Raw genomic sequence first — 144,179 nt, 5'->3', positions numbered from 1 at the left:
ACATACTTTAAAGGTTTATACATACTCACTTTTACATGAACTCGCTCAACTTTTGTTGATTTTTCAAACTACATGTATTTCAGGAAATTAGTGGATCTGGCAAGGTATGCAATCACGTCAAGTTGCATAAGGAATAATGATGTCATCCGAGTTTAGGAAGTGTGACCCTTGCCTGGACGGGTTACAAGTCTTAATCCGTATTTTTAGTCAAGTCTTTTGTTATGTCGTATGAACATGTTTTCATTATGTCATGGTTGTATTTCTTTTTATGTGTCGACTTTTTAAAACAATTTTGTCGTGGTAACTTTTAAAACTTGATGAATGGATGAACATCATGTGTTTTATTTTCATATAGCATGGTTATGATAATTGCTATGGTATTAAGAAGTCACACCAAATAAACCCACGCTTCCGCAAAAGCCAGGGTGTGACAGCTTGGTATCAGAGCATCGATCATAGCGAACTAGGATTCTTTATCGAGTCTAGACTATGATCATTAGGGCTCTCACGAAAACATTTTTACATTGCATACACTAAAACGTCCAGATCCAGAATACAAAACATTTTTACAAATAAAAAGCATAAATACACTTTTTCAAAATTATATTTCAGTCTTAGAGGCTGGGGAGGTTCAGCCTTAGAGGCTGGGGAGGTTCAGTCTTAGAGGCTGGGGAGGTTCCGTCTTAGAGGCTGAGGGAGGTTCGGTCTTAGAGACTGATGGGTTCAATCTTAGAGATTGGGGAGGTTTAGTCTTAGAAACTGGGAGGTTGGTCTTAGAGACCAGGGAGTTAGTCTGAGAGGCTAGGAAGTTCAGTCTGAGAGGCTGGGAGGGTAGTCTAGGAGACTAGGAGAATTACTTGTTTGCTTTATTGTGACTTACATGTTTATTTGATATCATGATGATATATGTGATTGTGTTACAGACACCATGGTTTCTTCTTCAGACACAGGAGTATCAGACACAGTAGACCCCATGGCAGTTGTGTCAGATGACGAGATACCATCAGAGGGAGACGTATACACCTCAGACACCACGAGTACAGATGACAACGATTTTCAGCCCTTCGCGCTACCAGACATCAGAGTTGAGCCTGTTGATGGCATTCGTGCTGGGGATTTACCTCTTGCGGTGATCCCTGCTCCCATTCCGCTTGCTGCTTTCCCCGTGGTGGATGTGCCACTCGATGTCGTATCTGATAACGACATTGATCTGTTCGAGGAGGGTCCACCTGAGGACGACTATGAGGGCGGGGCCCCGATTGATGCCGACATTATCCTTCCTATTGCTGAGGCACCTGTAGAGGAGCTTCCTGTTGGTTCACATGTCCCAGATTCGTTGGAGTCTGTGGCATCTGCGTCTTTGCATGACCAGGGAGTGCAGCATCACTCTTCTGACGCTGACCCCGACATGGCGATGTCAGCTGCACCCGGTCCATCACACGAGTTCTAGTTTGACCATGAGGTCGATAATGATTTTGATCCAGTCTTTCCCCTGATTTCGATCCTGATCAGGAGATTGAGTTCATTCATATGGACCAACCCTTAGAGGTGCCCGTAGCTCCTATTGATCCTTTGTTTGACATCCCTGCTGATTTTGATATGGATCTTGTTGACCCCGAGCCCGTCATGGCCCCAGAGCCTGTTGTTGACCATGACCTCGTTCTTGATGATGCACCAGCCATTGCACCTCTTGTTGATGATATACCCATTGTTGATCTTCCCGTCGTTGCTCCACCATTGGTGGATGATCCTGTTGTCACCTTTACCCGATCCCGTGCCGGCATTGGTTGACTGTGCACCTTTTGCTGCTCGCATAGATCCACGTTACGCTGACACCCCCAACGGGTGGATCGATGACGATGACGATTACCCACCGTTTGTGCTACCTGTCACTCCTCCAGTAGCACCTATTTCTGCACCCACTAATATTCCATTGTTTCCCCCACACACCACAGACGCCCATCGCACTGATCTTCCCATTACGTTCCTCCAGGACATACCGCCACCTCGTCCTGGAGAGGGGTCATCGAGGCAGCCGCCTGTTTCTGTTCCACCCGTACTGTCATCATCTTTACCGTTCACATCTCAGTTTCCTCATGTTGCACCACCTACTGCACCATCTTTCATACCATCGAGCGAGCCATTTTTATGGACTACGCCCCCTATCATGCCATTGTCTGATCCGTACCACCCGTGCCATGTTGGGTACACTACGGAGGACATACTTACATCCTTGATGATGCAGCAAGATGCATTGACACGTCGTATTCAGGATTTGGAGAGAGCTCCACGCCCACCTTGCCATTGTCAGACCCCCTTTGCAGCACCACACACTCCTCGTCCGCTTTCCCCTGATTCAGACGTTCGTTTCTTGACATCTGAGCAGCAGATTGCATATTTGTTGCGCGTTTGTCGTGCCTTAGAGGAGGACTGGTTACACATGCGTCGCTTGCTTTTCTCTCGTTTTCCTCCTCTTCCTCTGCCATCAGCATAGGCATTTTGGTTTGATGCAGGTAGACTTTTGGTGAAAAGACAGCGATTGTGCCGACTATCCAGCATCTTGAAGACCGCATTTTGATGTCATGACTTTTGATATTTAGTTTATGATTGTTGTAGATGACTATATAGTTCAGACAAGGGCGATGTGGCCCTTAGTCACTTTTGATGTACGATACAGTTATAAAACTTGTAAACATTGTATTGTGGTCTTGATTTTGTGATAGCTCAATCGCAGTATTCTCATTATATGCATTGTTGGATTATTTGTTTTAACTTTATAAACATGAGATGTTATGTGCTTGATGAATGTTATTACATACGCATACTATTTACTTACTATGACCTGACCAATATGATCACCCTTTTAGAAGATGCCTCCAAGACGTGACCCGCGCATGCCCACTACTGAGGCGGAACTCCAAGGGATCATTGCCGTAGCTATCGCACAATATGCTGCCTCTCATGCAGAGACGAGTGGAAATGTCTCAAACAACAACGACAATAACAATCCACCCAATTGTAATGTTAAGTCGTTTGAGATATACTATGATACATTTGGATATTTATAGCACGTTCTCTAATACCATTTGTAAATTCTAACATATGTGCAGGGTGCACTTACAAGCAATTTCTCGATTGCAAGCCCGTGAATTTCGACGGCACAGGAGGTGCTGTTGCGTTTGTTAGGTGGGCTGAAAAGACAGAATACGTCCTTAGAATGAGCAAGTGTGCTCCTGAGCAACAAGTGACCTACATCTCAGGGCTGTTTCTAGATGGAGCCCTATCGTGGTGGAATCTGCAAGTACAAACTTTAGGTGAAGCCGCTGCTTATGCGTTATCATGGAATGAGCTGAAGGAGCTCATGAGGAGGAAGTACTGCTCACGTGCTGAAATTCAGAAGCTAGAGACTGAGTTCTGGCACCTAAAAATGGAAGGTCCCAAGATTGCAGAGTATGTTCAGAGGTTTCATGATTTGTCCCATGTAGTGCCGTACATGGTCACCCCGGAATTTAAACGTGTTGAGCGCTTTATCTGGGGATTGGCACCTCAGATCATGAGCATGGTGACTACGTCCAAGCCTGCGACGATTACTGAAGCCATTGATCTCAGTGTGACTCTTACTGAGGAAGCCATTCGGCTGAACAAGTTTTCAGTCACTGAACCGAAGAAGAAAGAGACTCATGTGGAGTCGTCTGGTGAAAACAAACGAAAATTTTACAACTTCAAGCAAGGTACAAGCAATGTGAACAAGAAGGGTGAATCAAGCACACCGGCCAGAGCTGCAACCGGTGTTGAAAACAAAGGAAAGGGTTACATGGGTACTCTGCCCAAGTGTGATACATGCCAACGCCACCATTCTGGTCAGTGCAGATTGAGGAAGTGCGAGTCATGTGGGAGGAACGGCCACACGAAGGATACGTGTTGGGCCGGAACTGGTTCTGGGCGCGTTGGTAATCGAGGTTATGGGAATGGTAATGGAAACCGCCAACAAGGAGGAAATGGCGGAAATGGAAACCGTGGAAACGTTGCGAATCAAGCTGGGAATGGAAATCGCAACCAAAACAACACTCAAGCTGGAAATGGAAATGGAAATGGAAATGGTCGAGGACCGGGATGTTTTAATTGTGGAGAAGTTGGGCACTTCAAGAGGGAATGCCCGAAACTGAATCAAGCCCGTGGAAGAGTGTTCAACATTGGCACAAGGGAAGCGCGCCAGGATCCAAACGTTGTCACTAGTACGTTCCCTATAAACCAACGCTTTGCATCTGTTCTGTTTGATACTGGTGCCGATTATAGCTTTGTATCATTAGAATTTAACAATATGCTTGGGTTAACTGCTAGTAAGTTAGACGTTCCGTACTCAATTGAACTGGCTAATGGAAAGCTAGTTGAAACCAATGAAGTCATCAGAGGATGCATAATCGAGCTGGGAGAACGCGAGTTCACTTTGGATCTACTACCAGTCGAGTTGGGAAGTTTCGACGTGGTGGTAGGGATGGATTGGTTGTCAAGCAACAAATCCGAGATTGTTTGTCACGAAAAGACCATCCTCATCCCAATAGAAGATGGAGAGACGATCGTAGTTCATGGAGAGAAGCGCGATACGCCTTTAAGAATCATTAGCTGTCTGAAAGCTAGAAAGTGTTTACAGAAGGGATGTGTTGTCTTCTTGGCACACATCGTGGATAAAGAAGCTGCTGAGCCAAAGTTAGAAGATATTCCAGTCGTGAAGGAGTATCCTGAAGTCTTTCCAGAAGACTTGCCAGGATTACCGCCGCAAAGACAAGTCGAGTTCCACATTGACTTAGTTCCAGGCGATGCGCCTGTGGCTAAGGCACCCTACCGACTTGCGCCTTCGGAGATGCAGGAGTTGTCGACGCAACTTCAAGAGTTGTTAGACAAAGGATTTATCAGACCAAGCTTCTCACCTTGGGGAGCTCCAGTTTTGTTTGTTAAGAAGAAGGATGGTAGTTTTCGCATGTGCATCGACTACCGAGAACTAAACAAGTTGACTATCAAAAATAGATATCCTCTGCCAAGAATTGATGACCTATTTGATCAGCTGCAAGGTTCAAGTTTCTACTCAAAGATCGATTTGCGACCAGGTTATCATCAGCTGAGAATACAGGAGGAAAGTATTCCCAAGACTACTTTTAGAACTCGTTATGGACATTACGAGTTTCTAGTAATGTCGTTTGGGTTAACAAACACGCCAGCCGTTTTTATGGATTTGATGAACAGAGTTTGTAATATGTACCTCGACAAGTTCGTGATTGTGTTCATAGACGATATTTTGATCTACTCGAAGACGAAGGATGAACACGAACAGCATTTAAAAGCTATCATGGAGCTACTTAAAAAGGAGAAGTTGTATGCCAAGTTCTCGAAGTGCGAGTTCTGGTTACGCGAAGTTCAATTTCTTGGACATGTGGTTAATGGAGATGGAATCCATGTGGATCCCACAAAGATCGAAGCAATAAAGAACTGGGAAACTCCAAAGACGCCAACCGAGATCCGACAGTTCTTAGGTTTGGCTGGTTATTATCAAAGGTTCATTGAGGATTTCTCAAAAATCGCTCAACCTTTGACTTCCCTTACCCAGAAAGACAAGAAGTTTGATTAGGGAGTCAAACAAGAAGAAGCGTTTCAGTTGTTGAAGGACAAGCTTTGTAATGCACCGATCTTATCGCTACCTGAAGGAACGGAAGACTTCGTGGTATATTGTGACGCCTCGCATCAACGTTTGGGTTGCGTGTTGATGCAGCGACAAAAAGTTATAGCATACGTGTCACGCCAGTTGAAGGTTCACGAGAAGAATTATACCACGCACGACTTGGAATTAGGTGCGGTGGTATTTGCATTGAAGATCTAGCGACACTATTTGTATGGTACGCGATGTACAATCTTCACTAATCATAAGAGTCTGCAGCACATATTCGACCAGATGGAGCTAAACATGAGACAAAGACGTTGGGTTGAATTGTTGAACGACTACGATTGTGAGATCAAGTATCATCCAGGGAGGGCGAATGTGGTCGCCGATGCCCTAAGTCGAAAGGAAAGGATCAAGCCCATAAGGGTTAGGGCTCTTGAGATGATTGTCCAGACGGATCTCTCACTGCGCATTCGTGCCGCGCAGAGAGAAGCTCTCAAAGAAAAGAACATTGAGGATGTGTATCTCCGTGGGATGGAGAAGCAGTTGGCGCCAAATGAGGAAGGAACTTTGTGCTTCATGAAACGAATTTGGGTTCCTCTGTTTGGTGGTTTGAGGAAGGTTATTTTCGACGAAGCTCACAAGTCACGGTACTCAATTCATCCAGGAGCGGATAAGATGTACCAAGATCTTAAGGATCTCTACTGGTGGCCAAGGATGAAAGGTGATGTGCACAAAATGCAACATATAAATTACATCAATTGTGGCATAAAACTAACCCTTTTTTAGTACTAATGTTGGAAAAAGTGTGCTTTTGTCTTCCTTTTGTATTTTCAGGATTAAATGAGCTCAAAGTAACAAAAGAAGCAAAAAGAAAGCTAAATCTAACTTAAATACAAGAAAAGGAACAAAAGTAGCATGCCCGACCTCCCGACAGCATCTCCCCAAGCAAAACAAAGAAGACAGAAGACTGAACACGCCCCGTGCTCAGTGAGCACGGGGCCGTGTCCAAAGGACAGCAGAAAAGACAAAGCCATAGAAGCTTCTGTTGCCCACCACGGGGCCGTGCCCAGCGGACACGGGGGCGTGGTCAACTCCCTGCTGACGCATTTATTGCAATTGCGAATTGCAATTAATGAAGAGAGAGACGCGGATGGACATGGGGCCGTGCCCAGCGGACACGGGGTCGTGCCCGAGCTTATGTTCAACCTATAAATAGGAGTGTTTGGAGCTCTTGCAACTCATCCCTTGGCACACCACCTCTCTCACACTTCACCCACCACCCACCACCATCATAACACCATCATCAACCACCATCATCCATTGTCCATCGTAGAGTGTGTGACTCGCCTCGGGATCCAAGATTGATCGTATGAGTTCTTGACAATCAAAGGCCATGTTTGCCTAAGTCTCTTACATCACTTGATGAAGACAAGTGTTTAGTATAATACTTTTTATTTTTAATCTTTTGCACTTTTTAATTGGTTTTGTATTAATGACTTTAACTACTTTTCTTATGTTGAAGGTGATTCTTCCTTATCGTTTGTCCATGGTGTCTTGGCATTATTTTACTGTCTATATAAAATAAAAGATTTTCACCATTCATATCTCCACGGTCTATATGGAGGTATGTTGGCTACCTGGTCGGGGGTTAAGGGAATGGTTTGGTAAGAGTCTTGCCATTGTTCATAGATCCTGCAAAGGACCTGGATCAAATTTAGAAGGACCTCCTTCAATACCCAAAGGTATTGGATGGCGGAGGTCCAAACTTTTTGATCCCATCATAAGTTAAACTACCATTAAAACTTTAACCCAGCTACTTAGGACTGTATCCCTGTTGACTCAGACTACTTAGCTGAGGGTAACGTCGCCTTCAAAAGAGGGGCCGACCACATTATGCATTAATAACTTAATTAATTATCATTCAATAATCCGACCCTTTAGGATTGTATCCTTGTTGACTCAAACTACTAGGTTGAGGGTAACGTCACCTTCAAAAGAGGGGCCTACTACAATAACTAAGATAATCTCTTAAACAAGTGTAAAAGTGCGAAAATAATCAAAGGTTACACTACACACGAGTCAGATCCAAGTGATTCATCTTGTCTATCTGTTTTTCTTTTTATTTTATTTTTCAGCATTTTAGTTAGTTTTATTTTCATAGTTTAAAAACCTTTTTCTAACTTTTTGATTTGATTAGACGTTGAGGATAAACCGGTACTAAAAGCTCTTGTGTCCTTGGACGACCTCGGTATCTTACCAACACTATACTACGTCCACGATGGGTGCAGTTGCCCATATGTGTGTTTAGTATTAGTAAATATCGTGTTTTATAAATTTAAAACTTGGCTAAAAGTGTAAAAAGGGCTTAAAATATACATCTAAAAATATAACACACTTTACGCACATCAAGTTTTTGGCGCCGTTGCCGGGGACACAAGGATTTTAAGAAAGTTAGGAATCAACGGCCTAATCATTTTTTTTTATTTTCTTTTAATTTTTTGGATTTTCTTAATCTTTCAACTTCTGCAGAGCTCAGCACGGGTCGTGCCTGGTCGGACACGGGCCGTGCCCAGCAGTGTCACTGGCAGTTTTTATTTTACGAGTTACAGAGGGCTGAGCACGGGGCCGTGTCGGTGCAACACGGGGCCGTGTCCAACTTTCCAGTTGTCACACCCTGGCTTTGCGGAAGCGTGGTTAATTTGGTGTGACTTCTTAATACCATAGCTTAACCATAACAAAGCTATATGAAATAAAACCATGCAAGATCATCCATTTAATTAAGTTTTAAAAACCAAATACAACAACATTGTCTTAACGAAAACACATCCTAACGACATAAACATTGTTCAACAAACATCAACATAACATAAACACAGTTTAAGGACTGTGACTTGTCCAGGAAAGAGTCACATTCCCTAAACCCGGATGACCTCGTAACTAGTGCAGCGGGAAAACGTGTCATACCGCGCCAGATCCTTTAATTCCCTGAAATACATGTAAGTTGAAAAATCAACAATAATGTTGAGCGAGTTCATGTGTAAGTGAGTAAATAAACCTTTGTAAGTATAAAAATCCTGGTATGTAGCGAATAAGGAAAACGAGATCACCAATGGTTTGCAAGGCCATTGATATGTGTGAAGTGCAAGTAGGGAGACTCAAACCTAGCGGATTTATGCGCCGGGCACAAAGTCACCCCGAGGTCCGTTTCTAGTTTGGCTTGGGGCTGGGCTCGCTACACCCAGATAGATCTACCGCTCCTGTCCCTCGGTCCTACCATGAGGACTAATGGCCTCATGTTGCTCCTACCCACTCACATGATCTAAGTAGTAAACCTCCTTACGCTAACCATACCATGTATAAAGTACTTGTAATCATAGTAACATGTATTTCACCCCCGTAGTTTAGAAAACTGAAAACAGTTAAGAGAAAAGGGGGACATGAACTCACAGTGGTGCGTCTCTACCAAGTATATCTCCTGCTCAAGCAGCTGTGCGACGACCTACACGTACTAATTCTATTAGACGGACGGCCGTGCCTTAGCTTTATGGTTTAAGTTTTTGGGAAATAGTTAGACAACTATTTCGTGTTTACATTATGTATATACTTGGTAATCATTTTCCTTCCCAAGGATGGGGGATTTAATACATGTGTGTTCGAAATATATTATTAAGTCTCACTTAAAATATATTTTATTTCTAACTCCAAAATATAAATATTCTTCTCAAAAATATTATATTTTCTATTACATAAAATTTTCCCAAAATAATACCTTGACAAAATACGCGTTCAGTCATATTTTCTTAAAATGTGTAAGTTACGTTTTAATGATCGAGTGGTAATAATAAATACCGGTGTAACTTATCTATTTATCGTAGAGGCGTTCGTATTATTTTGGATTCGTTAACATTTGGTAATATTATTTTTATCCTAAAAATAATATTTGTATCTTCACAAAATAATCATAAACACATATCAAGTGACTTTATGAAAAATATATACTAAATATATATTTACCAAGTTTTATTTTGTGAAATCCCACCTCCGATGTTTTGTAAATAAAGTCGTGGCGAAATCTATAATTTGAAAACAAGTCGAAAAGTATTTCTAACACTTGTAGTGAAAATAATTCTAAGTGTTAGATTTTTGGAAAAATTTCGCCAGAGTTTCCTTTGTAACTGGAGGTGGCCATGCTTTCAAGCGTATCATTTTCTTTTATAAATCAAATCAACCATTTTCTTATTTAACCAAAACAATATCCGAAACAACAAACTAGTCAATAAATACGTAAATCGCAAGAATCTCATGAACTTGTAGTTTAACCAAAAATATGAAGTAAATCCCATTACTTTTAGTGGATCTTTATATAAATCAATCCGGTTTCGTAAAAACCTCGCTTTTAAAGATATTCCATCTTTACAACTTCTTGTCAATTTTTACAAAAATAGTTATTTTGTCGAAACTTCATGTGTTTACACACTCGTGTGTTCTAAAAATCATTCTTGTTAGTGTAAGATCCGTCTTTAAAAAACATGGTTTCTTTGACACTCGGTCTTTTGAAAATACCGCTTGTAGATCCTTAGATCTACTAGTTTTAAACACTATTTCACAAGTAAAATCGCTTTTACACAAGTTCATGATTCGTGTGTGGTAGAGTTTCATCATTTAACCCTTGTTACATCCAAAACAACTCTATGTCATGATCCATGATCATGACCAACCCGGGTTAAGCGATGATCCGAGCTACCACAACATAGATCGGGTCCAAATAACACAAATCAAATACTACAAGATTTACACAACAAACAAGCTTTTAACCATCACTTTTAGTTTTTTTAGTAGACTTTTATGCATCATCTTGCATGTTTACGAGTTTTAACCGTTACATATCATTCTAACCATCTTAAAATAGTTCGAGAAGGTGATTCAAGCAACTTACTACTAGCTCGAGGCTAGGGAAGAGTCTAGACGCAAAATGAGTGGATAAAAACAATAGGGTGAGGTCCTTCGCCTTCCGAATGCACCGAGCTTCCTTGTAGGTGATCCTTAACACTTGAATGATCTTGGAATTGCTTGAACAAAACTCGAAAATTTGATCGGTGGTGAAGGGGGTTCGGCCGAGAGCTCTAGAGAGGAGAGGGAGAGTGTGTTGTTGAGTTTAGGTGTTGGATGATTATGGTGTGTAAACCCTTGTTCTTATAGGCAAAGTTAAGATCATGGTCCATTGGATTTTATGCTCTCTTGATACTAAACCAGAAGATTAAAATAATCACTTGAAGGACAAGGTGTGTCCCCCTCTTGGGGACGGTTTGGTTAGGGGGGGGGGTCTTGGTTGGTTTTCAACTAATCATTAGATTTTAGTTAGGTTAGTTTAGTTAGTTAAGTGATTAACCCGGTTACTAATGTGTAGTGCGTTACAGTGGGTGTTAGGGTATTCAGGGGCCCTAACTGGCTCAGAAAAAGATAAATAATGTTAATGGCAATATTTTTGTGTCCCGGGTAAAGTCCGGTTGTTCGGTTGGATAGTAATCCGTTAAAGCGCTTAACAAAGCTTTAAAGTGTCGTTAATATTAATTTTAGTGACACAACTTATTCCCGACACTTTGGAAAGTGTCTAGTAATATTTTTCTCATGTTTTGGCACTTTATTAGTTAACCAAATGCTGAATTTTTAGTTAATGTGCTGAATTTTGTACTTGGAGTACGTTTTAGGCACATCCGATCACTGTAACTTATTCCTAGAGACGCAGTTCTACAACCCTTGTATCTTCACACTCACTATTAGTGTAGTTAACTATCTCGGGCTCATACAGGCCTTAGAGGCAGTGACTGCCTGTTGCTGGCTATATCAGCATGTTCAATAGGTTATCCGTTCATTGTGCTACTGTGCTTTTGTGCATCATGTTTGTCACCAAGGTTCAGTATGTAAATAATGTAGTGACAGTAAATAAAGTATGATGCAAGTAAATACATGTATCAGCATTCAAGTAGCAGTTTGTCCATAAGTTCAAGTAAGCACAGTAATTAAGCAGTAATTAATTATTAATTAAGTCATACGGATACCTGGTTTAGTGAGGGTTGTCACACCAGTAACAGGGATCCGGAAGACAATCGTTGTATCTCCGACCACGGACCGTGTTCACTGAGCACGGGGCCGTGGTGAACTTTCTGACCAACATTCTTTTCTGTTTTTATTGCAGGACTTGGAACCAGACGCCACATCTGAACCTTCTACATAGTGTATGAGCTCCAGTTCTAATAAAGACATAAAAGAACCTATAGAAGAACCCGAACGCTTTCTCAGAAAAAGACTTAAAGCTAAAAACCAAGGGAAAGTTTCGGGGGACCCACTTCCAATGGCGGACCAACGTACCCTCATGGATTACCTACGACCCACCATGGGTAATCTCGGCGCCGCTATCAATGCACCGAATGTTGAAGCCAACAACTTCGAACTTCGGCCACATTTGATACAAATGCTTCAAAACTCCGCAACCTTCCATGGGCTTGCGGACGAGGATCCCCATCTACATATTACTAATTTTTTAGAAATATGTGATACCTTTCGGATCAATGGAGCTTAAAATGACGCCATCCGCCTCCGAATGTTTCCATTTTCACTAAAAGACCGAGCAAAAGCTTGGCTCACCGCCCTCCCAGTTGGTTCGGTAAACACCTGGGATGAACTAGCCCAAAAATTTCTATATAAGTATTTCCCTCCCGCTAAAACGGCTAAATTAATGACTGAAATTAATACATATTCACAAGAGGATGGGGAATCCTTATATGAAACTTGGGAAATGTTCAAGGAGCTATTGCGAAAGTGTCCCCATCACGGTCTTGCGGTATGGCAACAAGTATCCACTTTCTATAATGGGTTGTTGCCACACACGAGACAAACACTTGACTCTAGCTCCGGGGGACTTTTAGGTAATCGTTGCCCACATGAAATATACAATCAAATCGAGGAAATTGCTCAAACCAATTTTCAGTGACACACTCCCCGAGGCAATAAATCTATTGCCCCGGGCGCCCATAAGGTTGATGAAAGCACTTCTTTACAAGCCCAAATCGAGGCCCTCTCTTCAAAAATGTCACACCCCGACCACGTAGGACAACAAACCGTGGCGGAAACGTCGGGGAGTGTTGCAACAGAATAATTGTTTCACATCCATGGATTCAAAAATAGTTTCGTTTTATTGATAATATCAAACATTACATTGTCTTAACATAAAACAAACAAGTTTCTTATCAACTATCATAGTTTTAAAGTCACTAAGGCCTCGTCCAGGTCCTACGTGACGCATGCATCCTAGAAAATCACATCATTCAACCACACCTGAAACATATGTAAAAAACTTAGTCAGCAAAGAAATTGCTGGCGAGTACATAGGTTTTATAAGGGTATTGGAATCATGGCTTGTTTGTATGGTGCAATACTTTATTAGACTACAAGAGTCGAAATACAAACCTCGTTTTGAAAAGTGTATTGCAACATAGTTAACCAACTCAAATCAAGTTGATTAAGTTTATAAAATCTCGTAGCCATAATTCTTAACCCCAAAACATTTTGTTTCTAGAAAAACATCTTGTAAAACATCATTGTGTGACATCGTTTTAAATATCGTTTACCCAAGTGAACTATATAACGCCACGGTATGTAATATGATGAAAACACTTATATATAAGAAGTACCAGCGGCGTATCTACCATGTTTTCACCACATTACCCCCGTCTCGTTATCTAAACACTTAACCAAAAACCAGTCGTTTATCGAAATCGTTTAACATCGTTTCCAAATCGTTTACTCGTTTCCAAATCGTATTTGTTTTTAATAGTGAAACTACTTTTGGTCGTCTCGTTAACAACATTCAAACCTTCGTGACTCGTCTAACTCGTTTCTCGTTTCGTATTAACAAACCACCAAAGGGTAAGTTAACAATCATCAGATTCAGTCGTTACCCACAACCCCCACACATAACTATGGGTGCAGTGCAATAACGGGATTTGTCAGATCCTATGGTACCATAACCTAATACTGGTCGGCTTGATCAATGCTAATGAATGTCATTCGTTATGTAATTACAACCAACAAGTCGTGTACACCTTATCGAAATCGTTGTTAGTTTAGTAAAATCGTTATAATCGTTTTTGAAACCATCGTTTAAACTTTGAAAACATTTGATACATATGAATCACCCCAAAACATTTAAAACAGTAAAATAGGGGAACTATGTACTCACATGTAGTGCAAAGTATCCTTGATCAAATAGAACTTCAACGAACTCGAGCAAACCAGAGAAATCAAGTAGTTCCTAATAATCGAACCACTAGTCAAACAATAGGCGCCTAAATCGGGAGATCGGATGGAATGAGGTCTTGTAAACCAAATGAGTGTTGGAACTCTTGTGATATGGTTTAACAAAGCCTACATCCTAAATCGGAACCTAACCTAAGTGCTTTCGACCCATCGCGACCCATTAAGGTGGCTTACGCTACTTTAATGCGTCGTGCGCGCAAAAGCGCGTTCGAGGCGTCTAACTAGTCCTATGACGAGTATTATATGCCCATATATGTTTAATTATGTTACATAATCAGTTACGTGTCAAAAATTTAAGTTACATATGCTTAATTACCAATTATGTATAAAGAGGGTATTTTGGTAATTTACCAAGGGCACATAAACTACTTATCATGCGACTAATCAAATCTAAGTGACCATAAGGTATATCCCCGGAAGGTTATTGTAAGTCCCGTTTAACCGGATCTTTCAATGATATCAAACCTAATCTTGTGAGAGTGCGGAATCCAATCACAAGATGATTCAAGATTAAACACGAGAAACCGAAAAATATGAAAAACGAAGAACAAACTGAATCACCTTTAAACTTGCACACGATTCTATTACTTTGACAAGCAAAATCGTCTGGTACAAGTTCACCACCAATTGCCTCTCTCTCTCTCTAGAGAAATTGTAACTATGAAGATCCAACCCTAAAACAAGTAGAAAACTTGTTTATATACCTATGCAAGCCTAATTCCCTACATGGGCTCCCCTTGGGCCTGCTTGGCCCACATGGCCTAAAGCTTGGCCCAAGTGACCTATAAAGATCCAAAACCTAATACTAACTAACCCGGTAAAGCCCAGTTTGTAACCGTAGTCCGTTGTGTTGATTTGATGCGTCAGTCTCACACTTTAGGGCCTAACAATCTCCCCCTAGACTGATGCCATCAAATTGTCTTCAACTTGAATTCAGCAACGTCTTCAACGAAATCTATGGTTGTCTCTAAGCTGCAGATGTTGTGGAAGTTCTTGACTTCTGAACTCTCAGCACTGGGTCTCTTTCTTCAGCTCTTGTGGTCAGCTTCATATCAGGATCACGATCAGCATTTGCTTGAAAATCTTGTCAAAAAGAATGTGAGAGGAGGATTCTCAGCAGCTCTTTTCTTCTTCAGTCTTTGTCTTTCAAGCAGGTTCACGGTACTTCTTCAAATGCACTTTCATTGTCAGACGACGTCTTGTATCCGGTTCTTCTGACTCAGGTACATCTTGTTGTTGTGATGCTTTGGGCTTCTTCAGCAGCTAACAGCATCTCAGTCTTCATCAACCCCTGTTCTTGATTGAAATCAAGTTCTGCACATGCTCACAAACTCATAAGCAAACATTTCTTATGCAACAGGGAGAGTACCATATGAACACTAGGTACATGAAATTTCACAATTTAAATTCTTTTAACTTTTGATGATCAGTCAAATCTTCAAGAACGGTTACATTTTTAATTTTTAAGAGAAACAAATAAACACACTATTTTTGGATTTTTTTGAATTTTTTATTTTTTTTTTAATTTTTAATTTTTAAGAACTAAAACAAATAAAAACTCAAAATATAAACAACTACCATAATATACAATTACAATTGCAAATGGGATCAAAATTCGTTCTCAGTCAGACTAAGGAACACTTTTCAGTACGAGCCTAATCAAACTGGTCTATGCGATTGCCAATATGTTTGTCCACTTAAACTTTAACGCTCAACTTTCAATTTTCAACTTCGTGATATACTTAAGATAATATTATACTATTATACCCGTGTGTCCCATTCCAAGACATACCCCCACGATCAAGGTAAGCACAACGATTCATCGTAGCAGGTGAGTATACTGATGTCATCCTTTAAGATATCCTGACTGTGCAGTCTGCATATAATCTGTTTTATCATGTTTTAATTTCTTAACAATGAACACCCAAATAAATACTAGTCAAATCCCGGAAATGTAAACAGCACACTCTATCATGCAAGTATCTTCCCTACCACATATTTCACAAGTCCAATCCAATTTTCTGAAATCTTAACTGGGAATAGGTTGAGAAGAGAACAGAATAGATCTTTTGCAGAGATGATATAATATACAGATCAAATGAGTTTTTCTCAATTTGATATAGGTTTATTTGGGTTTCTTTTGGGCACTAGAGGGCCTCTTTCGGGTGTTTAGATCTACAGCGCGACAACAGACAGCTAGGTCAGCATGTATCTGGATGCAGCAGAAGCTGTCGTTGCCTAGCACCTCCAGGTCAGCATATATCTGGATGCAGCAGAGGAGGTACACGACTTTTTTCAGAGAAGATTTCAGAATCAGATCAAAATTGTGTGTATCGGGAAACATACAGACATTCAAATAGATATGAGCTAATTCCAAGTGACTTTCTTTCCTGGGGTCATGTACACTTTTAGTTCTAAGCAGAAGAACAACCAAAATATCCTCGGATGATTCAACAATATAAAGACCCGAAACCTCAGATGTTGGTTATCTATCAACGCAAGATTTAAGACCATAAAATCATACGCCGTTGGTATGTTACCCACATGGTACATAATTCGTTATGTTTATATCACTTAGTATCTTTTATCATGTTGAGCGTCAAGCCTATCAACATATCGCAGTAGATCCTAGTCTTTTCAGTTATAGCACCTTACATGTGTTAGTCAAATCCTTTAACACAAACATTTATTTCACTTCCCATGAACATCACCACACTTTACTTCAGAGCTATCATCTGCACATGACAATGAAACGTCAGGATCAATTGTGCCTTTAGGAACAAAATTCAATGGTGAAGACTTTTGTGGCTCAACATGTCTGTTATGAACAGACGATTTGTTGTTATGTGAACCATAAGTCATTTTACTTTCGTTCAGTATCTCCTCCTCAGTCATTGGTAAATAAGTGTAATTATCATTGTACGGAGGAGGAGTCTGATTATAACCCAATCCTGACCCTTTCTTTTTAGAATATGCTAATTGTTGATCACACAGATTTTTGACTAATTTACTGGAGGAATCGAATTTCTTAATGTTTAATTGATTTATTTGGTATTTATCCCTAACATTCTCCAGTTCTTTAGTCACCTCACACAGTTTTTCTTTGACTATGATGAGTTGGGCCGTAGCTACACTGACATCGTCCTTGAGTTGAACGATGTCCTTACGCTGAGCTTCAATTTTATCTTTATAAAGCTTTTCATTCTTTGATAAAGTAAAATTTTTATTTTTTATGTCGTTGTAGTCTTGAACCAACTCAGCGTTGTGTAATCGATATGCCTCATTTCTTTTTCTACACTCAGGAGTGCAAAATACAGAAAGTATCTCTTCACGATCACGAGTAACTTCTTGAGCCATGGGTTTGTTAAACATAGTTGCTGAATTTTGTGGTGAGTCAGCATTGCCATAGGATTTGATGAGAGAGATCAGCTCATCTGACTTCATTTTGTAACAGTTGCCTTCGGTTGTCACTATTATCTGATTAACATTCATTAACCAACTACAGTTCCCTTTTATAGCCTCCAGAAGCTTTCTGTTGCTCACGCGAGTAGGCACCACCATTTCTGCCTTTTCCATTTCAGAGAGCAGTTCAGTAAACCGACCTGCAAGAGCTTCTATCGATTCACCGTATAAGTAACTGAATCCTTCGAATTTCTGCTCAAGCATCTCTCTTTTAGAAGACATTGTAAGACTTGATCTCCCAAAATGTGCGCTTTTTACTATTTCCTCAACACAAGCTCAAAGCGAGAACCCGTGTACTCGCTAACTCAAACCCGTTGAACGCGAAGGAACGAACCCGCTTTCTAAATCACACCTCAAAAACCTGTCAAAAACCGTTATCACAACCGAACAAACAAACCTTTTTTTTTTATTTATTTATTTATTTATTTTTTATTATTATTATTATTATTATTATTATTATTATTATTATTATTATTTTTTAAGTTACTTTAATAAATAAAGGTTAATTATTATTATTATTATTATTAATTATTATAACTAATATTATTATTATTATTATTAATAATGATTAAGTAATGATTACCTTATGATTATTATATTATTTAAAAATCTAATTATAAAGCAATGATTGATTAATGATTAATATAATAATTATAATAAGTAACCGTCTTCTTTGTTCAAAAAGAAACAACACCCCGTAACCCTAATTTTCGGCCGTTTCTTCGTTACACAACCAGTAAGGAACGTTGATGATGGACGGTAGGAGGGTGATCGGAGATTACGGATGAGCGACGGTGGAGCGATGGTGATAATGGAGAACGACAACAGGTAGTGATGGTCGGAGGAACGACGGTTAACGGAGGACAACCGGAGTTGCAGGTTACGGTGGAGCGATGCGGGGTAACCGGAGTTGCAGGCTACGGTGATGAAGATGATCGGAGGAGCGATGGATGAACAAAGGAGGTGACCGGAGATAGTTGCAGGTTGGAACCGTTGTCGAAGAAACGAGATGAGTCGAAACCACGGTTGCGACTGTGATGAAGATGAACGCCGTGAAGAGTCGAGATCTCGGTTGCGACTCGGAACTGCGGTTGCGAGTCAGACAATTTGAACAATGAGGTTGCGACAAGCCGTGAAGAGTCGAGATCTCGGTTGCGACTCGGAACTGCGGTTGCGAGTCAGACAATTTGAACAATGAGGTTGCGACAAGCCGTGAAGTCGAGACCTTGAAACTGTGGTTATCGTTGAATGATAGCCGATGATGATGAAGACAATGTTGTCAACCGGAGATGATGAAGATGAAACTGTGGTGTCTCAAGGTTGATGGTGATGATGAAGATTATGGTTGTGTAAGCACGAAGTTGGTGGTTGCGAGTCGGTCAAGGTGGAGGTGATTGCGAGTGGTGATGATTGAAGCTTCGGTTACGACAAGTGATGATATGGAGATAGCTACTCGAAACCGTGTTGCGACTTCGGAATTCTCGTGTGGATAAGAATTGTAAACAAAAATCACGTGAACTTTCCAAAAAGTCAAATATCAATTTCGAAATTTTTGGATTTTGATAAGCTTGGAAATATAATACAGAATATTTAAGAAATTTAAAACAATCATTATCTAGTAACAACTTTCAAAACAAATCAAAATCCAAAATATAGGAATTTTCACCAAAATTCGGATGAACACAATGAAGAACACCGAAGAACGTGAAGAACACCAAACCAAAAACAACGAATATCTTGAATATTTTGATATCAAACCGAGCCTAGAAATAGGTTCTAATGGCTCTGATACCACTTGTAAGTCCCGTTTAACCGGATCTTTCAATGATATCAAACCTAATCTTGTGAGAGTGCGGAATCCAATCACAAGATGATTCAAGATTAAACACGAGAAACCGAAAAATATGAAAAACGAAGAACAAACCGAATCACCTTTAAACTTGCACACGATTCTATTACTTTGACAAGCAAAATCGTCTGGTACAAGTTCACCACCAATTGCCTCTCTCTCTCTCTAGAGAAATTGTAACTATGAAGATCCAACCCTAAAACAAGTAGAAAACTTGTTTATATACCTATGCAAGCCCAATTCCCTACATGGGCTCCCCTTGGGCCTGCTTGGCCCACATGGCCTAAAGCTTGGCCCAAGTGACCTATAAAGATCCAAAACCTAATACTAACTAACCCGGTAAAGCCAAGTTTGTAACCGTAGTCCGTTGTGTTGATTTGATGCGTCAGTCTCACACTTTAGGGCCTAACAGTTATTCCCTACGCTACTATGGTCACAACACATGTTTGGTCGAATCCTAATGATCGACCAAACGGGTCGTGTTCGAAAGTCTAAGCGGGTGTTTAGTCCGCCTGACTTACGACTCTATATAAGCACAAAACTAACAAGTGACGAGCTAAACATGTCGAAACATGTTTAGTTAAGTTAGAAAACAGGTTTGGCATCAAAACAAACGGTTTTGATACCTACAAGTAGCTTGGTTACAAAATACGCGAGAAAACGCATTCTGGCCGAAGCTATGACTCATCACTGAGCCTAGATAACGTGGTAATCAGTAGGTATAGTCACTAGGGACTATAACCATCGTGATTACGCTCACGTTATGAAGTTCAAACGAACTTCGCGTTGACCATAAACTGGTCAAAGTAGAAAGTCAAACACAGTTTGACTTTAACGCTAAAACAAATGAAAAACGCGAAAGAATACTTACAGAAGGTCCCCGCAAGATTGAACTTCCGAGTATTCTCAGGTATGAAGTGCTAAAACACCCCAACTTAGAGAACAAACTCAGAATTCAAGTGGGGAGAAATGAAATTGGGTTGGGTATTTATAGGAAATCCACAACCGTTAGGATCGTTTCTTGTTCCCCAAGCGTTTAATCTCGGCCCTACACTTGTACCCACTGATTTGGAATACTATGGGCATCCAAAACCAGCCCATAGATTGCTCAAACCATGTGCAAAACAATGGGGAACAGCTGGGTTTTAAAAATAAAGTTTGCTGATCTGGGGAGGCTTTACGGACCGTAAGCACATACCCATACGGTCCGTAAGGGACCTGCAGACCAGCACTTTCATAAAATGACAGTTTAGCCCCTGAACTTGCAAAACTTGCATTTCGGCTCATTTTTGACACGTTTAAGCCCCATTAACCTCATTTCAAGGCTCTAAAATGAAGTTAAAGTATAGGGAACTCAAAACATGCTCAAAAATATCTCGGATGTCGGTTCGTTTGGTCGTACGGTTGCGTTGTTCGGTTAATTACGACGGGAGTCGTAACGAACGCAAAAACGGTCCAAATTGCGCGACGAATGGATTTTTATTATGCCAAACATTAAAACATAATATTTTAATGCTTACATAAATTTTTGGATGTCCGGATGTATTCAGAACGTAAGATATGCGCGAAAATGCAAACTTGTGCACTTTTTGACGCTTTTAGTCCCCATTGATCAATAAAGTTTATTTTAGCATACCGAACCCCTCAAAGCCTATTTCTAAGCTATGTAAAGGTTATTTAGGGTATGTTTAACTTATGATCAAGTTCCGGAGTGTTCGTTACTATACGAATCGGTATAGTTTCGAAGTTTGACACAAATAGTCCCTGTGATCGAACAAACTTGTTTTCGACACACCAAACCATCCAAAACTTATTTCTAAGATATGTGGAGGTTATTTAAGGTATGTTAAGCCTATTTCACTATTCCGGAGCGTTTGTTGCATTAAACTGGTTATATTTACGCATTAGTGCGCGTATAACCTTCCAGAAAGCGATTTAGAGCTTGAAATTGGAATCGAATCGAATTGTAAAATTACCAAACACAAATACACACAAAACACATATAATAACACCAAAGCATATTGCTTTATTAATAATCAACATTGTTTTTCATCGTACGGAGATTACAGAGCACAGTTGTCACAGTCTCCCCTACTTCAGGAAATTTCGTCCCGAAATTTTAACTAGAGGAAGCTTGTGGAAACAAATGTGGATATTTGGTCATCATTTGATCCTTACGTTCCCAAGTAAATTCTGGGCCACGTTTGGACTCCCAACGAACTTTAACCAAATGAATCCGTTTGTTCTTCAACTGCTTGAATGTACGGTCCACTATCTCCACGGGTTTCTCGACAAAGTGCATTGTTTCATCGATTTGAATCTCGTCGAGAGGTATGTGAAGATCAGTGTCAGCTAAGCACTTTCGCAGATTGGACACGTGAAAAGTCGGGTGAATATTCCCAAGCTCTGGAGGTAGCTCTAGTCGATAGGCAACTTTCCCAACTCTTTCCACAATCTTAAATGGTCCCACATATCGAGGTGCAAGTTTTCCTTTCTTTCCAAATCTCACGACTCCCTTCCAAGGTGAAACCTTGAGTAGGACACGGTCTCCGACTTGAAATTCCATGGGCTTGCGTCCTAAATCCGCATAACTCTTTTGACGGCTTCTAGCTGTCACAAGATTATCGCGAATTTTCTTGATTTTGTCTGTTGTTTCTAGAACGAGCTCAGGTCCAGTAAGCTGAGCTTCACCGGTCTCGTTCCAACAGACAGGTGAACGACATTTTCGACCGTAAAGAGCTTCGAATGGTGCCATTTTAATGCTAGCATGATAACTATTGTTGTAAGAGAACTCGATCATTGGCAGATGAGAATCCCAATTACCACCAAAGTCTATCACGCATGCTCTAAGCATATCCTCCAAAGTTTGAATCGTCCTTTCTGATTGACCATCTGTCTGGGGATGATAAGCAGTGCTTAGATTTAGTTGGGTTCCCATAGCAGTTTGCATGGTTTTCCAAAAATGAGATGAAAATCGAGCATCACGATCGGAAATGATATCCAAAGGAACACCATGTCGTGAAATAATCTCATCAACATAAATCTTTGCAAGTTTATCAGCAGATAGGTCTTCGCGAATCGGGAGAAAATGAGCTGACTTTGTTAATCGATCGATAACAACCCAAATAGCATCATGACCTTTAGAAGTACGCGGTAGCTTAGTGATGAGATCCATCGCAATGCTCTCCCACTTCCAAACCGGTATTTCTGGTTGTACAAGCAAACCAGAAGGTCGTTGATGTTCAGCCTTGACTTTGAGACAAGTTAGGCATTTTGAGACATACAAGGCGACATCTTTCTTCATACCAGGCCACCAGAACTTAGTACGAAGATCCTTGTACATTTTATCGGCACCAGGATGGATAGAATATCGAGACTTGTGAGATTCGTCCATCACTAGGGTGCGGAGTTCGTCTTGTTTCGGGATCCACAAACGATCCTTGAAATAAAGCAAACCATCGCCTTTTGCTTCGAGTTTGAGCTCAAGCTGATGTGGTAATTCCATACCTATCAAATTTTGTGAAACACAAAATTGCTGAGCTTGAAGAATACGAGATTGAAGATCAGATAACGTTTGAAGGGAATGAAGTTTGACTCGCTCTTTTCGACTAAGCGCATCGGCCACGACATTCGCCTTACCAGGATGGTAGCGAATTTCGCAATCGTAATCGTTCAAGAGTTCCACCCAACGTCGTTGCCTCATGTTCAGCTCTTTCTGATTAAGAATATACTGGAGACTTTTGTGGTCTGTGAAAACCACACACTTCGTGCCATAAAGATAATGTCTCCAGATTTTAAGCGCGAAAACCACAGCTCCTAACTCGAGATCATGAGTTGTATAGTTCTTCTCGTGGATTTTCAACTGTCTAGATGCATAAGCAATAACTTTACCTCGTTGCATGAGGACGCAACCAAGGCCTAAGTTAGATGCATCGCAGTAGACAACGAAATCATCGTTTCCATCGGGCAGAGATAGAACAGGAGCATTACATAACTTCCGCTTCAGCGTTTGAAACGCTTCTTCTTGCTTGGGTCCCCACTCAAAAGGCTTATTCTTCTGAGTCAAAGCAGTGAGTGGAACCGCAATCTTTGAGAAATTGGAAATGAATCGACGATAATATCCAGCAAGACCAAGAAAAGATCGAATTTCTGTAGGTGTCGTTGGCGTACACCAATCCTTAATAGCAACAATCTTGGATGGATCCACATGAATACCTCGCTCATTGACTATATGACCCAGAAATTGAACTTCTTTAAGCCAAAATTCACACTTGGAGAATTTAGCGAAAAGTTGTTCCTTCTTAAGGAGTTCCAACGTTAAGCGAAGGTGTTGCTCGTGATCGGCTCGAGTCTTCGAATAAATGAGAATATCGTCGATGAACACAATAATGAACTTGTCTAAATAAGGTTTACAAACCCTATTCATTAAGTCCATAAAGATAGCTGGAGCATTCGTCAAGCCAAAAGGCATGACTGTGAACTCGTAATGCCCATATCTCGTGCGGAAAGCAGTCTTGGGAATATCTTCTTCGAGAACACGAAGTTGATGATACCCAGAACGCAGATCGATCTTAGAAAAACATGAAGCACCTTGCAGCTGATCGAAGAGATCATCAATTCGAGGTAGGGGATATCGATTCTTGATGGTAAGTTTGTTAAGCTCACGATAATCGATACACATTCGAAAAGACCCATCTTTCTTTTTCACGAAGAGGGCAGGAGCTCCCCAAGGTGAATAACTCGGACGGATGAATCCTTTATCAGATAACTCTTGAAGCTGTTTCGATAATTCTTGCATCTCTAATGGTGCAAGACGATAAGGCGCTTTCGCAATCGGGTTGGCATTAGGTACAAGGTCGATATGGAATTCAACTTGACGAACTGGAGGCAAACCAGGCAGTTCATCAGGGAACACCTCTGGATAGTCTCGAACAATCGGAATATCCTGAATCCTCTTACTCTTGCTTTTCTCCTCAGTGACATGTGCTAGAAAAGCAACATATCCTTTTCTCAAATATCTCTGGGCCTTTGTACACGACATAAGCTTCAATCCGCCTGAAGGTTTCTCACCACGAACCTCCAAAACATCGCCAGACGGAAGGGGAATACGAACAATCTTATCGAAACAAACCACCTCAGCGTGGTGTTTGGTTAACCAATCCATTCCAACGATAATGTCGAAGCTTCCAAGTTGCATTGGTGTGAGGTCGATAGGAAAGAGGTGGTTATCAAGGTTCAACTGACAATTACGAATAACAGAATCGAGAACAAGAGGTTTACCAGTAGCAACTTCGACAGACAAGGGTTTCCTCAATTTAGTTCTAGGTATCGCAAGCAATGGCTCAAAAGATAATGAAACAAAACTTCGATCGGCACCAGAATCAAAAAGAATAGATGCAGGTTGATTGTTAACAAGAAACGTACCATTGACAACCTCGTTGTCAGCCCTCGCTTCGTTTGCATTCAAGTTGTAAGCTCGCCCTCGAGCAGGATTCACATTGGCGTTCACATTCGGGTTCGCATTAGCATTTGCCAGCCTCGGACAGTTGTTGCGGAAGTGGCCAAACTCTCCACAATTAAAACATGAACCTGGTGGGAATCTAGCAGCATTCCCTTGTGCCGGAGCTTGAACCTGGGCGACCTGATTTTGTCCTGAACGACAAACATTGGCTAAATGCCCAAGTCTACCACACGTAGCACACTGTTTACAGGCCTGTTGGGCAACATGGTGACCATTACATCGAGTGCAGTGAGGTGCGGTACCAGCATATGCCTTTTTCGCAGGAGGTTGAGCCGGTGTGTTTTGTTCAGCCTGTGCCGTGACAGCAAAGTTCTGAGCACCCTTTCGCTTCCTTGATTTCTTCGACGACTCACCTTCTTTACCCTTACCCTTCTTCTTGTCTTTCGCAGAATCAGACGATTTCTTCTTATCACCCTTGCGAGTGAGTTTACCCTTTCTGACCTGGGATTCAGTTAGGGTAGCAGACAATTCGATTGCTTGGCGAAGGGTAGTAGGATTAACAGCAGTCACAATATCCATCATAGAATCGGGTAGACCATCGATGTATCTTTCGATTGCTTTCTCTGGTGGGGTAACCATGGTGGGACACAATAGACTGAGTTCCTCAAAGCGATCCGTGTACGCACGGTGCTCAGCCCCATCTTGTTTTAAATCGTCGAACTCTCGCTCCAAAGCTCGAATTTCGTGACGGGGACAGAACTCTCTCATCATGAGAGCCCGAAGCTCATCCCACGTTTGTGCCAACGCCACTTCGGCACCCCTATCGCGCATAATACCATTCCACCAGGTAAGCGCTCGCTTCTCAAACACGCTGGTAGCAAATTCAACCTTACGTGCATTCGGACACTGCACATGCCTGAATGTGTTCTCAATACTCTCGAACCACTGTAGGAGCGCAGTTGCTCCTTGCGACCCAGAAAACTTAAGAGGCTTAGCAGAATTGAAGTTCTTGAAATTACACTGCGCATTGTTGTGGTTATTATTGTTATTGTTGTATATCTCATGAACTTGAGTTACAACACCGGGAAGCACAGCAGCCACTTGCTGAGAGACTAGGGCTGCGATTTCTTCAATGGTGAAGGATTGTGCTTCACGTCGTGGAGGCATTGTCTAACAAGGAAATATGAGAAACGAGTAAGGTTGATAATTAGGAAGAGCAAAAGATGAATCGACAAAACACAAGGAAGGCGATCATTTGTTCGTTACCTCGAACAAACAAACGACACGCAATGACTAATCAAAGTAAATGAATCGAAATAATGCATCGCGAAGACATGCTCGCCTATAAGTGAACACTCACCCCAAGAGTTCCCAGGTAAGAGTGACTGGTCCGATTATGTGGATTTGTACGAACACTCTAGCCTTAGACAGAAAACTCAGGGTACAGGCATTCACTCTTCCAGTTTGCACGTGTTCACATTATTTCAACCCAGACTTTGACGAGATTTTGAAAATTCAAAAGGCACTACGCCAAATATGAATCAAACTGGAAGGGTTCAAAACCTAGTAATCAATCATCCTAGAATGGATGATTAATTTTTCGAAGCAGATTCGGATTTGTGTTCTCGTTGTGGTTATCACCTAAGGATAGGTGACGGTATTGTTTTAAAATCTAAACACAAGTAAACTTGTGTTAGGGTCCTAAAGTTATAGTCTAGGTCAAAGCATTACTAATAACCTAATTCCCTATAACCATTGGCTCTGATACCAACTTTTCTGTCACACCCCGACCACGTAGGACAACAAACCGTGGCGGAAACGTCGGGGAGTGTTGCAACAGAATAATTGTTTCACATCCATGGATTCAAAAATAGTTTTGTTTTATTGATAATATCAAACATTACATTGTCTTAACATAAAACAAACAAGTTTCTTATCAACTATCATAGTTTTAAAGTCACTAAGGCCTCGTCCAGGTCCTACGTGACGCATGCATCCTAGAAAATCACATCATTCAACCACACCTGAAACATATGTAAAAAACTTAGTCAGCAAAGAAATTGCTGGCGAGTACATAGGTTTTATAAGGGTATTGGAATCATGGCTTGTTTGTATGGTGCAATACTTTATTAGACTACAAGAGTCGAAATACAAACCTCGTTTTGAAAAGTGTATTGCAACATAGTTAACCAACTCAAATCAAGTTGATTAAGTTTATAAAATCTCGTAGCCATAATTCTTAACCCCAAAACATTTTGTTTCTAGAAAAACATCTTGTAAAACATCATTGTGTGACATCGTTTTAAATATCGTTTACCCAAGTGAACTATATAACGCCACGGTATGTAATATGATGAAAACACTTATATATAAGAAGTACCAGCGGCGTATCTACCATGTTTTCACCACATTACCCCCGTCTCGTTATCTAAACACTTAACCAAAAACCAGTCGTTTATCGAAATCGTTTAACATCGTTTCCAAATCGTTTACTCGTTTCCAAATCGTATTTGTTTTTAATAGTGAAACTACTTTTGGTCGTCTCGTTAACAACATTCAAACCTTCGTGACTCGTCTAACTCGTTTCTCGTTTCGTATTAACAAACCACCAAAGGGTAAGTTAACAATCATCAGATTCAGTCGTTACCCACAACCCCCACACATAACTATGGGTGCAGTGCAATAACGGGATTTGTCAGATCCTATGGTACCATAACCTAATACTGGTCGGCTTGATCAATGCTAATGAATGTCATTCGTTATGTAATTACAACCAACAAGTCGTGTACACCTTATCGAAATCGTTGTTAGTTTAGTAAAATCGTTATAATCGTTTTTGAAACCATCGTTTAAACTTTGAAAACATTTGATACATATGAATCACCCCAAAACATTTAAAACAGTAAAATAGGGGAACTATGTACTCACATGTAGTGCAAAGTATCCTTGATCAAATAGAACTTCAACGAACTCGAGCAAACCAGAGAAATCAAGTAGTTCCTAATAATCGAACCACTAGTCAAACAATAGGCGCCTAAATCGGGAGATCGGATGGAATGAGGTCTTGTAAACCAAATGAGTGTTGGAACTCTTGTGATATGGTTTAACAAAGCCTACATCCTAAATCGGAACCTAACCTAAGTGCTTTCGACCCATCGCGACCCATTAAGGTGGCTTACGCTACTTTAATGCGTCGTGCGCGCAAAAGCGCGTTCGAGGCGTCTAACTAGTCCTATGACGAGTATTATATGCCCATATATGTTTAATTATGTTACATAATCAGTTACGTGTCAAAAATTTAAGTTACATATGCTTAATTACCAATTATGTATAAAGAGGGTATTTTGGTAATTTACCAAGGGCACATAAACTACTTATCATGCGACTAATCAAATCTAAGTGACCATAAGGTATATCCCCGGAAGGTTATTCCCTACGCTACTATGGTCACAACACATGTTTGGTCGAATCCTAATGATCGACCAAACGGGTCATGTTCGAAAGTCTAAGCGGGTGTTTAGTCCGCCTGACTTACGACTCTATATAAGCACAAAACTAACAAGTGACGAGCTAAACATGTCGAAACATGTTTAGTTAAGTTAGAAAACAGGTTTGGCATCAAAACAAACGGTTTTGATACCTACAAGTAGCTTGGTTACAAAATACGCGAGAAAACGCATTCTGGCCGAAGCTATGACACGTCACTGAGCCTAGATAACGTGGTAATCAGTAGGTATAGTCACTAGGGACTATAACCATCGTGATTACGCTCACGTTATGAAGTTCAAACGAACTTCGCGTTGACCATAAACTGGTCAAAGCAGAAAGTCAAACACAGTTTGACTTTAACGCTAAAACAAATGAAAAACGCGAAAGAATACTTACAGAAGGTCCCCGCAAGATTGAACTTCCGAGTATTCTCAGGTATGAAGTGCTAAAACACCCCAACTTAGAGAACAAACTCAGAATTCAAGTGGGGAGAAATGAAATTGGGTTGGGTATTTATAGGAAATCCACAACCGTTAGGATCGTTTCTTGTTCCCCAAGCGTTTAATCTCGGCCCTACACTTGTACCCACTGATTTGGAATACTATGGGCATCCAAAACCAGCCCATAGATTGCTCAAACCATGTGCAAAACAATGGGGAACAGCTGGGTTTTAAAAATAAAGTTTGCTGATCTGGGGAGGCTTTACGGACCGTAAGCACATACCCATACGGTCCGTAAGGGACCTGCAGACCAGCACTTTCATAAAATGACAGTTTAGCCCCTGAACTTGCAAAACTTGCATTTCGGCTCATTTTTGACACGTTTAAGCCCCATTAACCTCATTTCAAGGCTCTAAAATGAAGTTAAAGTATAGGGAACTCAAAACATGCTCAAAAATATCTCGGATGTCGGTTCGTTTGGTCGTACGGTTGCGTTGTTCGGTTAATTACGACGGGAGTCGTAACGAACGCAAAAACGGTCCAAATTGCGCGACGAATGGATTTTTATTATGCCAAACATTAAAACATAATATTTTAATGCTTACATAAATTTTTGGATGTCCGGATGTATTCAGAACGTAAGATATGCGCGAAAATGCAAACTTGTGCACTTTTTGACGCTTTTAGTCCCCATTGATCAATAAAGTTTATTTTAGCATACCGAACCCCTCAAAGCCTATTTCTAAGCTATGTAAAGGTTATTTAGGGTATGTTTAACTTATGATCAAGTTCCGGAGTGTTCGTTACTATACGAATCGGTATAGTTTCGAAGTTTGACACAAATAGTCCCTGTGATCGAACAAACTTGTTTTCGACACACCAAACCATCCAAAACTTATTTCTAAGATATGTGGAGGTTATTTAAGGTATGTTAAGCCTATTTCACTATTCCGGAGCGTTTGTTGCATTAAACTGGTTATATTTACGCATTAGTGCGCGTATAACCTTCCAGAAAGCGATTTAGAGCTTGAAATTGGAATCGAATCGAATTGTAAAATTACCAAACACAAATACACACAAAACACATATAATAACACCAAAGCATATTGCTTTATTAATAATCAACATTGTTTTTCATCGTACGGAGATTACAGAGCACAGTTGTCACAGTCTCCCCTACTTCAGGAAATTTCGTCCCGAAATTTTAACTAGAGGAAGCTTGTGGAAACAAATGTGGATATTTGGTCATCATTTGATCCTTACGTTCCCAAGTAAATTCTGGGCCACGTTTGGACTCCCAACGAACTTTAACCAAATGAATCCGTTTGTTCTTCAACTGCTTGAATGTACGGTCCACTATCTCCACGGGTTTCTCGACAAAGTGCATTGTTTCATCGATTTGAATCTCGTCGAGAGGTATGTGAAGATCAGTGTCAGCTAAGCACTTTCGCAGATTGGACACGTGAAAAGTCGGGTGAATATTCCCAAGCTCTGGAGGTAGCTCTAGTCGATAGGCAACTTTCCCAACTCTTTCCACAATCTTAAATGGTCCCACATATCGAGGTGCAAGTTTTCCTTTCTTTCCAAATCTCACGACTCCCTTCCAAGGTGAAACCTTGAGTAGGACACGGTCTCCGACTTGAAATTCCATGGGCTTGCGTCCTAAATCCGCATAACTCTTTTGACGGCTTCTAGCTGTCACAAGATTATCGCGAATTTTCTTGATTTTGTCTGTTGTTTCTAGAACGAGCTCAGGTCCAGTAAGCTGAGCTTCACCGGTCTCGTTCCAACAGACAGGTGAACGACATTTTCGACCGTAAAGAGCTTCGAATGGTGCCATTTTAATGCTAGCATGATAACTATTGTTGTAAAAGAACTCGATCATTGGCAGATGAGAATCCCAATTACCACCAAAGTCTATCACGCATGCTCTAAGCATATCCTCCAAAGTTTGAATCGTCCTTTCTGATTGACCATCTGTCTGGGGATGATAAGCAGTGCTTAGATTTAGTTGGGTTCCCATAGCAGTTTGCATGGTTTTCCAAAAATGAGATGAAAATCGAGCATCACGATCGGAAATGATATCCAAAGGAACACCATGTCGTGAAATAATCTCATCAACATAAATCTTTGCAAGTTTATCAGCAGATAGGTCTTCGCGAATCGGGAGAAAATGAGCTGACTTTGTTAATCGATCGATAACAACCCAAATAGCATCATGACCTTTAGAAGTACGCGGTAGCTTAGTGATGAGATCCATCGCAATGCTCTCCCACTTCCAAACCGGTATTTCTGGTTGTACAAGCAAACCAGAAGGTCGTTGATGTTCAGCCTTGACTTTGAGACAAGTTAGGCATTTTGAGACATACAAGGCGACATCTTTCTTCATACCAGGCCACCAGAACTTAGTACGAAGATCCTTGTACATTTTATCGGCACCAGGATGGATAGAATATCGAGACTTGTGAGATTCGTCCATCACTAGGGTGCGGAGTTCGTCTTGTTTCGGGATCCACAAACGATCCTTGAAATAAAGCAAACCATCGCCTTTTGCTTCGAGTTTGAGCTCAAGCTGATGTGGTAATTCCATACCTATCAAATTTTGTGAAACACAAAATTGCTGAGCTTGAAGAATACGAGATTGAAGATCAGATAACGTTTGAAGGGAATGAAGTTTGACTCGCTCTTTTCGACTAAGCGCATCGGCCACGACATTCGCCTTACCAGGATGGTAGCGAATTTCGCAATCGTAATCGTTCAAGAGTTCCACCCAACGTCGTTGCCTCATGTTCAGCTCTTTCTGATTAAGAATATACTGGAGACTTTTGTGGTCTGTGAAAACCACACACTTCGTGCCATAAAGATAATGTCTCCAGATTTTAAGCGCGAAAACCACAGCTCCTAACTCGAGATCATGAGTTGTATAGTTCTTCTCGTGGATTTTCAACTGTCTAGATGCATAAGCAATAACTTTACCTCGTTGCATGAGGACGCAACCAAGGCCTAAGTTAGATGCATCGCAGTAGACAACGAAATCATCGTTTCCATCGGGCAGAGATAGAACAGGAGCATTACATAACTTCCGCTTCAGCGTTTGAAACGCTTCTTCTTGCTTGGGTCCCCACTCAAAAGGCTTATTCTTCTGAGTCAAAGCAGTGAGTGGAACCGCAATCTTTGAGAAATTGGAAATGAATCGACGATAATATCCAGCAAGACCAAGAAAAGATCGAATTTCTGTAGGTGTCGTTGGCGTACACCAATCCTTAATAGCAACAATCTTGGATGGATCCACATGAATACCTCGCTCATTGACTATATGACCCAGAAATTGAACTTCTTTAAGCCAAAATTCACACTTGGAGAATTTAGCGAAAAGTTGTTCCTTCTTAAGGAGTTCCAACGTTAAGCGAAGGTGTTGCTCGTGATCGGCTCGAGTCTTCGAATAAATGAGAATATCGTCGATGAACACAATAATGAACTTGTCTAAATAAGGTTTACAAACCCTATTCATTAAGTCCATAAAGATAGCTGGAGCATTCGTCAAGCCAAAAGGCATGACTGTGAACTCGTAATGCCCATATCTCGTGCGGAAAGCAGTCTTGGGAATATCTTCTTCGAGAACACGAAGTTGATGATACCCAGAACGCAGATCGATCTTAGAAAAACATGAAGCACCTTGCAGCTGATCGAAGAGATCATCAATTCGAGGTAGGGGATATCGATTCTTGATGGTAAGTTTGTTAAGCTCACGATAATCGATACACATTCGAAAAGACCCATCTTTCTTTTTCACGAAGAGGGCAGGAGCTCCCCAAGGTGAATAACTCGGACGGATGAATCCTTTATCAGATAACTCTTGAAGCTGTTTCGATAATTCTTGCATCTCTAATGGTGCAAGACGATAAGGCGCTTTCGCAATCGGGTTGGCATTAGGTACAAGGTCGATATGGAATTCAACTTGACGAACTGGAGGCAAACCAGGCAGTTCATCAGGGAACACCTCTGGATAGTCTCGAACAATCGGAATATCCTGAATCCTCTTACTCTTGCTTTTCTCCTCAGTGACATGTGCTAGAAAAGCAACATATCCTTTTCTCAAATATCTCTGGGCCTTTGTACACGACATAAGCTTCAATCCGCCTGAAGGTTTCTCACCACGAACCTCCAAAACATCGCCAGACGGAAGGGGAATACGAACAATCTTATCGAAACAAACCACCTCAGCGTGGTGTTTGGTTAACCAATCCATTCCAACGATAATGTCGAAGCTTCCAAGTTGCATTGGTGTGAGGTCGATAGGAAAGAGGTGGTTATCAAGGTTCAACTGACAATTACGAATAACAGAATCGAGAACAAGAGGTTTACCAGTAGCAACTTCGACAGACAAGGGTTTCCTCAATTTAGTTCTAGGTATCGCAAGCAATGGCTCAAAAGATAATGAAACAAAACTTCGATCGGCACCAGAATCAAAAAGAATAGATGCAGGTTGATTGTTAACAAGAAACGTACCATTGACAACCTCGTTGTCAGCCCTCGCTTCGTTTGCATTCAAGTTGTAAGCTCGCCCTCGAGCAGGATTCACATTGGCGTTCACATTCGGGTTCGCATTAGCATTTGCCAGCCTCGGACAGTTGTTGCGGAAGTGGCCAAACTCTCCACAATTAAAACATGAACCTGGTGGGAATCTAGCAGCATTCCCTTGTGCCGGAGCTTGAACCTGGGCGACCTGATTTTGTCCTGAACGACAAACATTGGCTAAATGCCCAAGTCTACCACACGTAGCACACTGTTTACAGGCCTGTTGGGCAACATGGTGACCATTACATCGAGTGCAGTGAGGTGCGGTACCAGCATATGCCTTTTTCGCAGGAGGTTGAGCCGGTGTGTTTTGTTCAGCCTGTGCCGTGACAGCAAAGTTCTGAGCACCCTTTCGCTTCCTTGATTTCTTCGACGACTCACCTTCTTTACCCTTACCCTTCTTCTTGTCTTTTGCAGAATCAGACGATTTCTTCTTATCACCCTTGCGAGTGAGTTTACCCTTTCTGACCTGGGATTCAGTTAGGGTAGCAGACAATTCGATTGCTTGGCGAAGGGTAGTAGGATTAACAGCAGTCACAATATCCATCATAGAATCGGGTAGACCATCGATGTATCTTTCGATTGCTTTCTCTGGTGGGGTAACCATGGTGGGACACAATAGACTGAGTTCCTCAAAGCGATCCGTGTACGCACGGTGCTCAGCCCCATCTTGTTTTAAATCGTCGAACTCTCGCTCCAAAGCTCGAATTTCGTGACGGGGACAGAACTCTCTCATCATGAGAGCCCGAAGCTCATCCCACGTTTGTGCCAACGCCACTTCGGCACCCCTATCGCGCATAATACCATTCCACCAGGTAAGCGCTCGCTTCTCAAACACGCTGGTAGCAAATTCAACCTTACGTGCATTCGGACACTGCACATGCCTGAATGTGTTCTCAATACTCTCGAACCACTGTAGGAGCGCAGTTGCTCCTTGCGACCCAGAAAACTTAAGAGGCTTAGCAGAATTGAAGTTCTTGAAATTACACTGCGCATTGTTGTGGTTATTATTGTTATTGTTGTATATCTCATGAACTTGAGTTACAACACCGGGAAGCACAGCAGCCACTTGCTGAGAGACTAGGGCTGCGATTTCTTCAATGGTGAAGGATTGTGCTTCACGTCGTGGAGGCATTGTCTAACAAGGAAATATGAGAAACGAGTAAGGTTGATAATTAGGAAGAGCAAAAGATGAATCGACAAAACACAAGGAAGGCGATCATTTGTTCGTTACCTCGAACAAACAAACGACACGCAATGACTAATCAAAGTAAATGAATCGAAATAATGCATCGCGAAGACATGCTCGCCTATAAGTGAACACTCACCCCAAGAGTTCCCAGGTAAGAGTGACTGGTCCGATTATGTGGATTTGTACGAACACTCTAGCCTTAGACAGAAAACTCAGGGTACAGGCATTCACTCTTCCAGTTTGCACGTGTTCACATTATTTCAACCCAGACTTTGACGAGATTTTGAAAATTCAAAAGGCACTACGCCAAATATGAATCAAACTGGAAGGGTTCAAAACCTAGTAATCAATCATCCTAGAATGGATGATTAATTTTTCGAAGCAGATTCGGATTTGTGTTCTCGTTGTGGTTATCACCTAAGGATAGGTGACGGTATTGTTTTAAAATCTAAACACAAGTAAACTTGTGTTAGGGTCCTAAAGTTATAGTCTAGGTCAAAGCATTACTAATAACCTAATTCCCTATAACCATTGGCTCTGATACCAACTTTTCTGTCACACCCCGACCACGTAGGACAACAAACCGTGGCGGAAACGTCGGGGAGTGTTGCAACAGAATAATTGTTTCACATCCATGGATTCAAAAATAGTTTCGTTTTATTGATAATATCAAACATTACATTGTCTTAACATAAAACAAACAAGTTTCTTATCAACTATCATAGTTTTAAAGTCACTAAGGCCTCGTCCAGGTCCTACGTGACGCATGCATCCTAGAAAATCACATCATTCAACCACACCTGAAACATATGTAAAAAACTTAGTCAGCAAAGAAATTGCTGGCGAGTACATAGGTTTTATAAGGGTATTGGAATCATGGCTTGTTTGTATGGTGCAATACTTTATTAGACTACAAGAGTCGAAATACAAACCTCGTTTTGAAAAGTGTATTGCAACATAGTTAACCAACTCAAATCAAGTTGATTAAGTTTATAAAATCTCGTAGCCATAATTCTTAACCCCAAAACATTTTGTTTCTAGAAAAACATCTTGTAAAACATCATTGTGTGACATCGTTTTAAATATCGTTTACCCAAGTGAACTATATAACGCCACGGTATGTAATATGATGAAAACACTTATATATAAGAAGTACCAGCGGCGTATCTACCATGTTTTCACCACATTACCCCCGTCTCGTTATCTAAACACTTAACCAAAAACCAGTCGTTTATCGAAATCGTTTAACATCGTTTCCAAATCATTTACTCGTTTCCAAATCGTATTTGTTTTTAATAGTGAAACTACTTTTGGTCGTCTCGTTAACAACATTCAAACCTTCATGACTCGTCTAACTCGTTTCTCGTTTCGTATTAACAAACCACCAAAGGGTAAGTTAACAATCATCAGATTCAGTCGTTACCCACAACCCCCACACATAACTATGGGTGCAGTGCAATAACGGGATTTGTCAGATCCTATGGTACCATAACCTAATACTGGTCGGCTTGATCAATGCTAATGAATGTCATTCGTTATGTAATTACAACCAACAAGTCGTGTACACCTTATCGAAATCGTTGTTAGTTTAGTAAAATCGTTATAATCGTTTTTGAAACCATCGTTTAAACTTTGAAAACATTTGATACATATGAATCACCCCAAAACATTTAAAACAGTAAAATAGGGGAACTATGTACTCACATGTAGTGCAAAGTATCCTTGATCAAATAGAACTTCAACGAACTCGAGCAAACCAGAGAAATCAAGTAGTTCCTAATAATCGAACCACTAGTCAAACAATAGGCGCCTAAATCGGGAGATCGGATGGAATGAGGTCTTGTAAACCAAATGAGTGTTGGAACTCTTGTGATATGGTTTAACAAAGCCTACATCCTAAATCGGAACCTAACCTAAGTGCTTTCGACCCATCGCGACCCATTAAGGTGGCTTACGCTACTTTAATGCGTCGTGCGCGCAAAAGCGCGTTCGAGGCGTCTAACTAGTCCTATGACGAGTATTATATGCCCATATATGTTTAATTATGTTACATAATCAGTTACGTGTCAAAAATTTAAGTTACATATGCTTAATTACCAATTATGTATAAAGAGGGTATTTTGGTAATTTACCAAGGGCACATAAACTACTTATCATGCGACTAATCAAATCTAAGTGACCATAAGGTATATCCCCGGAAGGTTATTCCCTACGCTACTATGGTCACAACACATGTTTGGTCGAATCCTAATGATCGACCAAACGGGTCGTGTTCGAAAGTCTAAGCGGGTGTTTAGTCCGCCTGACTTACGACTCTATATAAGCACAAAACTAACAAGTGACGAGCTAAACATGTCGAAACATGTTTAGTTAAGTTAGAAAACAGGTTTGGCATCAAAACAAACGGTTTTGATACCTACAAGTAGCTTGGTTACAAAATACGCGAGAAAACGCATTCTGGCCGAAGCTATGACTCGTCACTGAGCCTAGATAACGTGGTAATCAGTAGGTATAGTCACTAGGGACTATAACCATCGTGATTACGCTCACGTTATGAAGTTCAAATGAACTTCGCGTTGACCATAAACTGGTCAAAGCAGAAAGTCAAACACAGTTTGACTTTAACGCTAAAACAAATGAAAAACGCGAAAGAATACTTACAGAAGGTCCCCGCAAGATTGAACTTCCGAGTATTCTCAGGTATGAAGTGCTAAAACACCCCAACTTAGAGAACAAACTCAGAATTCAAGTGGGGAGAAATGAAATTGGGTTGGGTATTTATAGGAAATCCACAACCGTTAGGATCGTTTCTTGTTCCCCAAGCGTTTAATCTCGGCCCTACACTTGTACCCACTGATTTGGAATACTATGGGCATCCAAAACCAGCCCATAGATTGCTCAAACCATGTGCAAAACAATGGGTAACAGCTGGGTTTTAAAAATAAAGTTTGCTGATCTGGGGAGGCTTTACGGACCGTAAGCACATACCCATACGGTCCGTAAGGGACCTGCAGACCAGCACTTTCATAAAATGACAGTTTAGCCCCTGAACTTGCAAAACTTGCATTTCGGCTCATTTTTGACACGTTTAAGCCCCATTAACCTCATTTCAAGGCTCTAAAATGAAGTTAAAGTATAGGGAACTCAAAACATGCTCAAAAATATCTCGGATGTCGGTTCGTTTGGTCGTACGGTTGCGTTGTTCGGTTAATTACGACGGGAGTCGTAACGAACGCAAAAACGGTCCAAATTGCGCGACGAATGGATTTTTATTATGCCAAACATTAAAACATAATATTTTAATGCTTACATAAATTTTTGGATGTCCGGATGTATTCAGAACGTAAGATATGCGCGAAAATGCAAACTTGTGCACTTTTTGACGCTTTTAGTCCCCATTGATCAATAAAGTTTATTTTAGCATACCGAACCCCTCAAAGCCTATTTCTAAGCTATGTAAAGGTTATTTAGGGTATGTTTAACTTATGATCAAGTTCCGGAGTGTTCGTTACTATACGAATCGGTATAGTTTCGAAGTTTGACACAAATAGTCCCTGTGATCGAACAAACTTGTTTTCGACACACCAAACCATCCAAAACTTATTTCTAAGATATGTGGAGGTTATTTAAGGTATGTTAAGCCTATTTCACTATTCCGGAGCGTTTGTTGCATTAAACTGGTTATATTTACGCATTAGTGCGCGTATAACCTTCCAGAAAGCGATTTAGAGCTTGAAATTGGAATCGAATCGAATTGTAAAATTACCAAACACAAATACACACAAAACACATATAATAACACCAAAGCATATTGCTTTATTAATAATCAACATTGTTTTTCATCGTACGGAGATTACAGAGCACAGTTGTCACAAAAAATTAAAAAGTTAGAAATGACAAAAACGGTCTCGGTAATGGCTTGCGAAGGGTGTGGTGGGCCACATGAAAATTGGAGTTGTATGAAATAAACAGATGATCAAACAGAGTCGGTAAACTACATTGATAATAGACCTAGGCCATCGGGTCCTCCAACGGGTACCTACAACCAAGGATGACGTAACCACCCTAACCTTGGTTGGAGAGAACCCGACAATAGTAGTAACCAACAGAGTCTAAACCAACGAACAAACTTTCAACAACCAAGAAATGAGTCACAAACATTCCCTCAACAACAAGGTGGACGAGAAAGGCTTGAAGATACTATATCTCGCCTCATCTCCGACACTGAAAAGAAAAACTCGGATCGATTTCAACAATTGAAATCAAATTTTAGAAATCAACAAGCTAGTATACAAAACATTGAAAAACAAATAAATCAACTAGCTCAAAATTTCTCCGAGAGACCACAAGGCGCATTACCAAGTAATACCGAAACAAACCCAAAAGCACAAGTTCATCTCATAACATTAAGAAACCGTACCATGGGTCCCGCGGAGGCTCCGCCACCACCAACTGAGGAAAGCACAACACCGCCCCAACAAGATAAGGCTTCCCCTCTACTTCAAGAGCCCACCAAGGCTCCTCCGGTTCCGTACCCCGGTAGGTTAATTCGTCAAAAGACCAATGAGCAATTCGCAAAATTCGAAAGTCTACTAAAACAATTGCATGTTAATATTCCTTTCATATAAGTCCTAACTCAAATGCCTAAATACTCAAAATTCATGAGGGACTTCCTCACCCATAAAAGGAAAATTGAATCATTGTAATTAGTTAACCTAGGCGAAGAATGCTCCGCCCTCGTACTCAACAAACTCCCGCAAAAGAAGATTGATCCCGAAAGCTTCACAATTCTTTGCTCGATCGGGGGAACCCCCATTCGTAATGCACTAGCCGACCTTGGGGCTAGCATTAGCCTCATGCCCGCATCAATGTTCAAACGACTCGGCCTAGGAAAACGAGCCCTACCAAGATGAGTATACAACTTGCCGATAGGTCCGTCAAATACCCGCAAGGTGTCGCTGAAAATCTATTGGTCAAAGTCGACAATTTCATCTACCCGGCCGACTTTGTCATACTAGATATGGAAGAAGACACCGAAGTCCCCCTCATACTAGGGAGGCCATTTCTAGCCACCGCACAAACAGTGGTAGACATGAATGACGAAACACTTACTTTGGAGTATGGGGATAAGGAAGTGAAGTTTGGGGTTGGAAAGAGAGTAGAGGACGATGACCCGGTAAATTACATGAAGGTTATTGATTCGAGTTTGGATGAGGCTCTCCGACGGTGCAACATGGGATGCAAAACATCCCGCTCGGAAAACATATAACCTCACTTTGGGTCTAGCCAAGGACCCTTATAAACGTGGCGCACCACAGAGGCATTCCGCGGAACTATCCTTAGTTTTGTCACACCCCGACCGCGTGTAACATGCAACCGTGGCGGAAACGCCGGGGAGTGTTGGGACAGAATTAATTGTTTCATAACCATGGAAATCAAAGTTACATTTTATTTATTAAACAAGCGTAATACATTGTCTTAAACAGGAAAACAAAGAGTTTATAACATAATTAACTAAGTCTATCTTCGCTTTTATGTCTCTAAGGCACAGGTCCGCCCTAGTGTCGCGATCAACATCCTAAACAACAGCTCCTGAAAACACATGTGAAAGTAGGTACGTCAGCATAAAAATGCCTGTGAGATACATAGGTTTTGTGAAAATGGGATTCGTGACTTGAGTTTAAAGAAAATGTTTAATAACAGTCAGTCATGAACCTTGTAAGTTGTTTTGTTTTGTAAATCGTATGAAAAACGATAAGATCAGATGATATGTATAAATATAGTGTAAGGTTAAATGAATAACCTAGTAAAATGAGTTTGTATAAGATAAGTTGTTTGTAAAAATAATGTCTTGTGAAGAATATGTTATTTGTGTAAAACGTAATATGTCTAAACTGAAATGATTTAGATAACGCCACGATATTTAATATTATACAAGCATTTATATATAGGAAGTACCAGCGGCGTATCCACCATGTTTGTATCATATTACATACGCCACGTTACTCAAACCATTTACCCAAACCAACCACCTTGTAATTTGTTCATGTATAAATCAGTTGTCAAGTGTTATTGTGTAAACCATAACGAAATGTCTATGTTCAATGTAAACCACCAAATGTGTATATCAATGTCAAAATGTTTATGTTTAATGTAGATCAAGTAATGTGTACCCAAAATGTATCATGTATGGTAAGCGAAATGTATCAACTAAACCAAATGTAAAATGCACAAAAACAAGGTATTGAAGTAAAACATGATTTAAATCAATGTTATGTTTTGTGGAACAAATGCATGCTATACTGGTACAAACATTTATGCGGTATTGTAAAATGCATACATCCAAACCTTGAGACTGTGGTGATAAACCCTTAAACAAATTAAAGGTTTATCTAAGTTATGTATATCGAATTCGGTCATTCCTTTCATCCAAACCAACCTAGGATGTCCGGAACGGGAGTTGTCAATTCCTATGGTACCACTACCTACTAACGAATGGCGTGATCAATGTTAATGAATGTATTGTTCCATGTTAAACAAACCAAATGTCATACCAAAACGTAGGCATGTGATGAATAATTGTACTAAGTACGCACACAATGGACATACATAGCATAAATTGTGGTGTAAAATGATGTACTAAGTACGCACACAATGGGCATACATAGCATAAAAGTCATGTAAATCAATGTACTAGCATGCTCAGTCAACATACATAGCAGAAAATGTAATGTAAAACAATGTACTAAGTACGCACACAATGGGCATACATAGCATGAAATGTAATGAAATCATGTACTATAATGTACTAATGAACATAGCAGGTATATGATGTGAAAACATGAAAGCATGAAAGTAACAAGTAGGCACATGTGTTTCACCCCAAAACAGTTTGGAAAATAGTAAAAGAGGGGTCTATGTACTCACCTGAGATTGCTTTGAAGTTCTTGTATAATAACCAAACAATGCTAGAGATCACGGAATATCAAACGGCACCTAATAGGTAGCTATGTTAATATACCGGACCTAAATCGGAAGGATCGGATAGTATGCGGGTTCGTAAACCAAACGAGTATAAAGACTCGTGTAATATGGTTTAACAAAGCCTACATACTAAAATGAAACCTAACCTAAGTGCTTACGGCCCATTGCGACCCGTTTAGGTAGCTTATGCTACCTTAACGCGTCGTTCGCGTAGAACGCGTTTGGAACGCCTAACATCGTGACCACAAGGTATAACCTCGAAAGGTTACAGCTATGGTCACCTAATGTGTTTGGTCGGATCCTAATGATCGACCAAATGGGTCGGGTTCGAAAGTATAAGCGATGGTTTAGATCGCTTACCTTACGACCCTATATAAGCACTATACTAAAAGTGACGAGCTAAGCATGTTAGAACATGCTTAACTAAGTTTAGAAAACAGGTTTGGCATCAAAATAAATGGCTTTGATGCTTACGAGTAGTTTGGTTACAAAATACGCAAGAATGCGCATTTTGGCCGAAACTACGACTCGTCACTAAGCCTTGATAACGTGGTAATCAGTAGGTATAGTCACTACGGACTATAACCATCGTGATCACGCTCACGTTATGAAGTTCCAACGAACTTTGTGTTTACCATAGGCTGGTCAACGCAGAAAGTCAAACAAAACGTTGACTTTCGGACTCGAAAAGCGAATAAAAGAACGAAAGAACACTTACGAAGGGTCCCCGAAAGCTAATCTCGATCCAGGAGCTCAGGTATGAAGCAAAGGCCTCAACTTAGAGCTTTAGATCAGATTTTGTGAGTTTTTAGCCAAAAGGGGGGGGTATTTATAGGAAAAGCAAGACCGTTAGGATCGTTTCTTGAATATCGTGCCACGATCCAAGCCGTACACTTGTCGCAAAGTTGTGGTGCCTTATTTTGCCCCCACCATAGGGATTTGACATGTGTCGTTGCCCTTTGGGTGTTCGAAAGGTCGCTGCAAGTGGATCAGAAACATTGCATCTGGTCTGTATGTCTGACGCGGCCCGCGTAAGGATTTGGACAAACCTTACGTGCCCCGCCTGGCCTTGTCTGATCTGCACCACTTGCAGAATTTACAGTTTTGGTCCCTGTCACGTATTTAAGTCATTTTCAGCACTTCTAAGGCCCGTAAAGCCAACTTTAAGGCCCTAAAATGATGCCTAAACATTGTGGACATGACACATGCTCAAAAATATGTCGGATGTTGGTTCGTTTGGCCGTACGATCGCGATGTTCGGTTAAATACGACGGAATGCGCATAAGCGCGAAAAATGATCCAAATGACGCGACGAATGGATTTTTCTCATGCCAAACACTAAGGCATAATATAAGGATGCTTACATAAATTTTTGGATGTCCGGATGTATTCAGAACGTAAGTTATGCGCGAAAGTGCAAACTTGTGCACTTTTTGACACTTTTAGCCCCTGAATGATCCAAAAGTTTGTTTTAGCATACCAAACCCCTCAAAGCCTATTTCTAAGCTATGTAAAGGATATTTATGGCATGTTTAACTTATGGACATGTTCCGGAATGTTTGTTACAGTTCAAATTATACTTTCGCAGTTTGTCAGTTTAGTCCCTGTAAGCGAATTAACTTGTTTTTGCCATACCAAAGCCTTCAAAACTTATTTCTAAGTTATGTAAAGGTTATTTAAGATATGTTGAGTATATGTTGATGTTCCGGAGTATTTGTCGCATTAAACTGAGTACATTTACGCACCAGTTTGCGTATAATTCTCCAGAAAGCGATGTAGAGTTTGAAATTGAACAAAAGTCAAAACATGAAAAATGTAAAACACAACCAAACAAACATTGGGATAAAATGACATTGTTTTATTGATAATTGAACTGTTCACAATGATTACAAGCACAAATGTTACAGTCTCCCCTACTTGTGGAAATTTCGTCCCGAAATTTATTTAGAGGAAACTTGTGGAAAAAGATGCGGATATTTTGCCTTCATTTGATCTTCGCATTCCCAAGTAAACTCGGGTCCACGCTTAGATTCCCAGCGAACCTTGACCAAAGGAATGCGTTTGCGTTTAAGCCACTTGACTTCACGTTCCATGATTTCCACCGGTTTCTCAACAAATTTCAGTGTTTTGTCAACATGAATTTCGTCAAGCGGTATGTGGAGGTTCTCATCAGCTAAACACCTCTTGAGATTGGACACGTGAAAGGTTGGATGAACATTTCCAAGTTCAGGAGGTAACTCAAGTCTGTAGGCTACCTTACCAATTCTTTCGACGATCTTGAATGGTCCAACGTATCTAGGTGCAAGTTTTCCTTTCTTTCTGAATCTGATCACACCTTTCCAAGGTGAGACCTTAAGTAATACATGATCACCGACTTGAAAATCCAAGGGCTTGTGTTTTAGGTCCGCGTAACTCTTTTGACGGCTTCTAGCTGTCTGAAGGTTATCACGAACTTTCTTAACCTTATCTGTTGTCTCTAAAATGAGGGCAGGTCCAGTAAGTTGAGCCTCGCCAATCTCATTCCAGCAGACTGGTGAACGACATTTTCGACCATAGAGAGCCTCGAAAGGAGCCATGTTGATGCTGGAGTGATAAATGTTGTTGTAGGAGAATTCAATCAATGGAAGATGTGATTCCCAACTACCACCAAAATCGATCACACAAGCTCTAAGCATATCCTCCAATGTCTGGATTGTTCTTTCAGACTGACCATCCGTTTGCGGATGATAAGCTGTGCTCAAATTAAGTTGGGACCCCATAGCAGATTGCATGGTTCTCCAAAAATGAGAAGTGAAACGAGCATCTCTGTCAGAAATAATGTTCAAAGGAACACCATGTCGAGCTACGATTTCATCCACGTAGATTTGAGCAAGTTTGTCAGCCGAAAAATCCTCACGGATTGGCAAGAAATGTGCTGACTTAGTAAGACGATCAACAACTACCCAGATGGCATCGTGACCTTTCTTTGTGCGTGGGAGTTTAGTAATGAGATCCATAGTAATGTTTTCCCATTTCCAAACTGGGATCTCTGGTTGCTCCAATAAACCAGAAGGACGCTGATGTTCAGCCTTAACCTTAAGACAAGTAAGGCATTTTGATACGTATAAGGCAATGTCTTTCTTCATACCAGGCCACCAATACTGAATACGAAGATCCTTATACATCTTATCTGAGCCAGGATGAATAGAATAACGAGACTTATGGGCTTAATCCATAAGCAAGGTACGAAGATTATCTTGGCTTGGGACCTACAAATGGTCCATGAAGTAATACGATCCATTGTCCTTCAGTTCAAGAGCAGGTGTTATGTGATAAGGAAATTCCTTATCCATCAAACCTTGTGAAACACAAGATTGTTGAGCCTGAGAAATACGGGCTTGGATATCGGATTGAGCTTGAATAACAGATTGGACACGAACACAATGAAGCTTAGTACGTTCCTTGCGACTTAAAGCATCGGCTACGACATTCGCCTTACCAGGATGGTAGCGAATCTCGCAGTCATAGTCATTTAGAAGCTCCACCCAACGTCGTTGCCTCATGTTGAGTTCTTTCTGATTGAAGATATGCTGAAGACTTTTGTGGTCTGTGAAAACCACACATTTTGTACCGTACAAGTAGTGTCTCCAAATCTTAAGAGCGAAGACAACTGCACCCAACTCAAGATCATGAGTGGTGTAGTTTTTCTCATGTATCTTCAACTGCCTCGATGCGTATGCTATGACTTTGTTCCTTTGCATCAGGACGCAGCCAAGACCCAATTTGGATGCATCGCAATAAACGACGAAATCATCATTACCCTCGGGCAAGGTTAGGACAGGCGCGTCGCAAAGTTTTTGTTTCAAAGTCAGGAACGCTTCCTCTTGTTTGAATCCCCAATCAAATGGCTTGTTCTTCTGAGTTAGAGCAGTTAGAGGAACTGCAATCTTTGAGAAATTTTCAATGAAGCGGCGGTAATAACCCGCTAGACCAAGAAAAGAACGAACTTCAGTAGGAGTAGTAGGCGTATCCCAATCCTTAATCGCACTGATCTTGGAGGGATCTACATGAATACCTTGTTCGTTGACAATATGTCCTAAAAATTGAACTTCTTTAAGCCAGAATTCACACTTGGAGAATTTGGCGAAAAGTTGCTCTTTCTTTAGGAGTTCCAAAGTAAGACGAAGATGTTGCTCATGATCAGCTCGCGTCTTAGAATATATCAAGATGTCATCAATGAAAACGATGATGAACTTATCTAAATAAGGCTTGCAGACCCTATTCATCAACTCCATGAAAACAGCAGGAGCATTAGTCAAACCGAATGGCATGACTATGAACTCATAATGCCCATAACGAGTACGGAACGCTGTCTTGGGAATATCTTCTTCATGCACACGGAGTTGATGATATCCAGATCGCAGATCAATCTTTGAAAAATAAGAAGCGCCTTGCAATTGATCGAAAAGATCATCAATGCAAGGTAGGGGATATCGATTCTTGATGGTAAGCTTGTTAAGCTCACGATAATCGATACACATCCTAAAAGATCCATCCTTCTTCTTGACAAAGAGAACGGGAGCATCCCAAGGTGAAAAGCTAGGACAGATAAAACCTTTGTCAGAGAGCTCCTGAAGCTGCTTAGATAATTCTTGCATCTCAGACGGTGCAAGACGGTATGGAGCTCTGGCAATGGGATTTGCACCAGGGACGAGATCAATACGGAACTCGACTTGGCATGCTGGAGGTAGACCAGGTAAATCTTCAGGGAAAACTTCAGAATAATCCCGAATGACAGGAATATCTGAAATAGACTTTCCCTTGCCTTTATCTGCTGTAACATGTGCTAAGAAAGCGACATAGTTCTTCCGTAGATACTTCCGTGCTTTAAAACAAGACATGAGTTTGAGACCACCGGCAGGCTTCTCACCACGAACCTGTAGGATCTCGCCTGTCGACAGCGGCACATGAACAATCTTCTCAGAACAAACTATCTCTGCACGATGCTTAGATAACCAGTCCATACCCACAATAACGTCGAAGCTTCCAAGTTGCATAGGCGTGAGGTCAATAGGAAAAAGATGGTCGTTAAGGATCAACTGGCAGTTGCGGAGAACAGAATCAAGAACAATGGGTTCACCGCTTGCCACTTCTATTGTCAATGGTTTACCTAGTTTCATTCTAGACACTCGAAGCAATGGTTCAAAAGATAACGACACAAAACTCTTATCGGCACCCGAATCAAAAAGAACAGATGCTGGCTGATTATTAATAAAGAACATACCGTTCACCATATTATCATCTGCTTGTGCCTCTTGAGCATTCATGTTGAAGACTCGCCCTCGAGCCTGAGCCTGATTCTGGTTCTGGTTCTGGTTTGCTAGCCTTGGGCACCGATTTCTGTAATGGGTCAGATCCCCACAGTTATAACAAGCACCTGGTGGGTATTGTGGTCGTGCAGCTTGACCCTGTTGCTGAGCAGGAGGCTGAGCAACTTGTTGAGCCGGGTTCAGAACTGCGCGATTTTGAGCAAACCGACAAACATCGGCAAGATGACCTGACTTCCCACAGTTAGTACAGAAACGGCACTGATGTTGCGGCTGATGGTGACTGTTGCATCGATTGCACAAAGGTGCACTTCCTGAATAAGGCTTCTTTGCTGGAGACTGTGCGGGTTGGTTGGGAGCTGCCTGGTTAGCTTGGGCAGTGACAGCATAGTTTTGGGAAGCCTTACGCTTCTTTGCCCTTTATGAACCAGAATCCTTTCCATTCTTGTTTTGACCTTTCTTGCTATCTTCCTTGTCAGACGACTGTTTCTTGCCCTTGTCACCCTTCCTGTGTAATTTATTCTTCCGAATCTGCGACTCAGTCAGTGTCGCTTATAACTCGATTGCCTGACGGAGTGTGGTAGGGTTGCTACCAGTAATAATGTCTTGTACCGAGTCAGGCAGGCCGTCGATGTACCTTTCGATAGCCTTGTCAAGTGGGGCGACCATAGTCGGGCAAAGCAGACTCAACTCCTCAAACCTATCAGTATATGCCCTGTGCTTGCCACTATCTTGTTTCAAATCATCAAACTCCTTCTCCAACGCTCGTTGTTCATGACGAGGACAAAACTCCCTCATCATAAGAGCTCTTAGTTCAGCCCATGTCTGTGCTAGAGCAACTTCTGCACCACGGTCTCTCATTACCCCATTCCACCATGTAAGAGCCCTCTTCTGAAACACGCTCGAAGAAAACTCGACCTTGCGATTATCCGGACACTGAACGTGGCGAAAAGTATTCTCAATGCTCTCGAACCATTGAAGAAGCCCAGTTGCTCCCTCAGAACCACTAAACTTGAGTGGTTTAGCCGAGTTAAAATTCTTGAAATTGCATGTACCATTGTTGTTTTTGTTGGCCTAGTTCCATTGAGCAAAGAGGTTTGGGAATTGAGCAGCCATCTGCTGCGCAATAATTTCTGCCAGCTCGGCAGTTGCTATCTGGTGTTCGCGTCGAGGAGGCATTCTAGAAGAGGAAAACATGAAAGGAAACGAGTGAGATGATTGGATGAAGAGAATGAAATGAAACAAAATCAACAAAAGCAAAGATGGTGGTTACGCATCGCAAAGCAAACAAGCGACACGTAATGTCTAATCAAAGTAAACGGGTCAAAAATAATGTATCACGAAGACATGTTCGCCTATAAGTGAACACTCACCCCAAGAGTTCCCAGGTAAGAGTGACTGGTCCGATTATGTGGATTTGTACGAACACTCTAGCCTTAGACAGAAAACTCAGGGTACAGGCATTCACTCTTCCAGTTCGCACGTGTTCACACTATTAAAACCCGAGAACCTTGACGAGATTTTTCTGAAAATTCAAAGGGGTTCAAAACCATATAACAGAGGGTTCAAAACCTAGTAATCAATCATCCTAGAACAGATGATTAATTTTCACAGCGGATTCGGAATCGAAGTTCCCATTGTGGTTATCACCTAAGGATAGGTGAAGTGCATGTTTTAAAATCTAAACACAAGATAACTTGTGTTAGGGTCCTAGAAAGTTATAGTCTAGGTCAAAGCATTACTAATAACCTAATTCCCTATAACCATTGGCTCTGATACCAACTCTTCTGTCACACCCCGACCGCGTGTAACATGCAACCGCGTCTGAAACGCCGGGGAGTGTTGGGACAGAATTAATTGTTTCATAACCATGGAAATCAAAGTTACATTTTATTTATTAAACAAGCGTAATACATTGTCTTAAACAGGAAAACAAAGAGTTTATAACATAATTAACTAAGTCTATCTTCGCTTTTATGTCTCTAAGGCACAGGTCCGCCCTTGTGTCGCGATCAACATCCTAAACAACAGCTCTTGAAAACACAGTCAGCATAAAAATGCCTGTGAGATACATAGGTTTTGTGAAAATGGGATTCATGACTTGAGTTTAAAGAAAATGTTTAATAACAGTCAGTCATGAACCTTGTAAGTTGTTTTGTTTTGTAAATCGTATGAAAAACGATAAGATCAGATGATATGTATAAATATAGTGTAAGGTTAAATGAATAACCTAGTAAAATGAGTTTGTATAAGATAAGTTGTTTGTAAAAATAATGTCTTGTGAAGAATATGTTATTTGTGTAAAACGTAATATGCCTAAACTGAAATGATTTAGATAACGCCACGATATGTAATATTATACAAGCATTTATATATAGGAAGTACCAGTGGCGTATCCACCATGTTTGTATCATATTACATACGCCACGTTACTCAAACCATTTACCCAAACCAACCACCTTGTAATTTGTTCATGTATAAATCAGTTGTCAAGTGTTATTGTGTAAACCATAACGAAATGTCTATGTTCAATGTAAACCACCAAATGTGTATATCAATGTCAAAATGTTTATGTTTAATGTAGATCATGTAATGTGTACCCAAAATGTATCATGTATGGTAAGCGAAATGTATCAACTAAACCATATGTAAAATGCACAAAAACAAGGTATTGAAGTAAAACATGATTTAAATCAACGTTATGTTTTGTGGAACAAATGCATGCTATACTGGTACAAACATTTATGCGGTATTGTAAAATGCATACATCCAAGCCTTGAGACTATGGCGATAAACCCTTAAACAAATTAAAGGTTTATCTAAGTTATGTATATCGAATTCGGTCATTCCTTTCATCCAAACCAACCTAGGATGTCCGGAACGGGAGTTGTCAATTCCTATGGTACCACTACCTACTAACGAATGGCGTGATCAATGTTAATGAATGTATTGTTCCATGTTAAACAAAACAAATGTCATACCAAAACGTACGCATGTGATGAATAATTGTACTAAGTACGCACACAATGGGCATACATAGCATAAATTGTGGTGTAAAATGATGTACTAAGTACGCACACAATGGGCATACATAGCATAAAAGTCATGTAAATCAATGTACTAGCATGCTCAGTCAACATACATAGCAGAAAATGTAATGTAAAACAATGTACTAAGTACGCACACAATGGGCATACATAGCATGAAATGTAATGAAATCATGTACTATAATGTACTAACGAACATAGCAGGTATATGATGTGAAAACATGAAAGCATGAAAGTAACAAGTAGGCACATGTGTTTCACCCCAAAACAGTTTGGAAAACAGTAAAAGAGGGGTCTATGTACTCACCTCAGATTGCTTTGAAGTTCTTGTATAATAACCAAACAATGCTAGAGATCACGGAATATCAAACGGCACCTAATAGGTAGCTATGTTAATATACCGGACCTAAATCGGAAGGATCGGATAGTATGCGGGTTCGTAAACCAAACGAGTATAAAGACTCGTGTAATATGGTTTAACAAAGCCTACATACTAAAATGAAACCTAACCTAAGTGCTTACGGCCCATTGCGACCCGTTTAGGTAGCTTATGCTACCTTAACGCGTCGTTTGCGTAGAACGCGTTTGGAACGCCTAACATCGTGACCACAAGGTATAACCTCGAAAGGTTACAGCTATGGTCACCTAATGTGTTTGGTCAGATCCTAATGATCGACCAAATGGGTCGGGTTCGAAAGTATAAGCGATGGTTTAGATCGCTTACCTTACGACCCTATATAAGCACTATACTAAAAGTGCCGAGCTAAGCATGTTAGAACATGCTAAACTAAGTTTAGAAAACAGGTTTGGCATCAAAACAAACGGCTTTGATGCTTACGGGTAGTTTGGTTACAAAATACGCAAGAATGCGCATTTTGGCCGGAACTACGACTCGTCACTAAGCCTTGATAACGTGGTAATCAGTAGGTATAGTCACTACGGACTATAACCATCGTGATCACGCTCACGTTATGAAGTTCCAACGAACTTCGTGTTGACCATAGGCTGGTCAACGCAGAAAGTCAAACAAAACGTTGACTTTCGGACTCGAAAAGCGAATAAAAGAACGAAAGAACACTTACGAAGGGTCCCCGAAAGCTAATCTCGATCCAGGAGCTCAGGTATGAAGCAAAGGCCTCAACTTAGAGCTTTAGATCAGATTTTGTGAGTTTTTAGCCAAAAGGGGGGGTATTTATAGGAAAAGCAAGATCGTTAGGATCGTTTCTTGAATATCGTGCCACGATCCAAGCCGTACACTTGTCGCAAAGTTGTGGTGCCTTATTTTGCCCCCACCATAGGGATTTGACACGCGTCGTTGCCCTTTGGGTGTTCGAAAGGTCGCTGCAAGTGGATCAGAAACATTGCATCTGGTCTGTATGTCTGACGCAGCCCGCGTAAGTATTTGGACAAACCTTACGCGCCCCGCCTGGCCTTGTCTGATCTGCACCAATTGCAGAATTTACAGTTTTGGTCCCTGTCGCGTATTTAAGTCATTTTCAGCACTTCTAAGGCCCGTAAAGCCAACTTTAAGGCCCTAAAATGATACCTAAACATTGTGGACATGACACATGCTCAAAAATATGTCGGATGTTGGTTCGTTTGGCCGTACGATCGCGATGTTCGGTTAATTACGACGGAATGCGCATAAGCGCGAAAAATGATCCAAATGACGCGACGAATGGATTTTTCTCATGCCAAACACTAAGGCATAATATAAGGATGCTTACATAAATTTTTGGATGTCCGGATGTATTCAGAACGTAAGTTATGCGCGCAAGTGCAAACTTGTGCACTTTTTGACACTTTTAGCCCCTGAATGATCCAAAAGTTTGTTTTAGCATACCAAACCCCTCAAAGCCTATTTCTAAGCTATGTAAAGGATATTTATGGTATGTTTAACTTATGGACATGTTCCGGAATGTTTGTTATAGTTCAAATTGGCATACTTTCGCAGTTTGTCAAGTTTAGTCCCTGTAAGCGAATTAACTTGTTTTTGCCATACCAAAGCCTTCAAAACTTATTCCTAAGTTATGTAAAGGTTATTTAAGATATGTTGAGTATATTTTGATGTTCCGGAGTATTTGTCGCATTAAACTGAGTACGTTTACGCACCAGTTTGCGTATAATTCTCCAGAAAGCGATGTAGAGTTTGAAATTGAACAAAAGTCAAAACATGAAAAATGTAAAACACAACCAAACAAACATTGGGATAAAATGACATTGTTTTATTGATAATTGAACTGTTCACAATGATTACAAGCACAAATGTTACAAGTTTAGTCTTTTAGTTTAATTTTAATTTGCAGGAATAAAACACACTCGTGATGGTGAAGGGTAACAAGGGAAATGAGAAACATCGCCCCATGCACGAAAACAGGGCCATCCGACGACAATTTCTTCATTACAGTAAGTTCAGCACGGGCCGTGTCTGCCCAACACGGCCCTGTGCTGTACACTCTGCTGAAAATTGCCCAGTTCAGGTAACTGGACATGGGCCGTGTTTGCTGAACACGCCCCCGTGTCCAGGCTTCTGTTTCTTTTCATTAATTTTTGTCACTGGCACCTGAACACGGGGCCGTGCCCGGTCACCACGGGGCCATGTCCAGGATGCCAGTAACATAAAACTTTGCTTTTAACACCATTTTACACATTCAATCAACCTAAAAATTTATTTTTGGGACACATTGAGGACAATGTGTAATTTAAGTGTGGGGGGATGCTAAAACCTTGAATCTTGCAAGTCCTAATAACAAGCCTTACACAAAACTCTTTTGGAACCGCTAATCACCCCAAATTTTTTTCAAAAATTTTCATTTTTTTTTACTTGTCTAAGTTTAAGTTGGGAATTCAAGTTCTAACAAGGTTATATTTTTACAAGTTTACAACCAATAGCTTCGTGATAAAAAGAACCAACATAAGAAAATTATGAAACGGCATGACAAACTCAGTTGAAATTTGATTATATATACTTGAGCACATAAAAACCCTTTCCCACAAAAGTGAGTTTTGAGCCTTTATCGAGCATACAAATACATATCTTTACACTAAATGCTCATTTTTCGTTTCTTGCGTGAATAACCGCTTGGTTCGTACGACTCTAGAACTTGCCACGACAATACATTCCTGGTCCTTACCAACTTAAACCCAAGTAAGTAAATGAAGGAGGCATTAGGACTAACCCTTTTTCTTTCTACACCATTATTTTTCATTTTTTTACCACCTACCCAAAATCCCCTTAGTTAACCCCTTTGAGCCTAAACCTTTTCATTTCTTAACCCAAAACAATCACCCTTTTTACCCACCTAAACCTTTTTATTTTTAACCCTTTCTTTTAGTAACAACGTTCGGTTTTCTAATGACTCTTCCTAGTATATATATATATATATATAATTATATTTTGATGAAACCAAATAAACAAACAAGTTCATCAAAAATAACTTTGTTTGAAATAAATGGTTCATCAAAATAAATAAAAATGAAAAAAAAATAGAAAGTCTTTCAAAAACCGACGATTGTTACGCTTTTCGCCCTTTTACTAACCACTAACCCAACCACCCACCTTTAGCCCAAGCCTAACCCTTCACCCAAAAGTCCTCTTGATATTTACAAGGGTATATAGTTAAAAAGGAGGAGGATTGATTGCTTGGCAAGCTTATGGTAGGAGTAAGTTCCATGCCGCTCTCGAGTGATTCACTAAAAAATACACCTTCGGCCGAATGTTGAGTGATTCCCCGTGAGGTATGTGAACTTGTATATAAATGGAATTTAAAAAAAAGGTATGTTATGCCCTAATAAGTAATTTATCTTATGAAACGTTTTTAATAAATCATGACGAATAGGATTGTAAATAAATAAAAATAAAACCTAAATAAAGAATCCTGGAAATCCCGACACTCTATGACAAGCCCAAAACTTCTCTTCTACCCATTCCATTTGGGTGTGTAAGCCACATTATAAAGAGTTTTGCTTGAGGACAAGCAAAGATTCAAGTGTGGGGGTATTTGATGTGCACAAAATGCAACATATAAATTACATCAATTGTGGCATAAAACTAACCCTTTTTAGTACTAATGTTGGAAAAAGTGTGCTTTTGTCTTCCTTTTGTATTTTCAGGATTAAATGAGCTCAATGTAATAAAAGAAGCAAAAAGACAGCTAAATCTAACATAAATACAAGAAAAGGAACAAAAGTGGCATGCCCGACCTCCCGACAGCATCTCCCCAAGCAAAACAAAGAAGACTGAAGACGCCCCGTGCTCAGTGAGCACGGGGCCGTGTCCAAAGGACAGCAGAAAAGACAAAGCCACAGAAGCTTCTGTTGCCCACCACGGGGTCGTGCCTAGCGGACACGGGGGCGTGGTCAACTCCCTGCAGACGCATTTATTGCAATTGCGAATTGCAATTAATGAAGAGAGAGACGCAGATGGACACAGGGTCGTGCCCAGTGGACACGGGGACGTGCCCGAGCTTCTGTTCAACCTATAAATAGGAGTGTTTGGAGTTCTTGCAACTCATCCCTTGGCACACCACCTCTCTCACACTTCACCCACCACCATCATAACACCATCATCCATTGTCCATCGTTGAGTGTGTGAGTCGTCTCGGGATCCAAGATTGATCGTAAGAGTTCTTGACAATCAAAGGCCATGTTTGCCTAAGTCTCTTACATCACTTGGTGAAGACAAGTGTTTAGTGTAATAATTTTTATTTTTAATCTTTTGCACTTTTTAATTGGTTTTGTATTAATGACTTTAATTACTAGTTTCTTATGTTGAAGGTGATTCTTCCTTATCGTTTGTTCGTGGTGTCTTGGCATTATTTTACTGTCTATATAAAATAAAAGATTTTCACCATTCATATCTCCACGGTCTATATGGAGGTATGTTGGCTACCTGGTCGGGGGTTAAGGGAACAGTTTGGTAAGAGTCTTGCCATTGTTCAGTGTATAGATCCTGCAAAGGACCTGGATCAAATTTAGTAGGACCTCCTTCAATACCCAAATGTATTAGATGGCGGGGGTCCAAACTTTTTGATCCCCTCATAAGTTAAACTACTATTAAAACTTTAACCCAGCTACTTAGGACTATATCCCTGCTGACTCAGACTACTTCGCTGAGGGTAATGTCACCTTCAAAAGAGGGGCCTACCACATTATGCATTAATAACTTAATTAATTATCTTTCAATAATCCGACCCTTTAGGATTGTATCCTTGCTGACTCAAACTACTAGGTTGAGGGTAACGTCACCTTCAAAAGAGGGGCCTACTACAATAACTAAGATAATCTCTTAAACAAGTGCAAAAATGCGAAAATAATCAAAGGTTACACTACACACGAGTCGGATCCAAGTAATTCATCTTGTCTATCTGTTTTTCTTTTTATTTTATTTTTCAGCATTTTAGTTAGTTTTATTTTCATAGTTTAAAAACCTTTTTCTAACTTTTTGATTTGATTAGACGTTGAGGATAAACCGGTACTAAAAGCTCTTGTGTCCTTGGACGACCTCGGTATCTTACCAACACTATACTACGTCCACGATGGGTGCACTTGCCCATATGTGTGTTTAGTGTTAGTAAATATCGTGTTTTATAAATTTAAAACTTGGCTAAAAAGTGTAAAAAGGGCTTAAAATATACATCTAAAAATATAACACACTTTACGCACATCAAAAGGCGATGTTGCCGTATACGTTGGTAAATGTTTAACGTGCGCCAAAGTGAAAGCTGAATACCAGAAGCCCTCAGGTCTACTGCAGCAACCTGAAATACCCAAATGGAAATGGGAACAGATTTCAATGGATTTCATAACAAAACTGCCAAGGACGCCCAAAGGACACGATACTATTTGAGTAATAGTAGACCGTCTAACGAAATCTGCGCACTTCTTGCCAATCAGGGAAAAAGACAACACGAGCAAACTTGCTGAGATATACATGAGAGAGATCGTTGCACGACATGGAGTGCCTCTCTCAATCATCTCCGATAGGGATGGAAGATTTGTGTCAAGGATTTGGCAATCCTTTCAAGAGGCATTTGGTTCTCAGCTGAATCTAAGTATAGCATTTCACCCGCAAATGGATGGACAGAGTGAGCGAACGATTCAGACATTAGAAGATATGCTGCGAGCTTGTGTAATGGATTTAGGTGGAAGTTGGGACACTCACCTACCATTGGTCGAATTTTCATACAATAACAATTACCATGCAAGCATTCAAGCCGCACCGTTTGAAGCTCTTTATGGGCGCAAATGTCGATCACCGATTTGTTGGGCTGACGCAGGTGATAGACAGCTAGTTGGTCCGGAATTGGTCCATGAAACAACAGATAAGATTGCACAGATGCGAGAGCGCATCAAGGCGGCTCGCGATCGTTTTATGACTGTGATGAACAAAGTAGATGGTGCTTACACGTCATACATGATTATAGAGTAGTTGATGGAACCAATCAAAGCAAACGTTGAAGTTTAGAAAATCCAGTTGCTGGAAAATATGTAAAGAGAGTCAAGGGGATCATGATAGAAATCTATCCAAGCTCAAAGTTACGTGAAAAGATATTGACAGGCAATAACAAAACATGGAAGCTATTATGCGGAAGGTTATGAAACGACTGTTAGTTGGAGATAGAGATGAGTCAAATCTTTTCATTTCTATTTTTTATTGTAATCAACACTTTGTGTAGAGTATATTGTTACTTGAGTTTGAACAAGTATGTTAATGTACACGTTTTGACTATTAGTAATATTTTTGCTATTATTTTTTGGCGTAGTTGCGATTGAATGCGTATTAATTAATAGTAATTGAATTTATGTCACAAAGTTGCATTTAGGTGCAAAAAAGTTGCATTTTCTATAACTAACATTCTTAAATATGTTGCATTTAATCTAAAAAAAAGGTTGCATTTTTTTAACTAGACTATGATAAAGGTTGCATTTAAGTATCAAAAAAGTTGCATTTGAATGTACAAAAGGTTGCATTTTTTGCATTTGAGTATTAAAAAAGTTGCATTAGAATGTAAAAAAGTTGCATTATAAAAAGGTTGCATTTGATGCGTAAATGCAACACCTTAAAAAACGGTTGCATTAGGCTTTGAAAAAGTTGCATTAAATCTAATGCAACTGCTTCTAATGCAGCTCTCGATAAAAGGTTGCATTAGGCTTAATGCAACTTTTTCAAAGCCTAATGCAACATTTTTTTGGAGTTACATTAGCTTCATTTTCTTGTAGTGCTTGAAAATGCCATAAATTACGACTCCAAAATAATACCAACGCTCTCACAAAATAAATATTTAAGTTACGCAAGTATTGTTGCTTTACGACACGCTAAAATGTAACTTATGTATATTTCGGAAAATACTCTCATACGTATATTTTGATAAAGTATTATTTTGGAAAATGTATGAGGTAAAACATAATATTTTTGGGAAAAATATATATATTTTGGAATTAAAATGTTTTAGACAAGTGATTAAAATATATTTTCTAAGTGGGACTTAAAATATATTTTTCGGAATTATAAAGCGTACATGTATAAATACCCCCATCCTTGGGAAGGAAATACACTTATAAAATAATTAAGAAGTGTGAATACGAAGTAGTTGATTAACTATTTTTCCAAAAACGTTAAACCCTAAGCCAAGGCACGGCCCATCCGTCTAATAGGCATTAGTACTGTAGGTCGTCGCGTAGCAGACCGAGTTGGGATTGGCGACTATTTCAGGAGACGCGCTTTTGTGAGTTCATGTCCCCCTTTTCTCTTTACTGTTTTCAGTTTTATACTTCGGGGGTGAAATACATGCGACAATTATTACAAACATTTATTACATGGTATGGTTAGCGTAGGGAGGGTTTATGCTACTAGATCATATGAGGGGTGGGTACAACACTTGAGGCCATTAATCCTTGTTGTTAGGACCGAGGGACACAAGAGTGATAGATCTATTTGGGTGTAGCGAGCCCACACCCGTGAGGCCGGGGCGGCCCATAGTGGTGACTGTGTCTTCCAGCCGAAGCCCGGTAACAAATGTGCTAGGTTTGAGTTTCCCTGCACTTTCTCACACATACCAGTGGCTTTGCAACCCATTGGTGATCCCTTTTTCCTTATTGCTACATACCAGGGACTTTTATACATACTTTAAAGGTTTATACATACTCACTTTTACATGAACTCGCCTCAACTTTTGTTGATTTTTCAAACTACATGTATTTTAGGAAATTAGTGGATCTGGCAAGGTATGCAATCACGTCAAGCTGCGTAAGGAATAATGACGTCATCCGAGTTTAGGAAGTGTGACCCTTGCCTGGATGGGTTACAAGTTGTTGGATCTGAGTTTCCTTTTGATTGTATTTTTGTTTGTAAAATAAGATGGAGATGAACGAGTGTGCAGCGGAAATTAAGATGAACACAAACTTTGTATACAATCAAATGAGAGTAATACTTTTAATCAAACATCTTTACACAAAGAACCGAATGATTGAATTTATTTCAATTACGATTACAATGATGATGAATGAATGCAAACTCCCCCTCAGCCAGAGCTCAGCAGTTTGTTCGTGCAAAGAAGACGAATGATGTGAAGAGCTAATAGAACAGTACAAAGTACTGTACTATTTATAAGCACTTGCAAACTACTGAGCATCTTTAGCTGACATCACCATGAAAGTGACATCTAACCTCCTAACAAACTCTAACCTCTGATCTATACAGACACTGCTTCTATTGAACGACTGCTAATACATTCTATTACAAACAGACTTTAGAACTACTGCTGCAACCTTCTACTGCTGTGAACCCAGCAGCACTTATCCGGATCAGCAGTGCTTGACTCAAGGCAGTAGATTGAATCAGCAGGACTTGAGTCTTCATCATATCTTTAATTGAGCAGCAGTTATTGGTCAGCAGTTAGTAAGATCAGCAGATAGGAGGTCATCAGTTGTTGTAATCACTTTAAAGGGGAGAGATATGTATATCAGCATCTGCTTATTCTGAATCCACTGAGCTGATCCAGTTTTGGCTTTACATTATCTGTTCCTCTGATAGGGTTCAATCCCAACAATCTCCCCCTGGAACAGATAATGCCAAAACTCTTCATTATTGTGGATATTTTATTGCCTCATCAACAGCTCCCTTATCTGGCCTTTAAATTGCAATTCAAAGTTAAGGGCATCTGTATCTTCATCATCCCTGCTAAGTGGAAGATCAAGGAGATCCTGCAAATCTTCAAGACTCAGGCCAAGAGCTTGTTCCATTGATATTATCTTCACTTCTCCACCAGACCTGAGCAAAGTCAATACGCGGATCTGTTTGTCAGTTGCCCACTTTTGTATTTTTGAGCCTGGTGGGTTTCTTGGGAGATGCTTATTTGCAGAAGTATTTGGAGAGGTTGGCCGATTCATCACTGGCTGAGCAGCGGTAGCAAAATTTTCTTGTTCAAGTTCTTCTTTTAACGTTCTTAACACGCCTTCTTTTAAAACTATATTGCCCGAAAGAATATCTTGAACTGTCTCAACTCCTAACTGGATTTGTCTCCTCCTTTTGTAAGAGGAAGTACCAGCTGGAGCAGTGGATCTCCTGATTTGCAGCTTTGATGGTCCTTTTGAAACCGCTGCTTCAGGGTAGTCAGGTTTTTGAGGGATTTTAGGATCTTTCTTCCTTAATTCCTCCAACCTTTTGTAGGTTGACCTGACCAAATCTTCCTTCCATCTAGCTACTTGTCTTTTGGTGCCAAAATCAGCAACAACCAATTCTTCTTTCATTCTTTTTAGTTCCAACTGCTTGTCAGGAATATTTCTTTTGAATTTTGCCCAATCAGGAGGAGTGTGAGTGACTTTCCTTTTTATCATATCTTGTATTCTTTCTGCTTCAGCTTCAAGCTCAGGAACAGTCCACTCTTTATACATGTGTCTCTCTCCTTTGTATTTATTGTAAAACATGATGCTTTCAATCTAGTCTTTCTTCAGAGTTTCAGCAGCTCTTTCAGAAATTTGTTGACTAACATTCTTTGCAAAACGTTCTAGGGAATTGACTTGTGTAAGAAGATATTGGTAGTATCTTGAAACTTCTTTGTCAGATTTCCCTTGTGAGTTTCTTTGTGAGATATCCTCTGCTTGTTTGGCCTTTATCTTCAAATATTCATCAATGTTTTTGGGCCATGGATATCCTTTGATTGAGGGCAAACTCCTTTTGGCAGGGTCATCCTCAGTATAGAAGGATTTTATCTCTTCTCTGACAGCTTCTAGTTCAAGAGGAAATTGAACACCTGCAGGAGGTAAAGGTTTATGCATAGGAACAGAAGAAAGTGGAACTGGTTTTGGTATATTGACAAGAGCTAAAGGTTTTGAAGATGTTTGGGGTGGAAAGGTGGTTGTAGTGGCAGTGGATTGTGATAGACTAACAGTTTTTGAAACAACTGGTGTTCCAACTACTGTTGTCTTTACAGCAGATGTTTTAATAGCTGCTGTCTTCTGCCTTTTGACAGGAGGTGATTGTGATTTAGGTGGTGGCGGTGGTAAAGCAGTGGATGTTGTGTGTGTTGAAGTGGGAGCAGATGTTGAAACTACTGAGGTACCAACAGTAGTGGATACAACAGAAGTTACAACAGCTGTTTTGGTTGGTGGTTTTTGAGCAGACTTTGAACGTCTGACCGGAATGGATTTGGGTAGCCTTACTTTTCTAGTAGGCTTCTTCTTTTCATCAAAGAGATTTTCATCATCTCTTGACCCTGAAGTACCCTGATCCGGATAATCCACCTTGGCTTTCTTTTTGGCCTCTCTATCCCTTTTTACACATGCAAGTGCTTCTGCAAGTGCATTTGTAGTCACATCAATTTTCTTACTCCCATCTGGCAAAGGGATTTGCTTGGTCATATTTGAATTTTCTGGTGCAAGGTAAAGACCATCAGTTATTCCCTTTCTTCTCCATTCTTGAATTTTCTCCCCCTTTTTGGCATTATCTTCAGGGAGGTGATCAATGAAAAATACTGGTGGAGGAGCAGTGCCAGTGGAGTGCAGGATCTGAGTTTTGAGAGCCTTTAGATCAGCCTGAGTGTCTTTGAACCTAGACTCCATAGCATTTCTCAGCTGTTGAACATGTTTTTCATGTTGCTGATCTGCTAATTGTGCCTGATGATGGAGATAAGGTTGAAAGAGATTCCAGAGCTCATTTGTAGCAGGTGCTTGTTGTAGAGCAGGTGCTTGAGGTGGAACAGCAGTTGATTGTACCTTTTGTACTTGTAGCAACTGTTGGAGCATATCTTTCAGCTCTGCAACAGAGTTATCAAGTTTTTTCAACACGATCCGTCAATTTCTGGTACTTTAAATAATCACCCAATTTAATGGGATCATCTGATTTCCCACTAACAGTGGTTTTATCAGTGGCAGATGTAGGGAATTTATTCCAAACACTAACCACTGATGCCCCTTTTTCTTGGTACTGGGGTCTTCTTCCTTCAACACTTGACAACCTTTTAATGATGCCAGTTGGATATATAAATCCACTGGTGGTTGGCAGAGGTGCTATGTAAGGAATTGCCTCCAAGGAAGTCTTATTAATGAAACCACTGCCCAACTGTAAACCTGTAGGTTCAACAGTTGTAGTGGCTGCTTCACTTGGATTACCACAAAGAGTTACTTGTAACTCAATGGGTGTAACCTCCTCAGGCGTTGTTGGTGGGTTAGCAATGGATGATACAGCAGGCTCAGTCATTTGTTGTGGTATATTCTCATTGACAGGTGATTGAGAAGGACTGGATAGTGCCTGGTTCAAGTCAATTGCATCCAACAGTAGTTGTGTTTTTGGTGGAATTGAAGGTGTGATGGTGGGTTTAGAAGGCGGGGTTGCTCCGGGCATTGAGTTGTGGATGATGGAGACAAGTGTATCCAGAGCATCATGATGTGGTGGCCCTTTGTGTACAACCTGTCCTTTTTGTGAAGAAGCAGGAGGAGTTATGGTTATGGGTTGAGATATTTGTACCAATTGCTGTAAGGAAGAAGCAGCAGTGGTTTCTAGTGACATTTGTGTTGTCACAGGCATTAACTCTGGTATCTCATCTGCCAGAGTTACCTTTTTGATTGGTTTGGAGGGTTTTTGATTTTTCTTTTTGGATGGCCTTTTTGGTTTGGTAGGTGTGGGTTTCAAAACAGTTGTTCTGCTGCTTTGATCACCTAGAGCAGTAGGCTCAGCAGCAGATACCTGAGGAGCAGTGGTAGCTGCTAAAGTCTGCTCAGGTACCCCTGCTTGTGTTTTGCAAGGTGCTAACATACGTGAAAATGTTTCAGATGTTAGACAGTTTATTGCAGTTATTTCACCTTGGTTTATTAGAGGCAAATCATCCTTATTGAATTTCTTTTGAAAATAATAGCTTAAAAACCTTGGAAACAGTAAAAATGATTTGCTTTCAACATTATTAACCAAATCTTTAAAGATTTCCCGAGAATAGTTATAATTTTCTTCTTAAAGAATCGCATATCCCAGATTTTGAATCTTTATAGGGATCTCATTGAAAGAAGTGGTTTTGTTTGAAACACATACTAGGAGGGTATGAAATAAAAATCTTGGTGCAGGAGGAAAATAACCTTTTTCTAAAGTTAATTTCGTCATCATTGTGGCTTCATACCCTCTTTCAATGAAGTCAAGGTGCAACTCGTTTTTGGTGAAGGAAGTTTTACCTGCCTGGTCATCGAGTTGAAAGACTTCGGAGATAGATTGTGGTGTAATGTGGACAGCTTTACCCTTTATGGAAGATTTGATTGCAGTGACAATGTCTCCTTGTTTTTCAAGGGTTGCATTCTTCCAAAACTCCCTTTGGGTTGCCAAGTAGATGGGTGCGTCGGCGGTGAGCAAAGTTTTGTACTTTGATTTTGCCATGATGGTGATAATGGCATCGAAAACATCTGTGGTTCCTGGTTTTGTGAGAAGACCCAGAAGATTGTGAGATTTTTTGAATGGAAGTTCAGTGGTAGTTGCCTTTTGAGAGGCTGTTTTCGATGATTTTGATGAGGGTTTTGCAGATGACTTCGATTTTGTCATTTTTGAAACGATTGATCGAAGAAATTTTGTGAGAGATGGAAAGCAAAACTGCTTTGAGAAGAAAATTTTTATGAATTCAATTCGACAGTAAAACCCTGTTTGGATGGTGAGTGGGGAGTTTTATAGGAGAGATAGTGAATGCTGATGTGGCAGTCGTTACAAAAAGTCTGACACTATGTACTGCCCACGTGACAACCACTGGTGAAGATGGAGGACAGTACTTTGGATGAAAGCAACTGATGAAAGCAGTGGAAAGGGGGCAGTGGATGATTTTTACTATCAGTGGATAGCATATCAGTGGATAAGACACTGCTTTTGAACAACGGTGGTTATCAAGGAATGAGAGAACAGAGGTTACCTTTCAGCAATGGGCAGACTTTTTGAAGTAGAGCAGACTTTTGAACAATCAGTGGTTATGGCAGACTTTTAAGGATTTTAATGAAATTTTCATTTTTAAGCTATTTTTAAGGATGGATTTTTGATTTTCTGAAAACATTTTGTTGCTTTTATTCATAGAAAAACAAGATGTTGCTTGTTATTCCATGTTCAGCATCCCAATCCTAGAGACCAGAATTTCAAAAGTGGCTGTATCAAGTGCTTTTGTAAGCACATCTGCCAGCTGGTCTTTAGTTGGGACATGATGCAGAGAAATCAAACCTTTTTCATAGCAATCCCTCACAAAGTGATGTCTGATGTCGATGTGTTTGGTGGTAGAATGGGAAACTGGATTTTTGATGATATTTTCTGCTGCCTGGCTATCCAACATAAGTGGTGTCTTTAAGGCAGTGATACCAAAATCCAGTAACTGATTTTGAAGCCACAGGAGTTGGGCTGTACAGCTTGCAGCAGCAATGTATTCAGCCTCAGCAGTGGATGTTGAAACTGCTGCTTGCTTTTTGCTTTGCCAAGAAACTAAGCAATCACCTAGAAACTGGCACCCTCCTGAAGTGGACTTCCTTGTTGTGTGACAACCAGCAAAGTCACTGTCTGAAAAACCTGAAAGCTTGATATTCCCATTAGCTGGATACCAGATACCAAGTGTGGGAGCACCTTTTATGTATCTGAGAATCCTTTTTACAGCAATGAGATTAGATTTTCTGGGAGCTGATTGACTTCTTGCACAGACACATGTTGCAAACATGATGTCTGGTCTGGATGCAGTTAGGTACAATAAAGACCCAATCATGCTCCTATAAAGTGTTTGGTCAATCAGCTCATCCTTTTCATCAGACATGACCAGCTTATTTGTGGCCATGGGTGTGCTGCATGGTTTACAATCATTCATATCAAATTTGGTTAAAAGTTCTTTAGCATATTTACTTTGATGAATGAAAGTTCCATTTTGCATTTGCTGTACTTGGAGACCAAGAAAGCATTGCAGCTCACCCATTGCACTCATTTCAAACTCAGCTGTCATGAGTTCTCTAAACTCTTCACACATTTTGGTACATGTGCTTCCAAAAATAATGTCATCCACATAAATTTGGACGATCATTAAATCTTTCCCTCTCCATTTAAGAAACACTGTTTTATCAATGGTACCTCTTTTGAAACCATTTGAGAGAAGAAAGTTGGAAAGAGTTTCATACCAGGCTCTAGGTGCTTGTTTCAGGCCATACAAGGCTTTGTTTAGCCTGTAGACATGATCAGGATAAAATGGATCCTCAAAGCCAGGAGGTTGACATACATATACCTCTTCTTGCAATGTACCATAGAGGAAAGCACTTTTGATATCCATCTGAAACACCTTCATGTTGTGGTTGACAGCAAAGGCCAGAAACAGTCTGATAGCTTCCAATCTTGCAACAGGGGCGAATGTTTCATCATAATCAATCCCCTCTTCCTGTCTATAACCTTGAACCACAAGCTGGCTTTGTTCTTGACAACAATGCCCCTTTCATCTGTTTTGTTCTTGAAGACCCACTTTGTGCCAATGGGATTGACCTCTTTTGGCAGTGGTACAAGCTCCCATACTTGTTATCTCTTAAACTGTTGGAGCTCCTCTTGCATGGCTTCTACCCAGCTGTTATCTTTTAGTGCCTCTTGGTACTTGACTGGCTGATGGAGTGATAGAAAACCAGCAAAAAGAAAAATGTTTTGGGTTTGGCTTCTTGTGAGCACCCCTTCATTGATGTTGCCAATGATTTGATCAGGTGGATGAGATCTCAAGAAGATTAAATCTCCTTGGTATGGTATGATGGCATTTGTTGGTGAAGGCTGCAAATGTGTATCATCTGAGCTAACCACTGCTGGTGACTTTGATGACCCAGCAGTGGCTTCAAAAGGTGGTGGAATGGGTGGTAATGGAGTGGACCACTGCTGACTTTTATCCACTGTTTGAGGACTTTTGTCAGTAGTAGTTGAGGATGTGGAAGCAGTGGTAGATGGGCTACTTTGATCAACAACTGTTGAGGTAGCAGTGGTTGAGCTTTGACAGTTGTTTTGAACAACTGATGCTTTCCCTTTTGTGGCAGACCTTTGAGGGATGATGACTTCATACCCATAGTTTGGTGTTGTATCCTCTGATGGACCTGCACTGTTAGTCTTGACAGCAGTATTTTCAAAAGTGAATTTTTCAAGATCAAACAGTTCAGCAGGATTTGCTGGGATTTTCATTGATGAAAGTTCATTGAACTTTACATCCAAAGTCTCCTCCACTACCTTGGTCCGTGCATTGAACACTTTGTTGGCCTTGGCAGTGGTTGAGTATCCCAGAAAATAACCACAATCAATTTTGGCTGCAAATTTTGAAATGGAATCTTTTAAGTTCAAAATAAAGCATGGGCAGCCAAATACCTTGAAGTATGAGATCAGTGGTTTGATTTTGTACAGAATTTCATATGCAGTCTTTTTGTGCCTGGGGTTTATTAAAACTCTGTTCTGAACATAGCAAGCAGTGTTTACTGCCTCTGCCCAGAAAGTTAATGGCAAACCTGAATCTGCAAGCATGGTTCTGGCAGCCTCAATCAAAGTTCTGTTCTTTCTTTCAACAACCCCATTTTGCTCTGGTGTTCTAGGGATGCTGTACTGCCTTACAATCCCTTTCTTCACACAGAAGGCATCCAACTCCCTATTTTTAAATTCTGTGCCATTGTCACTCCTAAAGCTTTTCACTGGAAGATCAAGTTGCTTTTCAACCTGTGTCACAAAGTCTTGCAAAATACATGCAGTTTCATCTTTAGAGTGCAAAAAGAAAGTCCATGTAAACCTAGAAAAGTCATCAACTATAACTAAACAATATCTTTTCTTTTTGAGGCTCATGACTTGAACTGGGCCAAACAAATCCATGTGCAGCATTTGCAAGCACTGGGTTGTTTTGGACTCCTCAATGGACTTGTAGGAACATTTATGTTGTTTTCCTTTTAAACAGGAAATGCAATGTTCAGGACATGAAAACAATTTTTGTGGAAGGCCTCTCACCAAACCATTTTTTGAAATTTCTGTTATTGTCTTAAGATTTGTGTGTCCCAGTCTTTTGTGCCAAAGTTCTGTCTCTTTGTTAGAGGCAGCTGAGAACAGACAGGCATCAGCTCTGGGACACTCTTTAGACATGTCAACAACATAAACATTGCCACTTCTTTGAGCAACAAGTTTTGTTTGACCATTTTTAATTATTGCTTCAATCTTTTTGACCATTTCTGGTCCAACAATCCTACAACAATCTTTTGTGAAGAATGACCCAAACCCTTTGTCACTCATTTGAGACACACTCAGAAGGTTGAATTTTAGATTGTCTATTAGATTAACATTTTCAAATTTTACATTGCCAGATTGCACTGTGCCAGACCCCAGAACTTTCCCTTTACTATTATTTCCAAAGGATATATCACCCCCACCATGGATTTTAAAGTCTTTGAGGAGGGCTTTACATCCTGTCATGTGCCTGGAGCCTCCACTATCTACATACCATAGACTATTAAAGCATGCAGAAGCTCCCTGCACATGAAGTAAAAGGATTAGTTCATTAAGGACTCCAAAGCCAACAGGGCTTTGGATAGGGTCTCAACAGTGTCTGGTATGGATGCAGTGTGATGGGCAGTGGTTAAGTCAGGGGTTTGGACAGTTTTAGTACTATTTCTTGCTAACCACTGTTGGGGGTCTTGCCCAATCAACTGCTGGTAACCGAAAGGATGCCTATTCACTCTGGGTTTAGAGGGCTTTTTGTAGACCTCATAAACGTGTGGAATCCTTTGGTAAGACTGTTTTTCCTTGCCCTTTCTGAATTGATTGGCAGGAGGTGCATCAGTAACCTGAACATCTCTTTTGACAGATGTTTGGTTCAGCTGTTTTGTGACAGCTGTTTGAACTGGCACAAACAGTGGTTGTTTCTTTGTGAACTTGACAGATGGTGAAGGTGCTGATGAACTCAAGGATGTTTTAGCCATGTACTCATTCTTCTTTTCATTGAAGTTTTTGAGGTACATACATGCCTGAGTTTTATGGTTTGTTTTACCACAAACACTGCAACTTTCAGCTGAAGTAGTGACACTTGTTTTGGTTAAGTCATAAGCTTTTAGATGGAAACAATCTTTTGTTAGATGGTTCCTCTTCTCACAGAATTCACAAAACAAGTTATCAATTTTCTCTTTCTTCTTCCTCTTTTCAGACTCCTTTGTAGCAGAGGTTTTGACCACTGCTAGAATATCCTTAAGAGGAATGACTTTAGCTTTTGGAGCCTTAACACCATCAGTTGATGTAAAGTCCATTGGCTTGAAATTTTCAAGGATATCACACTCATCAGACCATCTTGGTTTAAATTGATGATTTTCAATCTCCTCAAATGCAGAGGGACCCATTGGTCTGTCAAGTGTGATTTTGTTACCAAGTTTGTCAGTGATTTTCACTTCTTGGCCATCCTTGTTTGTTGGGATGAACTCAGTAGTTACATCAGTGGTTGAAACAAATTTTTCAAAAGCAGTGTTTTCATCATCATGTTTTCTATAACCAACCCCAAATTTTACATTGCTTTTTATCTGTTTCTCAAGCATAACCTCATACCCTTTGCATGATTCCACCTATCTTTCACAAGTAATCTGGGTGGATTCTAACTCCTTTTTGCAAACTTGGTATTTTTCTACCATAGTTTGGAGTTGGGTTTTGGTTATGCTTTGCTCTTCTTTCAAACTGCTAATCTCTTTTTCCTTTTCAGTCAACTTGTTTTTAAGTTCTTTTAAAGATCTTTCAAATTTGACTTCATCAGTTAAGATTTTGTTCCTAAGGTTTTCATTCACCTCTTTGATGTTAGCAAAAGCAATAATGCAATTGTCAGAACATAGTTTTTCTAGAACTTGAGGTGATACCTTGGCAGCAGCCATCATTGCACAATCACATTTAGGATTTTCTTCCTCATCAGCTCTCTCTTCTTCCTCACCAGCCTTTTCATCTTTCTTGTCTTCTTCAGACCATAGATCTGTCATTGGTTCAATCAGGGTACCTGAACTTTCTCCCAGCAGTACTTCATCAGTCACAGCAGTAACCACTGCTTCAGTCACCTCTTCCACTGTTTCAACCTTCAGCTGTTCCTCCTCAGATTCAACCCCCTCCTGTATTGACTCTAATGCCATCAAACAAAATTCATTGTGAGAAAAATCATTTGAAGCATATAGTGCAAAATTTCCATCATTAAGATTTTCAGGCATACTGCTCCAGTCAACAAACTCTTGACTAAAGAAACTTTGTTGTTCAGGTTGTGTAACTACTGGAGCAGTAGTTTGAGGTGCAGATTGCACTTGTGCCTGGGGAGCAGGGGTTTGAACATATTGGATCTGTGGAGCAGCTGTTTGGACATAATGCACTGGCATAGGGGCAACAGCATAATGAGCAGTGTTCACATGTGCTGCTGGGGCATATTGGGCATAGTGCACAGTGTTTTGATTTTGAGGTCTAGGATTTGAACTAGGGTGAGTGACTATGGGACCAGTTGTTTGACTCCTACATTCCCTAGCAAAGTGTCCCAACCTGTTACACTTGTAACACTTGATTTTCGATTTATCCAACCCAACCCTTAGGTTCCCATGTAGACCTGGAAATTTTCTCCCAGTTCTCTTATAAAACTTGCTAGTTCTAACACTTAGCAAGGCCAGTTGGTGCAGGATGTCCATTTCCTCTAGGTCAGTGGGGTCGAAATGCTGTAAATCATTGAGTTCAAAGCTTAAATTGTCTGACATCTGGTTTTCATTTGCAGTGAATGCATAACCTGTAGAGTGAGGATCAGGGTTGTTAAAGTTTGCACCAGCAGTTATGTCAGTGAAGTGATCATAACCCTGATCCTTACCACTACCACCAGATTCTTCTTGACCCAGAAGAGCAGTGTTACCGAATGAATAATCATCAACGGTTTTTCCTGACTCTTGTAACTTCCTTTTCTGGTGCAACTCCCCCTCAAAGGTCAGGAGTCGACCATGGAGTTGGGTCAAGGTCAGATCCTTGAACTCAGGTGCAGTTCTGGTGACAACAGCTATTGTGTCCCATTTTTCTGGCAGTGATCTGAGGAACCTGCTATTTTGAGTCGAGTTTGTAAACGTGACATTAACAAGCCTCAGTTCACTGATGAGACAACTGAAACGCTCAAATTGTTGAGTCAGTGATTCACCTTTAACATGAAAAAATGTTTCATATTGTTGGTTCAGGATTTCCCTATTGTTTTCTATGACCTCTTCGGTACCTCCAAATTGTTCCTTAAGTGCGTCCCACAACTCTTTGGCACTGTTACAATGTAACAGTCCAGCATATATTTCGTTGGGGAGCACTGATGCAACAATACTAAATTCTTTAGCATCTAGTTCAAATTTTTTATAATCCGTTTCAGTATAATTTTCAACAGGTTTAGGACCTTGTTTTTTAGCATCTTCAGCGCTTGGCACTGTAGGAACATGAGGACCAAAGATAACAGACTTCCAACAACCTGTGCTTTGTTGAGCGAGGATGTGACCCATCCTCCTCTGCCAGATGTTGTACTCATTTCTTTTTAGCATAGGTGGTTTAAAGAGCGAGGTAATGTTGTTTTTATCGTCCTGAGATTGTGACGTCATTCTTGTTGTTTTACAGGTACTGAGAAATCAACTATAATGGTGATTAATCCTTACTCTGTTTTTCAACGACGAACAAACGATCAGTATCAACTGTTTTGAGCTGAACTATTTACGTCAAAATGATTGTTAAATCAAATTTGACTGTTCTAGCTCTGATACCAATTGTTGGATCTGAGTTTCCTTTTGATTGTATTTTTGTTTGTAAAATAAGATGGAGATGAACGAGTGTGCAGCGGAAATTAAGATGAACACAAACTTTGTATACAATCAAATGAGAGTAATACTTTTAATCAAACATCTTTACACAAAGAACCGAATGATTGAATTTATTTCAATTATGATTACAATGATGATGAATGAATGCAAACTCCCCCTCAGCCAGAGCTCAGCAGTTTGTTCGTGCAAAGAAGACGAATGATGTGAAGAGCTAATAGAACAGTACAAAGTACTGTACTATTTATAAGCACTTGCAAACTACTGAGCATCTTTAGCTGACATCACCATGAAAGTGACATCTAACCTCCTAACAAACTCTAACCTCTGATCTATACAGACACTGCTTCTATTGAACTACTTCTAATACAATCTATTACAAACAGACTTTAGAACTACTGCTGCAACCTTCTACTACTGTGAACCCAGCAGCACTTATCCGGATAAGCAGTGCTTGACTCAAGGCAGTAGATTGAATCAGCAGGACTTGAGTCTTCATCAGATCTTTAATTGAGCAGCAGTTATTGGTCAGCAGTTAGTAAGATCAGCAGATAGGAGGTCATCAGTTGTTGTAATCACTTTAAAGGGGAGAGATATGTATATCGGCATCTGCTTATTCTGAATCCACTGAGCTGATCCAGTTTTGGCTTTACATTATCTGTTCCTCTGATAGGGTTCAATCCCAACACAAGTCTTAATCCGTATTTTTAGTCAAGTCTTTTGTTATGTCGTATGAACATGTTTTCATTATGTCATGGTTGTATTTCTTTTTATGTGTCGACTTTTTATAACAATGTTGTCGTGGTAACTTTTAAAACTTGATGAATGTATGAACATCATGTGTTTTATTTTCATATAGCATGGTTATGATAATTGCTATGGTATTAAGAAGTCACACCAAATAAACCCACGCTTCCGCAAAAGCCAGGGTGTGACATATTGCGCTCAGCATGTGACACCCCAGGAAAACCATACCACTTAACTAGCTTCCTCAGCGAGTACGTGCTAAATTTCGGGACGAAATTTCTTTCAACTTGGGGATAATGTGACAACTCGTGTTTTAGAACTCTTTTGTGTTCTTTGATGTAACATGTCTGAACGTTATGTGATTATGTGATGCATTGATTTAATGGAATGTTATGATATTGTGTTATGTGGATTGTGTGATATATGTTATATGTTTATGTGATGTGATCGCACAACATACAACTCCAACCCGATCGCACAAACTTTTGGGCTTTTGCCTCACACCCTTCTCGGCCTACACTTAGTGTACTCGAAACCCAAAAGGGCAGCCCATAATGGGTTCGGCCCACTTCCATCTTACACGTAAACATATCTCACCTTAGGGATTAGTTTCTCATAATTTACAACACACACCAAACCGTAGTTCTCTCTTCTTCTCTCTCTTGTTCGACGGCAACAACTCCTTCAACCGAAGCTTCTCTTCTCGATCCACTGCACACCTCGGTTAGTCTTATACCTTTGATTTGTTGCCATGATGTTACAATATCTATGATGTTATGTTAAATGATGTTGTAATCTTATGTTAATTGATATTGTGATTGCTATGATTTCACATGATGATTCAGGACTCGTAATTAGCAGGATCATGAATGATTGGGTGTACATGAGTGTGAATGATAAAGTGGTATAACGTTAATATTGATCTAGAATCGAACATAGGATTAATCGGCTGTATGTATGCATAATCGGATCAATCGTATGGTCGAACAAGAAGTATTGAAACCATTAATATGATAGTTAATATTATTAGTTGTTGTTGATACTTTGATTATGGTTAGGGTTCATAGGTAATTAGATGATAAAGTCTTGATTTAATCAACCTATGGCAAAGTTGGAAACGGTTAGCAGTGATTGACCGAATGGAAGTTGGAAATTGCTTGAATGATTGTAACTAAATTGCAAGAATTAAGGAATGTTAAATCCAATCACACAAGCCAGTTGCACAAGGCTGGTCGCACAAGAGCTGTTAGGGTACAATAGTTTAAAGCTCACAGTATAACTCAGCTATTCACGATCGCACAAGATGAAGTGCATCGCACAAGCTGGGTACAATCACATAAAGCACAGTGTACAACTATAAAATGCATGATCACACAAGACTTGTGGATCGCACAAGACAGTGCCGATCGCACAAGTCTTGGGCCACACACAACTGTTTGAATTTTAGTGTTATGTTGGGCCTTAAAGCCCAAACCTCAGTCGCACAAGACAATTGTAATCGTACAAGTTAATCTGGGTCGCACAAGGATTAATGGACCGCACAAGTTGATTTCTGTTAATTGTTTGGGCCGTGTACATGTTGGGCTACTTATGACATTGGGCCGGGTTGGTTTCCAATCGCATAACCCGTTGTGAGTCGCACAAGGTTGTACTGGACGCACAACAGGTTGGGCCGATTGTTATTGGGCTTCACTCTTTGGATCGCACAAGATGGTTGGACCTGCACAACCATAACAGCCCACTCATCTATGTCGCATAAGTTAAACATTATGTGGACTTGACTGTTTTACATGATTTACGTGTTTGCCATGATCATTACGTGTGTAACATGTTAGTCTATGTGTAAAACTTATGTGCACTATTTGAACCTAGACCTGACTTGTATGGTAACCATGTTAGGACGTGGTTGACCACATATAGCTCAAGTGACCATTTTATTTATCTGTCGAGCAAACCAAGGTGAGTTCACACACTTTCTAAGGCATGGGATTCCCGGTGGTTGGGAATGGGTTAAAGAATTAAAACGGAACCTACATATCCTCCTTGGGTAGGATATGTACCTCCATCCTCTATGGGTAGGATGCCAATGTTAATCATGCGTATTCTCCTTGGGTAGAGTACGTACGTTCGTCCTCCTTGGGTAGGACAACAACCTTAAACTTACTAGACAGAACTATATCATAAGTCCCTCATTTTTATATCGACTTAATCACCGGGCCAATGGCGAGCGGGTCATTAGTTAATAGCGCTATTAGAGTTGACAAGCCTCACACCGTGCCGGTAGGACGGGCGTGTACTAATGGATCTGGGCACTTAATCAATGATGATAGACATTGACGTAGGGCACAACTTACTTTCGTCAGTTGTCAATATGGTAACGGTCTAGTGGTTCACATGGGGAAGCCCCCACTGATTATGGATATGGTTTGGGAAACAAAGATACTGGTTCACTCGTGGTTTACGAAACAACTTATGGTTTTCAAAACAAACTTGTAAAACTAAACAACCAACTATGAACTCGCTCAACTTTGTTGACTCGTTGTTACATGCCTTGTAGGTCGTTAGGTGCTTATGGAGCTTGCACAGGGAGGAGTGATCGTTGTGGGACATGGATTGTTGAGTTCCATGTTAAACATTTAACTTTATGAACTTATTGCTTATGTTTGGGTTTTACATTTTATGCTTCCGTTGTTAACTTAAAGTTGGTTACTTTCCTTTGGACACCAATTATATTGTGTTTGGTTTTACTTACTTAATTACGTTGCTCAATATGATTGGTGGCTTGATCCTGGTCCGTCACGCCTCCATGCGGTGATACTCCGCTTGTAGATTTTGGGGGTGTGATAGATTGGTATCAGAGCCATTGGTTATAGTGAACTCGGTTTTAAAAAGAGAAAAGCTTTTTGACAAAACCAGACTATAACCTATACAGTGCCTAACGATCCACAATGACTCTTCACTCCACGTGCAAGACTCAACATTCTAGGTGATATGGTTTATGTTTATATTACCTACTTGTTAGTTACGTAGTACATTGTTCATGGTATGCTCTGGTTAACGTAGCGACTATTGTTAGACACTCATTGTGTGCTTACACTCTTTTGTTACTCCACACTCACGCATTGTCATGACACTTTTCTCACCCATGCTCTCTTTATGGTGAAGATCATGAGTGGACGTATCAACCTAACTCAAGCCCAGCTGACAGCCTTAATCAATGAGCAAGTTGCTGCAGCGCTCGTGGTCGCTCAGGCAGGAGGTATAACCTGCCATTGCAACTTACTCTAGGATCTTTAGATCCTACTCTCGTGAACCAACACTTGTGCTTAACCTTGTCTCTTCTTACAACACATGACAGGTCAACATGCTCAGCCTCCTGTGTGTACTTCCAAAACTTTTATGGACTGCCGACCTGCTACTTTCAACGGCATTGAAGGAGCTGTAGGCCTCCTCCACTGGTTCGAGAAGCTCGAATCTGTTTTTGAGATGTGTGAATGCCCTGAGGCTCGTAGGGTGAAGTATGCTACAGGTACTCTCGAAGGTGTAGCGCTCACGTGGTGGAACGCGCAGGTTCAGATGTTGGGGTTGGTTACTGCTAATGCCACCCCATGGAATGACTTCAAAGATTTGATCAAGGAAGAATATTGTAATCGTGATGACATCCACAAGCTGGAAGTAGAGTTCTACAACTTAAAGATGACGGGGTCGAAAATTGAAGCGTACACGAAAAGATCGAACGAGTTGGCTATCTTGTGTCCTACTATGGTGGATCCTCCTATCAAACGTATCGAGTTGTACCTTAAAGGATTAGTGCCAGAGATCCAGAGCCATGTGACTGCAACAAACCTCGCCACTATCCAGCAAGTTATCCATTTGGCTCATCGTCTCACTGATCAGGCAGTCGAGCAGAACAGGTTGCCCAAGCGTATTGGTGCTACGACTACTACTACTTCTGATGCCCCCAGCGACAGCAAGCGCAAATGGGATGGTGTCTCAAGCAAGGGTTCAACATCAGCTCAGTCTCAGTCTCAGCAGCGAAGGACTGATGACTACAAGAGCCCTGGTCAGCAATCTTCGGGTAGTCAGGGGCAGGGTGGGTACAGAGGAAACCACCCCAAGTGCAACCGATGCAACATGCATCATAGTGGGCCGTGCAATAAGGGTCGTTGTCAGAGGTGTAACAAGCTTGGTCACGAAGCTAAGGATTGCAGGGGCGCACGACCGGCAAATCAGAATCGCCAACAACAGCCACCAGCTCCACAGAATCAGCAGCAGCAACAGCAGGGTAACAGGGGATGCTATCAGTGTGGTGCTGAAGGTCACTTCAAGAGAAACTGCCCCCAGTTGAACCAGAATTAGAACAACAACAATAATCTGGGGAACGGGAACAATAATGGGGGTATCAATGATGGCAATGGTGCCAGGAGACGTACTTTCGTGCTGGGTCAGGGTGATGCTAGGAATGACCCCAACGTCGTGATGGGTAAGTTTCTTCTAGACGACATTTATGTTAATGTTTTATTTGATTTGGGTGTCGATACCAGTTATGTATCCTTAAAAGTTAGTCAAATGCTTAAGCGCACTCCAACACTTTTGAACACCAAACACATGGTAGAACTAGTAAACGGTAAAAGTATTGAAGCCACACACATAGTTAAGGGTTGTAATATCGTCTTAGCTGGTCAGACTTTCTCTATCGATCTTATCCCCATCATCCTTGGTAGTTTCGACATTATTAATGGGATGGATTGGTTATCTCAATATCGAGCAGAGATCCTTTGCAAGGAGAAAATCGTCCACATTCCTCGTTCTGGTAAAGAACCTTTAGTGATTCATGGCGACAAGAGTGGTGCGGTTGTGGGCATCATTTCTTTCCTTAAGGCCCAGAAGTGTTTGCGAAAGGGCCACACTGCTATTTTAGCCCTCATCACTGACACCTCAAAGAAAGAGAAGAAGATAGAAGATGTTCCTGACTTTCCTGAGGTATTTCCTGAGGAGTTACCTGGTCTTCCGCCTCATCGTCAGGTTGAATTTCAAATCGAGCTAGCTCCTGGAGCAGCGCCCATAGCTCGAGCACCTTATCGTTTAGCTCCATCAGAACTAGAAGAACTATCCACGCAACTGCAAGAGCTCTTGGACAAGGGTTTCATACGTCCTAGCTCTTCGCCCTGGGGAGCTCCAGTGTTATTTTTGAAGAAGAAAGATGGTACCTTCAGAATGTGTATTGACTACCGCAAACTCAACAAGGTGACCGTGAAGAATCGTTATCCTCTTCCACGCATTGATGACTTATTCGACCAGTTGCAAGGGTCGAGTTTCTACTCAAAGATTGACCTGAGGTCAGGCTACCATCAACTGAGAGTCCGAGACGAGGATATCTCTAAGACTGCATTCAAGACTCGGTATGGGCATTACGAGTTTCTGGTTATGCCTTTTGGATTGACAAACGCACCTGCGGTCTTCATGGATCTGATGAATAGAGTGTGCAAGCCTTATCTGGATAAGTTTGTTATTGTTTTCATCAACAACATCCTGATCTATTCTAAGAGTCAGGAGGAACACGAGCAGCATCTATGACTTATTCTGGAACTTCGAGCAGAGCAGCTGTATGCTAAGTTTTCGAAATGCGAATTTTGGCTTCGTGAGGTCCATTTTCTAGGCCACGTGGTAAACAAGGATGGGATTCATGTTGATCCATCCAAGGTATACTCGATCAAGAACTGGCCGGCACCCCGTACACCAACAGAAATCCGCCAATTCTTGGGTTTGGCGGGCTACTATAGAAGGTTTATCAAGGATTTCTCCAAGATTGCGCAACCCCTCACCTCACTAACTCAGAAGGGTGTCACCTATCGTTGGGGTGATGCACAGGAATCTGCATTTTAGCACTTAAAGGATAGACTTTGTAGCGCACCTATCCTCTCATTGCCTGAAGGCACAGACGATTTTGTGGTTTATTGCGACGCATCCATCCAAGGACTTGGTTGCGTGTTGATGCAACGTGACAAGGTCATTGCTTACGCGTCACACCAACTTAAAGTTTACGAAAGGAACTACACTACGCACGACTTGGAGTTGGGAGCAGTGGTTTTTTCTCTTAAGATATGGAGACATTATATGTACGGTACCAAGTGCACCATCTACACTGATCACAGGAGTCTCCAGCATATCTTAGAACAGAAGGAGTTGAACATGCGACAGCGTCGATGGGTCGAACTACTGAATGATTATGAATGCGCAATTAAGTACCATCCAGGCAAGGCCAATGTTGTGGCTGATGCCCTCAGCAGAAAGGAGACTAAACCTAAGCGCGTGCGTGCGTTACAGTTGACGGTTCACTCTAGTCTTCCTACTCAGATACGAGAAGCACAGATTGAAGCATTGAAATCAGATAACATCCAGGCTGAGTCCCTGCGAGGATCGAAGAAACGGTTAGAGCAAAAGGAAGACGGCGCCTACTACGTGACAGGGCGCATCTGGGTTCCACTTTATGGCAATCTACGCGAACTTGTGATGGATGAAGCACACAAGTCTCGTTACTCAGTACATCCTGGTTTGGATAAGATGTACCACGATCTCAAAACTATGTATTGGTGGCCTAGTATGAAAGCCAATATAGCAACCTACGTTAGTAACTGCTTGACTTGTGCGAGAGTCAAAATCGAGTACCAGAAACCATCATGCCTACATTAGTAACCAGAGATACCTAAATGGGAATGGGAGCAAATTTCCATGGATTTCGTTACTGGCCTGCCTAGATCTCAACGCGGAAATGATACCATTTGGGTGATTGTTGATCGACTGACCAAGTCTGCACATTTTCTGGCTATCAAGGAAACGGATAAGTTTTCTACCCTAGCAGACGTCTATCTAAAGGAAGTAGTATCGAGGCACGGGGTGCCAACCTCCATTATCTCTGATCGTGATGCGCGTTTTACTTCTGAACTGTGGCAAGCAATGCACAAGTCCTTTGGCTCACGTTTAGACATGAGCATCGCTTATCATCCACAAACGGATGGGCAGTCTGAACGCACCATCCAAACCCTTGAAGACATGCTTAGGGCATGCATGATTAATTTTGGTAACGGCTGGGAACGACATCTACCTTTAGTGGAATTTTCGTATAATAACAGCTACCACACCAGTATCCAGGCCGCTCCATTTGAGGCATTGTACGGACGTAAATGCCGATCACCTCTTTGCTGGGCAGAAGTTGGTGACAGCCAGATCACTGGCCCAGAACTTGTGGTAGACACAACTAAGAAGATTGCTCAGATACGACAACGAATGGCGGCAACTCGTGACCGTCAGAAAAGCTACGCTGATAAGCGCAGGAAACCACTCGAGTTCCAGGTTGAGGATCGATTGCTACTCAAAGTCTCACCTTGGAAAGGTGTTGTTCGTTTTGGCAAACGTGGCAAACTCAACCCGCGATACGTTGGACCTTTCGAAATCATAGAGAAAATAGGCAAAGTGGCCTACAAACTGAACCTACCCGCAGAACTTAGTGTAGTTCACAACGTATTTCACGTGTCGAATCTGAAGAAGTGTCTTTCAGATGAGACCCTCATAGTTCCTTTGAAGGAGCTCACAATCAATGATCAATTGCGATTCGTTGAGGAACCAGTAGAGATTACTGACCGAGATGTGAAGATTCTCAAGCGTACCAGAATTCCTCTTGTTCGAGTTCGTTGGAACTCCCGTCATGGCCCAGAGTTTACCTGGGAACGAGAAGACCAGATGAAACATAAGTATCCCCAGTTGTTCGAGAACAGCGAAACCACTACTGAGGCTGAAGCTACTACAGAATTTCGGGACGAAATTCCAAACCAACGGGGGAAGGATGTGACACCCCAGGAAAACCATACCACTTAACTAGCTTCCTCAGCGAGTACGTGCTAAATTTCGGGATGAAATTTCTTTCAACTTGGGGATAATGTGACAACTCGTGTTTTAGAACTCTTTTGTGTGCTTTGATGTAACATGTCTGAACGTTATGTGATTATGTGATGCATTGATTTAATGGAATGTTATGATATTGTGTTATGTGGATTGTGTAATATATGTTATATGTTTATGTGATGTGATCGCACAACATACAACTCCAACCCGATCGCACAAACTTTGGAGCTTTTGACTCACACCCTTCTCGGCCTATACTTAGTGTACTCGAAACCCAAAAGGGCAGCCCATAATGGGTTCGGCCCACTTCCATCTTACACGTAAACATATCTCACCTTAGGGATTAGTTTCTCATAATTCACAACACACACCAAACCCTAGTTCTCTCTTCTTCTCTCTCTTGTTCGACGACAACAACTCCTTCAACCGAAGCTTCTCTTCTCGATCCACTGCACACCTCGGTTAGTCTTATACCTTTGATTAGTTTCTATGATGTTACAATATCTATGATGTTATGTTAATTGATGTTGTGATCTTATGTTAATTGATATTGTGATTACTATGATTTCACATGATGATTCAGGACTCTTAATTAGCAGGATCATGAATGATTGGGTGTACATGAGTGTGAATGATAAAGTGGTATAACGTTAATATTGATCTAGAATCGAACATAGGATTATTCGGCTGTATGTATGCATAATCGGATCAATCGTATGGTCGAACAAGAAGTATTGAAACCATTAATCTGATAGTTAATGTTATTAGTTGTTGTTGATACTTTGATTATGGTTAGGGTTCATAGGTAATTAGATGATAAAGTCTTGATTTAATCAACCTATGGCAAAGTTGGAAACGGTTAGCAGTGATTGACCGAATGGAAATTGGAAACTGTTTGAATGATTGTAACTAAATTGCAAGAATTAAGGAATGTTAAAACCAATCACACAAGCCAGTCACACAAGGCTGGTCGCACAAGAGGTGTTAGGGTACAATAGTTTAAAGCTCACGGTACAACTCAGCTATGCACGATCGCACAAGATGAAGTGCATCGCACAAGCTGGGTACAATCACATAAAGCACAGTGTACAACTATGAAATGCATGATCGCACAAGAATTGTGGATTGCACAAGATAGTGTCGATCGCACAAGGCTTGGGCCACACACAACTGTTTGAATTTTAGTGTGATGTTGGGCCTTAAAGCCCAAACCTCAGCCGCACAAGACAATTGTAATCGTACAAGTTAATCTGGGTCGCACAAGGATTAATGGACCGCACAAGTTGATTTCTGTTAATTGTTTGGGCCGTGTACATATTGGGTTACTTATGACACTGGGTCGGGTTGGTTTCCAATCGCACAACCCGTTGTGAGTCGCACAAGGTTGTGCTGGACGCACAACAGGTTGGGCCGATTGTTATTGGGCTTCACTCTTTGGATCGCAAAAGATGGTTGGACCTGCACAACCATAACAGCCCACTCATCTATGTCGCATAAGTTAAACATTATGTGGACTTGATTGTTTACATGATTTACGTGTTTGCCATGATCATTACGTGTGTAACATGTTAGTCTATGTGTAAAACTTATGTGCACTATTTGAACCTAGACCTGACTTGTATGGTAACCATGTTAGGACGTGGTTGACCACATATAGCTCAAGTGACCATTTTATTTATCTGCCGAGCAAACCAAGGTGAGTTCACACACTTTCTAAGGCATGGGATTCCCGGTGGTTGGGAATGGGTTAAAGAATTAAAACGGAACCTACATATCCTCCTTGGGTAGGATATGTACCTCCATCCTCCATGGGTAGGATGCCAATGTTAATCATGCGTATTCTCCTTGGGTAGAATACGTACGTTCGTCCTCCTTGGGTAGGACAACAACCTTAAACTTACTAGACAAAACTCTATCATAAGTCCCTCATTTTTATATTGACTTAATCACCGGGCCAATGGCGAGCAGGTCATTAGTTAATAGCGCTATTAGGGTTGACAAGCCTCACACCGTGCCAGTAGGACGGGCATGTACTAATGGATCTGGGCACTTAGTCAATGATGATAGACATTGACGTAGGGCACAACTTACTTTCGTCAGTTGTCGATATGGTAACGGTCTAGTGGTTCACATGGGGAAGGCCCCACTGATTATGGGTATGGTTTGGGAAACAAAGATACTGGTTCACTCGTGGTTTACGAAACAACTTATGGTTTTCAAAACAAACTTGTAAAACTAAACAACCAATTGTGAACTCGCTCAACTTTGTTGACTCGTTGTTACATGCCTTGCAGGTTGTTAGGTGCTTATGGAGCTTGCACAGGGAGGAGTGATCGTTGTGGGACATGGACTGTTGAGTTCCATGTTAAACATTTAACTTTATGAACTTATTGCTTATGTTTGGATTTTACATTTTATGCTTCCGCTGTTAACTTAAAGTTGGTTACTTTCCTTTGGAGACCAATTATAATGTGTTTGGTTTTACTTACTTAATTACGTTGTTCAATATGATTGGTGGCTTGATCCTGGTTAGTCACGCCTCCATGCGGTGATACTCCGATTGTGGATTTTAGGGGTGTGACACAGCAGTCCACCAGTCCAGAGCCCTTGACTGAAAAACTCCAGTAGCATTACAGTACGCAGATTTTCTGGGCATCCATTTTGCCTGAAGGTGACTTCGATTGAGTCGAACCACTGGAACATAGCACTGGGCCCATCTTCACCAGTGAAGTTAGCAGGACCGCAGGTCTTGAATTGTTTAAAGCTGAAAGGCGCTTTCGGAGAGTCGCTCTTTGATTCAACAGAGGACTTGCTACTAACATCGTTGATCTCGCTGACGATCTGAGGTATGACCTTAGCCATTTTCTTGGCTACCAGTGAAGCGAAGCATTTGTCAGCATGGTTTCGTCGAGCACCGCGTTGAGTATGCGATCCAAATAACGACATTGTCTGCAGCAGACGTCGTCAATTGAATTAGACGAGATTCGATTATATCGGGTTTCGAAAAGTTTTAGCATTTAACCAACATACTTATTATTATTATTATTATTATTATTATTATTATTATTATTATTATTATTATTATTATTATTATTATTATTATTATTATTATTATTATTATTATTATTATTATTATTATTATTATGTAAAGCATCAGGAACACGTCGGCACGTAAGCACACAGTCAGGTAGGCATGTAAACCACATAGGCACATAAGCACGTAGGAGCACATAATCCACATAAGCACATATTTTGCACGTATTCACCTATATTTTGCACGTATTAACCTACATATTTTGCACGTATTCACCTATGTTTCAAGGGCGCGTATTGTGATCGAGAGTTGCGAGAGATAGCGAGTAGCGTAAGCGAGTAGTGTAGGGTGCGAGAATTGCGTGAGATAGCGAGTAGCATGGCGAGTAGCGCTCGAGAGTTCTTAGTTTATCTGCGATTAGTTAGCGTTTGAGATTACGAGAGTTGTGGGAGTCGTGCGTGTTTTGTGGAGCGATGAGCGAAAAGCGATGAAAGCAAGAAGCGTAAAGTCTCCAAAAGCGAAACATATAAACACATAAAATCGACTACCCAAAGTGATTCAATTATTCACAACGTCTTTGAGTACACGCTTTGGCCTAATAGACTGTGCTCTCACCAAAACACGGCGAACGGCACGCATCCTTCCAGTTACTACGTGACTCAAGTCGTTAGAGCAATCGAGACTTTGGTGAGAGTTTTGAAAAATCAAAGTAGAGAGTGGAACTAGTCATTAAGATGCGGGTTTCACCCCTAACTTAACAACCTCGTTCCTGAAAGTGTGGCAAAACCATGAGATAGAGATGGAGAATTTCGTCGAGATATGGATGTCACCTAACTCAACAAAGATTTCTCGTGCTAAGAGTAAAAATACGCGTAGAGTGAGCGATCTTATCGAGAGTTCTTGGTTTTCACACCTAATCTCGACCCAATCACTCGATTTTGTTATGCGAAAACGTGTGTATTGTGTTAGCCTTAGGAAAGGCAAATATACGTTTTCGACCTTAGGAAAGGTCGCCTTCGTACGAAGCTGTAGTATGTGTGTTCACACGAAGATGTAGTTTTCGCGAGTTTGAGCGAGAGTATCAAAAGTAGGTTTGTCATATGAAACACCTTCTGGGTTTGCACGAAGCAGGTCTTTTGGTGTGACAACCCTCACCAAATCAGGTATCCGTACGACTTAATTAATAATTAATTACTGCTTAATTATTGTGCTTGCTTGAAATTTTGGATAAACTGCTACTTGAATTCTGATACGTACACTTACTGCATCATACTTTACATACCGTCACTACATTATTTACATACTGAACTCTAGTGACAAACATGATGCACAAAAGCACAGTAGCACTATGAACGGATAACCTATTGAACATGCTGACAAAGCCAGCATCAGGCAGATATTGCCTCTAAGGCCTGTATGAGCCAGAAATATTTTACTACACCCATAGTGAGTGTAGGGATACAAGGGTTGTAGAACTGCGTCTCTAGGAATAAGTCACAATGACTGGATGTGCCTAAAACGTACACTGAGCACAAAACACAGCACTTTAATGAACAATTCAGCTTCTAGCTGGCTAGTTAAGTGCCAAAACATGAGAAAAAATATTACTAGACACTTTCCAAAGTGTCAGGAATAAGTTGTGTCACTAAAAAGGGCATTAACGACACTTAAAAGCTTTGTTAAGCGCTTTAACGGATTACTATCCAACCGAACAACCAGACTTTACCCGGTACATGAAAATATTGCCATAAACATTATTTGTCTTATTCTGAGCCAGTTAGGGTCCCTGAACACCCTAACACCCGCTTTAAAGCACATCACACAACTAACCGGGTTAAGTACTTAACTAACCTACTTAACTTAACTACTAACCTAACTAATAGTTAAAATGGAACTAGACCCCCCCCCTTGCTAACCGGCCCCAACTACAGGGGGGGACACACTTTGTTTCTTTTTATTATTTTAATCAAGATGTATAAAATCTAGATGACACATGATCTGTTGGACATTAAGCTTATCTTTGTCTATAAAATAACAAGTTTGGCACATTAGATCATTCACAATCCAACACACAAGAAAATTACTCTCTCTTGCTCTCTACATATCTCGGCCGAACACCCCCTCCCCATACATCCATTTTTCAAGTTCCATCTTTACATTCCAAGTATATACAAGCATCAAGGATCCCGCATTAGGAAGCTTGGTGCAAACGGAAGGCAAAGGACCTCTTTCTCTAGCTTTTATCCACCTCATTCACGCTTAGATTCTTCCCTAGCCTTGAGCTAGTGGTATGTCACTTAATACACCTTCTTGAACTAATCTAGAGTGGTTAATATGATGTGTAACGATTAAAACTCGAAATCTTGCAATATGAAGCTTTAAAGTCTACTAAAAATACAAATAATGATGGTTAAAAGCTTACAAGTTGTGTAAATGTTGTAGTATTTATTTTGTGTGGTTATTTGGACCCGATCTATGTTGTGGTAGCTCGGATCATCATTTAACCCGGGTTGGTCATAATCATGAATCATGACATAAGGTTGTTTTGAATAAAACAAGGGTTAAAAGGTGAAACTCTACCACACGCGAAATCATGAACTTGTGTAAAAGTGTTTTACTTGTGAAATAGTATTTAAAACTAGCAGATCTACGTATCTGCAGGTGGTATTTTCAAAGAACCACGTATCACAGAAATCATGTTTTCTAAAAACGGATCTTACACTTACAAGTATGATTTTTAGAACACACAAGTGTGTAAGCACTTGTGTAACACAAAAGTTTCGACAAAATAACAATTTTTGTAAAAATGACGAGAAGTTGTAAAGACGGATTTTCTCTAAAAACGAGGTTTTTACGAGATCGAATTACTTTATATGAAGATCCACTAAATATAAGGGGATTTACACCATAGTTTTGGAAAAACTACAAGTTCATGTGATTTCTGCAATTTACATACTTGTTAACTAGTTTGTTGCGTTGGAAATTGTTTTGATCGAATAAAGAAGTTGTTGAATTATTTTGTAAAAGAAAATGATACGCTTGAAAGCGTGGCCACCTCCAGTTACAGAGGAAACTCTGGCGAAATTTTTCTAAAAACCTAACACTTAGAAATATTTTCACTATAAGTGTTAGAAATACTTTTTGACATGTTTTCGAAATATAAGTTTCGCCACGACTTTATTTACAAATATCGGAGGTGGGATTTTCACAAAATTAAACGTGACAAATATATATTTATTTAGTAAATATATTTTCTCACAACATTATTTGTCACTATTTTGTGAAGTGTATAAATATTATTTTTAGAGTAAAAATAATATTTACGAACGTTAACGAATCCAAAATAATACGAACGCTTTCACAATAAATATATAAGTTACATCGGTAATTATTATTACCACTCGATCGTTAAAACGTAACTTACGCATTATACGGAAATATTTATGAACGCGTAATTTTGTCGACGTATTATTTTTGGGGAAATTATGTGAAATGAAAATATAATATTTTTGAGAAAAATATTTATATTTTGGAATTGGAAAACAAATATATATTAAGTAAGACTTAATAATATATTTCGAGCACACATGTATTAAAATCCCCCATCCTTGGGAAGGAGATTAACTACCAAGTATATACAAAAAGTAAACACGAAATAGTTGTCTAACTATTTCCCAAGAACTTAAACCATAAAGCTAAGGCACGGCCGTCCGTCTAATAGAGTTAGTACATGTAGGTCGTTGCACAGCTGCTTGACTTGGAGTATACTTGGTAGAGACGCACCGATAGTGAGTTCATGTCCCCCTTTTCTCTTAACTGTTTTCAGTTTTCTAAACTGCGGGGGTGGAATACATGTTACAATGTTTATGAATACTTTATACATGGTATGGTTAGCGTAAGGAGGTTTGTTACTTAGATCATGTGAATGGGTAGGCGGAAACTTGAGGTCATTAATCCTCAGGGTAGGACCGAGGGCAGGAGCGATAGATCTATTTGGGTGTAGCGAGCCCAGTCCCAGGCCCAGCATAACGGACCTCGGGATGACTTTGTACCCGACGCAAAAATCTGCTAGGTTTGAGCCTTCCTACTTGCATTTAACACATATCAATGGCCTTGCAAACCATTGGTGATCTCTTTTTCCTTATTTGCTACATACCAGGATTTTTATACAAACAAAGGTTTATTTACTCACTTACACATGAACTCGCTCAACATTATTGTTGATTTTTCAACTTACATGTATTTCAGGGAACTAAGGGATCTGGCACGGTATGGCACGTTTTCCCGCTGCACTAGTACGAGGTCATCCGGGGTTTAGGGAATGTGACTCTTTCCTGGACAAGTCACAGTCCTTAAACTGTGTTATGTTGTGTTTGTGTTGTTGAACAATGTTATGGTTGTTAGGGTGTTTTCCCGTTAAGACAGTGGTATTGTATTTGGTTTTTAAAACTTAATGGATGATCTTGCATGTTTTTAATTCATATAGCTTTGTTATGATTAAGCTATGGTATTAAGAAGTCACACCAAAATTAACCACGCTTCCGCAAAGCCAGGGTGTGACATTTGGTACTTAGACTATAGACTAGGTCAATCCTAAGACCCGACCTAATTCCCTATAGTTATGGCTCTGATACCAATCTGTCACACCCCAACCGATGGCGGAAACATCGGAGCGTGGCACTAGGCGAACCAGATTGCTTAAGAGATCCATAACAACTATTTGTTACCAATATTTTAATGGTTAATTTTCCCATACCAATCAACAAATATTCAACAAGTAATTATTACAAATAGCGAGTTTCTCTCGAACAAAGCAAGTCCGGCAACCTAGATTTCTATTGGTGTAGTTTCTAGACTGCCTATCTCGATTCGTCACATCATAGCATCCTATCAACCTGTCACATACGTTAAAATAAAGTCAATACATAAAATGTAAAGGTGAGTACACAAGTTTGCATAGTACATAGTAGAGAAAGCGTTTTACGCATAACCAGCATGTATCACGTAATGGGCGAAAGCAAGTAACTACCAAACAATGTATATAACTTAACCACGAGACTGCGTTGTAGAGTATGCGCGACACATGTTCAGCGAACACGTGAAGTAAAGTGATGTGATCCCTAGCAACCCCTGTCCACGATAGGTGCTGAGTCCAAACTATAGTACTATCGTTGCTAGAGGCGGTATAGTGTAACACTGTTTAAGCATAGTAACTAGCATTCATAAATCACGTATAGCATGCGGAAACGGTTAGCGTTATAAAGTGTTGTGTTGTGTGTTGTTGTGCTTTGATAGAGAAGTATGTAACACCTAAAAGTGCATTAAAAGAAAATGGGTTCGAGTATACTCACAGTAGGTGTTTAACAAGTAAACACAACTTGATTGGATTGAAGGGAGCGCGTTGGAGTTAGCCTGAGCATAGAACAGTAGCGTAAGCATTGAACGGTGCGTTAACAAAATGTCGAATGTGCTAAGTGTCGAATGGTAGGATGTTCGGATGGTGATCCGAACGGATGAGTTCCCATTCGATCGAATGGTCATCCGGACGGATGGTCATCCGAGCGGATGACCATTCGAACGGATGGCCATTCGAATGAGTGTGTGTTGTTTTGGAAAATTGTTTAAGTTTGAAGTTTAATCAAATTGTTTCGAACAAGGATTAGTGTAAGGGACAGGTCACCTGGTCGAATGGTCATTCGATCGAATGGTCATCCGAACGGATGGCCACTCGAGTGGGCGATCTTGTTGTTTGAAATTTTGTAAAATTTTCTAAGTAAAAGTTTTGAGTTTTAACGGAGATGGAGTGATGACGTGTCAAACAACGAAAACACACCAAGGTCCAGCTCATTTGATTGGATGGGAATCACCCCATTCGATCAGATTCACTGTTCTTGACGAAGTTTCATGTCTTACCCGTTAATCGGTCATTTCTCCGATGGAAATCCATTTTCAAGCCGGCTCTCGACTAAGGAATGAGTAGAGAGTCTGAATGAGTCTAGCTTCCATCGGTTTTGAGTAGAAGTTGAAGAAAAGTTGAAGAAAGGATGAAATCAGTTGAAAAGTGTTGAAATCTTGTTGAGATTTGGTTGAAAAGTGTGGAAATCCTTTAGATCTGAACCAATCTTGATGAGATGATGTCACACAACGGTTTGCATAAGAAACCGAGTGAGAACCACCGTCAAGGAGTCCAAATCGGGCGATTTCGAGAAGATAACTAGTGTTTGTGTGTGATTTTGATGGAGAAGATGATGTAGAAGTGATTAGTGATAATGAAAGTACAAGATTTGAGGAGAAATACTTACGAAATAGCCTTGAATCGCGATGAAAAGTGACTGAGAGTGACTTGAGTGTGTGTGGTTGGATGGAGGCGTCAAATCAGCGAAAGGGACGTGTACGGGTACTATTTATAGGGTGAGAGTGAGAGTTAAGTCAGTGCAAGATGCGAGGTGTCGGATGACTTGCCGGTCGAATGGCCTTTAGGTCGGATGGCCATCCAGCCGGATGGTCATCTGAACGGATGTCCATTCGATCGGTTGTCCATTCGATCAGCCGAGTTGTACGAGTTAGTTTTCCAACTTTCGTTTCGTGTGTTAAGCATTGCGTTGCGTTTAATCAAGTTGCGAGTGAGCATTGAGCGTATAAGTGTTGCGTTGATAACCACATAACATTTAAACAAGTAATCACACAAGTAACACACATAATAACTAAAATGCATAAAAGTAAATCTGTGTTTCGAGTTTGCGTTGAGACTGCGTTGCGTTAGCGTTGCGATAGCGTTTACTCTAAACCAGCGATGTAACATGCGACAAAATGTGTTATATAGTAAACGTTATAAACTGCGTTAAATGCGATAACTGTGTTTTGAATAAGCGTTGTAATAAGCGTTGGATAATGCGTTTAGTATGCATAAAAATATAGTTTAAACCCTTTGCGATAATCGAAATCTCGAGAGTACAAGCAATTAAGCAAGAAATGACAGATACAAGTAATGATCCGGAAAGTCGGGTTGTTACACAAAAGTTAACAAAAAAACTTTTAGTTAACCATCACAAAAGCTTTATCCAAACATTATGTCAAAACGATTTTTATATTCGTTAATACTAGATACATTTTTAAATATAATATTTAAAGTTTAAATGAATTAATAGAGTTTTTAAATATATTATTTAAATTTAAACCCAAACCGGTTCTTGCGGTTCTTTAAACGGAACCGTCGGTTATAACCGGAATCGAACCAGGAACTGTTTTCTACCAAACTTAAGAACCGGAACCGGAACCTAAATACAACAATACGATTCAGATCTGGCGGTTCCAGTTCGGTTCCTCGGTTCTGGTGGTTCAGAACCGTAAATTGCTCAGCCTACAACCCCCGACCACACCCTGGACGGGAGTCGTGAGCAGTTTACAAGTGGTACCGGTGTTTATTAAATTTGTAGCGGAAAATTTCATTAGGATCGTAGTTAGGAAAGTTTCAGAGTTTGTAAAACACAGAAATTTAATATTAACAACTGGGATAAAGCCCATATTACAAACAAAGGTTTTTATAGGGATAAACCCTATTTGATAAAACATAATTTCTTTTCCTTATTCTGGTAACATAGCCACTTTATTTAAGCCTTCAGTGCCTCATAGAATGCTTCTTTTACTTTCATGGTAAGTTACCTGAAACGCGTTTAAAAATATTTTATCAGCGAAAAATACTGGTGAGTTCATTCAATTTTATAAAAAGACACATTGTTATAATTTACAGCATTAAGAGTTTTTACATTTGTTTATATCTATCAATTACTCAAATCAGTATTTTTCACTCGGTGGCAGTTCCGATGTGACGGTGGTCATATAGGGTTTTGCAATGTATTTCGTCCAATAGTGAAGATTATCAAGTAGTGTATACAAAACCCCACATACTGCCAGTAATTTCAGAGTACAAAAACTTAATCACTGTAAGTATAACTGAAAAACATTTAGGGTTTTGCAATGTATTTGGTAAAAAGAAAGAATGACTCACATTATAGATTTAGGGTTCATTACTATAGTCTCCTGGTGTTAAGTATGAGTTCCTAATAAAAACATAATGCAACACGTATTAGTGTATCAACTCAATTCAAACTCTAACGATAAATCACGAGATCAAAACCTCAACATAGTTAACAAAGTATAGCCTTATACAGGTAGCACTTTGACATCCGTTGATGGGTTTCAAATCGATCGGACAGGGTATCGTACCAGTGATCAGGGTTAAAAACACTTACTACAGAGCAGAGTTTAGGGTTTCAGGATATCGGGTATAAAAGCAACAGAGCAGAAAGAGAGAGAAAGAGCGAGAGAGAAAGAAAATTTGAGCAGTTTGAAATGCTATAGACTGCTCTATTTAAATATTGATGTTTCAAATAAAACAAAAATTCATACATGCAGATTCTTTCCAATCTTGTATTCTTATCCTTTTAGTTTTTAGAATATTCGTTTGATTCACTGCATTTAATATTTTATATACGAAATTTTCATAGACGTTTTGAAGTCTTTAGTTTATTATAAAAATAATATAATTAATTCAGTTGCTTCACCCGTTTTTCTTGTATAACTTTTAAAATATAATGTTTTATAAAAGGATGAATATGTCAATAGAATAGAATGAGCATATTTTTATCTACATTTTGACATAAGTTTCATTAAAAACAGAGTAAGGTCAATAATAATATATTTTATTATTAATTATTAAACAGTTCCTATAAAAGTATATATTCGTCTAGATACATCATATTTCTAATAGTCAACTTACTAGTAATCTACTCGTTTAATAATACAAGTTTTATATACTTTATTTTAATCTATAAAATGGAAATGTTACAAAACTAGTCTATGCATAAATACAGTATCGGGTGGTCGGATAGGTCTATGACGAGTTCAATATGTCAAAACACATTTTAAAATGTTGTATGATCTCAAGGTCAGATTATATACCATATGAATTTAAAACCATTTTTACGCCAAAGGGCATTTTTTTCACCTTTTTTAAAGTATACTTAGTTGACTCGTCAATTGACCCATCAAAAGATATGACTATAAGGTATAACCTTAGAGGGTTATTCGCTATAATATTATGGTCACATAATTAAGCTTGATTGGATTTCAAAGTCATCCAAACTGGTCAGAATCGAAAGTCAAAGCAGAAGTCAAAGTGTTTGACTTTCGAATAGGAAATAAAACATGTCCTATAATGTTATAAAAACTTTTAAAATGTTAACATTTAGAGTTTTGATACTTAGAAGTTCATTCGTCGTAATTTGCAAAATCTTCTTTTTTTTTACTTTTATTTTATACATGTTTGACTCGTCATTTCGCCTACTAAATGTGATGATCAGAGAGTGTAGTCACAAGGGAATAACACCTTCATTATTACGATCACGTTGCAAAGTTCAATTTGAACTTTGACTTGACCAAAACAATCAGAACCGAAAGTCAAAGCAAAAGTCAATTTCCTTGACTTTCAGCTAGTATCTCGCCAAATAATGAAAAGAAGCTGAAAGAGAAGAACTTACTGAACTTGAAGACTGCTAAGAACACTAGGGAGCAGCTCCTAACTTCAGGGATTGCTACTTAGCAGATTTAGAGAAGAATTGAGAAATGTGTGCTTAGAACTCACAAACTCAAGGCTATTTATACTTGATTAAGAGCTCCCTAATCAAGCCAAGTGTCCTCTGAGTTGTTATGGAAGGGAATAGTGGCATCCTAGGTGTTTAAAGGAGAAGAAGGGTGGCAAAAATCGCAGGAGAGGTGGCAAGAATTGAGGCTGGAGCTGCCAGCTGCAACCTGTTGTCTACGCATCCCTTACAGACTGTAAAGGTGATGCCTTGCGGTCTGTAAGGACCCCTGGCGCGCACACAGTTTTCAAATCCCTTACGGACCATAAGAGTTATGGCTTATGATCCGTAAGGACCTTCAAAATGCAATAATTGCATTTTCAGTCCCTCAACTTTGTTCCATGTCCCATTTTTATAAATTTGTCCATCTCCTCCAACAAATCTGGAATATTTCAAAAGTTTCTAGACACGTGTTGTTTTATGATTCGATAAAAATATACGAGGTGTTACACATATGGTACAATACTTTAAAATATTTTTGACTTTAAACCAACTACCCCTCCCCTTACATGATTTTTAAACGACCATAGTTTTTTTTCAAACATCGATATTTTTTAAAATTATCTTTTTTTAAAGGTGTGAATTATTCGCGAATGTCTGGAGGTCTAGCATACGTTGTCTTAACCGGGTCCACGCTAGAGAGTCCCCTCGCACAATAGATCCCCAATTTAAACCACTCAATGAGAAACCCCTATCACCCAGACTCGAACTTGAGATCTGGAGGGGAAAACTCACCCAGACCCATAATAGGTGAAACTTAAATACCCGTGGCCACCACTAGAGCATTAGTGATGGTTTTTAAAATTATCTATATTACGCTATTATACATATAAGGAGAACAACATGTAAATTTACAAAGTTTTGAGACTTTATATAATGCAACATTAAAGATATATTAAAGCAGAATTAGAGAGGATGTGACTAGATCCAAACCATGTCCATGTGAAAGGCTAAATCGCGGTTTTGAACCCAGGTTTAAAAATTACACGTTTAGTCTCACTTGTTTGCTAACAGGTAATACTAATGGTCCCTATAATAGTGGCCATTTGTTTTCAAGGTGAAGTCACTCCATATGACTTCAATGTGAATGATTATTGTCATTTTGTGCTATATTTGATTTTTTTCTATAAATGATCTCTCATTCTTCCTTGAGTATTTCATAATTCGTTTCCTCTACATTGTATCCTACGAATCTTTTAATAATGGTGATTTTTTTACAATCAAAGGTTGTTGTGGTCCTAACGTCATTGGTTAGTCATAACTCTGATTGTCGTTTCTACTATTTTTTATTAGTAAGCAATTAAGTGATACATATTTGTTCTCATGGTGAAATCAGTAAGATATGTCTTGGTAAATCAAGGAGGGATAACATCAATAATATTAACCTTTCATTTGAGTGGAATAACTGGGTGCACATGAAGGTGAAGGAATATTATACATGCAAGGAGACATAAATGGACCGAATTCTTACTATTGCACCCTTGGTGAGGATAAGAATGCAGTTCGAATCTAATGTTTGTCCAATGTGTGGGGACAAAGTGTAGACGGCTTAGCATCTTCTTACTGTGTGTTATTTTTCTTCAAACAGGTAATACTAATGGTCCCTATAATAGATGGCCATTTGTTTTTAAGGTCAAGTAACTCCATATGACTTCAATGTGAATGATTATTGTCATTTTGTGCCATATTTGATTTTTTTCTATAAATGATCTCTCATTCTTCCTCGAGTATTTCATAATTCTTTTCCTCTACATTGTATCCTACGAATCTTTTAATAATGGTGATTTTTTTTTTACAATCAAAGGTTGTTGTGGTCCTAACGTCATTGGTTAGTCATAACTCTGATTGTCGTTTCTACTATTTTTTATCAGTAAGCAACTAAGCGATACATATTTGTTTTCATGGTGAAATCAGTAAGATATGTCTTGGTAAATCAAGGAGGGATAACATCAATAATATTAACCTTTCATTTGAGTGAAATAAATGGGTGCACATAAAGGTGAATGAATATTATACTTGCAAGCAAACATAAATGGACCGAGTTCTTACTATTGCACCCTTGGAGGATAAGAACGCACTTCGAATCTAATGTTTGTCCAATGTGTGGGGACAAAGTGAAGACGACTTAGCATCTTCTTACTGTGTGTTATTTTTCTTTAGTAGCGTGGTAATTCATTAGCAGGTGGTACGGACTACCTCTTATCTTCACATTTGCTATAAAGGACCTTATGAAGCAACATGAACTCTGTATAAAAGGGACATTAGAAAGAAAAACATTACATGCATTATATTGATTTCATGTTGGTCAGTTGGTGTATTTGAAAAAACCTGAAATGACATAAGTTTTTTTTTCCTAATAAATTGGCTTTCTTATCGAAGCTACTTGAAAACACCAAGACAATGATTTGTCAAAATCAGTTGTCATCACATTAAAAAAAAATCATCCGTGTAATTAACTCGTAACTAAATAAATTTAAGGGGCCCAGTATATTAATTGGCCAACCATGGTTTTTTTGTTCTTAACATCTAAATGATAAGAAATCTTTTCATTAAAATTAGTGGCCAACAATGGTTTTTTTTCATAGATTATAAAAAAAATATTTTCATTAAAGGGCGGTATGGGGGCCGGCTGAGGCCCGGCTTGGCCCGGCGCCGGTCCCCCACACCGCCTCCCACTCCTCGGCTCGTCCTTTCCATCACCCAGCAGCCGAACTCGACGGGACTCCTTCCTCTCTCCTTACACACACACATCTATACATACATATATATATATATATATATATATATATATATATATATATATATATATATATATATATAGGATAAGGATCATTACAAAACACTAATTTTTACAAGAACAAAAAGAACAACTCTAAATCCCTTAATTTTGGGATATATGGTTCATGTTTCTTAATTTTTATGCTTCTTACATTCATATGTGTATTATATATACATAAGAAAATCATATATTTCTCCTTATACATAGTCTACATACATGTAGATAATTTAGCCTACACATAACCTACATGTGTGTTGATTATTTAGAAACTAAAGATTTTTCATATTTTGTTTTAAATTCTAGTGTAAGAAACAATAAATATTACATTTATAACATTTTCATTTAATTTTTAGGTTTTTAGGATTGAAAAAATTAGTGATTCACTTTGTTCTGCGTGTTCTCGCAATATTTAATGTTCTGCATAGAACCTTCCCCTATATATATATATATATATATATATATATATATATATATATATATATATATATATAAAGGGGTTCATCCCCCACCCCCTAGGTCCATCCCCTTTAAGCCCCTCCTATGTGGTGTCGACGTGACGACCCATCCCTTGAGGATGAGGCTCTCCATACCCACTAGTCTAAAATATTCTCTTGTCCATAACAATAAAGAAATCAAACCAACAGGAAAAAGAAAGAAAACAACAACCAAAGAAGGACAATCGAGAGCCTTAGCTCCACTAAAATAGTGGGAAATTAGCCTAAAATTCATGAAGATGGTCAACACACCCACCCCATTATCCCTTCATCTTCAACATCTGAGTCTTCCACTCCACTGAAAGACCTGGCTCAGATCCTTTTCTCACATGCCATCCACACAGATACATAAATACATACATAATTCTTACTTTACTTTACTTCACCTTCTTGCATACTGTTTCCTATATTTAGTGAAAGATGCTAGTTTAAATTAATGGGTTTGTGTTTTTAAGTATTCTTGTTGCTTTTTCACTTTATGTTCCTTAAAAATACAACCTTTATTGCTATCTATGGATTTGAAGGTCTTGTCTATATATCAGTTTCTATCAAATTACCACTTTTTCATAGGATGGTGTTAGGTTGATTAGTGCCATGAGGGGTTGTTTAGTGATGTTAGTGTTTGTGGTGATGCTTGGGAGATTGTTAGTTGTGTTTTCGAAGACGGATACGGTGAACATTGGGGCTATTATGACTGTGAAAACCATTAATGGGAGGGTCTCAACCATTGCCATGAAGGCAGCTGTGGATGATGTTAATTCTGATCCCCATCTTTTGCCCGGAAAAACGTTGAATCTTTCGATTCATGATGCAAACTTCAGTGGCTTCCTCAGTATTGTTGGTGGTAAGGTTACTCTTTTTAATTTATTCATGATTTTATTTATAAGGTTTTAGGATTGGATGTGTGTTTTGAAGTGATTATTTGAGTAACGAGTAATGAGTTTCAGGTCAAATAATCGGTTGTTTTACCCTTATCGTCTATGCTACTTCCGTAAAAGTTGTTAGTTTTAGGTAGGGGTGGCAATCGTCTCGGGTTGATGGTTTAGTTGATCAACCTGAATTGACCCTTATATTTATTCATGTTATATAAATCAGCGCCAACTCAGATACCCTTACAAATAATGTAATCCAGTTATCTAAACGAGTCTAATCGGCAAACAGGTTGATGGATAGTAAACAGGTCCGTCTGCGGGTTTATAGTTGGGATTAACACTTGGTGGGTTTCACAGGCTTGCGGGTTGGGTTAACCGGTTGACCTTATAAAATTTCTTTTTTTTGTTTTTAATTCTAGTTCTAAGCTTGCTGACCTTTTTAATTGTACGGGTTAACCTGCACACGAGTTGTTTGTTAAAAAGGCTGGACATGACAACCCAAAACCATACTGTTTTCATGACCGGTTCGAAATTGCCACCCTAGTTTCTAAGGGTCAAACAATGAGATCTATACTCCAACACCAAAAGTTATCCTATATTGTTTAGCTCGTTATTGGGCTTGGACCCGATATGGGTTCGTGAAAGAGGGGACACCATGAAGACAAGGGTTCCTTTGCCATCCTTTCTCATTCAAGTTTGCTTAAGTACAATACAGACTAACTGACTTAACTACTTGACTGTTAATTATTTACACACACACACCTGTTAACTACTAACAATTACAATTAGACCCTTGACCCAGTTATGTTCTTTTTCAGCATTGGAGTACATGGAGGCTGATATAGTGGCTGTCATTGGTCCGCACAGTTCTGTGATGGCTCATGTACTTTCAAATCTTGCAAATGAACTTCATGTCCCGTTTTTATCCTTCACAGCATTAGACCCCTCACTTTCGCCTCTTCAATACCCGTATTTCATCCAAACAGCCCCTAATGATCTTTATCAGATGACCGCCATTGCTGAAATGATAAGTTATTTCGGTTATCACGAAGTAACCGCGATATATACAGATGATGACCAATTTAGGAACAGTATATACACATTAGGTGATGAACTATCTCAGAAACAGTGTAAGCTTTCTTACAAAGCGCCATTACCACCCGACGCCTCGCTAACTCCACAAGATATTCATGATGCATTAGTCAACGTTCGGTCAATGGAGTCTCGTGTCGTTGTTTTAAATACATACTCTAAAACAGGCCTTATGGTTTTTGCAACTGCTAAGAGGCTTGGCATGATGAAAAAAGGGTATATTTGGATTGCAACCACTTGGTTATCAACTGTTTTGGATTCTACCGGTATTTCTTCTTCAAATGCATCGGTTTTACAAGGGGTTCTCACGCTTCGGCCCCACATACCAGATTCGGATAAAAAAAAAGATTTTGAAAGACGGTGGAAGATATTGAGTAACGGTTCAATCGGGTTGAACCCGTATGGCTTGTATGCTTATGATACAGTTTGGATGGTTGCACGTGCCCTTGACAAGTTTTTCAATGAAGGTGGCAATATTTCTTTCTCTAGTGACGCTCGTTTAACTGGCTTAAAGGGAACACAAGGTTTGAATCTTGGAGCACTTAGTATTTTCGATGGAGGAAAACAGTTGCGTGCCAACTTATTGCAAACAAATATGAGTGGTCTAACCGGTCCGGTTGGGTTCAATCCTGACCAGTCTGTGATACGTCCTTCTTTTGATATAATCAACATAGTTGGGAACCAAGGTTTGGCTCTTGGATACTGGTCGAACTACTCTGGGCTATCGGTTCAGCCTCCAGAGACTCTTTATGCAAAACCATCGAACCGTTCTTCTAATCAACTGTTAAGAAGGGTTGTATGGCCTGGGAACACAACAGAAAAGCCTCGTGGATGGGAATTTTCAAATAACGGGAGACCGTTAAGGATTGGAGTTCCATTAAGAGTTAGTTTTAAAGAAATTGTTACACAGGTCAACGGTTCAAATGAAATTCATGGATTTAGCATAGATGTATTTCTTGCTGCAATAAAGTTGATTCCATATCCGGTTCCTTATGAGTTTGTTAAATTTGGGGATGGTCACAAGAACCCGAGCTACACCGAGTTCGTGAATAAAGTTGCATACAACGTAAGTAAAGTATAATACTCGGTCATGTCTTCTATAGCCTGTTTTGTTCTTTCCAAATATGATATTTGCAAATTATGCAGGTCTTGGATGCTGCTGTTGGTGATATTGCGATCATCACTAACCGTACAAAGGTTGTTGACTTCACACAGCCATATATAGAATCGGGTTTAGTTGTAGTGGTCCCCGTAAAGAAACTAGACTCGAGTGCTTGGGCTTTCTTGCGGCCTTTTACTCCACTAATGTGGACTGTCACCGCGGTTTTCTTCATCATTATTGGAGTTGTTGTGTGGATACTTGAACACAGGTTGAACGATGAATTTAGGGGCCCACCCAAGCAACAGTTAGTCACCATCTTGTGGTGAGCGTTTTGATTGTAATATGTCTTAATTTGTTTGTTTTCTGTTGAGATGCACAAGCTTTTTGTTGTTCATTTTGAACCAAGTATTGTTCTTGTTGTTTTGCAGGTTTACCTTGTCAACTATGTTTTTCTCACACAGTAAGTATCAAAACCTATTCTACTAGTGCGATCAATTTCAAACCTTTAACTTATGAACGGGTCAAACTGAAATTTTTAGGAGAAAACACGGTGAGCACTCTTGGTCGACTGGTTCTCTTCATCTGGCTTTTTGTAGTTCTGATTATCAACTCAAGTTACACCGCCAGCCTTACGTCCATTCTAACCGTTCAACAACTTTCATCTCCGATCAGAGGAATCGATTCATTGATCTCGACCAATGAACGTATCGGGTTTCAAGTAGGATCATTTGCTGAGAATTATATGATTGAAGAACTCAACATACCAAAATCAAGACTTATGGCTCTTGGTTCCCCACAAGAATATGCTGAGAAACTTGGGGCAGGAATAGTTGCTGCCATTGTTGATGAAAGACCTTACATTGATCTCTTCCTTTCAAATAACTGCCAGTTTCAAGTTGTTGGTCAAGAGTTCACTAAAAGCGGTTGGGGATTTGTAAGTATTTCGGTTCACCTATTAGTTACTATGTTGAAACAGGTAGGGTCGGGTCGGGTTAATCCACATACACTTTCAACCCATAAAATATAACCCAGATTGACACACTCATAAGTAAATAGGTAGAAATTGTTGCTTCTCAGCTCTTCTACTAATCATTGTAGCTGTTGCTTTGACTTTTAAGGTCAAACTCTCTAATTCTTAATCTGATTTCAATTGTTCACCTAGAATAAGAACAGAAACCTACACTACATCATAACTTAAAACAAATAATAATGCGTGTCATAATAGTTTGCGTTATATTTATGATGATTTTGAATTTAAAAGGTTGACCCTAAACGTCAAAGTTCTGTGATTGTTTGTTTTCTCAGGCATTCCCTAAGGACTCACCATTAGCCGTTGACATGTCAACTGCCATACTTACATTATCCGAGAACGGTGAGCTTCAAAAGATTCACGACTATTGGCTCAAGAGAAAAACCTGCAGCACACAAAACTCAGACTCGGACCAACTTCAACTAGAGAGCTTTTGGGGACTGTTTCTCATCTTTGGGGTTGCATGTGCTCTGGCTCTCCTTATACACTTTTGCATGATGATTCGGGAGTTCAGTAAACACTATTCTGAACAGCACGACGACCAGTCTTCTAAAAGTGGATCCCGTTCGGTGCGAAAGTTTTTATCTTTTGCAGATGAGAAAGAAGAGGTATCAAAGAGCAAGCTAAAGAGAAAGAGAGAGATATCCATGTCTTACGTCAATGGTAGAGACGTTGACTCAAGGAATCGGTCAAACCGAATCCAAGCCGAGTTTGATGAAGAGTAAAATGTGAATAAATCATCAAACCAAATGGCTAGTGCAAAGAAAGAAAGAAATTTAGTAGTTTTGTATAGTCATAACATGAATGGAGGTGTAATTTGGTTAAGTATATGATGAATACAGTATTTTTATATCTAGAATTAAATACATACATGCTTCATCCTTTTGAAATTCAAATAAATGTTTAGTCAAATCGTTCCAAGGCCGAGTTCGTACATGTGAACTTTCAGTGTGCATATTCCCTGCACCTACGGCATCGCATCGGATAAATCACCACCCTGCTAAACTTGTTTAGCTAGGAAATCCTTTGTTATTGTGTAAATGTAATCAGTTTATATGATTTTTTAGTGTTTTAGGCCGTGTGGATTGACTTAGGTTATTGGTCAGCGTATGATGTGTTGATGATGAAACAGTTGTAACCAATTCAATTTATTTTGCTACATAACGAATAATTACTGATTTAGGGTATTAGCTAGTTACTGATTGTCTGATCACCGGTCTTAACAAAATAATTACAATGTTCCGGGATAAGGTTCTTTTTTTTTTATTTATTTTTTGTGTGTGTGTGTGTGGGGGGGGGGGGGGGGGGGGGGGCTATGTTGATTACCGTCACACAAGTTGCGAAGGAGACTATCATACAACAGGAAGGCATATGGGCGTAAGGAATCTTAGTGGTGTATGGGAAGGTAAAGGATAAATAAGGGAGTTTTAGGGAGCTCTTGAGATAGAACCCCTCTCTTTCAAGAGGATTCGCGGCATGTCAAGCTCTGGTAAGGTTCTTCGCTTTGTATCAAATTAAACCACAGGCTTCATCGCTTGTGCGGGCCCCCATCAATTCCTTTGAGTTTCATTCTTGCGAACGTACTCCCTAGGCGGGATACTTAACACGTTAGCTACAACACTGTACGGGTCGATACGCACAACGCCTAGTACCATCGTTTACGGCTAGGACTACTAGGGCATCTAATCCCATTCACTCCTCTAGCTTTCGTCCCTCAGTGTCAGTGTGGCCCAGCAGAGTGCTTTCGCGGTTGGTGTTCTTTCCGATCTCTACGCATTTCACGGCTCCACCGGAAATTCCCTTTGCCCCTACCGTACTCCAACTTGGTAGTTTCCACAGCTTGTCTAGAGTTAAGCCCTGATGAGGAGGAACGAGTGGGATTGAATGAGAGAAGTTGGCAAATGGGAGGCAAAGAAGGCATCATCTAAAGCAAAGTAGATAACCTATGAGGAGATGTAATGGAGTATGGAGACTTAGGGAGCATGATAATATGATCAAAATTGTCAAAGCTAGGGAAACAAAAAGACATGATCTAAAAGTTGTGAAGTTTATAAAGGTAGGGATAGATGTATTTTAATGAAGGAGAAGAACATCAACGAGAGATTGCAAACCTATTTTCACGATCTTTTCAATGGTGGCAGGTGTCATCAAATAAGAGAGTGAGAACTTTACTAACCAACAATGAAATAGCTGCTACTGTCATAATATCACTATAGAAGAGGTGAAGAGGTTTCTTAGGAAAATGGGAAGGACTAAGGCGATTGGCACATACAACACTTCTTCCTTGTGTAGGTGTCCATTCACTAAGGATATGTGTTAAGTCTGTTTCTTTTCGCAGTAGTCTTGGATGAGTTGTCAAAATGATTAAGAAGACAATCCTGTGATGCATGCTTTCTACATATGATATCGTTGGTGGCAGAGAGTAAGGCAGAGGCTAGAGGGTTGACAAGAAGCCTTAGAGTACAAAGGCTTACACATAAATCGACCAAACTAAGTGCCTTTACTATAACTATGGGTGTGCATGAGTCGTTTTTAGCCTAAAACCATAACCATAACCGCGATATCGGTTAATGAATAACCATAACCATAACCGATCGGTTACGGCGGTTATGATTAATCGGTTTTAATGGTTATAGGGGGTCGGTTGTGGGTGGTTAACCGTGTATTTAACCTAGCTAAAAATAGCTCAATATTTTTTAACATGCAATAAATTGTTATTGCATATTTGTAGATATTAGTATATTACATAGTATTAAGAAATACATGTAATCTATAATATTAATACCGATTATTACCGAATATTCAAATAAAGTTATCTGATATATTCCGTAAATTCAAATAAACATTCAACCAAAATTGCAAAACGATATGAGATAACCAATAAATACGATTTTTTTAATAAAAAACATTAAATATTAAAAAACTTGTGAAAAGTCCTAAATTCTACAAAGATTTATTACATGGCGGTTCGGTTCGGTTATGGTGGTTATGGAAACATTGATAACCATAACCGATCCGCTACTTTCGGTTTTCAAAAAAACCATTAACTGACCCACCGGTTTTTTATTTGGTTCGGTTTTATCGGTTAATTCGGTTATGGTTCGGTTAATTCGGTTTTTTGCACACCCCTAACTGTAACTTCGGTGGTACCAATGATGAGAAAGGCACCCAAATTACTATTGGAGGCTAGGTTGTTCCATAGACTACAAAGTTCACGTGTTATTAATGTGTTATTAATGATCATTCATCCAGAATTCCAAACTGACGAGAGACGTTGATAGTGATGTAGGTGTAAGTGGATAACAGTCCTAGGAGTTTTATATGATAGAAGCTACCCTATAGGATTAAAGAGGAAATTCTTTAGGATTGGAGTTAGCCAGTTATGTTATACCCGACTTATTGCTAGGCTTTCAAGATAACTATAGTGCGAAGTTGGATGCCGCAAAGATGAGGATGTTGAGGTGGATGTGTCAGCTTACAAGGTTGGACCAGATAAGTAATGAAGTTTTGTCAGTTTATAGGGTGTTTTAGATAAGATGGCCGCGAGGGGGGCGGGGGGATGAGATGGTTTAGACATGTGTAGAGAAAACACATAACGACACTAGCAAGAAGTGTGGAACCTCACAAAGAAGGGGATAAGGAGAAAATGTAGACTCAAATGTCATGAGGAGTAGATATAGACCCAACTTGACATGAGACCAACAAATTAATAATGATTTGTTAGACTTGCACCTCTCTAGATACATGATCGGTGATAGGAGTTCTTAGAACGCAGGATAAAGGTTAGAGATTTTAAGGGGTGTATAGATGTATCTAGATTGGTCTTGGTATCTTGCTATGTCCGCCATGTTGCTTTATATGTGTTTGTGCTAGTTGTTTTCTAGGTGATTCATGATTTTTTTGTCATCCTCTTTCTTTCTTATCTACTACTAATATATGCTCTTTGTTACTTGTATTTATTTTTCTCAAAAAAGGGTTTAGAACCAAAGGTCCATTGGGAGCAATTTCTCTATTTTCTAGAATAGAGGAAAAACTTGCCCTCATTTCACCCTCCTAACTCTCGAAACCCTACTTTATGAATGGGTTTACCATGTACAAATTTTTGTTTGTTTATTACTCATTTGACCTTGTTATATTTTTGTAACCTTTCTTAACTTAACTCATTTAATCCCACCCTTTATTTCGTTCCATTTAATAATTTCTTTTATTTCGCTACTTTTTTCTTGTTTCTAAGTCCTATTATTTTGTATTAGAACTTTGAAAAAATATTGAAGATTACCGATACAACTAACTTCATTTAATCCAAAGTTTACAAGACTAGACCGGTTAGTCAAACCGATAATGTTTTCCCGGGTAAGAGTCTCAGCGGCAAAAGAGGATCATCAATGTAAACACTTTTATTTATTATTTTTCTTAAGTAATTGAAACTCTAAAAGGGAAATGGATAACCTAACTATGAACCATAGAATAACACACGAGTTGCAAGAAACATTCGATTGCTTCAAAGTTTAGTTCATTGTTTTCACATCATTCCGAGTCATCACTCTATACACTCTACTTTGAAGATGAGGGCACACCAAGTAAAAATGAAGGGGTGAACTGTGAAGTACATAGCACAACCCTAAATTTAAGTTTCCAAATTCGAAACTATTTCATTTTCATTTATGTTATTGAAACAATTTATACTTTTTAATTAAGCAGCTTTAACATTTGAAAGTTTTATAACTAATTTATTTTTTATTTTAAATTAGTTATAATACTACTCAACTTTTTTATCATTACACAAGTTGGATTATGTTTTAGTTTTCTAAAGATAGTGTGAATGCTCGTGCGTTGCCGTGACACGTTGCGTAAATGATAGTATTAACCTGCTTTGCGACAACCTCCTCTACGAGGTTGCATATTGGTAATGTTGTTAAAGTTTCTAATTGATCGGTTTCCAAACCACCACTTGTTCGACTGTATCAAAATTCAAATACATGTTTAAAAGTCAAAATGGCTAATTGTTCATGGATAGCCAATTGAGCTTAACAATGTCTATTTTTATAAATAAATTAATGGAAGATCATTAAGAAAAATTACCTTAAAGGATCTATGTGTAAATTTAGCAAAAAATTTCATGGGTTTTTTTTTTTTTTTTTTAGCTTTGCACTAAACAATGTGTCATATATGATTACGGGTAATACGTTAATATAACAAAATAAAGTTTTTATATAAACTAAGATTTAGTAACAAACAAAATTGGAGACTATCGACAATTGACCCATTAGAGATCATATATAATTCGACTGAACCCATTCGTACCCATTAGAGATCATATATAATTCGATCGAACCCACTCATAGGTCGTAGCAACAAAAAGACAGTTGGACACTATCGACATAGACAAAGCAACCAAATCAAAAGGGAAGAAACCTAACCAAAATCAAACAGACTCATAAGCAAAGAAACGAAATGGAAATGAAAGATATATTTATAAAACAGGTATTGTAAGAATATTTATAAAAATGCAACCACATGTCTTCTCTATCCCGTTACACGGCATAAAATTTTTACCAAGCTTTAATTCATTGTATTTATCTAAACCTCTTAAAAAATATTTCAACCGTTAATAAATTTTATTTTCTAACACACTCAATTTATAAACACTTAACTCAGCAGTTGACCTTTTGTTTAGTCAAAGTCCTTAACTAAACTAAACTAACTTCAACTCATTTCTTCAAAATTTTTATAAAAATACTTGATGAACATCATCTCCCTAATACCATATTACTATTATCTCCACTAAAACTTTCAGTTTTGAGATTTTAATCACTAAACCTGTAGATTGGACAATCTGGTCATAGTAGTTGAAGAAACACGCTATTAAAGTCCAAAAGTCAACTTACCAGGAAAATAGTTTTGTTTTGGATTGGTGCAAATGGATTCCCGCAAAAGTCAATATCCACGCTTGGAGGATGGAGATGGATAAAGTACCTACGGCTGAAGCTTTAAAGAAAAGGAATGTAGGCATTTGAGATTCTTCGTGCCTTCTGTGCAACTCGGAAGAGGAAACAGCCGATCACTTGTTTATTGCTTGCTATGTCGCTTCGAACGTGTGGTTCGGTATTAGTTCTTGGTGCAAAATACCCAATATTTTTGCTTTTTCTCTGAAAGACCTCCTTTCCTTCCACAAAGATCTCAGAATATCGGAGAAGAAGAAGGATGCTGTACAAGGTATTATTATGATCACTTTCTTTCTGGAGTTTATGGTGTGCCAGGAACAACGCCAAATTTTCTAATATTTTGGCTAGAGTAGAAAGTACTCTTAGCGAGATTAAGGCTTTGGGTTTTCTTTGGTTTTCCAATAGATCGAAGCACTAAGGGATTGAATGGAGGGAGTGGTGCTCCTTTGTAAATATGTAATCTGGTTGTTTGTTGTTTTTTGTCGGTCCGGCTTCGGTCGGTGTTCTCGTCAATGAAGTTTACCTTTCAAAAAAAAATGCCTGGTTGGTCCCTATGGTTTGAAAATATTGCATACTTGGTCCCAGTGGTTTACTGATTACAAAGTTGGTCCCAGTGGTTGCAAATTTTGCACTCGGGTGATCCTTATCACTAACCCATGTTAATTTTCTCAGTTAAGTGTATTATGCGAAATTACTAGATTGCCCCTAAACAATAAAAAAATAAAAAATAAAAATGGCCCCTCTTTCACCACCTTCAATCCACAACCTCCACCGTCACCTTCAACCCACCACCACCTTCTCCACCGTCACCTTCAACCCACCACCACCTCCACAGTCACCTTCAACCACCCCAGCGTTGCAGGTTTATTAATGGTAGGTGGTTTTGTTGCTCGGAGTTGCAGCGGTGGGGGTGCTCAGAGTTGGGTGGCTGGCCGGATGGGTGTGTTTAATGGGAAGTCAAGAGAATAGGAAGGGATAAGGGTGGATGGGGTGAATGAATTAGTTTTTATATTTTAAGAAAATTGTGATTACTTAGATATTTTTTAATCTTTTTGAAAATAATTAACAATAAGGGCATTTAGGTCATTTCATACCCACTTAACATAAAAACTAACTTCCATCCACACTAGGAACTATCCGGGAACGAAAATTAAAAAGTTAGGGACTATAGAGGTAATTTTAGAAAGTTATGGACTAAAGGTGAAAAAAGAACGAACCACTGAGACTATCCGAGCATTTAACTCTTATATTAAATATTAAAGATATCAAAAATATAAATAACTAGTATATGTATTTTCAAAAGTTTTTTGACATAAACCCGAAATAAGTTTTTGTTTAGAATTTGTTAAACTAATAAAAAAAATGCAAATATACGGGTCGTATAATATTTACACGGGTTGTATAGAACCTGAAAAAAAAACATTTTCCGGATGTTTTTTATTCACCGTATAAACTCACGTATTATTTCGAACTAAAAGAACGTGTGGGGTCCGTTTCATGTAAGTGTTTATAAACCCTGCCCCCAAAACCCCTCTAGTAGCCGACAACGATTTCTTTCTGGTTTTTGGGTGGTGTTTGGGATTCCTTATTTTCCCCTAACTTTTAACTTATTGACTTGTATAAGTTAATAAGTTGTTAAAATAGTGTTTGGCAAAATGAAAAGGACTTTTAAAATGACTTTTAGTTTACTCTTGATAAAGGGCTTTTTGAGAAGTCACTTCTCAGAGCATTCCTATCCAGTCCATCATATGTAGTGTGTGGGGTTTTTAAAATGTAAAGAGTATAAAAAGTGGTTGTGAGTGGAGGAGAGAGAAAATATTACTGTTTATCTGTATATTTGGGGGACACTGTTCACCCAGTATAATTTTTTAATATATAGTGAAAGTGGTTGTGAGTGAAAGAGAGAGAAAAATATAATATATATTGAAAAGGAGAGAGAAAAAGTATTTGTTTCTAGTGGAAATATATTGATATAGGAGTTGTTTTTTTAGTGAAATGTATGTATATTTTTAGTGGATTGGATGTGAATTGCTCTCAAACCCCAAAAGTCCTTTTATGAACAAAATCCCCATTAAACCCCTCCACAACTACCAGAGACATCAGCAGGTTCAAGTAACATCAGCAGGTTCTTCTTCTTCCACACTCCAACAGGTCGCATTTACAATCTAAAGGTGCTTTTGATCTGTTTGTTTTCTTCGATTTGATCTGTTTGTTTTGAAGATTAGTTAGTTAAGTGTTATATGTGTTTGTTGTTCGTGTAGTAGTGGTGATGGTTGACGGTTATGAAAGTAGGATAGTTCGTATTTGGAAGAATTAGGTTAAACTGAAGTTTTATGACAAAAACCGTGTTTGATTATTAGTAGTTGCTGATGCAGTTTTGCTTTGATGTGTTGCGAAATGTGTGAATTCTGTTTAGTGACTTTTTACTTTGCCCTAGAAATGGGCTTACTTTTTTCTTGTCCATAAGTTATTCACTGTTGTAATCAAATGAAAGACAGTCATGAAACCTCCATAATATCCTTTCCTGTTCTAAAAAAACGATGCAATATCTAAATTTGTTTAGCATTTATGCTTTAAGTTGCTATGTTTATATATCTGCCTTTTATCTTACTAAATTTTAATACATCAATAGACAATGACATGGGCATATATTGATATCAATTTGTTTAGCATTTTTGCTTTAAGTTGCTATGCAAAACACTTTTGAAAGGATGTCCTTTTTGGTCATTTTACATGAATAAGTTAAACCAAACACTTTTTTAAAAAGTCCTCTTCAAAAAGTCATAAGTTAATAAGTGCTTCTCACGAAAAGTCCTTTTTAACTTAAATAAGCTAACCCAAACACCCCCTTGGTTTCAACCTCTCTTCTCGCACACCAGGTACAACTTACCTATTCGCCTAATCCAATTTCTTGAATATTATACCAATTACTAAAACTCTTATTCAATCCCTTACTGTCTGTCTTCATATATTGAAAATTGAATATGTCTACTTTGTTTACATCTCTTCAATTTGAAGTACTCATACCGATTTCGATGTCGTAGTTTTAAGTTTTCAGCAAAGATTTACATAACCCATTTGAGGAATCTACAAATTTGTTGTTTACTTCCTCCACCCAATTTGTTGCTAGGCCCCAAACCACCATTTGCTCAGGGATGCCGACAGGAGACAAAAGAAACTTTAATTCAAACAACACCACCAATCAGCCTCAACGCTTAATCAATGCCGATCAGAAGTCTGACTTCTTTCCCAGGTTTATTTTACAAACACATACTTATCATTCACACTCTAATTGCTCAATTAATATTCTCTCATGCGACGGAAGATTGAGCAACAGAGAAGATCTTTGCCCATCGCTTCAGGTACTCTTAAAACGCATATTGATAGATAGCAATTGCCTAAAGATGTTACAACACTTCATTTGTTATTGGAAGCTTAGATTGACATTCAAAAACATCATATTCAAGGTCTTTTTTTTGTCTTGTTTGTGTTTTGTTAAGAGTAAATTACAAAACTCGTTCTTTATGTATGTCACTTATTGCAAACTGTGTCCTTTGTCTTCAATAATTACAGAAAACGTACTCGAGGTTTGCAAACCCTTGCAAGTTATGTCCTTTAGCCCCTAACTCAGTTAATTTTTGTGGTTAAATTTGACCAAATGGACCCCACATGAGGGTATTTTTTGTGGTTAAATCTGACCAATTGGACCCCACATGAGAGTAAAATGACCAAAATACACTCATGTGGGGTCCATTTGGTCAGATTTAACCACAAAAAATTAACTGAGTTAGGGCTAAAGGACATAACTTGCAAGGGTTTGCAAACCTCCAGTACGTTTTCCGTAATTATTGAAGACAAAGGACACAGTTTGCAATAAGTGACATACATAAAGGACGATTTTTGTAATTTACTCTTTTGTTAATCTTTATTGGTTTGAAGTTCAACGTTTCTCGTCTTCTAAATGTTTATGAAAAGTTTTCATTTGTGCTGTAAGCTGATTAGAATTGACCCCTAACTTTGGCCGGCGTATGCTTATTGATCATTTTTTAATTTGCGTAGTTGAGAAAAGGCTTGTAGAAGAGGTTCGGAAAAATGATACCTTGATAATTGTCGGTGAAACTGGAAGTGGGAAGACAACACGTAAGTTTTCCCCATCCTTACTTTTAGGTTTCTGATTTGGCTTTATTTATTGTACATATGTTTGCGTGTTTCCCACGATAAGAATGCTAAAGAGATAAGAAAAACACCTGGCAGATTCAGTTTGACATAGACCTGGCAATTTTTACCCAAAAGCTAGAATATGGGCTGATTTGGACTTTAAAAGTAAAGCAATGGGCTGTTTTGGGTTAAGATTTTTGATGGAATGGGTTATAATGGACATATCAAAAATTAATTAAAAACATGAATGGGTCAGGATGGGCCAACTTAAAAAGAACCGTGGGTCAAGATGGGTAACCCTAAAATAACATAACAACTTAACAGTCTTCCAAAGTCGTCTTCCAAAGTCCAAACGTCGCAATCGCTGCATCCTGATTCCTGACTGACAACGACCCTAATCGACTAATCGGTCTTCCCTCTTCAGTTCCGTTTGAATTTGATCGATCTTCAGAGTTCAGTCAAGTAGTGAACAGACAGTTTTCGTTGTCTCCGTCTGTAAGTCTATTTTTTAACAAAATTGACAACTTATTTGACTTTTTTATCAGAATTTGAGATTTTATGTTTATTGTTATCAACTAGGAATGATAATTTGCATGATGATTATTGTTATAACATGTGTTTTGGGGATAAATTGATAAGAAAATGACGTTACTACATTGGATTTAATTTGTGCATACCAATTGTTCGATGAAATGCCTCTGTGAGTATTTGTAGTTGTAATACCCATGTCAAGTATCTATCTTTCGTGGGCTTTCGTGGGCGGTTTAATTTATTATTATTGATGGTTGATTATGTCATAATACCCGTGTTTTGCTTTATTGCAGATTAAATTAAATATGTCGGGTAACGATGAACACGAAGATGAAGTTAGTTCATTTGGTTCGGGCAAACATTCTTCCGTGGTTTGGAGCTATTTTGATAAATTACCAGTTGGACCCGGGGGAATTCAGAAGGCTAGTTGTACGGGTTGTGGAAAAGTGTTTAGTGCCAATTCGGGAACATCTAATATGAAACGACATCTTCCCAAGTGTTTTGATCTTAATGAACCCGGTCCACCAAAAAAGCGTGCCCCGTTGGATCAAGAAATGTATAGGGAGAAATTAGCATACTCTATCATCAAGCACAACTACCCTTTCAGCTATGTTGAACATAAGGGAACAAGAGATTTGCACAAGTTTTTACACCGCGATGTGAAGCCCATAACAAGAAACACTGCGAAGGCGGATGTCCTCAAAATATATGATAGAGAGAAGACAATTCTTAAAGAAAAATTACAAAAAGTAAATGGTAGAGTATGTTTGACTACTGATTTATGGAGTTCTATCACGACAGATGGGTATATGGCTCTAACGGCTCACTACGTTGATGAGAATTGGGTTCTAAGAAAAAAGGTCTTGAACTTTAAAGTTATACCACCTCCGCATAGTGGTAAAATTTTAGCAGAGTACATGATTAACTTTTTAGCAGATTGGGGCATTCAGAAAAAAGTTTTTACGATCACATTAGACAATGCTAAATATAATGATGTTTTGGTAAATTGTTTAAGCAGTCACTTGCGTTTGAATAATGTGTTAGTTTGTGATGGGGATTTTACTCATGTACGTTGTTCTGCACATGTGTTAAACCTTATTGTTCAAGAGGGCTTGAAGGTAATTGAAGGAGCTATTGAGAAGGTGCGAGAGTCGGTGAAGTTTGTTAGAGGAAGTGGTGCAAGAAAGTATAAGTTTGCAGAATGTATACACCACCTTTCATTACAATGCGGGAAATATGTGCGTCAAGATATTGTAACTAGATGGAATTCTACATATCTTATGCTCGATAGTGCGTTGGCTTATCGTAAAGCTTATGCTCGGTTAGCACTAGTTGATTCTAGTTATAAGAGTTTTCCAACAGAAAAAGAATGGGCAAGGGTGGAAACAATCACAGAATTATTGAAGCCTTTTTATAACATTACAACTTTGTTTTCTGGTAGCTCTTATCCTACTTCCAACCTATATTTTCATAACGTGTGGAGAATTCAGATGCGTATTGAAGACGCTATCAACAACACTGATAATGTGATAAGTGGCATGGCAAAAGAAATGAAAAAGAAGTTTGATAAATATTGGGAAAATTATAGCATGGTGTTGTCTTTTGCAGTTGTTCTAGATCCGCGATATAAGTTTAAGGTTGTTGAATTTTGTTTTAAAAAACTTAATATGGAGGACAAAGTGCGCAAAGAGAAATTGGACATTATTTTCAACGGTATGCATAAGCTATATGATAAGGAGTATGGTATCTTTTCAACGACAAGTTCTTCAACTGTCAAGAGTTCAAATACTAGTGTCAGCACAAGAGACGACTTGGATGGATTGGAGTCATTTACAAGCGAATTTAAAAAGGTTGAGAACGAAAAATCACAATTAGACATGTATTTGGAGGAGCCTGAACTTAATAGGAGAGAAGAACTTGACGTCTTACAATATTGGAAGGATAATCAAGGTAGATATCCTCAATTGTCTCTCATGGCTCGTGATATATTGAGCATCCCAATCACTACTGTTGCTTCAGAGTCATCTTTTAGTATCGGGGGACGGGTTCTAAGTAAATACCGAACTTCACTGCTTTCATCAAGTGTCGAGGCTTTGTTATGTGCTCGTGATTGGTTGTTCGATTTAGAAGGTATCAAATTCTTCTCTTTGTGACTTAACTTTATATAGGATCATAATCATAATTTATCGTTTACTTTTTTGGCATATCCAGAGGAAGATGAGGATGATACAGAGGATGGACTTGCAGAAGATATTGAAGCATTGTATCCAACGTATCAAAGTAGCCAAGTTTAGGTAATATTCACTTTATTTCTAAAACTCGAGCTCAATTCTAAATTTTTTACCTATTGCCAATTCTAAAGTTGTTGTAATTTATAGGGGTCGTGGGACTACGTAGCTTGATGGTGAGGTTGAATGGACCGACTTATGTTATGATGATTTTGGAGATTTGTGTTTATGTTTTGGTTATATTGTATGTTCGTGGTTCCTTATGTTTTGTATGCGATGATTTTAGAGATATTAACGCTTGGTTAAGATTAACGAACATAGTGATTGTGTCGGAAACTTGAGCGAGAAAGATTTGGGATTGCCTTTGAATCTAAATCTTTGACATATGATTTTAGTGCTTTCATGGCTGTTTTTTCGTATGATTTTATTGCTTGGAGTTGCTGAAATTATTAGGCTACCAAGCACATCTTCACTTCCTTCGGGTGATGGTGAAATGCCAAACGGTATTCGGCCAATGAAAATTCAGAGACCTTGTACTCCTCTCATTGATGCAGTTGCTGCTCATGACGAAAACAAGGTAATGTTCACGTTTTTTATTAGATTAGATTCACATTCACTTATTATGCTGGATATATTCTGATTCGTTTTAATTTCTCTCGATTCCAACGTGGGGAATTTGGGCCTTTTTTTGCTTTTCGAAAACATTATTATTTTAGCTGTTTGTTGACTGTAATGATGCATACTATACGATCTTGGTCGTAAAAAGCGAGAAGCGCACCGAGGTGACATGACAGAGTCTTAAACCGGACACAAAAACTATATGTACAACATTCTGCTGTACAAAAACTCGCCAGGTACAAGAGGCGCGTGTCAGGCAGCTTTTCTGTCAAAAATTGCGCCTGAGTTGCGCCTCACGTAATACATGAGTTTCACCTTTTAAAATGTTGTCGAATATGGCATTTTAAAATATTGCCGATGGAGAAGAAAACGTGATTTTTTAGAGAAAAAGGTATGAATTTTAATGGAGAAAAAAGTGTTTTTTTAGATAAAAATATGAGTTTTTTGCGCAGTATAAAGTTATAGGAAAAAAAATAAAACAAAATAATAATAATAATAATAATAATAATAATAATAATAATAATAATAATAATAATAATAATAATTTATAGCCGACCCTCCGACTAAGAGGTTTTGGTGGGACTGTATAGACTACTAAAATCCTGTAATTATAATTTGTTTCGGTTTGCAGTTGGATAGCAAACATGAAGCTGCTAATGCTTATGCTGATGCAGGTCATTGCTATAAGAAAACAAACACTACAGGTGTCCATCTTTTCTACTTATATACATGATTTCGCTACAGTTAAACGGTCCATGTCCTAGCATTCATGTCGTTCTTATGTAACCTTTTAGGGAATTGTAGACTCGCTGACCCGTTCACCCGCTAACCAGTTCACCCGCTGACTCGTTTACTCGCTGACCTGTTAACCCAGTGGCTAGTTGACCCGTTGACCAGTTCACCTGCTCAGCTGTTAACCCACTGACCTGCTGACCCGTCCACCCACTGACCCGTGACCAGTTCACCCGCTGAGCCGTTCACCCACTGACCCGTTCACCCACTGACCCGTTAACCCGCTGACCCATTCACAATACCTGTTGAAGAAAGATATAGTAAAGAAACGAAAAAGTAGCATGTTGGTTACAATATCATGTCGGTTTACAATATAACATGTCGATAGGCTAGATGACATACTCTGTGAAGCGTTCTAAGACACTTATTGCCCTCAAAGCTGAGGCGAAGGCCCTGCTTGGTCGTGGACTCGAGGTTTGGTCACTAATCCAGGTAGCCATAGCAACAGTCTGGCGAGGCCACGCGTTGGTGAGCTCAACCGTCATGATGGATCTCATGGTGAGAGACTGCAATCGACCATCCGTAAGTCGTTAATCTTCTTTGTTCACTTAACGGCTAAATATCGGACTGATTCTGCAGTGCGGCTAAATAATGAACAAATGAAACGAATCTGATTTGCAGATCCGTAAACATATTATATCGGCTAAAACAGATCCGATTCTGCAGTGCACGGACCTGTTCTGCACGTTTGTTTAATTTTTTTTAAAACAGATCCGCAAAATAGATTATGTCGACTGATTTGCAGATCCGTAAAACATATTATATCGGCTAAAACAGATCTGATTCTGCAGTGCACGGACCTGTTCTGCACGTTTCTTAAAAAATTTTAAATTTTTTTCGTTTTTTTAATTTTTTATAATTTTTTTTATAATTTTTTAATTTTTTTTTTCGTTTTTATAATTTTTATAATTTTTTTTTGATTTTTTTTCGTTTTTTAAAATTTTTTTATTTTTTTTATAATTTTTTTTTCAATTTTTATTATTATTGATTTATTCTCAACCCATCCTGACCCAAACCCATCCTGACCCGAACTCATCCTGACCCAAACCCATCCTGACCTTCTTCTTTCTTTTACCCATCTTAACCCAAACTCATTCTAACCCAAACCCATCCTGACCCAACAACCAATCCAACCCAACCCATCCATTTTGCCACCTCTAGTTTGACATGTTAAGGGGTTATTAAAGTTCATTTAATATAAGAAAGAATGAAAGGAACATAATAGATTTCGTTGAAAATTGAAGTTATGGCTAAACATTGCATATTGTTGTGACAGAATTGCCCCAATATTTGTATAACGGAGGATTCTGTCAGAATGGAGGAATAATTGGAATTACTCAACCAAGACGTGTTGCTGCAGTAACTGTTGCAAAACGTGTAGCTGAAGAACGTGGTGTCGAATTGGGCCAGCAAGTTGGCTACTCCATTAGGTTTGAGGATATGACCTCCGCTTTAACCAGGATTAAGTACATGACAGATGGACTGCTATTGAGGTTAACAAATTAAAATATTATTATTATTATTATTATTATTATTATTATTATTATTATTATTATTATTTGCATAGTATTCAAATAATTTATACTTCATTCGTATGCTCACAGGGAGGCACTTTTGGACCCTAAGCTTTCAAGGTACTCAGTTATAGTCGTTGATGAAGCTCATGAAAGAACAGTTCAAACTGACGTGTTGCTAGGTTTGCTTAAAGATGTACAAAAGAAGAGATCTCAAAATTCTAACGGGGCATCGGGTACTTATGATCACGTGAAGAAGGACAACAATGCGAAAGAAAAATCTAACGAGGTACGAAAGTTAACTCCGTTGAAGTTAATTATCATGTCTGCTAGTTTGGATGCGCGTGGGTTCTCTGAGTATTTTGGTGGTGCAAAAGCTGTTCATGTAATGGGGCGGCAATTTCCTGCGGATATCCTTTATACCGCGCAACCTGAGACGGACTGTTTGGATGCAGCGTTAGTTACCATATTTTAGGTTTTTGCTCGACTTCTTTCATTTTTTTCCAATTTAGGCTCAAGCGCAAGCTCGGCTTGGTTTGAACTTTTTGCTAGCCGATCTTGAATAGCTCACAAATTCTAGTTCTTGACCAATTTTCCGTATTTTTAGATACATATGGAGGAAGGGCCTGGTGATATACTTGTTTTTTTATCTGGTCAAGAAGAGATTGAATCCATTGAGGGTCTTGTGCGTGAAAATCTCAAGAAATTACCTGAAGCCAATCAGAAACTCTCAATTTATCCATTGTTCTCTTCTCTTCCATCGGAGAAGCAAATGAAAGTTTTCACACCTGCTCCAGTTGGGTTCAGAAAGGTAATTACAATGTTGTAAGAATCGCTAGGCGCTAGTCGGGCGGGCAGGTACCGACTAGCGATTAATCAGGATTAATAGGGATTAATCGGATCGAGATAATATGTAATTTTTAGTTATATATATACACACACATTTTTATATGTAGTTTTCTAAAGCAGATATTTTTAACCACTCATTGACACATTTATTTAAGTAATTGGAAGGAATTTATAAGGTTTTGTCGAAATTTGGTCGGCGTCTGGCCAAAATTTGGCCAGAATAAGACCGCCTAGTTATTAGTTGGCCATTAATCGGTGAACCTCCGATTAGTGGGGCGACTAATCAGAGACTAGTCGGGATTTTTACAACCATGGGTAAACACTTGCGATGTTTTTTTTATGATCAAACATATTTGTACTTGGTCGTCTGATCATGGAGTCGTTTTTTTGGGCGTTGTTATTGGTAGGTTATACTGGCAACAAACATTCAGTAACAATACCAGGAGTCAAGTATGTTATTGATCCTGGATTGGTAAAAGTGCGCAGTTACTCTCCTGACAGTGGGATCGAATCTTTGATTGTTGTTAAAACTTCGAAAGCTCAAGCTCTTCAAAGAAGGTAAACCGGGCAGGCGCATTAAACTATGTTGTGTGTAAATGATGGGAATGTGATTTGAGTTTTAATTTTTTGTGTAATGTTGCAGTGGACGTGCAGGGCGTGAAGGACCCGGGAAATGCTATCGTCTTTATCCAGAAAGCAGATTTGAGGGACTTGATGATTCCACAGTGCCAGAGATCAAACGATGCAATCTTTCAAATGTTATTTTGCAACTTAGTGCTCTTGGCGTTGATGATATAATCGGCTTTGACTTCCTGGAGAAACCTGACAGGTAAAGTTTGACTTCTTTTTCTGCATACAGGGAAAAAAACTAAATATTTTTACGAATACAGGATGGCTGTTATCAGATCACTGGAATTATTGTACTTGTTAGGAGCATTGACCGATGAAAAGAAATTGTCAGATCCGATTGGAACTCAAATGGCACGTCTTCCATTGGAACCAAATGATTCAAAGGCACTAATTTTAGCCAGCCAGTTTGATTGTTTGGAAGAAATGTTGATTGTCGTCTCGATGCTATAAGTGGAGTCAATCTTTTATGTTCCTCGTGACAAGTTAGAAGAGGTATGCACCACTTTCAGTTAAGATGGATTTTTAGTAAGTCGAAGATATTAACTGATATTTTTTGGCAGTCACGGACCGTCATTAAATCTTTCTCAAGCCCAGAGGGAGACCATTTGACGTTAGTTAACGTGTATCATGCTTCTATTGAGTTTTTGGAGAAGAACAAGACAGAGAATGGTAATGAGAAGGCTGAAAAGAATTTGAGGAAATGGTGCAAGGATAACTACATTAATAATCGTTCATGCTCGTGACATTTACAGGTTCGTTAATTCTCTTCTATCTATATTCTCTAATTAAGAAACACAATTAACTTACGTATAATACCATTTGGAATTTTATGATGAATGAAAAAAGGGGGCAGTTTCATAAACTTGCCTAATATCATATTCACCCAACCAAATAAATTAACATCAAATATACACATTCATGGTACTTAAAATTTCATATTTGCCCATTTCATTAGTTAAATTTATAATATGACTCATATAGTTTAGCCAAGGGTATACATGTCATAATGAGTATATATGATATTATAACTTGAGTAAACTGCCAAAATGGTCCCTAAGGTTTGGTCATTTTTGCCATTTTAGTCCGAAATGCAAACCTTTTGAATCTGGGTCCCTGTGGTTTCAATTTTATTGCCGTTTTCATCCAAAAGCAAAATCTGGTCGGATTTTTAAGTTAACATCCAGTTTTTTTATCTTTTTCCTCCCTTTTAATGAAGGGCAAAATGGTCGGATTTTTTAAATTTGTTATAATATAAAACGTTAAAAGACCATTTTACCCTTAATTAAAAGGGAGGAAAAAGACAAAAAAAAAAAAAAAGCTGGATTTTAATTGAAAAATTTGAGCAGAATTTGATTTTGGATGAAAATGGTAACAAAATTGAAACCACAGGGACCAGATTCAAAAGTTTTGAGTTTTGGACTAAAGTGGCAAAGGTGATCAAACCTCAAGGATCATTTTGGCAGTTTACTCTTATAACTTATAGGTGGGTAAATATGTTAGTATCCAAGTTCTAATATGCTTTATACTTTTACAAGTTGGTCAGGATGCATAATGATTATTTGTTGGTTTCTTGTAGTCAAATTCGGGAAAATGTAGAACGAATGGGACTTAAGATATCTTCATGTGGAGATGACATGCTTCAGCTCCGCAGATGCCTTGCTGCTTCATATTTCCTGAATGCAGCCTGATGGTACATACAGGTGATGAATGACTAACCATAACCATTTTAACAGCTTTATAAGAAACAAGCGTTTTATTTTTATAATTTTAACTTGAAAAACCCAATCAGTTTCAGTTATGAGATAAAACATATTTTTTTAAATGTAAAAATAAATGGGTCAACCCGCAAACCCATCACGTGTTCATGGGTCGGACCAACCCAAACCTGTGAGTTTCGTGTTAGGTTCTTGTTGTGCCAGGATATAGAATAGTCAAATATGTAAAATCTCAGGTTGCAAGTTTGCCCAAAGAAAGGAAGAAATTGTTATCTTGAGGCTATCTTTGAATTAGTATTAAATCTTGGGTTATGATTGGCAGGGTTTTGGCAAATGGTCAGATTGCAGAGATTCACCCAACTTCCGTTCTACGGCATTCAAAACCCGAGTGCATTATTTTCTACAATTTAGTTCAAACAACACGTAATTATGTGCGCAATGTTACTAGAATTGATTATTTGTGGCTAGCTGAGCTGGCCCCTCAATGTTATGCCTTAAAGGACGACTAGAGCTAAAACCATACGATAAAATTGGAGGTGGGCATATGCGTTGATTGGAGAGAGGCATATAGTAAGTTCAATATCTTGTCTGTGTGCGTTGGAACAGAGGATAATGCATGCAGTGGCTGAACCGGTTTGTCTTTTTTTTTTTTTTTTTTTTTTTTTTTTTTTTTATGTCAGATTTCAGGGGCTTGCATTGCGATTTTCCGGCTTCTTTCCTTTTTGTCAAAGGAAACAAGAAAATTCAGGTGCATTCTTGATGATGTTTAAGTTAGGAAGTGGATGAGACGATCGTGGCAGTGAAGATCGGTGGCATATACGTTTGTGTTTTTTATTTTTCTGATGTTAAGAAATTGATTCTACCATCTCTGGGGGCCTTCAACATGGATTTTAGTCTTGTTAACCATTTTGCTATAAAGAGTCATTTTGTGATAACGATGCATGTTTGTAGGTTTTAAACAACTTAGTATAAAGTGGTAAGCAGGTTTTAAAAAGGTTTGTAGGTTGAAGTTATAAGTTACACATTTAGCACGAGGTGTAGTTTAGTTTTAGTATGAACACTGTTGAATGTAAGACCAAGAATAGTGGTTAGACTAGACTGGTTAGGCAAAAGGGTTCAAGAGTCTTGATTTGTATAACGCAGGTTACGAGGTCCCCCCACGTATGCAATACGTAGGGTCGGATCAATCTTCTATCAATTGCTTTGAATTCAGGATTGAAAGAGATTCAACCTAGAACTGATGCATGCAATGTAATAGTGTTTTGATAAGTGAAGAATAGAACATGCAGAGTACAAGTTCTAGAGAGAGAGATTTCGGAATGTTTGGCTGAATGACCAAGTGTGGTCATAGGGAAAGAGTGTGCCAAGAGAGGAAACCTTTGACCAGTGAATCCGATGATGCAGTGAGGGAGATGCCCTTTTTGGTAGGCAGAAGGCTTTGGACCTGCGGGTAAAAGAATGTTACTTCTCACGTGCTTCTTTTGCGGCTGAGTGGGAGAAGTCACACGTAAAGTGTGATGGGACGTGACACTGTTTCATGCTTTTTGCTGTTCACTACTGCTGGTCGTCTTTCCGAACCCTTTAACCCTTCAACCCTTTTAAGTTTCATTGCACTTATAGTTAGTTTATTAAGCTTGAGCTACCCACGTCATCAAACACCATTCCGATAAGGGGTGTAATTAATTAACCCTTTTTTTTAACCAATTAAACAATTACACATTACCCCTTTTTTATTTTCTTTTTTACTTTATCTAGTTTGTTTTAATTAAACTAATACACACTTAGTGAAAGCTTTGTTAAATAAATACACACTCGGTTGTTGATCAATCAATTAAAAGTGAAATGAAATATATAGTTATGTTGTGGCTGTGACTTGTTGGCCAACCTGAACTGAAGCATCTTGATTATCCTGGCCCCTTGAGAACACTTTTCTCTTTCTCCAGGGGGCTTCCAATTTCTGCTCAGCGACTTCCCGTTCACGCTCTTGGATCATTCTTTCTGCCTCCAATGCTTCCGTCAATTCCTCCATGAATCTGTCTTTATCCGCAGCGACTGCTCGATGCTTGATTGTACCATAAGTTTGGAATTTGGAATTGGAGCCAACAAATATGCTGATTTACACATTACTGCCTTCTCGTTTCCATTTTCCTCGCTTCATTTTTAATCAACCCTACTATCCACACATTCTTAAACAGGCCTGGCTTAGGTGTTTTTGTTTGATAGGCAAGTGGATGGATACCTAATGAGATGAGTATAGATATTACAATTAGTGACACTACCAATATCTAGCCTAAACATATCTACTTTTCTTAATTTGAAGTCGTTTTCTTGATCAAATTAGCCTTTTATTTACCGCAATCAAATTACTTGATTTGAAGTCGGTTTTTGAAGAAACACCATGGGATTTATCCTTGTCGGAGCAGTCTCATCAAATAATGGTTAATCCTTAATCTTTCTTCGACAATGAATCCATAGCAATCTGCGAAACAAAATACCGTGAGACTCGTTACAAGGAGGAGAGGTTGGGGGTTCTCCTTGTAATCACCCTCCGGTGTGAGAATAAGTATCGTTTAAAAAGATAGAAACGAGTGTGTGTTTAGAGTGTGAGAGTGAGAGAGCCGATTCTTAAACCTGTGGTTGAAGGCTGATATTTATAGCCGAAAAGTGTGGAAGGAGTTGGGCCGATGGGCTTTGGGACGGACGCCTCCAGCAACAACAACCATACCCAATAAATCCTACAAATAGCAAAGCTACTTATAGGGTCTGGGGAGGGTGGGATGTAGACATACCTTGCCTCTATCCCTAGGGATAGAGTGGCTGCTTCCAGAAGAGACCCTTGGCTTCAAAACGAACAACATACCAGCACATCAAGTCAAAGAATATAGAAATATAGAATATAGAAAAAAGAAATCACCTATACTAAGAAAGTGATCAGAGTGACACAGTATAATGTCAATCATGTATAATAGCATACAACATCATTTGGGCATAAACACAAGAAGTCAATCACCGGTAAAGTCACTTAACGAATAAGAAAAACCTACGTCCCTAAAATTCACCTAGACCTTATTGCAATATCCTCTAGAAGTCCTTAACCCTAATCCTACGCCTCCACAAAGTCCTATCTTGGACCATGTCCTCAGAAAGATGCAACTCTAGTAAATCATGCCTAATCTGCTCATCCCATGTCAGTTTGGGTCTGCCTCTTCCTCTCCTCCCGTCCACAGTAAGAGTTTCCACTACTCTAACCGGTACCGTCGTTTGCCTCCGCTTCACATGTCCAAACCATCTCAATCTCCCATCCTTAATCTTATCCGATATACTAGCCACTCCTAATCTTTCCCTAAAAACCTCATTTCTTATCCGATGTAACCTCGTGTGTCCACACATCCACTTTAGCATCCTCATCTCTGCTACCTCCATCTTGCGCGCTTGTATCTTCTTAATAGCCCAACAGTCTGTTCCATATAGCATAACGGGCCTAACTGCTACCCTGTAAAATTTCCCCTTTAGTTTAGTAGGGAACCTCCTATCGCACAATACCCCACTAGCTGCCCTCCATCTACACCAGCCAACATGTATGCGATAGGTTACATCACTATCTATGTCACAATCCCTTTGTGCAAACGACCCTAAATATTTAAATTTAGTTGCCTACGGGACCAATTGCTCCTCAATGGTGATTTGGGTGTCATCGTCATCGGCTACACCACTGAAATCACAGTGTAGATACTCAGTCTTAGATCGACTAATCCTTAGGCCCTTTCCCTCTAGAGCTACTCACCACTCCTCTACCCTCGCGTTCAGGGACGCCTCCAGCAAGGAAAGTTCCTTTTTCTTGGAGCTGCATCTGCCCAGCTATACATTTTTCACAAGTTACGACTTATAACTTGCATAACTTTCACAATACCTATTCGTTTTACACGAAACTTGTTTCTAAACATCCGTAATACATTTACCTATGTATTTAAGACTTCGGGTTCACTAATTATTGATTTATAAGCCATACTTATAATATAATTTATAAGTATGTTATCAATCCCTTATGAGATTATTCGAACCCTTGGTTTGACACCATTTCTAATAACTTATGACGAGGATTAACCCTTTGCCATTTTACCCACTTCCGGGCTTATTAAAAACTAGCGTATTTTGCTCCCATTAGATGGTTTGCATGCGCATTTATGTACGTTTGATATCTTTGATTCAAGCGTACGTTTTCCATCATTAATTCAAGAAATGTAATTCTCTATGTTTTAACCCAATTCTAAGGTTTATCAATCAAACTTTAGCGTATCCGATACTCGACTCACGCATCAAACTTACTGGTTTATTGGCGTGACATTCAAATCACTTAAAACCGTCAATTATCTAACTATTTTGTTTTGACCCATTTGGTTTGTCTAGTGAATTCCATCACTTCATGACATACTAAACGCATCTATTTTGACTATGTCTATGCAACACTTATTTTAACGACTAAACTTGTTTATAAAAAAATGTTACGAAACAACAAGTTACGTACCTTCAAGCGCGTGTCCGTTCCAACTTGACTGCTTGAAGATTCACCCGCTTTGCCTATGGAGTTCAATCAACATCATGTTTAGAACTCGTATTATCACATATCACATGTAATTTGTCAAATTTAGCCAATTACGCGTTTCTTTCATAATTTCAACATATCAATATTCATTTAGGCATTTTAACAAGCACCTTGCGGACAAGATTTTTATGCATAATTCATGGTTATATTTTAACCAAGTTTAACATCATAATCAAACCTCTATGATTAGTGTTCAGGAACAACATCTAGAACTTGCATCATATCTTCAAATTTCATAAATTTAACACTCTAATTTAAGTGTTCATCACATTATCATAAAACCCACTTAGCACATACATGATTAGCTAACCAAATCACTAGTTCATAGCACTAATTCAACAAGTTTACATCTAGGGTTTGTTCCTAGACTTATACTCATGTCAATTTCAGTATAACATTCAACATTCTCATAAGAATTTTGTTTATGAATGTTCATCATAATTTCAAAACATCACCAAATAACAAAATTCAACATACCTTGTGATCTCCTAACTTGGGTGATCATGAAATTAGTTAAAGCCCCAATTTTCTAGCTCGATTTCCCTTTGATTTGTTGAATTTTTGTGAGTTTAGGGTTTTTGAAGAGAACCCCCTTTGTTCTCCTGGATAGATCGACCAAACACACACACATGTGTATGTTTTGGTTTTTATTTGTTTTAATTAAAAACATCTTTCATCTTTACCCCTTTTAGTCCCTCGAGTTTGAAAGTTATTTTAAAAGGTGCATTTATTCATATTTTCCTTGTTATCTACTAACATTTAGTTAACTAGGTTATTTATTCCTAGTTACATTACCCTTGGTTATGACCAACATATATAATTTATATAAATTTCTAATATTTTTGGGGTGTTACATAAAAGCAACACCTGAATTGCTTCCCTTTTCAATTTGCTTTGCACGGTACAAAGTCGGATCTTGAAGCTTCTCGAAATCAGAGTCTTGATCTTCTAAGGTCCATGCGTAACCTTTCATCTTCTGGATTGCTTGATCAAGAGTCAATTCTTCATATTGAGCACTCTCGTTGATTAAGGCTGAAAACATATTATATTGTTTCGGTAAACAATTTAGAAACTTTTCTACCTTTTCGAATTCAGTATACAATCCAGGTTGGCTTCAATCTAACTCACTCAACAAATGGTAGAATTTGTTTACCATATCTCTAACGATTCACCTTTCATAGCTTTAAACACTACGAATTGAGTCTTCAGCCGATCAAGTCTCCTTTTCTTGAATAGCTCATTTCCTTCATACATGTCGCTCAAACTGTCCCATAATTCCTTTGATGAGTTTTTGTTACTGAAAGTGTGTAGGATTGATTGTGGTAACGACAATGTAATTAAGGACATTGCCTTCTCTTCGCATTCGTAATACTTTCTTTGATCATCAGTTAAAGCGAGATAACCGGTAATTGTTAAGGTGCGAACAAGTTCTCCGCTAAGACCTGACGTAATACATAACCACATTCTTAGATCTTTCGCTTTGATGTACCTTTCAAACCGTATCTTCCATTCTGGATAATCTAACTCGTTCAACAACATGGGAGGTTTATCACTGTTTCCGACTTCGTTGTTGTGTCTGATACTTTGAACAATGGTGTTCAAGTTGTTTGCCATCTTCATTGTGTCTTGGTTAACACTTTTCACACAAACACTTACTAATGAAACTTCAACAAACCAACAAATTCATACCAAAGATCACAAGTACGGACAAACACTTCAAAAATAAGGACAATTGTTTTAAGTACTGACACTCTGGTAAATTCAGACAAAGGAGAATGAGTATAGATACTTAAATTCGGAAAATAAGTTTAAGAACTTACTCTAAATTTGGACACAAGAAGGAACAAGTTCTCACCAACTCTAAACTCACTTAAATTCGGACACAAGTGAAGAATAAGTTCTCACTCTAAATGCGGACAAAATGGAATAAGTACTGACCAATACTCCTTTAAATTCAGAGAGAATAAGATGTGAAAGAACTTATAAATTCAGACACTTAATCAATCTCTAAGTACTGACAACTTTGTTCGGACAAATCAAGAGAATTACAAATACAGACAATCCTAAAATCGAACAGGAGTGTATAAAATCTCACCCACAAACTCTGACGAAGTATTTTGAACAAATTCGAACAAAAAACCCACAAGTACTGACAAGGGGTTATATGATTATATCCAAATTCGGACAAATCAACCAGCTTCTGAATTTATTTCCCAAGTGTGACTACACACTAGGTCATCAATAAGTTCAGAAGAACAAATACGGACAACAAACAATCCTAAAATAGATTTGAAAACAATGATTGCTTACCTCAACAATCTTCTTCAAAACCCAGAGAATTTGTAGAAAAACTTTTAGATCTGACACTTTCTAAACAAAATCTCAACAATCCAATCAATGATAACCACTCAAAACTATAATCTAATCACCATCCATCATGAAACATCAAGAAATAAATGAAGAATCCATGAAAAACATCAGAAAAGTATGAGAAAACCCTAGAAAATTGAAAACTCGCTAGAATGAATAAAACCGATCAAAATCTAACCTCCAACACGAAGTCTACAGCAGTAAGAGCACTCTTTATACAGATCCTGCTCCGATACCACTTGTAAAGTTGTCTTCCTCTATGAGAAGCATCTCAAACACACGAACCCGGACCGCTCGACACACACGTGATGTGCGAAAACCACCGTGTGACTCGTACTGTGACATTTGTGCCATTTTGACCATCGTACAAATACAAATCCAATGAAATATTGTATTTCATTCTTCGAATTTGTATAGATACATGTATCATTTGCACATGTCAATTCTTGTTCGAATTCGAGCTTTAAATCGTTTTCTGGAAAGTTATACGCGAACTGATGCGTAAACGTAATTAGTTTAACACGACAAACACTCCGGAACAATGACATAGGATTAACATACCTTAAATAACCTTTACATAACTTAGAAATAAGTTTTGGAGGGTTTGGTGTGTCGAAAACAAGTTTATTCTCGCAGGGACTATTTGCGTCAAACTGCGAAACTATGCCGATTTGCATGGTAACGAACATTCTGGAACTTGATCATAATCTAAACATACTTTAAATATCCTTTACATAGCTTAGAAATAGGCTTTGAAGGGTTTGGTATGCGAAAATAAACTTATTTGATCAATAGGGACTAAAAGCGTCAAAAAGTGCATAAGTTTGCATTTACGCGCATAACTTATGTTTTGAACATATCCGGACATCCAAAGTTTTTTGTAATCATTAAAATATTTTATTTTAGTAATTGGAATGCAAAAATACCATTCGTCGTGTAATTTGGATCGATTTCGCGTCCGTTCGAGTTTTCGTCGTAATTTACCGAATAACGTGACCGTACGAACGTACGACCAAACGAACCTACATCCGAGATATTTTCAAGCATATTTCATGTTCCCTATGCTATAACATCATTGTAGAGCCTTGAAAAATGGTTAACGGGGATTAAACGTGTCAAAAACTGAAAACTTTCTGGCTGACAGGCCAGGAGTGTCGCTGTAACACCTACTGATGTGTGTAAAATGCAACATATAAAACACATCAATTAAGGCATAAAACTAACCCTTTTTAAGTACTAATGTTGGAAAAAGAGTGTTTTTGTCTTCCTTTTGTATTTTCAGGATGAAATGAGCTCAAAATCACAAAAGAAGCAAAAAGACCACTAATTCTACCATAAATACAAGAAAAGGAACAAAAGTGGACTGCCCGGACCCTCAACGGCACCACCCAAGGCAAAAAGAAGGAAACAGAGTCTGAACACGCCCCGTGTCCAGCGAACACGGGGGCGTGCCCAGGAAGCAGCAGAAAAGACAAACCAGTAGAAGCTTCCATTGCCCACCACGGGGCCGTGTCCAGCGAGCACGGGGGCGTGGTGAAAGTACAGCAGGCGCATTAATTGTAATTCGCAATTACAATTAATGAAGAGAGAGAGTGTCAGGCGGGCACGGGGCCGTGTCCAGCGGACACGGGGCCGTGTCCAGCCTTCTGTTCAGCCTATAAATAGAGGAGCTTGGCTTCATTCTCTCTCATCCCTTGGCACACCACCTCTCTCACACTTCATCCACCACCCACCACCACCATAACACCATCATCCACCACCATCATCCATTGTCCATCGTAGAGTGTGTGAGTCGTCTCGGGATCCAAGATTGATCGTAAGAGTTCTTGACAATCAAGGCCATGTTTGCCTAAGTCTCTTACATCACTTGGTGAAGACAAGTGTTTAGTATAATACTTTTTATTTTTAATCTTTTGCACTTTTTATTTGGTTTTGTATTAATGACTTTAATAACTAGTTACTTATGTTGAAGGTGATCTTTCCTTATCGTTTGTCCGTGGTGTCTTGGCGTTATTTTACTGTCTATATAAAATAAAAGATTTTCACCATTCATATCTCCACGGTCTATATGGAGGTATGTTGGCTACCTGGTCGAGGGTTAAGGGAACGGTTTGGTAAAGGTCTTGCCCTTGTTCAGCGTTTAGAGGTCCTGCTTGGGACCTGGGTCAAATTTAGTAGGATCTCCTTCAATGCCCATAGGTATTGGATGGCGGGGATCCAAACTCTTTGACCCCCTCATAAGTTAACTACTATTAATACTATAACCCGGCTATTTAGGACTGTATCCCTGCTGACTCAGACTACTTAGCCGAGGGTAACGTCACCGCCAGAAGCGGGGCCTACCACAATTTGCATTAATAACTTAATTCATTATCTTTCAATAATCCGACCCTTTAGGATTGTATCCTTGCTGACTCAAACTACTGGGTTGAGGGTAACGTCGCCTTCAAAAGAGGGGCCTACTACAATAACTAAGATAATCTCTTAAACAAGTGCAAAAGTGCGAAAATAATCAAAGGTTATACTAATACACGTGTCGGAACCAAGTGATTCATCTTGTCTATCTGTTTTTATTTTATTTTTATTTTCAGCATTTAGTTAGTTTTTATTTTTCTTAGTTTAAAACATTTTTCTAACCTTTTTGATTTGATTAGACGTTGAGGATAAACCGGTATTAAAAGCTCTTGTGTCCTTGGACGACCTCGGTATCTTACCAACACTATACTACGTCCACGATGGGTGCACTTGCCCATATGTGTGCTTAGTGTTAGTAAATATCATGTTTTATAAATTTAAAACTTGGCTAAAAGTGTAAAAAGGGCTTAAATATATATCTAAAAACATATATACACTAACACGCATCACCTACGTCCCTAGAATTTTAGATATTGTCAATTTTAGTCCCTGAACTATGTGGTCATTGATACTTTTGATACTTGGTGAATCTTATGCTATATATTAGATTCTTGTGATGTCTAAATCTAGATTCTTGATACTTAATACTATGAGGCTTGACACTTAAAACTAGATACTTGATGCTTGATTCTTGACACTTGATACTTGGAAGACTAGACTCTTGACTCTTGATACTTTGGTGCTTGACTCTTGAGGCTCGTGAAACTTGAGACTTGGTTGAACGTGGGACTAGAGTCTTGTCATTGGCGAAAACTATGGAACTTAAAATCTTTTGTGTTTATGCTATAATCTAGTTATACTATTACCCAATAATACGCAACGCTTAATCTAACTCGCAAGTGAATCAAAGACGGTTGAACGGAAAAGATGGGGTTGACCGAGTGGCAATTCGATCGGATGACCAACCGATCGGATGGCCACTCGATCGAGCTGCCATCCGATCCGAGTGCACACCGCCTTAACTCTCCTTCAACACTATAAATAGGCCTGTCACATCAGTCCATCACTGATGTGACAGCCTTATCCGATCAGCACACACTCTTCCTCACTTTCAGCACTTTTCTTCGATTTCTCGGCGATTCCGGTACGTTTTACGCTAGATTCTTCTACAACTCTGATCTACACATCACTCTCGACGAGACTCTCCCTTGAAATCTCACTTTTCACCATGAAATCTCTAGGATTTGAGCTCTTGAAGGTGATGTCATCATGGCGGTTTGTACGAAACTGTTGTGTGACGTCATACTAGTAAAGATCTAGCTCAGATCTAAGAAATTTCATGCGTTTTACACTAAATCTATGCTAAGATCTAAACTTCTCAAGCTAAAACTTATGTTTATCTTCATCTCTTCTTTCACCAAAAAACAGTGAGATCTGGATCTAAACGGACTATGGACTGGATAAGTAGTCTAAGAGTTGGTTTGGACAAGGATTGTTGAAGGAGAAAATGACCGGAGTATGAATTCTGACATAAACACCGTCACGAATGGACGACTGAATGGACTGGGGTGATTCCCACCTGATCAGACTGGCTGTACACTGATGTGTTTACTGTTATCTCAATACGCACCAGGTCATCGTTGTTTAAAACAGAAACTTAGAAATTTTACAAGTTTAGGAACAAGACAAGGATAACCCGATAGAGTGGCAATCCGATCGGATAGCCATCCGATCGAACAGCCACCCGATCACGAGACAATTGCCTCTTAACCCTAAACATTTTGACACTTGAAACTTTGATCGTCGAATGGCAATCCGATCGGATAGCCATCCGATCGAACTGCCATCCGATCGAGGTGACAATGTGCCTTAGAACCTTTCAACACTTAGAATCTTTGAGACTTTGAATTTTGAAAACTTAGAACTTTGGATCGAATGGCAATCCAATCGGATAGCCATCCGATCGAATAGCCATCCGATCGAATAGCCATCCGTCCCCCTCACACAATGGTCATCCTAATCGAATGGCAATCCGATCGGATAGCCATCCGATCGCACAGCCATCCGATCAGGATGACTGATCCGACACTTTACGCAAGCTCGTTATTTTGCCCAACTCTTATCTGTTGTAATCTAATCAGGCCAAACCTAAAGAGCTCCCTTTAATCCAATAACAGTTAATCTGTTAAGCAATCACTATGAGTATACTCGATCCCTTTTTGTTTTAAACTTTGGGATGTAACATGTATTCTATTAAACTACGATACTTGAGACTTTTTTAAACTAAACTCTATCCTATGTGTATGTGAAACTTGTGATTCCTTGTATTCTATTTGTGCTATGTGGACATTTAATCTAGGGTGTGTAGTTTCTCCTTAACAATAGTAGCGCTATAGGAGATGCACCTCCCCATTATTCTCGGGGGTATTGTTAGGAGGATTCTAGTTTTCCTTGAGACTTGGGAAAACAACAAAGCATCGGGATACTTGGGCTATCACTTGTTGGACTACGAACACTAGCATGGCTGAAAGTATTTTGTTACATTTTACACGTGGATATGAGTTGTTTTAATCTATTTATGCTATGATTCAAACTTGTATACTCGCCGATACATTTTTGTACTGAACCTATTTTAATACATGTTGCAGGCTGACAGGATGCTAGGACCCTTGAAACAAGCTAGGATGAAGCCTAGAAACTACATTTAGTTAATCTAGAAACTTGAAACTATGTTAATGAATTGATGTTTTGTAATGTTGGATTCATGTTTGTTAGACAATGTTGCATGAAATGAATTAATCTATATTTAAACAATAGTGTTATGGAATCTCATGAGCAATCTGAACGCTTACTGCTCGCACCCCGATGTTTCCGCCATCGGTTGGGGTGTGACAGATTGGTATCAGAGCCATAAATATAGGGAATTAGGATAAGTAGGAATACTTGCCCTAGTCTATAGTTCTAGGAATCTTGACTCTTATTTGTCGTTTAAGACTTATGCATTCTACCGTATCTGCTTCCTAGCAGCACAGTTTCCCTGATAAACTTACATGCCTTTCCTAAGGCTGAAACAATATACACTTGATGCTTTGAAAACACTGTTAATTAGTGTTTATATTTTGCACGAGGTTTTCCCTCAAGTCAGGAGTGACATCCGAACCTTGATGGAAAACCTCCATATTATTCTAGTAGGTCTTATCTGCGGATAAGTACCAACGCTATTAGGGTACGGTGTTGTCAAGTTAGAGGTGAAACTTAGACCTTGATAACTAGTCCCGCTCCTTGATGTTTTGATATCTCGCCAAAGCCTCGAAACTTCCATTCAATTAGGAACGTGAAATGACCAAAAGGATGAATATCGTAGGCCTAACATCGATGACGTATTTGTCTAAGTAAGTCAAGACACGTTGCCTCAATTTGAATGGGGTTTGAATCACTTTGGTTAGTCACCGTTCCTGTACCCGGAACACTCTATGTTTTATGAGCCTATCTTTTTATGTTATGTCGATTTTTACATGTGGTTTTAAACTTGATTCTTCGTTTATCTTGATTCTTCGTTTATTTTGAGACTTTTTACACAAGTCGCACATATGTCCGCAATCTAAAGCCTAAATTCTAATCTCTCATGATCAAACTAAAATTTAAGAAGCTTATCTATGGTGTTAATCTAGTTGGCGAATCTACGTGTTGTTGTGGTAGTAAGGCACTAGATGTAACATGGCATGGAATACGAGGGAGAAGTGACGTGTCCGAACATGGTGGATACACCGCTGGTACTTCCTATATATAAGTGTTTCTGACATGTTACCAACTTTCGTACCAAGTGCCATGCGAAACTTAGTGTTTTGATCGGTGATTATGTTGTTGAATTCTAAAACTATGGAAGAACTGTTTGTGTAATCTATGTGAAACCTATGTGAAATCTATTGTGTACTCTAAGCGAAATCTATGTGTAATCTATGTATGTGTTGTTTTGAGAAACAAAATACGAAACGTAGCCTAGCGCCGAAGACGAGGCAGAAGTGGCATGTCCGAAGCATGGTGGATACGCCGCTGGTACTTCCTATATATAAGGGCTTTCGTCATGTTGCCGAACTTTTGTAGCACGTGCCATGCGGGATTTCGTTGTTTGTGGATTGTTAACACTAATCTATGTGAATCTATTGAAACCTATCGAGACTATTGAAATCTATGTGAAACTATGATTGATGATGATGAGTGTGTTTTGCGACACGAAACATGACACTGAGTACGAGGCATAAGCGATTGTGCCCGAAGCGTGGTGGATACGCCCCTGGTACTTCCTATATATAAGCGCTTCTGACATGTTGCCAAACTTCGTACAACGTGCCATGCGAAGGTCGTGGTTGGCGGCATATATGTGAATCTTGTGAATCTTGAGTCTTAGTCTATCATGTGTGAATCTATACTGTGAGACTCTAAACTTATACGATCCTCTTGTTGGATCTTTAGATCTCTTCTCGTAAGCTATCCGACACTCTCAAGAGATCCAGGGAGAAGTCTCAGAAAAAGAAGATGTCCTTCATGGCCGACCAGATCCCTCGAGTCGTGCGAAAGATCATCTCTGAGATCCAAGGGTCAAACACTCCTCCATCCTCTGTAGACTCGAAGGCCGAGAAGCAAAAGCCTACTAAGTTCAGCTACAAGCATTTCATCTCTTGCAATCCTAAGCCTTTCACGACAGTGATGGGGTGACCGCGATGCTCGAGTGGTTTGACAGCATCGAGGTTACCTTTATCAACAGCGAGTGCCCAGATCATCTAAAGACTAGGAGTGCAACTGGAATGTTTCAAGGTAGAGCATTGGAGTGGTGGTCAAATGAGAGAAACAACCGTTCGAATGAAGAGGCCTATGCTCTTCCAAGGGCCGAGGTGCGTGAACTAATGATGCTTGAGTTCTGTCCTCCCCATGAACAATTGAAGCTTGAAGAAGAATTCTAGCATTTGAAGCAGATTGGTGATGAAAATCTGGCTTATACTACTCGATTCAAGCAGCTCAGCTTGATCGTTCCTGACTTGGTTTCTACTCTTAAGCGCATGATAACCAAGTACATCAATGGACTACCTCCTGCTATGCGTGATTCTATTGAAGCAGCTCAGCTTGAAACTATTGAGGAAGTCTACCGTCTTGCAGCTAGTCTCAACAACAACCGCGTTCGTGATAAGCAGTTTGCTAACTCTGCTCCCGCCAAGTCTGCACACCAAGTTACCCAGCAGCCAAGTGGCAGCAAGAACAAGAGGCGAAAGTCTCAGGGTTCGGGATGCAATGCAGTTGTTTCGACTGTTCAAAACCCTGTTGCTAAACCTACTCCTGCTGCTGTTCAGAACCCCGCTGTACCTGAAGTCAAGAAGCAGTACTCTGGGTCCTACCCCAAGTGTGCGACTTGCAGCTTTCATCACCCTACTACCTCAGCATGTCGTTTTTGTACCAACTACAATCGCTATGGTCACATGACTCCTTACTGTCGTCAAGCTAATCCTGCTCAACCCGCTCAGCAAGCTCCAGCTCAGGCAGCTCAACCAGCTCTCCCAGCTCCTCTGCAGAATCCAGGACCAGTCAACGCCGTACGAGCATGCTTTCAGTGTGGAGATACTACTCATCTCCGTAACTGTTGCCCCCAGCTGAACCAAGAGCAACAGGCAGCCGCTCGTGGATGAGCATTTAACCTCAACGCTAACCAGGCTCACAACAACAACGATGTGGTGAATGGTATGTTTCTCGTCAATAACCTTTATGTTTCGATTCTATTTGATACTGGTGTCGATAGAAGTTTTGTGTCCGCGGAATTTGAGTCTTTGATAAACTGTACACGCTCCAAGTTACCTGAGTCGTTCTCTGTCGAGGTCGCCAACGGTAAGTCGATTCTCGTCGATTCTATTTTGCGTGATTGTTTCCTGACTCTTAACGATCACGTCTTCTCTATTTATCTCATACCCATGCGACTGGGTAGTTCTGATGTCATAATGGGTATGGATTGGTTGCGTAAGAATCATGCCGAGATTGCTTGTCACGAGAAGTCTGTTCGTTTACCTCTTCCATCCGGTGATATTTTGCATGTTTATGGAGACCGACCTTCGAAAGGACTAAGGCTGATGTCATGCACTCAAGCGAACAGATACTTACGTAAACAAAACTTTGCTTTCTTGGCCCACGTGGTGGAACAAAAGGGCAAGGGGAAGGACATAAGCGATGTTCCAGTAGTGTGTGATTTCCCTGATGTCTTTCCCGAAGATCTTCCTGGTCTTCCTCCTCCCAGATCCGTTGACTTTCGTATTGATCTCGTACCTGGTGCGACTCCTGTCGCTAAGGCTCCCTATCGTCTGGCACCTTCCGAGATGCAAGAATTATCCAGCCAACTGCAAGAACTGCTCGACAAGGGATCATTCGCCCAAGTACCTCTCCGTGGAGGTGCTCCTGTGCTATTCGTCAATAAGAAGGATGGTTCGTTTCGTATGTGTATCGACTACCGTGAACTTAACAAGCTTACCGTTAAGAATCATTACCCTTTACCTCGTATCGATGATCTATTTGACCAACTACAAGGTGCATCCTGTTTCTCGAAAATCGACCTTCGTTCTGGTTATCATCAGCTTCGTGTACTCGAGGATGATGTACCCAAAACCGCTTTTCGTACTCGTTATGGACACTACGAGTTCGTGGTCATGCCTTTTGGATTGACCAACGCACCCGCTGTGTTCATGGACCTCATGAATCGTGTTTGTAAACCCTATTTGGATCGTTTTGTGATAGTCTTTATTGATGATATTCTCATTTATTCTAAGTCTAAAGCCGATCATGCTCGTCACTTACGTCTTATGCTTGAACTTCTACGTGGTGAACGCTTGTATGCTAAGTTTTCTAAGTGCGAGTTTTGGATTGATGAAGTGCAATTTCTTGGTCATGTCATTAGTCAACAAGGTATTCATGTTGACCCGTCTAAAATCGAAGTGGTGAAGAATTGGAGTACGCCAAGTCTGCGTCTGAGATTCGTTCATTTCTAGGATTGGCGTGTTATTACCGCCGATTCATCTCAGACTTTTCTAAGATTGCTGTACCTCTCACTTCCCTGACCCAAAAAGAGAGACCTTTTGCTTGGGGTCCCGAGCAAGAGGAATCTTTTCAGACTCTTAAGACCCTTTTGTGTAACAGTCCTGTTCTTACTCTACCTGACGGGAATGACGATTTCGTAGTATATTGTGATGCCTCGAACCGTGGATTGGGCTGTGTGCTCATGCAACGGGACAAGGTTATTGCTTATGCCTCTCGTCAGCTCAAGGTACATGAGAAAAACTATACTACTCACGATTTGGAGCTTGTTGCAGTGGTGTTTGCGTTAAAGATTTGGCGACGCTACCTATATGGTACTAAGTGTGTAGTCTTCACTGACCATAAGAGCCTTCAACATATCTTCGACCAAAAGGAACTGAACATGCGACAACGGCGTTGGGTAGAACTACTTAACGACTACGACTGCGAAATTCGCTATCATCCTGGCAAGGCGAATGTAGTGGCCGACGCTCTTAGTCGTAAAACTCATTTTAAGGCTATTCGTATCTCTAGTGATCTGCATGCTTGTATTCGCGAAGCTCAGTATTCTTCAGCTAATGAAGGAAGTCTATCCGTTGAAGTTCTTGGCGCTAACGTAAATCTGCTCGAAACTGAGTCTGATGGTGTTCAATACTATCTAAATCGCATCTGGGTGCCAGATCGCGATAACCTCCATGAACTCATTATGAATGAGGCTCACAAGTCCCGATACTCTATCCATCCAGGGGCTGATAAGATGTACCATGACTTGCGTACGACTTATTAGTGGCCCGACATGAAGAAGGACATTGCTGTATATGTTTCTAAATGCCTTACTTGCTCGAAGGTAAAGGCTGAACATCAACGTCCTTCAGGACTCTTAGAACAACCCGAAATCCCAGTTTGGAAATTGGATAGCATTGCCATGGACTTTATTACCAAACTACCCTGTACCCCTTTTGGCCACGACAGAATCTGGGTGATTGTTGATCGTTTGACCAAATCAGCCCATTTTCTTCCTATTCGTGAAGATTATAAAGTGGAGAAACTTGCTCGAATCTATACCGATGAGGTTATATGTCGTTATGGCATACCTCTTGACATAATCTCTGACCGTGATGGTCGTTTTACTTCACGTCTTTGGCAAACTTTTCAATCCGCTATGGATTCTCATTTGAATCTTAGCACACCCTTTCATCCTCAAACGGATGGACAGACCGAGCGTACTATTCAGACCCTAGAGGATATGCTCCGTTCTTATGTCATCGACTTTGGTGGTAACTGGGATGTACATTTACCATTGATTGAGTTCTCGTACAACAACAACTATCATTCCAGTATTTAGACGGCTCCTTTTGAAGCTTTGTATGGCTACAAGTGCCGATCTCCTCTCAGCTTGCATGAGATTGGTGATAAGCAGTTTACTGGCCCTGAAATAATTCAAGAGACAATGGATAAGATTCTTCAGATCCGTGATAACTTGATCAAGGTTAGGAGCAGACAAAAGAGCTATGCTGATAATAGGCGTAAGCCTCTGGAATTTGATGTTGGTGACCGAGTCCTTCTCAAGGTATCTCCCTGGAAGGGAGTAGTTCGTTTTGCTAAGAATGGAAAGCTCGCTCCTCGCTATGTGGGTCCTTTCAAGATACTCGAAAGGATTGGCAAGGTGGCATACAGACTCGACCTGTCACAGGAACTAAACAATGTGCATCCAGTGTTCCACGTATCCAACCTACGTAAATGCCTAGCCGACGAGGAACTACAGGTTCCCCTTGAAGACTTGCAAATAAACGAAGCTGTACACTTTGTGGAGAAACCGGTTGAAATCATGGATCAGGGCGTCAAGCGATAGAGGCGCAACAAAATTCCCATAGTCAAGGTTCGATGGAAAGGAAAGCGTGGCGCCGAATTCACTTGGGAACTGAAAAGTGAGATGAAGACCAAGTATCCGCAACTCTTCGAGCGGTCTTCTTCCTAGATTTCGGGGACGAAATCTCCTAAAGGAGGGAGACTGTAACACCTACGTCCCTAGACTTTTAGATATTGTCAATTTTAGTCCTTGAACTATGTGGTCATTGATACTTTTGATACTTGGTGAATCTTATGCTATATACTAGATTCTTGGGGTGTCTAAATCTAGATTCTTGATACTTAATACTTTGAGGCTTGACACTTAAAACTAGATACTTGATGCTTGATTCTTAACACTTGATACTTGGAAGACTAGACTCTTGATACTTTGGTGCTTGACTCTTAAGGCTCGTGAAACTTGAGACTTGGTTGAACGAGGGACTGGAGTCTTGTCACTGGCGGAAACTATGGAACTTAAAATCTTTTGTGTTTATGCTATAATCTAGTTACACTATTACCCAACAATATGCAACGCTTAATCTAACTCACAAGCGAATCAAAGACGGTTGAACGGAAAAGATGGGGTTGACCGAGTGGCAATTCGATCGGATGACCAACCGATCGGATGGCCACTCGATCGAGCTGCCATCCGATCCGAGTGCACACCGCCTTAACTCTCCCTCCGCACTATAAATAGACCTGTCACATCAGTCCATCACTCATGTGACAGTCTTATCCGATCAGCACGCACTCTTCCTCACTTTTAGCACTTTTCTTCGATTTTTTGGCGATTCCGGTACGTTTTACGCTAGATTCTTGTACAACTCTGATCTACACATCACTCTCTACGATATTCTCCCTTGAAATCTCACTTTTCACCATGAAACCTCTAGGATTTGAGCTCTTGAAGGTGATGTCATCATGGCGGTTTGTACCAAACTGCTGTGTGACGTCATGCTAGTAAAAATCTAGCTCAGATCTAAGAAATTTAATGCTTTTAAACTAAATCTATGCTAATATATAAACTTCTCAAGCTAAAACTTATGTTTATCTTCATCTCTTCTTTCACCAAAAACGGTGAGATCTCGATCTAAACGGACTATGGACTGGATAAGTAGTCTAAGAGTTGGTTTGGAGAAGGATTGTTGCCGGAGAAAATAACTGGAGTATGAATTCTGACATAAGCATCGTCACGAACGGACGACTGAACGGACTAGGGTGATTCCTACCTGATCAGACCGGCTGTACACTGATGTGTTTACCATTATCTTAATACGCACCAGGTGATTGTTGTTCAAAACAGAAACTTAGAAATTTTACAAGTTTAGGAACAAGACAAGGATAACCCGATCGAGCGGCGATCCGATCGGATAGCCATCCGATCGAACAGCCACCTGATCACGAGACACTTGCCTCTTAACCCTAAACATTTTGACACTTGAAACTTTGATTATTGAGTGGCACTCCGATCGGATAGCCATCCGATCGAACTGCCATCCGATCGAGGTGACAATGTGCCTTAGAACCTTTCAACATTTAGAATCTTTGAGACTTTGAATTTTGAAAACTTAGAACTTTTGGATCGAAGGGCAATCCGATCGGATAACCATACGATCGAATAGCCATCCGCCCCCTCACACAATGGTCATCCCAATCGAATGGCAATCCGATCGGATAGCCATCCGATCGGACAGCCATCCGATCAGAATGACTGATCCGACACTTTGCGCAATCTCGTTATTTTTCCCAACTCTTATCTGTTGTAATCTAATCATGCCAAACCTAAAGAGCTCCCTTTGATCCAATAACAGTTAATCTGTTAAGCAATCACTGTGAGTATACTCGTTTCCTTTTTGCTTTAAACTTTGGGATGTAACATGTATTCTATTAAATTACGATACTTGAGACTTTTGCAAACTAAACTCTATCCTATGTGTATGTGAAACTTGTAGTTCCTTATATTCTATTTGTGCTATGTGGACGTTTAATCCAGGGTGTGTAGTTCCGCCTTAACAATAGTAGCGCTATATGAGATGCACCTCCCCATGATTCTCGGGTGTATTGTTAGGAGGATTCTAGTTTTCCTTGAGACTTGGGAAACCAACAAAGCATCGGGATACTTGGGCTATCACTTGTTGGATTGCGAACACTAGCATGGCTAAAACTATTTTGTTACATTTTACACGTGGATATGAGTTGTTTTAATCTATTTATGCTATTATTCAAACTTGTATACTCACCGGTACATTTTTGTACTGACCCTATTTTAATACATGTTGCAGGCTGACAGGATGCTAGGACCCTTTTAACAAGCTTGGATGAAGCCTAGAAACTACATTTAGTTAATCTAGAAACACTTTGTTTTGATATCAAACCTATTTTCTAACTTAGTTAAACATGTTTTAACATGTTTAACTCGTCACTTTTAGTCTAGTGCTTGTTTAGGGTCGTAAGTCAAGTGGTCTTGACAACCGCTTAGACTTTCGAACCCGACCCGTTTGGTCGATCATTAGGATTCGACCAAGCATGTTTTGCGACCATAGTTGTATAGGGAATAACCTTCCGAGGTTATACCTTATGGTCATTTAGTTTAATTAGTTGTATAATAGGTAGATTATATGCCTTAGGTAAATGACCAAAATGCCCTTTTCTTGCATAATTTGATTTTAAGCATATGCAACTTGATTTTTGTCACTTAAACTGATTATGCAACATATTTAAACATGTTAGGGCATATAATACTTGTCATAGGACTAGTTAGGCGTCTCAAACGCGCTTTTACGCGAACGACGCGTTAAAGTAGCATAGACTACCTTAATGGGTCGTAACGGGTCGTAAGCACTTAGGATAGGTTCTGATTTAGAATGTAGCCATTGTTAAACCATATCACATGAGTTCCAATACTCAATTGGTTTACAAGACCTCATTCTACCTGATCCTCCGATTTAGGCGTCGATTTATTAACTTAGCGATCCAATTACTAGGTACTACTTGATTTCCTTGGTTTGCATGAGCTTTGTTAAGTTCATTAGATATCGAGGATACCTTGCAATTCAATGTGAGTACATAGTTCCCCTCTTTTACCGTTTTCGAATGTTTTGGGGTGATTCATATGTGCTAAATGATTTCGAGTTTCCTAAAACGAATGCTATGGTTTATGTTAAACACAACGATTTCAATTATATGAACAAACTTGTTGGGGTGTTGGTTAAAAGACAATTGAATGACATTCATTAACTATTTTTTTTAGCCGACCAGTAGTACGTTATGGTACCATAGGATATTATGATACCATAGGATCTGATAAATCCCGTTATCAGACTTTCACCATGGTTATGGGGGTAATGTGGGTAACGACAGAACCTGATAATTGTTAACTTACCCTTTGGTGGTTTGTTAATACGAGTTGAACGATTAGGACGAGTCACACAGGTTTGAATGTATTCAATAAAACGACCAAAAGTTAGTTTTCACAATTTAAACATGAACCACTGGAACTATTGAACTATGTGAACTATTTGATCTATTTGAACCACTAGAACTATTAAACTATGTGAACTATTTGATCTATTTGAACCACTGGAACTATCTGAACTATGTGAACGATTTGAACTATGGAACCATTGGAACTATTTGATCTATGTGAACTATTTGAACGATCGAAACTATTTGAACTATTGAACGATTGGGTTATGGTAAGTGATTAGGTAACAGGACGGGTGTAATATGATAAAAGCATGGTGGATACGCCGTTGGTACTTCCTATATATAAGTGCTTTAAACACATTACATGTCGTTGCGCTATCTAGATCACTTGGACGAATGTTTTCAAAAATGAAGTTACACTACAAGGTTTACTTAAAAACATAAACCATACAATGTTTACTTTCAAAGACAATTTACTACTTGATTTAAAAAGACAAACGTTTTCACTTAAGATTCATGGCTACAATGGCTTTGGTTTACACGTATATCAAATTGTATAAGTTGATATAAACATATTGCAAAATCAAACTCTTTTGTTTTCAAGGTACACACTCGACAACTCTCGTAGTTGGACGAGGTATTGCAATATGAACTCAAGGCCATGAATCTGACACACTCACAAAACCTATGTACTCCCCGGCATTTTTATGTTGGCGTACTTTCACATATGTTTCAGTTACCGTTGTTTGATGATGTTTGATGATGATTATGATGCATACTCACATAGGGATGGACGAGGCCTTAGTGACTTAATAACAATGAAGGACAATTTGTTTATGTTTTGCTTTTGATTTCGAGATAATGTAATAAACTTAATTCAATAAAAACGAAACTTCAATCAATGCGTTGTGAAACAATGATTCTGTTACGACACTCCCCGACGTTTCCGCCGCGGTTTGTTATTTTAACGTGGTCGGGGTGTGACACCTACCGCTCCGTAGAACTCGTACAGGAGGAGTAGAAGATGAGAGAACCGAACAACCTATGAATACACGGAGTATTCACAGATCACAATCAACGATCACACACAGTTATAGCATACACACACTAAGTTAGGGTTTGTTTCTCTCTCTAGAACAAGTCTTGCACAGAAAGTTTTCTCAAAAACCATTACCAATGTATTCATTCACTGAGAATATATGCAAAGTCTAGTACGGACACATAAGTTGTCACGGCCCTCGGCCCCAGTTTGACCCGGTCCAGAGCCGCGAGGCAGGAAATCCCGTGGTATTTAATTTAGGCGACAGTGGAAGTCTTTAATAAAGGATCTTTTAATATCAAAACTGCTCGTTTACTTTATTACATAATTTAGGGATAAAACCCCGTAATTTACAATAAAGTGATTTCACTGGGAAATCTTTATTTTTCAAAACATGTTTCTTTATTTATTTATATTGAGCCACTTCTTTAAACTTGTAGTGCTTCACAGCACTTTTCTTTGCTCACAACAGATCACCTGAAACATGTTTGAAAAAGGTTTTGTCAGCGGGGAAATACTGAGTGAATCATTCATTTTGCTAAACGACACTTTTGTTATAATCTACAGATTAAGAGTGATTACAATGTTTCTGATATCAACCAACTACCTACGGTATTTTGTCACTCGACCCATTGGCCCTCTCATTGTCCAATGGGGTCTGTGACTATGGTTATATCACCCCTTGGCTGCCCCAATGGTGAAGATTATCAAGTAATGTATACAAAACCCCATATACCGGCTGTAACTTGGTGATTACAAAGACTTAATCCCTGCAATTATAACTTTGAAAATAACTTGGAGTTTTGTAAAACAGTTGATAAAAAGAGAATGACTCACATTGTAGATTTAACGAGCAGTGTATAAGCCTACTGATTAGCCTTGATCAACCTAATTTAATTAACAATGCTCACAAACTGGGTTAGTAACTAATACAACATTTATGACAATTCACGAGATTAAACTGTCACACCCCCAAAATCCACACGCGGAGTATCACCGCTTGGGAGCGTGACTGACCAGGATCAAGCCACCAATCATATAGAACATTGTATAAAGTAAAAGTAATTGCACTATATTTCAAAACAAATCCATATGAAAGGTGTTTCCAAAACATAAGTCAGTTATCAATGTTTAGCGGAAGCGTATATATAAAAATATCCAGTGTAAATGTGTATCAAGTATCATATGGGTTTCATATGATGTTCACGATCCAAGTCCACAACGACCGCGCCTCCAGTGCAAGCTCCCAGTACCTAACGACCTGCAAGGCATGTAAAAGAAAGGATCAACAAAATAGTTGAGCGAGTTCACAGTAAATAAGTACGTAACAGTATGTACAGGTTGGCTCTACTGGGCCGATAGTAAGTTATATAGGTGGGGGCTTCCCATGTTATGTGACCACTAGACTATTCGTATTATCCCTGTTCTTCGTCCGAGAACAGTAGCGCGTATGAGGTGTGCGTAGCACGTATCCTTTGTATCGAGGATAGTAATCAGTATATGACCACGTAGGTGTTATCCCAACCTACGGAAGAAGTAAGTAATGCGTACACGTAGGTTTTACGTGCGTGCCTGACATCCGAGGCAGTAATGGCATATGACCACGTAGGTGTTATCCAACCTACGGAACCACGTAGGTGTTATCCCAACCTACGGAATTAGTATATGACCACGTAGGTGTTATCCCAACCTACGGAACCGTCCTGACATCCGAGGACTATGATAGGTGATAGTCTAGGAAAAGCGTTTGTACGTTTATGTCAATTGAAACCTTTAACCCATTCCCACGACCCGGGAATCCCATGCCTTAGTAGGAGTGTGAACTCACCTTGGTTTTGCTCGGTATGCGAAAGTTAAGTGCTCACAATTTATCAGTAAAGTCCTATATTATGCATGTATAATCAATCAGTACTTGTTGGTAAGGTTACACATGTAGTTTAGATCACTAAGTGTACTGGATGGTTAACATCATGAAGCGCGCACACAGTTAATCAAATTCACATACTTCACACGTCACATAGAAGATTTCCCAGTTTTCCTCCAACAGAGTATTTATTAACAGTCATGGTGAATTTAACAGTGTTATCAGCGTCAATCAGAATTAACAGAGTTAACATACGTAACAAGGTTATCATACTTAACGTGGTTAACATAACTCAATTAACATACGTTACATATTTGACATGCTCAACAGCGCTAACAACTTAACAGGGTGACGGTCTAACTAAGTTTACTGAACTTAACTGAGTTACAGACTTATCATTGTTAATAACTTATCAGAGAACACATGAGGGACCACATATATTACGAAATCACACTCGGCCGAAATCCCGAAAACTCTAATTGGCCCAAATCCATCTGAAGCGAAAACCGGTTGGGCCGAAGACAATAACCAATACCCTTATAAGGGCCGCCCAACCCCACCAATCAAATATCACACACATAACCCCTCCCTTACAACCTACTCGAACCCTATACCAACAAACATGTTGCCAGCCGCCCACTTCACATGCCACCTTCATATAATCAAATTAATGGGTCTGACACATTTGACTTTACCATGCAAGTTATGAATTTATACTCATATATTAGATGTGATAGAGTTAGTTACCTTAGTGAGGATACATGACAATTTAATGAAGCCAAAGATAATGGCCAACAAGTCTCATGATGGAAGGATCCTATTGGACCAAAGATATGGTGCAATAACAATCAAGACACCATAATTCACATGGCATGGATGAGACAATTTTGCATTAAATCACACCATGACAATCGACCAATCTGACATCGAACTAACCTATTATTATATGATATTGTCCCATGTTTCATTAAGTTATAAATTCATTATGCATTGGAACCCTAGTCATTGACTAATGATAGCACCTAGCATCTTATATCAAATTTAAAAACACATATAGCAAACACATAATTACTGACAATCACATGTAGTTATGAGTACATCCTTATTCGATTGACAGCCCTTTTCAAGACATACACATGCACTTAATCCAAAAACATGACATAATAATTACCTTCCATCACTAATATACATCTCGATCTAATCATATGCATGTGAGCCGATTTTTAAAACATCAATATTAATTAACCTCATCACAATCATGTACACAAACAATCATACTAACCGATTAATGGCAGGAAAAGTGATCCACACAATAGTCTTCGGCTAGAAAGAGTGTGTGTGCCGTCGGTTCCAAGCAACGAGGGAGGAAGCCTAGGGTTTTGTGTGTGTATATGTTTTTGTAAAAGTGCCAAAGGGTTACCACGTTCCCATATGTTAAACGTGAAAGATGGATAGGCCGGACCCTCACTTGGGCCACTCTCGAGTTCGATTACAAAGGACACGGCCCAAAGGGCTTGTACTCGTGTGAGTGTTGTGCGGTTCGGGTTATCTACACATACACGTATTTACACAATACACATGATACATAACATAATCACATCATCACTCAATTAATAACGTTCACATAATCACGTATCAATATATATTTCACATTATCATTCAAGTTCATAAAGTCGTGTCATAACGTTACACAAAATAGGTTCGGAATTTTGAGTTGTCACATTATCCCCAACTAATTGGAAATTTCGTCCCGAAATTTGGTATGCACTCACTGAGGAAGCTAGGTAAACTGTATTGTTCACTGGTTTTCCTGGGGTGTCACATCATCCCCCCGTTGATTTGGAATTTCGTCCCGAAATTCTGTAGTAGTAGCTTTAGCCTCAGAAGTGGATGCATTGGTTTCGAA

General features: G+C 39.5%; 3 protein-coding genes and 1 non-coding gene across 17 annotated transcripts; 2 read left to right on the top strand and 2 right to left on the bottom strand.

Moving 5' to 3' along the window:
* Positions 1-12,386: 12,386 nt before the first annotated feature.
* Positions 12,387-12,493, bottom strand: LOC118483552. The gene has a single exon (XR_004870843.1). It is a non-coding gene; the product is annotated as a small nucleolar RNA R71 (small nucleolar RNA).
* Positions 12,494-94,796: 82,303 nt separating this feature from the next.
* Positions 94,797-99,650, top strand: LOC110884649 (glutamate receptor 3.2). Its single transcript, XM_022132377.2, has 6 exons — positions 94,797-95,486; positions 96,333-97,672; positions 97,753-98,030; positions 98,137-98,168; positions 98,248-98,642; positions 99,014-99,650. Exons 1-6 carry the CDS (start codon positions 95,237-95,239, stop codon positions 99,461-99,463), a joined length of 2,745 nt encoding a protein of 914 aa, XP_021988069.1. The 5' UTR covers positions 94,797-95,236; the 3' UTR covers positions 99,464-99,650.
* Positions 99,651-106,734: 7,084 nt separating this feature from the next.
* Positions 106,735-118,653, top strand: LOC110884645 (pre-mRNA-splicing factor ATP-dependent RNA helicase DEAH10-like). 12 transcript variants are annotated; one of them, XM_035978514.1, is made up of 17 exons: positions 106,735-107,918; positions 108,009-108,045; positions 108,743-108,823; positions 109,666-111,502; positions 111,584-111,666; positions 111,751-112,177; positions 112,850-112,922; positions 114,287-114,503; positions 114,615-114,813; positions 115,132-115,335; positions 115,781-115,931; positions 116,017-116,202; positions 116,264-116,495; positions 116,564-116,755; positions 117,580-117,703; positions 118,041-118,254; positions 118,399-118,653. In XM_035978514.1, the coding sequence occupies exons 6-11, from the start codon at positions 111,986-111,988 to the stop codon at positions 115,805-115,807; spliced, it is 912 nt and encodes a 303-aa protein (XP_035834407.1). In that variant the 5' UTR covers positions 106,735-107,918; positions 108,009-108,045; positions 108,743-108,823; positions 109,666-111,502; positions 111,584-111,666; positions 111,751-111,985; the 3' UTR covers positions 115,808-115,931; positions 116,017-116,202; positions 116,264-116,495; positions 116,564-116,755; positions 117,580-117,703; positions 118,041-118,254; positions 118,399-118,653. The 12 variants fall into 12 exon arrangements, 10 of the variants coding, with proteins under 10 accessions (XP_035834407.1, XP_035834406.1, XP_035834409.1 ...); XM_035978513.1 differs by having other exon boundaries at positions 118,041-118,288; XR_004869099.1 differs by lacking the exons at positions 109,666-111,502; positions 111,584-111,666; positions 111,751-112,177; positions 112,850-112,922 and having other exon boundaries at positions 106,751-108,045; positions 114,615-114,644; positions 114,719-114,999; positions 118,041-118,288.
* On the bottom strand, positions 112,907-122,925 carry LOC110884648. Of its 3 annotated transcripts, XR_004869102.1 has the most exons (6): positions 122,799-122,925; positions 122,244-122,296; positions 120,350-120,558; positions 120,072-120,197; positions 119,604-119,957; positions 112,907-113,516 (listed from the first exon to the last, which is right to left on the bottom strand). XR_004869102.1 is itself a non-coding variant. In XM_035978517.1 (4 exons), the coding sequence occupies exons 2-4, from the start codon at positions 119,745-119,747 to the stop codon at positions 113,180-113,182; spliced, it is 381 nt and encodes a 126-aa protein (XP_035834410.1). In that variant the 5' UTR covers positions 119,748-119,957; positions 120,072-120,327; the 3' UTR covers positions 112,910-113,179. The 3 variants fall into 3 exon arrangements, 1 of the variants encoding a protein (XP_035834410.1); XR_002561394.2 differs by lacking the exon at positions 112,907-113,516 and having other exon boundaries at positions 119,535-119,957; XM_035978517.1 differs by lacking the exons at positions 120,350-120,558; positions 122,244-122,296; positions 122,799-122,925 and having other exon boundaries at positions 112,910-113,252; positions 113,353-113,516; positions 120,072-120,327.
* Between the last annotated feature and the right edge of the window lie 21,254 nt (positions 122,926-144,179).

This window comes from Helianthus annuus, chromosome 10, assembly GCF_002127325.2.
Source record: "Helianthus annuus cultivar XRQ/B chromosome 10, HanXRQr2.0-SUNRISE, whole genome shotgun sequence".
NCBI lineage: Eukaryota > Viridiplantae > Streptophyta > Magnoliopsida > Asterales > Asteraceae > Helianthus > Helianthus annuus.
This window is presented reverse-complemented; position numbering and strand designations above follow the sequence as displayed.

Coding starts and splice junctions, on each gene's coding strand:
- LOC110884649 (XM_022132377.2), top strand. CDS start 95,237: ATGAGGGGTTGTTTAGTGATGTTAGTGTTTGTGGTGATGCTTGGGAGA. Junction 97,673..97,752: donor TGAATAAAGTTGCATACAAC/GTAAGTAAAGTA, acceptor CAAATTATGCAG/GTCTTGGATGCTGCTGTTGG. Junction 98,169..98,247: donor AACTATGTTTTTCTCACACA/GTAAGTATCAAA, acceptor TGAAATTTTTAG/GAGAAAACACGGTGAGCACT.
- LOC110884645 (XM_022132373.2), top strand. CDS start 109,678: ATGTCGGGTAACGATGAACACGAAGATGAAGTTAGTTCATTTGGTTCG. Junction 111,503..111,583: donor TTGGTTGTTCGATTTAGAAG/GTATCAAATTCT, acceptor TGGCATATCCAG/AGGAAGATGAGGATGATACA.
- LOC110884648 (XM_035978517.1), bottom strand. CDS start 119,747: ATGGAGGAATTGACGGAAGCATTGGAGGCAGAAAGAATGATCCAAGAG. Junction 113,517..119,603: donor ATCAAGATGCTTCAGTTCAG/GTTGGCCAACAA, acceptor GGTCGATTGCAG/TCTCTCACCATGAGATCCAT. Junction 113,253..113,352: donor GTCTTAGAACGCTTCACAGA/GTATGTCATCTA, acceptor TTTCTTCAACAG/GTATTGTGAATGGGTCAGCG.